Below are 144,179 nucleotides of genomic sequence, written 5' to 3'. Positions count from 1 at the left end.
GAAGAAATAATGACAGAAAACTTTCCCAACCTGGTGAAAGAAATAGACTTACAAGTTCAGGAAGCGCACAGAACCCCATACAAGAGGAATCCAAAGAGGACCACACCAAGGCACATCATAATTAAAATGCCAAGGGCAAAAGACAAAGAGAGAATCTTGAAAGCAGCAAGAGAAAAGCGGTTAGTTACCTACAAGGGAGTACCCATACGACTGTCAGCTGATTTTTCAACAGAAACTATGCAGGCCAGAAGGGAGTGGCAAGAAATATTCAAAGGGATGCACAGCAAGAACCTACAACCAAGATTACTCTACCCAGCAAAGCTATCATTCAGAGTTGAAGGTCAGATAAAGAGCTTCACAGACAAGAAAAAGCTAAAGGAGTTCATCACCACCAAACCAGGATTACATGAAATGCTGAAGGGTATTCTTTAAGAAGAGGAAGAAGAAGAAAAAGGTAAAGATAAAAATTATGAACAACAAAATGACATCAAATACATACCTACCAACAAGTGAATCTAAAAATCAAGTGAATAAAAAATCTGAAGAACAGAATGGACTGGTGAATATAATAGAATCAGGGACATAGAAAGGGAGTGAGTGGACTGACAATTCTCAGGGGGAAGGGGGTGTGAGGGGTTCAGGAAGAGATTGGACAAAAATCTTACACCTATGGATGAAGACAGTGGCGGGGGGTAAGGGCATGGGGTGGGGTGGGGTGGGGAATCAGGTGGAGGGGAGCTATGGGGGAAAAAAAAGAGGAACACCTGTAATAATCTGAACAATAAAGATTTATTTAAAAAAATAAAAATAAAGACATCTTGTTTGATACGTTTGTTGCTTCATTAACAGTGAACTCACTGCCAACAGCAAGTAACTTGTGCTTCTCTAAGGAAGCCTATCTATCAATTGTAATTTCATTAAGCATCTCGCAGCCTTTTTATGCTAGAAACACTAGATGGCGCACCAGGGCAACACTTGGGAGCCACTTTAAACAGCAAATCACCAGCAAAAGCACAAAAATGCACAAAATGTGGCACTAAATAGACCGTGCAAAGGACGCTTGTTTACAGTATGAGAGCTGGAACAAGAAGGCAGAGTGTCACTTTGTTTTGTTGGTTTTTATTGTTTGTATTTTAAATATATTTTTAGTTATTTCAGAGCGGAAAGAGAGGGAGAGATAGAAACATCAATGATGAGAGAAAATCATTGATCAGCTGCCTCCTGCATGGCCCACACTGGGGAATGAGCCTATAACCCGGGCATGTGCCCTGACCAGGAATCGAACCATGACCTTCTGGCTCATAAGTGGACGCTCAACCACTGAGCCACACTAGCTGGGATAGAGTGCACTTTGTTCCACCTGGCTGGGACCAGGTGAGTCAAATATTTTTATCCATGAACAAGTATAAAAGTGCCACGAGTGATGATTTGGGGGTAACAAGTTTTAGTGAGTATGTGAATTACAAATACAGAATCTGTGAATAATGAGAACTAACTATATTCTGTTGGGACCTGAGCGTCATTTGTCAAGAGAATAAACATTTAAGGTTACGGGCTGCAATGGACCTGCCAGAGCTGAGCACCGTTGCTGAGTGACAGACATGTCCATGTGCTCTGGGCCGAGTGTGCATGTGCAGGCGCAGGACGGGGGCCCCTCTTGCATTAGCTAAGGACAGAATTGTTCAATGTTTCAAATATCAAATTTTGGCAAAGGTGTGATTGGTTCTTTTCCAGTGGATTACTTTTGACCACTAGGGGCAGCATTTCAAATAAACGTGGCTAGTGATTATCCCACCCAGTTCCCTAAAATGAAGCAATAATATGTCAGACAGCCACCCAGGAGGCATTTCCTTTCATCTCTAACATCTTAATCGTGTTTTTCTAAACCTACTGAGAAAAGGAAATGGAATAAAAAATGCCACTGTGGGAGGTTCCATACTGGTCAAAAGCAGGATACTGAAATGAAAGATACCCAAATGTGAGAACCAGAGACATGCCCCTCAACCTCAACTACTATGATACACTACTTTTAATCTTTAACTGTTACAACATTGTTCACCCTTGAAAAGGTAAAACACCTCCTACTAATAATTCCAAATTCTTTCATATTTTTTCTACTTCTATAAATAGGCTCATAACCTTCCATTCAGCACACCTGATCCTTGTCATCAGACCCTCCAGATTGGTACAAAAAAACTGATCTGCATGATTTTTTGTAATGTATTTTATTTAATTCAGAGAATAAGGAAAAGGGAGATAGATAGAAGCATCAATGATGAGAGGGAGTCATTGATTGACTGCCTCCTGCATGTCCCCTATAGGGGATTGAGCCCGCAACCTGGGCATGTGCCCTTGGCTGGAATCGAACCTGGGACCCTTCAGTCCGCAGGCTGACACACTGAGCCAAACCTACTAGGGCAATCTGCATGATTTTTTTTTTAATTTCTTTATTGATTAAGGTATCACATATTTGTGCTCATCCCCCCATTCCCCTCCCGAACCCTTCCCCACGCATGCCCCCACCCCCCTGTTGACCATGACCACTGGTTAGGCTTATATGCATGCATACAAGTCCTTTGGTTGATCTATCCCCTTTACCCACACCCTCCCCTACCTTCCCTGAGGTTTGACAGTCTGATCGATGCTTCCCTGTCTCCGGGTCTGTTTTTGTTCATCAGTTTATGTTGTTCATTATTTCCCCTAGATGAGTGAGATCATGTGATACTAGAAATACACTTATAAGAACAGAAAATGAGACAAGCAATAATGGTTATGCTGAGAGGCAAATGAATCAGTCTGTAGTGAGTTTTTTTCTGGGCCAACAGTTCTTTTGAGTCCCAATTTCAATGTCAAACAGTTCCTTATGTGTACATGTCAGCAATGATATTTCAGTTCTGGATGGTGGACAAATGGTGGTAATGCAGGTCCGACCCTCTCTGGTTTGGTCCTGGGCAACCTGCAGCGACGCACAGCTGCTGACTGCTAGTATGGCAAGGCATTGTCAGCATCTTCCATCTCTGGACTGTTTCTCTTTTGTCTTCATGGCTGGAGCAATTCCTCTCTGTTGCAGGAATCCACATGGTCTTGGAGTTGTTTTCTGAAAATATACAAACATATTCTCGACCAAAAGTTAGTAAAGGAATCTTTTCTATAAATTTGACTTGGGATCCTTTTTCATTTTTTTGCCCACACGATTTTGCTTTGGCTTGTTTTGACACCCATGTGTGTTTTTCATGGGTGTCTTGCTGTTAGCATTACAAATGAAAGTTAATTTTCTAAAGTAAAAGTTTTCTAGATGTAATTTACTTACAGGATATTTTTCCTTACATTATATTCTTCTACTGTCCCCCCTTTTTTGACTTAAATATTAGGAGGCTTTTGGAAATTTTATAATGTAGTCTTGATAGCTTTTAAATTTTAATTTTTTGCACTGAAATATAACTGCTTTAGGTTCATTACATGTTATGCAATTTTACCATGAGATGAACTACCAATAAAAATTTTAGTTAACAGTTTAGGAACAGCTTTTTGTCCAGTACCATTAATTTTTCTAGAATATTTGCTTATTTCAATTAGCCAATTTAAATTAGTCTGAGAACTTGACTACTATTTTACTGTCAAATTTAATACTCTATCAACAATCTTATTTTACCCTGTAAATATTAGTGGGAAGGATTATTTGCCTTCTTGAGTAGGCCCTGAGCATTCCTGGTGCTAGGCTGGATTTAGATATCAAAAATCCACTTTCCCACACCATGGGTACAAGACAACTCAAACAAATTTTATTGCAGTGAGAGGGCAGCTGCTGTCGACCAATTCTCTGTCTGTTACCTGGGTCCCAATTTGAGCTGGGCATGGGAAGCGAAGCAGCCATTGGGGCAGGAGACCTCCCTCAGATGGGATGAGGGTTCAAGCCCCTGCTAAGTTGCGGGGGTGAGGGTCTGTGCCCCACCTCTGTTGACTCCCAAGTTCTCTCCTGGTGGCCCCTCTGCGACTGTGCCTGTCTTAGGTTGTTCCTTCCCTGAGGAATCTTACCCGTCTCTGGCTAACCAGCCATCCTCCCGGGCCAAGCAGGGTGATGTGAGGTTCAGTTCTGTCTCCTTGGTGGCCTATGCCCCCGTGGCCTCCATGCCCAGCACCTGCCTTGGGATCCCCTCGCCTGCTGCTTGGGCCCCTGGCACTGATCACATATCTTGGGAAACCCAGGTTTCTTCTCCTGGGAGGGCCCAGCTCACCCCACTGGGCGAGAGACAGATCCATGGTACCAGCCACCACGAGGCTTCAACCTCAGCATGAACATAAAGCTCAGGCAACAGCTGTGGGCAATTGGATTGTGAAAAAAGGGTCCCTCTTGGCCAAAGGGGCAAGAGGGGCCAATATAGAATGTTCTGGTGCCTTCTCAGGGGGCCCTCTATACAGTGGAAGGAATTAAATCCCTTCGTGTCCTTTTTAAATTGCTGCCAGACATTCAAAGAATTAGTTTGTAAGTTTGTTTGGGATAATTGTACATTATGCTGTTGTAATTCTAAAATATCAAGAGATGTGTTACCTTTGTCTCCAAGCACCAAAAAGATGATTTTTTATTGATTTCCAAGGGTGCAACGTACTATTATAGGTAATGGGAGTAATACAAATCTGGGAAAAATTATAATGAGATTGTAGAATAATATCATATAAGGATATTCTTTGCTCTAGGCCATGGCAATTCCATTTCAAACTGGCTGTCAATTTCTTTTTGTATAGACAAGGTCTTAGTTACATTTTCTGCACCTCTCCCAGTCTTCATGATTTTTGAAACATCAAGTACTAGCATCAAAAATACATATTATTCTGTAAAATTTATCAGATATCTATCTCATGCTCCATATTAAATTTTAACCAAGTTCAGGAAAAGCATCCCTGGGAGATGTCCATGTGTTGGTCATCAGCCCCCCTTCTTTCCATAATTTGTAATATTACTATGTAGGACAGCTAATATTATAATAAAATATTTTAAATAAATTTTCTTACATAATTAGCTTGCTTACTGTAAATACTAAGACTCAGCATATGGAATATACTATATGTCACGTTTTATTTCAAAAAGTATGTGATTTCAAGTCATTTAAAAATTGCCTGAACTTATTAACACCTGTTTTTTAGAGTATTTTTAAAATCCCACTACTAAATTGGCTAACCAAATGTATCTTGATATCGCCCTAGCTGGTTTAGCTCAGTGGGTAGAGTGTCAGCCTGCATACTGAAGGGTCCCGGGTTTGATTCCAGTCAAGAGCATATGCCCGGTTGATCCCTAGTAGAGGACATGCAGGAGGCAGCCAGTCAATGATTCTCTATCATCATTGATGTTTTATCTCTCTCTCTCTCTCTCTCTCTCTCTCTCTCTCTCTCTCTCTTCCTTCCTCTCTGACATCAATAAAAATATATTTTAAAAAATATATGTATCTTGATATATATTATATATGTGAAAAACATATCTATTACTGTATAGATATATGTATCAGATATATAAGTAAGAAAGGGAGAGACAGAGAGAATACATGTTTAAATAATTTTATTACAATGAACATTTATGGGACATATTTATCACAAGAAAATCATAGTCTATACTGAACAATGATATCAAACATATTAGTAAACATGAGTGGGTTCCCCATACTTTTGAACCAGCCATCCATATACAAGTCAGCTCTCTGTTCCAAAGGAATGCCTCCTTCACTCTCCTGTGGTTAGAGAACCCTTTCCACCAGCCCACTGATTTCCCAGAAGAAATCAGAAGCAGGACAGGGAGTGTAATCCCATTCTAGAAATTTAATTTAAGAAAACACTGAGGTCTATTTGGGACTACCTGTCTTCTACCTGGCAGTTTCCACGCACCATTGGAAATGGACGTGGCCTGGGATTAAAAGGTGTTGCCTTGTGGGATCAGATGATGAAATGACTGGAAATTCACAGGTGGAAGGACTTTTATAAGAGTTCAATCGCTGCCGTCAAAGATGGAATGTGGTCATATTTATGGCTAGAAGCCTGGTGCACAAATTTATGCACCAGTGGGGTCCCTTGGCCTGGCCTGAAGGATTGGACCAAAACTGACTCTCCGACAGCCCCCGAGGGGTCCCTGATTGTGAGAGGGTGCAGGCCAGGCCAAGGGACCCCACCAGTGCACAATCAGGGCTGGGGAGGAATGTGGGAGGTTGGCCAGCCAGGAAGGGACCGCGGGAGGGCTCCAGGGCATGCCTGGCCTGTCTCACTAAGTCCTAATTGGCCGGACCCCAGCAGCAAGCTAACCTACTGATCAGAGCGTCTGCCCCCTGGTGGTCAGTGCACGTCATAGTGACTGGTTGAGTAGCCTTAGCATATCATTAGCATATTACACTTTGATTGGTTGAGCTGCTAACAAAACAACCAGACACTTAGCATATTAGGCTTTTACTATATAGGACTAGGGGCCATGTACATGAATTCATGCACTTTGAAAGGAATTGTGGGCCAAGAGGCTGCAGTGGGGACAGGGGCTGGTCTCGGGCCATCCTCCACGCCCCCACCGCCCCTCTCACCATGGCCCCTGGTCCCCTGTCTGCTGACAGCCCTGCTCCTTCCGCCACCACTCCCACACACTGATGGCGCCGGCCCCACTCTCACCTACTGACAGCGCAGAGCAATTGGGGCCAGCACAGTAGCAGGTGCAAGCGGGACTGGCACCATCAGTGAGTGCGAGCAGCGTCTGCTTCCCCAATCATTCCTCAGGAGCAGGGGGAGGTGGAGAAGCCTTTAGGGGCAATCGGGGCCAGCAGCCACTCCTCGCATCTGCTGATGGCACCGAGCAATCGGGGCCTGCATCAGGTGCTGGCAGCTGGTGTGAGTGGTGGCTCCGGCACCAGCAGCGGGTGCGAGTGGGGCCGGCGCTGGCAACAGGTGCAAGCGCTGGGCGGGACCACTGTGCATGAGAGCAAAGAATTTTCAGTAACCACCAGTCTCACCCTGATGACAGTGACCAGCAACCCGCCTTGTTCTGGTGCCCCTGCTCACCTGCTCCACCATCCCACCATGGCTGATGCCCGCCATGTTCCACATTCTGCCGCCTGCTACCGATGCCCGCCATGTTCTGCGTGTGCCCCCTAGTGGTCAGTGCACATCATAGCAACCGGTTGTTCAGTTGTTTGGTTTTTCTGCCATTCGGTCTATTTGCATATTAGGGTTTTATATATATATTATTTGCAGAAGAAAGGGAAAGACAAGACACTTTGGAAAGCTTAAATTAAAAGTAACGTTATATGTTCAATAATTAAATGTTAGTTACTTACAAAAATCTTCTAGCAAAATGTACTGACTTGAAATTTCAAAGGCATCATGACTGTGTGACCAAAGTACTGCACTAGGACCCAGGACATCTCGACTTGGAGCTGCCCCCACTCCTGTGTTCACAGCGAGGCCCCAGACCCCACCCTGCGGAATTAGAGAAGCAGTGATCTTGGCCGTTTCCTAGCTCTAACCATTATAATCCTACTAAAAAAGTGCTGCTGTATCTGAAAGAAGCTTTTGCTATGCATGCTTGAAAAAATACATTTATTTTATTTAAATTAAAGTTTTCAAAATAATTAAGTGAAAACATAAAATTAATAAAAATTTGGTTTGGATAAACTTAGAAAACATTATGCTGAGTGAAATTAGCCAGACCTAAAGGACAAATACTGTTTGATTTCACTTTTATGAGGTCCCTACAGTCATCAAATTTATAGAGACAGAAAGTAGAATGTGGATGCCAGGGGCTGTGGGAGGAGCATGGGGAGTTAGTGTTTAGTGGAGACAGTTTCAGTGTGGGAAGATGAGAAAGTTCTGCAGATGGATAGTGGTGATGGCGAATGTGTTCAATACCACTGAACTGAACACTCAAAAGTGGTTACAATTTTAAAAATCTCTCTTCGCTGGAAAAAAATGGTTAAAATGACCAATTTTAGTTACGTGTATTTTCCCATTTTTTTAAAGCCTGTTTGAAAATTACACACACACACACACACACACACACACACACACCACATTTTAGCTACATAAACAGGGTTTCCCAAATTCCCATAGCGAGTCCCATGTCAGGTGTCTGCCAGTAGAGGGCAGGCTACAGAGTGTCGTGCATGGGCCCACTCTCCACCATGAGAAGCCCTGCTCAGTCTTTTTCTGTCCATAAGAAATGCAACTATTGCACCTGAATGCATCAGGTGACAAATAGGAATTCAGTTAAGAAACTGTTCCCTGGAAGTGTCCATGACCCCTTCTCCTGATGCAATGTTCCTTCTCCCAGTTTCTTAGCAGCAACTTCCCAACACCAAATGAGACTTTAACTCTGCGGGCACATGTCCCTGGAGGATAGTCAGACCATGAGTCTGCACAAACCCATCAATGCTGCTCAGGCAGAAACCAAGAAATCAAAGATGCATACATGCTGGCACCTGTATTTAAAATGCCCTGTTGGTCTGCACAGCAATTATCAAAATGGCCTTTGGTGCCATCCCTCCCTTCATTCCTTCTCACCCTGGGCAGGACCCACAGTTAATACCTGCCCATCCCATGTCCTGCTCATTCCATGATTTCATTCTTTGGCAGGGAGGAATGATGGGCCAGGGACTGAATTCCTGCTATTAAATTAGGGAGAAGGTCTGGTGCACCTTTCAGGTAACCACATGGATTAGCTCTGTGCACGTCACACAGCACTGTCACATGCTTAGAAGAACAAAGTTGTTGTTTATCTTGATGAAGTGTAATTTATTTATGGGTTTTTTTCTTGCATATGCTTTTGGTGTCATATCTAAGAATTCTTGGAAAACTCCAATGTCATAAAGATTACCTTCTATATTTTCTATTACAAGTTTTATCAGTTTTGTTCTTACATTTTGGTCTTTGGTCCACTTTGAGTTAATGTCAGGTAAGAGTCCAGCTTTATTTTTTACCATGTAACTATTCAGTTGTCTTGGCACCATTTGCTGAAAAGACTATTTAGTCTCCACTGATGTGGAAAATCAATTGACCGGAGATGTGAGCATTAACTTACCGATTTTCAGCTATATTCCACTGGTCAATCTGTCTACCCTTGTGACGATACTAGTGTCTTGACCACCTTTGATTCTTAGTAAGTATTGAAATCAGCAAATGTGAACCTTCCTATTTTGTTTTCTTAGTGGGGGGCATTGTTTGGTTATTCTGGGTATCTTTCAATTTCATGTGAACTTTTGAATCAGCTTGTCCATTTCTTCAGAAAAGAGAACAGGATTCTGATAGGAATGGTATTGAGTCTGTAGGTCAATTTGGGGACTATTGCCTTCTTAACAATGTTAAGTCTTCCAATCCATACATATGGGAGCTTTTTAATTTTTTTAAATTTATTTACATTTTCTTGAATGTCTTTCAGCAGTGCTTTCTAGTTTTCAAATCATAAGTTTTGCATTTCTTGGGTTAAATTTATTCCCAATATCTTTTTCTTTTGATGCTATTATGAGTGCAAGTGTTTTTTTTAATTTCCTTTTCATATTGTTCGTTGCAAACCCAATTGATCTTTAAATATTGATCTTGTATTTTCCAAGCTTGCTGAGCTCATTTATTACTTCTAATAATTTTTAATGGATTCCCTGGGATTTTCTATACACAAAACGTTGATTTTATTATTTTGTTTTATTTGAACAAGCCTTTCTATTGTGTATACTGTTTACCAGGCAGTGCTTTAAGCGCTCTGCAATCTGAACGCATTTAATCCCCTTTGCAAGCATCCAAGCAGTATTATTTTTATCCTTTCTTCGCAGATGAGGAAGCTATCTCTGCCCATCTGAGGTCAGGACCGAGAAGCTAATTTCCAGCCCACCCTCTCCTTCAGCCCTGTGCTCACTCGGCAGAACTCACCATCCAGGGTTTCCAGCCTTTGTTCATCCCCCTCTCTCCCTCCCCTGGTGGAAATGTCTGCTCCCTGGCGCTGCAGGATTTAGCCTCCTCTAGAAAAACAAGCCCTGCACAGCTTGCTGAAAAGAGCTTCCTGCTGCCAGTGGGGTGTGAGCTCAGGAAGAGGCAGGTTATTTGCTGCATCACTTTGGGGCCTTTACTTCTGGGAACCTCTCTGCCTTGGCCTATAAATCAGCATCGCTGTTCTGCGATCTCTGAGCCCTGATGTGAGCTGCCCTGGAACAGGACCTAACAACCTAGAAGGTGCCCTGGCCATGTTCCCGCGAGCACAAACCACATTAGGACCCCTGTTCTGGCCCATCAGGAGCATACATTTTCAAGGCGAATCAACATGTCTGGAGATGTTAGGTAACCTCCCAGGGGCTGCCCAGCTTGGGCTTGGCAGAGCCAGGTGTGGACTCGCAGGTCTGTGTCATTACAGCTCATGGAAGCTTTTAGCTGCCGGGTTATGCTTCCTCCGACACCCGTATGAAATATGTATGATTCTTGTCCATCATTCATTTGCATTTCCTAATTAGCCCTCACGCTGAGCACAGCTTGCTTGCGGGGCCAGAGGCTGAGACCTGGGCCAACATCCTGCTAAGGACGCCAGAGGGGCTCATCAGAGGCAGCTTCTGCTGCAGTTACAGTGTCGTGTCTCCCCTTGGTGGCCTCTCAGCTCCGTGCAAGCCTGCATGCCCGAGGGCAGGCGGAGGGATACCGCGGGTAAAACACTGATCAGGCAAACTCAGCGCGAAGGACTCCGTGAAGGCATAGAATCCCTTGTGCTTCTGAAGTTGGGGGGGTGGGGGGGGGAGGTGTGAAAACGTCTGGAGGGGACACTCTTTTATTCTGAAAGCTGCCTGCCAGCGAGGATTAGAGGGCAGTGTTTGCACTGATGCAAGACTACGAGGATCCTATCAATCAGTATGACCAAAGATGCTACACACGTGTTTCATTCATGTTGCGCCCGTGCGCTCACGGAGCTGGGAATCGAGAGGCGGGACACACAGCCGGAAACCCTGATGTCATCACGCCAGACTTCATCCTCACAGAGCTCTCTGTGCTGTGTGCAGTCCTCCTCCTCCTCCCGGATTCCCAACGTGACCCACGCCGCGGAGCAGGCCGGTGGCAGCAGCACCAAATGCAAGCCCAGGCGGCCTCAGCAGGGCCTTCGTCCAGCCACCCGCATACGCTCCGCTGCCCATTGGACAAGGACACACAGAAGGAGAGGAAGACAGGGCAACCCGGGGAACGCAGTCAGTAGAGGAGTGCTGGTTTCACTTGAGTTCATCAGAACTAATGAGAGACACCGTGCAGGCGTTAACAAAGCCTCTAGTCTAGATGAAGAGCAGCTTTAGCCCCGCAGGCGTGGCTCAGTGGTTGAGCGTCCACCTATAAACCAGGAGGTCGTGGCGAGATTCCCGGTCAGGACATATGCCCAGGTTGTGGACTAGGTCCCCGGTGTGGGGCCTGCAGGAAGCAGCTCATCAATGATTCTCTCTCATCATCGATGTTTCTCCCTCTCTCTCCCTCCCCTTTTCCCCTCCGAAATCAATGAAAATATATTTTTTAAAGAAAAGAAAAGTAGCTTTATGCTTAGGTACACACAAGGATATTCAGAACCCAGTGTGATGGACTGAATATCTATGTCCCCCAAATTCATATGTTGACACCTAACCCCTAATGGCATAGTTAAGAGGTAGGACCTTTAGGAGGGGATGAGGTCATGAGGGTGAGACCACCGTGATGGGATTTGCCTCCTTATAAAAGAGCCCCAGAGGCGCCCCCCCCCCTCCACCCCTTCCTCCATGTGAGGACACAGCGAGAAAACAACATCTATGAACCAGGAAACAGGATCTCATCAATACCTGGACTTGCCTGTGCCTGGTCTTGGACTTCCAGCCTCCAGACCAGGGGTCCTCAAATTTTTTAAACAGGGGGCCAGTTCACTGTCCCTCAGACTGTTGGAGGGCAGGACTATAGTTAAAAAAAAAAAAAACTATGAACAAATTCCTATGCTTACTGCGGGCCCGGGACGAGTCGGCTGCTAAGCAGGACAGGCAGCGGCACCCGGTGGGCCGGATAAATGTCCTCGGCGGGCCGCATGTGGCCCGCAGGCCGTAGTTTGAGGACGCCTGCTCCAGACTGTGAGAAATGAATGGCCGCTGTTATAAGGCCCAGGCTGTGGTCCTCTGTAATGTCAGCCCAAATGGACTGAGACAGCAGGTTAATGCGCATGGAACACGCTTCATGAAGTGTTGGCACAATTCAGAGGGCTAAGTGCTCTACGATCTACTTTGACTATTTTCAAAGCACAAATTGTCTCCACATTTATTCAATGGCACCTCTGTCTTGTGCCCGTGGCTGATGGATGAGCCCTCACTCGCCAGAGCTGATTCCACACAAGGCTGACGGGGACAAGTATCCAACTGGATGGTTTCTGGAAGTCATCGCACCTGCTCATTCCTCAGGATCCTGGAGGGCTGGGGGCTTGTGTACCTTCGCTGGCTGGGGACCAAGATTTGAGTGTAGGATTGGAGACAAAGTAACCATGTGTTTAAAAAATTAGAGAGCAAAACCAAAATACTGCAATGGTCCCCATTGTGGCACCCAAGGACCAGGGTACAGTGGTTAGAGATACAAGTTCCTGCCTGCCCCAGACTCACAGAACAGCCGTGTCTGGGGTGGGGTGTTCCAACAGCCGCCAATGCCGGTGCAGAAGAGCTCAAGGACCGCCATCCTGAAGGTGGGAGCATGAGGGTGCAGGACCCAGAGAGGCCTCTCCATCCTGTCAGATCAGAGGCCACCCCAGGAGTAGTGGGGGAATGTTGACAAGGGCTGAGGGTGGATTCTGAGAGTGTGGACACGGAGTTCAGACAGAGGAAAGGTCCATCGGGACATTTTAATGGCAGAGGTTGGGGACACCATCTGAGTCCTCACTGTAGCAACCAAGCCTCCAGCCATTCTCTCTGAAGCTCCAGGAGCTGAGATTATGCGCCCCCCGCCCCCAACCTTCTTCACCGATCGCTTTTCACTTTCTCTCAGTTGATAATGGAGACCACATGGATCTTCTAGCTGCCATCAGCATCTAAGTGAGAAAGATAGCTGCCTCCTTCTCCAGCCTTCACTCACGGAAGGCACATCCCACCTTGTTTTCCTGCTGGCATGTCCACTCTCATTCAGTCCATATTTTTAAGCTTTGTGGCAGTGGCTGCTAACTACTCATTTTTCCTTTCTTCTTATAAAAATAACCCATGATTTGTAGCTGGGCGCCTGGCCAGAATACATTCCCAGCCTCCTTTGCTGGTTGGTATGGAATGAGACTGAATTTAGGCCAGTGGGGTGTAAGCAGCAGTGGCGGCATCCCAGAACCATTTTTAAAAGGCAGCTTGTGAATACCATTTTCTTCAGCCTTTTCTCCCACTGGCTGGAATGCAGATGTGATGGCTAGATCTGCAGCAGTCATTGGGGGGCTATGAGGTAAGCGTGGGAATGAAGACTGAAGCTGGTAAGGCAGGTAGACAGAAGGAGGATGGGCCACACCAGCCCTGGGCTAACTACTGGGATTTCTTATTCTTTTCAGCCAAAGGTCAATGTGCCTGATGCATGTTTCAGCTGTGAGCAAGGCACTATTACATCTCAGGAACTGTGCCGTGAGCAGGCAGACACTATCCCTTGCCTGTTATTCTGAGACCGTTGTGCATACTGTTTGCCCAAAGGAGAGTAAATGAGTAGACATCTCCTTCCAGCATCCCACATCCTGAAGTTCAGCCCCACAGCTGGGCCTCGGATCATGAAGGCATGAGGATTACAGATTCGATATGCAGCTGATAGACAGATATGGAACATTTATCTTTTTAACAAAATGATCCAAATTTATATTGAACAATGTTGGATAATAATCCAATGGCTCATAAATGAAAACTTGTAGGAAACTAGAAATCTGGAGTTGAGGATCCAAGATGGCGGCATAGGTAAACACCTAAACTGCTGCCTCTCAAAACAATTTCAAAACTACAACTAAAAGACAAAACGTCTATCACCCAGAACCACGGGAAAGCTGGCTGAGTGGAAGTTCTACAACTAGAAGGAAAGAGAAAAGAGCATTGAGAGGTGCACAAGTGCTGAAAAGCTGAGGTACGGAGGCACGCATATAGGGCTGGAGGCGGGCGACTGGGAGCACTGCTTTTATCAACCTGAAGGGAAATAAGCTCCCAATTACTCTGAACTACAGTTTCTGGGGAGACTCGGGGACCCAAACTCCTATGGGGAGAAGCTGGACTGTCTGCCATTGGGTCGGAAAGTGAGGGTGGCTTGCTTGCAGGGCTGCGCACAGGAATAATTGTTTACTGCGCTGGGGCACAGGATGTGGTCGGAGATGCAGAGCCGGCTTACTGGCAGCCATCGCTGTTTGCCACGCCCTGGCCTAGTGATGCCCTGAGACCCCGCCCCACACAATCTACAAACCCACCCAAGCTCCAAGCAGCGGCTTTAGCATATGAATGGCCTGCCCTATCGCAGCTTAACATAGCAAACTTGCAGCCCAGGTCAGACAGCTCCAAAACCTCCAAACCCCAAGCAAAGAGGAGAAAACTGTAGTTCTCGCTGTAGCGCCTGCTGGGTGGCCTCAGACAGTAGCTGACCTGCACCCCATTGGAGATCCAGAAGCCAGTGTACCTAGTGGTCAGTGTGAGACACCAGATTTCAACTCCTCACATCCATAAGTGACACATTCAAGAGGTAGACTCAGTGAGCACCAAAGCCCCACTGAAACAAGTCCTGCACCATAAGCATGTCTCCAGCGCAGCAGTTCTTTCATTATAAACACAGCGGGTCCTCACAGCCAATTGGACTGGAGGTCAATTCCTCCCAGTGTACCAATAGCAATCAAGGCTTAACTACACCAAGACTTTGTGCTCAGCCCACAAAGGGGTGTACCAAGAGCGTCCACCTCAGGTGATTGGGGAGGCTGAGCTACTGGCCCCTATAGGTCACCTACCACACAAAGCCACTCCAATAACACAAGGAAGCAGCAAACTGCAGAGACAAAGAAACATGTCACGAATGAAAGAAGTGGAGGAAAGCAAACTAATGGACGACATAGAGTTCAGAACCACATTTATAAGGTTACTCAAGAATCTTCTAAAAACCCCTGAGAAACTTGATGAGACCTCCGAGGAGCTTAGTAAGACCTTCAAGGACCTTAATGAGAATGCCAAAAAAATGGAAAAGGACCAGTCAGAAATTAAGCATACACTGTCTGAAATAAAGAATATACAGAAATTCAACTGTAGATCAAAGGACCCCAAGAATCAAACCAAAGATCTGAAATATGAGGAAACAAAAAACACCCAACCAGGAAAACAAAAAGAAAAAAGAATCCAAAAATATGAAGATAGTGTAAGGAGCCTCTGGGACAACTTCAAGTGTACCAACATCCGAATTTTTGGGGTGCCAGAAGAAGAGAGAGAGCAAAATATTGAAAACCTATTAGAAGAAATAATGACAGAAAACTTTCCCTACCTGGTGAAAGAAATAGACTTACAAGTCCAGGAAGCACACAGAACCCCATACAAGAGGAATCCAAAGAGGACCACACCAAGGCACATCATAATTAAAATGCCAAGGGCAAAAGACAAAGAGAGAATCTTGAAAGCAGCAAGAGAAAAACGGTTAATTACCTACAAGGGAGTACCCATACAACTGTCAGCTGATTTCTCAACAGAAACTATGCAGGCCAGACGGGAGTGGCAAGAAATATTCAAAGCAAGAACCTACAACCAAGATTACTCTACCCAGCAAAGCTATCATTCAGAGTTGAAGGTCAGATAAAGAGCTTCACAGACAAGAAAAAGCTAAAGGAGTTCATCACCACCAAACCGGGATTACATGAAATGCTGAAGGGTATTCTTTAAGAAGAGGAAGAAGAAGAAAAAGGTAAAGATAAAAATTATGAACAACAAAATGACATCAAATACATACCTACCAACAAGTAAATCTAAAAATCAAGTGAATAAAAAATCTAAAGAACAGAATGGACTGGTGAATATAATAGAATCAGGGACATAGAAAGGGAGTGGACTGACAATTCTCAGGGGGAAGGGGGTGTGAGGGGTGCTGAAGAGATTGGACAAAAATCTTACACCTATGGATGAACACAGTAGCGGAGGGTAAGGGCATGGGGTGGGGTGGGGTGGGGAATCAGGTGGAGGGGAGCTATGGGGGAAAAAAAAGAGGAACACCTGTAATAATCTGAACAATAAAGATTTATATAAAAAGAAAAAAAAACTAGAAATCTGCAAAGTGAGAAACGGGCATGTAGCTCTGACTCTGAGTTGCTCACATTCAAGTCATGCTGGAGAACTGCCCAATACCAGTCACAGCTGACTACTGGGCCTGGCATAATTATGGGTGGCAATGAAGTCGGACTAACTCATTGCCAAGTTTGATTACACTGCAGACTCTGTGTTTATTGCACAAAGACCACTGTCATCGGTTTGGGAGGTGTGAGTACCTGCTAACAACGCTTAGAAAAGTAGAAGGTGCCCAGCCTGCAAGGCATCCAGGAGGCTGAGTCAATTTTCTCCACGTGCAAGTGGAGAAATTAAGGGACAGAGAGGCTCCAGGGACTTCCCAGAGGCCTTACAAGTGGGACACTCACTGTGGATGCAGAGCACATGAAAAGAAAGCGAAATTGTGTTTGTCATCTCCTTCGCACTCACGCCATGCTATGGCTGCGCTCCCAGTGTCCCACTTGTAAGAGATGAACAAAAGAGTCATCACACATCTTCCTGTCTGGGCACATTTGGGGCAATGTGGTCTGAAGCTCGTGGCTGAAACCTCTAAGACCATGTCGTGTGGACAAGCTAGTCTGCTCCTTCCTGGAAATTTGCCCAAACATGACAATCATTCTTCAGTGACTGCAAACTCAGTTTAACCTACAATTTATAGACTTCCTGGGAAGTGTTCAAGAGAAATGTTTGTGACATTAGCAGAGATGATTAACAAATTTGGAAATTGTCTTGTATGGTCAATTTATGTAGAAATGCTACTTTCAAGAACTTGAAGAATGATATTGGCGTAATTTAAAATAAATACTTACAAAAAGGCAAGAAGGCTAAGATTGAGAGAAATAACCCTAACTTCTTTTTATTGTTGTGGTAAAATGTACAGGTCATACATTTTACTATTTTAAGCATTTTTAAGTCTAGAACTCAATGGAATTAAGTACATTCACATTGTCCTGCAACCATCAGCATCATCTATCTTCTGAATGTTCTCATCTTCCTCAAAGTGAAACTCTATCCCCATTAAACACTAACTCCCATCTCCCCCTCTCCCAGGCCCTGGTAACCACCATCCCACTTCCTGTCAGTAGTAATTTGACAACTTTAGGTACCTCCTATCATAGATTCATATAGTATTTGTCTTTTTCTATCATATGGTATTTGTCTGGGCTAACTACTGGGATTTCTTGTTCCAGTTAGAAAGCGTGTTCACCATATTCACCATGTTCTCAAGTCCATCCAGTCAGGATTTCCCTCCTTTTAAATGCTGAATAATATTTCAGTTGTGAGCCCAGCTGATGGGGCTCAGTGGTTGAGCATCGACATCTAAACCAGGAGGTTGAGGTTTAATTCCTGGTCAGGGCACGTGCCCAGTTGTGGGATTGGTCCTCAGTGAGGGGCATGCAGGAGGCAGCCAATCAATGATTCTCTCTCGTCATTGATATTTTTATCTCTCTCTCCCTCTCCCTTTTTCTCTGAAATCAATAAAAATATTTTTTAAAAAAATGAAAATAAATATTCCATTGAGTATAGACCACAGCTTGTTATCCATTCACCTACTGATGGACACTTGGGTTGCTCCTGTGTTTTAGCTCTTATGAATAATCCTCCTATCTAATAAAGAGGGAATATGCTAATTGACCATCACACCCTCACAAAGATGGTGGCACCCACAGCCAATAAGGAATGAATATGCTAATTGACTGTCACGCCCTCAAAGATGGTGGCGCCCACAGCCACAAGATGGCAGCAACCAGTCCCCACAGTCCCACCGGGGTGGCAGGCTCACGGCATGGCCAGGCCCACCCCTAGGCAGGCCTGGCCGCTCCACGTGCCTGCCTCTGGAGTCTCCTAGTCCCCTCAGCCCCCCAGCTGCCCAGGGCCAGCCCCAGGAGCAGGCAATCCTCAGATGGCGGCTGCCCAGCTGCCCAGGGTCGCCCGAGGCTCAGGTAACCAGGGCTGGCTGAGGCTTGCACTGCCAGAAGTGGCAGCAGCAGAGGTGTGATGGGGGTGTCACCTTCCCTTGATCACCAGGTTGCCTCCTGCCCCTGAGGGCTCCCAGACTGTGAGAGGGGGCAGGCTGGGCTGAGGGACCCCCCCCTCCAGTGCATAAATTTTCATGCACCAGGCCTCTAGTGCAGCTATAATCTTGGATGTACAAATATCTGTTTGAATCTCTGCTTTGAATTGCTTTGGATAACTATCCAGTAGTGGAATAGTTACTAGATCAATGGTATTTCTATTTTTAAATTTTTGAGGCACCACCATATGGTTTTCCATAGTGGTCACTCCATTTCACATTCCACCAGCAATGTACTAGGGTTCCAATTTCTCCACATCCTCAGCAACACGTTGTTTCCTGGGTCCTTTAGTCCTGATGTGTGTTAAGTGGTATGTCACTGTGGTTTTGACTTGCAATTACCTAATAATTAGTGACACTGAGCATCTTTTCATGTGCTTAATGGCCATCTGTGTGTGTTCTTTGAGAAATGTCTATGAAGTTCTTTCCATTTTTCACGTGGGCTTGTTTTCTGTATTGAGTTAATAATGTTCATCTCTTAGCATATTTCAAGAACCTGTTATAACATTCCAAATACTCACTCATGAAAGATTTTTATTTTTAAAAAGTCTCCCCAAAAGTTTAGATGTGAGTTATGACAGCTTACCCTTATCCAGTGAGAATTGTATAACCCCAAGCAAGTTCAAAAGAGGCAATTTAGCACTGAGTCCATTAAAAACTCAATTCTCTGTGTACAAGGTCAAACTTATCAAACAATTTTCCTGGGACCAGAAATTCTCTGGTTTGTAATAGTCTTGACACAGCAATGATGCCATTGTCTATAGTTCTCTCTCCTGATTCCTCAAAAAGCACATTTTCTAAAACAAAACCTGGCATATTTTTTCCTAATTATCCTAATAGTGGGGGCCTCTATTCTGTTATGCCAGAACAGTTAGAAAGCAGGCTCGTACCATTTCACACAGTTTGTTTTGAGATGGGTTACGTGAGCCACCCACACACTCCCAGCCAGAAAAGAGCAGAGTGGACACTTGAGCCCCTGTCAGCGTGACTGTAAGTCCTCTGCCTGGTCCCCAGCACCATAGCATGTGCTCGATGCTGATTCTTTCTGTGTCATTCCTGTCCCCTTCCCACCCACTAAATACCACCACTATGTTGTTTTCCTAAATATGTTAAATGTTTGAGAAAAGGCCAGTTTAGTAGTCAGTGTTCCCAGGAGAAACAGAACCAACAGGATGTGTATGTATATATATTTTTCTCTATATATATGTCTATATAAACACAGAAAGATTTATTTTAAGGAACTGGCTCATGTGATTGTGGAGGTTTGGTAAATCTCACACAGGGAGCGGGAGGCAGCAGGCTGGAGACCAGGGAAGAGCTGCAGCTTGAATCATCTGCTGCAGACTTCCTTCTTGCCCAGGAATAGTCAATCTTTGTACTGTTTGGACGAAGCCCACCACATTGGGGAGGATAATGTGCTTTATTCAAAGTCCACTGATTTAAATATTAATCTTATGCAAAAACTCCTTCACAGGAACATCCAGGATAATGTCTGCCCAAACATCTAGGCACCATGGTCCAGCCTAGTTGATGCGTGAAATTAACCATCATAGGCAGCTAGGATAATCGTTTCCTCAGAGAAATCCCATACAGAATGGGGGGAAGGAAGATGAAAGCAATCCACACACAAACATGAACACATTGTGTTGTCTTTCATGTATTTGCTTATTTCCATGGTGTCTGCTTTTGTGGGGTGGACTGAGCTCTCACAAGGAGACAAGCAGAAGTGCATGTGAAAGGAGAGAAATAAAGGAGAACTGAAAACCACCAAAACCCCACACCCTTCAAAGTGTGCACTGAAGTGGTCTTCCCAGCCCACAAGGCTTCCTTCCCCGCCCTTCCACTCCCCTCTTCTGGTGCAATTTTCCTTAGAATAAGGAAGGTGGAATTAACAAGGGAATAAGTATGGTGCTGGTCCTATTCCAGCAGGCTGGGTCCAGAGGGGAATAGGACTCGGGTTCTGCTCCTGGCTGCTGCCAGAGGTTTAGTAAGATCAGTAGGAATTGGGTAATCCCAATTCCAAGAATGGGGGGAAATTCCTGGCAATGCCACAGGAAGGCACTTTTTGACTCTTTGGGAAAGCACTTCTACCTGTGCAGGTGGGGAGGAAGGGGAAGAAGGGACAGGGAACAGTAAGAACAGAGGGCTGGGCACCCTATACCACCAGGCCCACGTCCGCCAAGAAACACACAAAGTAAACCTGGACTTGGCCTTTTGTAACATTCGGAAATGTGAGAAAATAGCTTGCAGCCCCTTCAACAGAGCCGTCCAGGCCATACCATCCAGGCAGCATGGGCTTAGCAGCTTGTGAGTCTCCACTCCAGCTATCAGACACACAACACACGTGTCTTGGGCATGAAGACGCACAAGCTCAGCTTTCACCTCTCACTTACATGTTTATTTTTTTTAACCAAGTAAGCCTGCTTCTTTCATTTTCTCATCAGCTGCTCTGAAAGGAGAGAATGAGGACATTCACAGTTTAAAGCAAAAGGAAAGAGGTAAATGTACAGATCTTCTGTGGTCTTGCAGATTTGGTGTGTACCTCAACTATCTACAAACCTAATGGCAGATAAATGCACCCCCACCCCCACTATGCTCATGTCCCAATCCCTGGAACCTGTGAATATGTGTCCTAAAAGGACTTTCAGATGGGGTTATACTAAAGATTATGAGATGGTGAGATTATCTGGGGGTCAGATGGACCCAATGTGATCAGAAGGTTCCCTATGGTTGGGAGGTCAGAGAGGATAGAAGCTAAACTCCGGCTTTGATGATGTGAAGGGTCACGAGTTGAGGAATCCAGTTGCTTCTAGTTTTATATATATATACTAGAGGCCCAGTGTATGAAATTCGTGCATGGGGTGGGGTGTCCCTCAGCATGGCCTGCACCCTCTTCAATCTGGGACCCCTCAGGGGATGTCTGACTGCCATTTAGGCCTGATGCCTATGGTATTGGGCCTAAACCAGCAGTCGGACATCCCTCTCACAATCCGGGACCGCTGGCTCCTAACCGCTCACCTGCCTGCCAGCCTACCTGCCTGATTGCCCCTAACTGCCTCTGCCTCAGCCCCCGCCACTGTGGCTTTGTACGGAAGGAAGGCAGGACGACCGGAAGATGTCCGGTCGACCAAGTCTAATTAGCATATTACCCTTTTATTAGTATAGATTTAATATCTTTATTGATTTCAGAGAGGAAAGAAGAGGGAGAGAAATAGAAACATCAATGATGAGAATCATTGATTGGCTGCCTCTTGCACACCCACTGGGGATCAAGCCTGCAACCCAGTCATGTACCCTCACCATGACCTCCTGGTTCCTAGGTCAATGTTCAACCACTGACCCACACCAGCTGGGCACTAGGTGCTTCTAAAAGCTGGGAAAGCAAAGAAAACAGATTCTCTCCTAAAGCCTGGGGAGCAGCCAGCCATGCTGAGACCTTGATTTAAGCCCAGTGAGACCCATTTTGGATTTCTGACTTCTAGAACTTCAAGATAGAGTGTGTTGTGTTAAGCCAGTTCATTTGTGGTCATGTGTTAAGCAGCCACACCTGAGGCCATGAAGCATTAAACAGCTTCCCACAGTCACCTGGTCATAAATTAGACCAGAACAAGGGCTGCAAAGATGCCCTGAGTGAGCCTGGCTCTAACCTCTAACTGAAGAAAGCTATACATTTAATGGATCTCATATCTTTTCCCCATAAACAACTGATTTAAGGGGTAGAGAACGAAGTAACAGGTACATGTCTTCAACTCTTCCATATAAGGGCTGGAGCAAGGTGGCCCTGTCCTTCTGGCCTGTGGGAGATTGTCTGGTCTTTAGGCCCAGGCCCTCTAGGCACCTTCCTCCTGGGAGGAGGGGTGACATTCACTGTTCTTACATCGAGAGGGATGCTCCCTCAAAAATAGGGTCGGTGGTGCTCATTCAAGGGAAATTGCTTTTCTTAGGAAGTCATGTTTATTCTGTATTTCAATCCTAGAATCTACATTGTTTGGAAATCTATCTTTGAAGCTAATTTTAAAATACCAAAAATAACGGGAATAAAGGAGCATGTAGAGATATTTTGTTCTTGCTGCCAGATCTTTGTTGGCTCTCAATGGCCATTGTATTACATTTAAACTGTAAAAATAGTGAACAGCTATAGTTGACCCTAAAAAATTGCCAATCACATGTTTTCCATTAAACCAGACATCTAAGATATACTAGGTTTTCTTTATGTCAGACTGTCAAGTAATACTAGTAGACAATTATCCATTACACCAGCATTTCAAATAAGTTGGAACCTAGGTGATTACAGAAGTGGTAATTTTATTAATTCTTTACAGACATTCAAGAAGTGCTTCTTAACTTGAAATGTAACTGACTGCTTCCTCTCGTTATGGTCCTTTTCTTAAGCCCAGAGGAGGGACTTCCATGTTGGCCTGGGGCAGGGCTGTAGGCATGCACCTGCCAAAACAGTGCTCTTGAAGTTTAGGTTCCTACCAAAATCTAAGTGTTATCATCGTCGCCATGGCCCCAGGGGTTGGCTTGCTTTTACTTCCTAGGTAAGGAGACGTAGACACAAGGCAGTTAAATCCACTTGTGAAGGTCACCATCCAGCCGGCTGAGCTAGATCCAAACCACAGTCTGAGTGCAAAGTCCAAGCTCCTTATCAAGAAGTCACTTTTCATTATGTTTTAAAACACAAAGCTGGCTGCTTACCAGGAGGTTCCAGAGAACCACAGCGGAGCGTGGGGCCCAGTGCACAGGCCAGACTGCCGGGACCGACCCTCCGGTGTGTGACTGTCACTCGGCGTCCCTGTCTAGTTACTGGAAACACTAATAGGACTTTCCTCACAGGTTGTTAGATTCCGTGGGTTAGAAATGCTTGAAAGGCTTAGAATAGTACCCGGCATACAGCACAACACTCACTGAAAGTCTAGTCACTGGGATGTATGGATTTCAATTGAAAGACCTAGTTCAGCCTGGCCAGTGTGGCTCTGTGGTTGAGCATCAACCTATGAACCAGGAGGTCACAGTTCAATTTCCTCTCAGATCACATGCCCAGGTTTTGGACTCAATCCCCAGTGTGGAGTCATACAGGAAGCAGCTAATCAATGATTCTCTCTCATCATTGATGTTTCTCTCTCTCCCTCTCCCTTCCTCTCTGAAATCAATACAAATATATTTTTAAAAGATGATTATAATTATTTAAAATAATAATAAAATAATAAAACCTCACCCAAACCTAGCTCATGTTACTGAGGCCCAGCACTGGTCAGTGCGAGCTTCTTTAATAAGAGGTCCCCAAACTGACCACTGTTAGTCGGAATTACATCATATCAAGATCTGCATAGTGATTGTTGGAAGTGATTTATAAACATAACCATTGTGGGAGAAAAATAAAAGTTTACAAAAGAGAGTGAACTCATGAATTTTTTTTTTCGGCCTATAATAGATAAAGCCCCATGGTTCTGAGCACACATGTGATTTCTGGTGAAAAGATATTTTAAGGATATAATTTGTTTCCTGGATCAAGTAAGTATGACAGATATTTAGGAAAAAATGTCAATTATCTCAAGGTCAGTGGATGAGGGTTTGTTGTTCAACAAAGTGGAATCTAAGATATAGTCAAGTTATATTTGGAAGTTCCCCTCCGTTACCATCTAATTTTAAAAATAGAACTTTGAGGAACCTGAAGAAGCTGAGTGAGTCAAAATGACCCCGTTATTCTGATGATTCAGAACAAGAGGAAAGATATTACTCCCCAGTCGTTTTGTTTAACACTGAATCCCATTTCTCATAGTGACTAAAATAGTTGAAGCCGAGACTTCCCTTTCTAAAAAAATAAAGTAACCTAAAATGAATAAAATCTCCAATGGCCTGAGTGGTGACACCAGAGCCCAGTCACTCCTTTAACCATTACACTGATTGTTCCCACAACTCTGGGCATGTTCTGTGTGTGGCTTTAGATCAGGTCATTCCTGTAGAAACCTTTAGAATCTTTGTTGCTTCTCCCATCTTACTACTTACCAGGCCCAATTTTTCTGTACACATGGGGACTCATGCCCAGAAGGAACACTCAGCATCAAAAGCATGCCTCCTGACTCAGCATCACTCAAAGAGCCTACTGAAGGGGCTCAGAGTAATAATTTATTCATCCCTCTCAAAAACAAGCACAGCCTTTATTAAATCCACAGAAACACTTGGGACTGAGGCATGACAGTTTGAAATGTGATGTGGTAACTTATATAACACAGCACCCTCAACGAGAGAGCACCTTTCTCAGGTCCACATTCTTTTTTAAAACATTTTTTATTTTTTAAATTTAAATATAGTTGATATACAATATTATATTAGTTATATCAGTCTCCGGTGTACAATATAGTGATTTGACATTTTTTAAAACATATATTTTATCAATTTTAGAGAGAGAGGAAGGGAGAGGGAGAGAGAGATCGAAACATCAATGAGAGAGAGAATCATTGACCAGCTGCCTCCTGCACACCCCCTTCTGGGGATCAAGCCCAAAACCCAGGCATGTGCCCTGACCAGGAATTGAACCATGACCCCCTGTATCTCAGTCTCCACTTTGGTGCATGGGTTGACTCAACCACTGAGCCACACCAGCAGGGCGATTTGACATTTCTGTAACTTACAATGCGATCACCACACTAATTCTGGTAATCATCTGTTGCTGTGCAAATCTACCACAATCTTGACTATATTCCCCTTCATGTTTTTCATCCATTCTCTACCTCCTCCCCTCTAGCAACCATCCTTGTCCTTATGATCTCTGCTTCTCTGAGTCTGTTCTTTTTTTGTTGTGTTTAGATTTTACATATAAATGAAATCATATGGTATTTGTCTTTTTCTGTCTCACTATGTTACTTAACATAACACCCTCTAGGTACATCCATGATGTCACAAATATGGCTTTCATATGGCTGTGTAATATTCCATCTTATGCATGTACCATGTTATCTTTATCCATTTGTGTATTGATAGACACCTAGGTTGCTTTCCTATCTTGGCTATTATAAATAATGCTGCAATGAGCATGGGGGTCACAGTATTTTTTTTAATTAGAGGATTTTAACCTGGTGTTTTGTATTCTTTGGCACCAGATTCTTCACTGTCAGGAACTGTGAACTCAGCACATCTAAAGCAATTCATAATGATGCAAATCAACAAGTTATTCAGGGTTCTCAGTAGAACCTGAGCCAGAGAGACAGTCAATTGACTTGGATTCCGGTCACTCACTCCTTCCCAACAAGGAAACAGATCACCGTTACCTACTGCTTCTCCAGGAGCATTCCATCTGGTCAGGACTGTGCTTTCTCTGGGTCCTGCTTCACTATCAGACCTCATGCAGGTGGACATGTCCACTCTCCTTCCAGGGCTTCTTATTCCAAAGTGTCGTCTTTGCTTATAAACATGTTCCAAGTCTAGTCTGTACATCCAGTTGATTTATACTAAACTGTGCTTCTCTTCTCTGTGTTCTAGATGTGGGACACGGCTTACAGGAATGAGGCATCTCTCATCTGGGTGTCTTCCCTCTGTTCCCCTTGGGGAATCTGTTTTCTCTCCCTCTCTCTATCTCTGTCTCTGTCTCTCTTTCTCTCTCTCTCACACACACACCAGTACCTACTCAGGAACGTCACCGTTTCATCATTTCAAGCTCAATGTCACACAGGTTAAACACGATTATAAAACATCTGAGACTCGGTGATTATCCTATCTAATAAAGAGGGCATATGCTAATTGACCATCACTCCGTCACAAAGATGGCTGCACCCACAGCTGAGGCCACATTCCCATCAGGAGCCTTAACAAGCAATCAGCAGGGACCTGAGGCTACGCCCAACCCCGCCCCCATGGGGCTTGACAGGGGACCTCAGGTCAGGCCCCCCCCCCCCCCCCGCCCTGGAGTCAGGCTGCGGGACCTCAGGGCACACCCCCTGCCCCAGTGCCAGGCCAGGGGACCTGAGGCCACGCCCCCAACCCAGCGGGGCTTGACGGAGGACCTCAAGGTGCACTTCTCGTCCTGTGCTGGGCTAGGGGACCTCAGGCCATGCTCTTCATCCTGGCGCTGGGCCAGGGGACCTGAGGCTACGCCCCCTGCCCGGCAGGGCTTGACAAGGGTGGGACTGGCTGGGTCTGGATCCTGCCCAATTGGGGGGGGCGGGTGGCTGGGTCTGGGTCTCACGCGATTTTGAGGTGCATGTGGATGGGCGGGGACTTGACTCTGGGTCCCGTGGTGTGCCCCAGACTCTGACAGGAGGAAAGTTTTCATATACATTTTACTAATTTTCTTTCATCTCTGACACTTCTATTATAGAGAAAGGGCAAATAGCAATATTAAATTATTTCCTCTAATTAATCCCCTTTTAATGTGCACGAATTTTGTGCACTGGGTCACTAGTATTGTTATATTGACTGACCAGATGTATAACGAGAACCATTCAATAGAGGGCTTTGTGTGACATTATTGTTTCCAGGTCCACCCCCACCAGGATGGAAAATAACTTGTCCTAATAGGACAACACCATCTATGCTGGGAAGCAGCCCTCTCCGGAGCCAGGGAGAATGGTCAGCAAATCTCAGGGTCCTAAAAGGGGCACAAATTCTCAGCGTTGGTTACTATTTATGCCGAATCCACACTACCTTGAGAAAGTGCACTGTGTTGAAAGGAAGAAAAGCCATGCCACCCTATAAGGACCTGTAAATCATTAGACCCGTGGCCAAGAACATTCCTGGGAAGGTGTCCAACTCCAGTCCTTAGGGAAATTATTCATTGTCTTCTAATTTTTTTATTGAGGTATAATTGATAATGATGCTGGTCAAAGGGCACGAAGTTTCAGTTCTAAGATGAATAAGTTCTGAGGATCTAAAGTCCAGCGGTGACTCGACTTAAAATGCTGTACTGTGTGCTTCAAAGTGGCTAGGAGTGGATGCTAAGGGTTCTCATAATTTTTCAATCTGGGAATAAATATGACTATTGAGAGGGCTGTTCAGTCTCCTGTCCGTGACTTGTCAACTATCCAGAAACTAATAAAACCTCAAGTTGGATTGGGCAGGATTTTGCTTTGTCAAAATTGCGGTCATGGTAACACCTACATAAAACTTATTTAAAATTACTCTTCCGATATGTATGTGTTTTCTAAATTCCCATGTTAGCTAGCTGGGGGAAAAAATCAAAGCAAATGATTTTTTAACAGCTTTGCTGAAATATAATTCACTCAAACTATTCCAATAAAACATCTTATGTGACCCTCATTACTCTGGAATCGGTTCACGGAGCCACAGCTGCTCTTACTAAATGCGGGGCATTTGGGTAGTTCCTATTTTCACTGTATGAAAGGAAACATGCTGGTCACCTCCCACAAAAGCTGATGTCACCTCCAGGACACCGAGGACTTAACAAATTACCCCAAATGTGTGAGGCCGATTAGTAAGAGCACCCGGAATGTGCTGCTTTGTGACCCGGGGGACTGCAGCCTGAGCCTGTGGGAATACCCTCCTCCCTCCCTGCCCACCCTGGCCCTTGGGATCAGCCCAGCAGCCCCAGGCAGTCTGAAAAGGGCAGGGCCCCCCTCACAGCCACCTCAGCTCACACCTCCTGCTCCAGGGCTTGGCCAAACAAGGATGTCTTCTCCAGCCAGGATGACTAAGCCCTGGCCGCCCATGGGGGAGGGGAAAGGGAGCACTGCCTGGCTGTCAGCGCACCCCATGTTTGCTTTGGCATGTCCTTACTCAGTGACCACTGCTATTCGTCCTCCTGGAACCAGTAAAGTGGGCCCAAGGTCTAGGAGAAGGAGTGAGCTGTGAACTAATTTCAGCACCTACCCCTTGGCACTGAGGGGTTGAGTCCAGCTCTGTCCAGCCCCCCAGGGGCTGCCCTGACTCTACAGTGCACAGTGCAAGACAACCTCTCATCTCTAACTTAACCCTCCAGCTCCGGTAGACTCATACTGTGAGTGTAAACTTCAAATTCTCAGGGCCCCTCCTTACCCAGAGCCTGCCAGCACCCTTCCCCTGTTCTCTCTCTCTCTCAGCTCTCTCTCTACCATCCTGTCTCTTCTCCCCAAGCTCCCCTGACACCCTTCCTGGCTACTCCCCAGCACAGTGTCCACACAAACCTTCCTTTCACTGGACACACATCTTTCTCTCTCAAGGCCTTTGCTCAGAACATTTCATCCCTTACCAGTCCCTCTATTGACAGGTCACATTGCCACTTCTGGGATTGGGCTTTAAACCCCAGGGGACTTAAATGGACCCATCCAACATTCTGCCACACTTTGTGTTCATCACCCCCAAGAGGAGAGAGCCTTGCAAACCCAGTGCTGGCCCGGGACCACCAGCAGAGAGGTGGTATCTCAAATGTACAACAGGGGAGTATGTGAGATGGAGGAGGCCAAGGCCCAGAAGGGGTGGGCATCCCTGAAGAATGTGTCAAGTCCTGGGACACAGGCTGGTCTGTGGCTGGGAGCCTCGTGTTCCCTGAAGAAGATGCAGGCTGAGCTCCCGCTGCTTGGCCTCATGAAAGCTGGGAATACAAACGAAGTTCATTTAATGTCCTACCCAAAATGTGTGTGCACATGCGTCTACACGTATATAGTAATGAAGAGGGCAAGAGCAGTCAGAGAAGGGAGCTCACCCGAACGAGGTTCAGAATTCATAAACGCGATCTAAAATTAGCCATCTCTAGAAAGGATAACAGAAGCAGGGCTCACAGAAAGAAATGGGGACCCACTTGCTAATAAAGTGAACCTATTTCATCAGGACACAGATAACAAGTTGGGAGAATAAACTTGAATCACAAGAGCCTCGTTTATTTAAAATGGATGTGAAGAATAGAAGCAGAACAGCCAGCGTCAGTCACATTCTAGAAAAAGAGCCGCTGCCTTCCCTGGAGCAGAGTTTCCCCAAAATGATCAGGGAGACTCTGGGTGGTTGGCCAGGATCTCTGGGCAGAAGTGGTAAATCATTCCTCACGTTCTCTCTCTCCCTCTCTCTTTCCATCTCTCTCTCCCTTACCTTCTCCCTCTCCCTCTCGCTCTCCACGTATCACTTTGGTAGAAAACTCCCTTAAGATAATCCAACAACATCCGCTGTGCTCCCTCCACGTATAGCAAACTGACCTCTTATCTATGCATCGGTTTCCTATTATTCTGCCACCAGCAAAAGCCCACACTCCCCCTAACAGATCCTGTTGTGTTATTTCTATGATTCCAAATCACTAGAAGTTAAGGGGAAAAAAAAAAAAAACCTCTGCAAAACCCATTCACCAAAAGTGGGTTTTCACGGAGAATCTTAGCATGTCCTTTGTGTGTGTGTGGGTTGGGTGCTAGGAAGCTCAGAGCGGAACCTGACCTGCGTGTAGAAGCCATGCTGACTGTTAGCATACGTGTACATGCTGTCTTCTGTAGAAACTTTCTACTCACATAATATTCACCTTACTTTGGATGTGTCCTTTAACTTTTTGTTTGTTTGACTTTAAAACAAATCTGAGAATAAGTCTATAAAGTTTCTGAACCCTCCACTGAGGTCAAAACGTTGGCTTGGAGGCGGAAGACCAGTAGCCAAGCAACCTGAGAAGAGAGGGGCGCCTCCTGCTCCAGAACCAGGCGCCAGGGACAAAGGTTTCTATGTGCTGCTCCACTGTCCGGAGCCTTGGAAAGCAGCGTGTTTTAGCCAAAGAGGCCGAGGTCAAGTGAGGCAATGACATAGAAGGGACTTCTTCCTCCCAGGCCTCTGGGCTGGCTGTGAGACCCATGGGTCGGGTTGGGGAGTTGGAGCTGGAATCTTCCAGTTTCTCTTCACGGGAGAATTCACCTGGGCACCCGCAGGGCCAACCTTCCTCCCCATGTCTGTGAGGACTGCGGCCCTGTTGAGGCTGGCTTAGTTAAAGTTGTTGAGAGTATTGAATATTGGCATTTCACTGAATCCTCAATCATTCTCAGAGCTGGAGGATTATCTTCATGTTTCTAGTGACCGATTACATTGTTTCCAGAACAATTTAGCTCCCTTGCTATCAGTAATACTGCTTCAGTCTGCTGCCCGCCTCCTTACCAGGTCTAAACTCACGTATTTTTATATCAAATGTGAGACTGGATGGTAGAAGCAGAACAGGTAAGAAGTTATGCTGTACCATCATCACAGAATAAAGAAAGTGGGGACCGCAACACTAAGACACTAGAAAGCAGGAGACATTTCGAGTGATATTCTAGCTGAAGTTATTGGCCGGCGTTTTCCATCTTTGACCAGCAGAACTAGGTTCAAACTCAGGTCTCGACACCAAAATCCTAGGTCTTTTCCCTTACCCAGCAGGCACGCCATTAATTTTGGTGTGTGTGGGGGGTGTTAACAAAAATATATTTTATTTTTTACTACCAACAAATACTTTGCCAAATCAAAAAATAAATGAGAAAAGCTATCCATAAAGAAGAGAGAAAAAGCAGGCGGGCATCACCAGTATGGAGAGAACACCTGTGATCCCACTGGTCCTGTCTCTGCTCACTGTACAGGAGGCGTGGGTTGAAGGCAGCATGTCCTAGTTTAGCACATTCACTCTTGTATTTTCCTAAATCTAGGGGAGAAGGAGAGAGAGTGGGAGGAAAAGGGGGATGGAAATGTAGCTGGGGTTGCAAATTAGCTCAAAGTTGGCTCCTGATTGGAACCGAGGGAAAATGCCAAGATGAGAGAGAGAGTTTAAGCCTGCAGCCGGTGAAGGACCGAGGCCCTCTGTCCAGCAGCCCTGGCAATGAATCCTGCCCACAACACAGGAGTGCATGCAGACCTTCCATTCCCCTGATGAATTTCAGGCCGGGGGCAGGCACTTGTGAGACCCTGAGCAGAGGGTCCAGTGAAGCTCACCTGAACTCCTGATCCCTGGAGTGACTGTTCCTGTGATATGTGTGGGCTGGCATAAGCCATACAAGTTTGCAGGAATTTCTGAGGCAGCAATAGAGAATTAAGGTGCATCATGTCATACTGAGGTGAGCTGCACAGTTTACCGGGCATGCAGTTCTGCTCTCTGGTATCAGAGAGTTCTCTTTAAAGGCCACAGTTAAAATACCTCCAGTTGAACTTTTAAAATACATGCATTGCAAAAGAAGGAAAGAGAGATGGCTCTGTCTTTCCATGTTAGCTGAGATCTCTGTATATTATTCCCTGAGAAACTGAGCTCATGAGCTTAGTCGGGGCAGAATGACACATTTCCTATCTGAACCACAACTCTGTGTGATTGGCTTTTTTTTTTTTTTTAATCTTTTGTAAAAACAGTCATAACTTTGGGGGTCTGACAACTCTAAACTTTGTTTTTATTTAACTGTAATATTTTTATACCAAAACAATACTAGTTCACTGGAGGAAAAAACAATTCTTGTAATAAGCAAAAGAAAGGAAATAAAAATGTCTAGATTTATTTACACATATATACACACACACATATATATGCACACACACAGGCCTCCATTATTTCTAATCTTGCCTCTTATTAACCTTTCCTGAACGTATCTGCAAGTCAATAGTTATTTACCTTTATAACCGAAACAGCAATTGAAAACTGTGTGTATTTTTATCATAATTTGCATCATTTACTGTCGTGTTTGAACTCAGCTCATATCTATCATATTCTAAATTACAGACAATTCGATGACAAATGACCAGTCCTCTAAATTATAAAAACAGGTATTTTAAGAAGATAAAATTCAGTGTACACCAACTTTTCCAAGTGTAGTATGCTCTAGAAAGGGATGGATGATTCTAGAGCACAAATTCTGGGCTGGGGGCACTGAAGACCTCTGAGTGGAGGTGCTTAGAGCCTCCTGTCCTTGGAGAGTAAAGGCCACCTGTGTGCCATCGTCAAAACACCCAGTGTCCCTTTCAGCATCACTGGCCCTGCTGGGCTCAATCCATCAGCCAGTTGCTCTCAGACTCTGCAATCATCAGAACAGCTGGGAGCTTGTTAAAAATACATATTCCCTGGCAGCACTCCAGGAAACTGGACTTGGGTGGTTCTGGTGGAGCCAGAAAAAAATAGGCCAGGTGATTTCCATAATCATAGGGGTTCAGGATTTCTCCATTAATCCTGGCCTACAGCAGAGATAAGACTTCCAGGCTTGTCCATGGCAGGCATTTTTTTCCCCCTCTTTTACAATAAAATGTTGATGCTCAGAGACATGAGTGGGAAGATGAGGTGGAGCGTATTTACGCAAGCACCCAACCTAAGTCTGTGCACCCCACTCCCCTTCTGTCTGGGGTGGCTCTATAGCAAATAGCTTGATTGTGTTGCTATCACAGGATTCTCGAAGGTCCTTTCTTAATCTCTTCCCTCTTGTATCCATTCAACAAACATTTATTGTGCATCTCGCAGGCTCAGGTGTTGTGCCATCTCCACTGTGACCTGCAGAAGAATGGGACCTCATATGAAACTCTTGGGGTCACTGCGCCCCAGTACAGTGCCTCCTGAGGCCACGCCCCTGAGGGGTCAGTCTGGGTGTCAGCCGCAGGTAACTGGCAGGATGTTCATCTCCGCAAAGAGTCAGCTTGTTCATCACTGGATGCAAGTATCTTAGGTTTGGAGCTCCCAGCAGGGCTGAGCGCATCTGGCTGACAGCTTAGGAACTCGGTTTCCTTAGGTAGGAATTTAGGTCTAATCTCCACAGCCAGCCTTTCCTGCCTTCCTCCTACCCAAGCCGGGCGCTAAGGTCCCCTCTCCAATCATGTTCCTTCTTGTCCCCCGTGCAGGTGGGCGGGGGGTAAGGCGCGACAGGGCCCTTGGGGTGACAGGAGTCAGGACTTTGTCATCGCCGGCAGCGACGCCTACGTTTGCTCACCAACTAGAGCATCCATTCCGATTCCTTCCTCTTGACCTGATGCTGAAGAGGAAAACTGGGGCAGCCTAAGAACCGCGAGGGTTCCCGTGGCTCCGAGCGCCACCTGGCGAGGAATCCTGCAGGAATAAGGGCGCGTGCCTCGGCTGGAGTTCTTTCCCTTTCGTTCGCTGTTCCCACCCACCAGCGGGGCTCCCCTCAAATGAGGTGCTCCGCCCACCTGCAGCGGTCCACCCCCGCCTACCACCTCCCACCTATCTGCTCCTCCCACCTGCGGTGCTACCAACCCCCCCTCCCCAACCTGCGATGCTCCACCCCGCTCGTGATGTCCCGTCCACCGGCTGCGAACCTGTAAGGTGGAGCTCCTACCGACCTGCAAGGCCCCCACAATTGCAATGATCCCGCCTACCTATGAAGCTCCTCCCATATGCGATACTCCCCCTCTCGAAAGGTCTCCACTCACACACCTGGGCTCTTTCCGCCTGCGAGGCTCCCGCACCTCCGAAGCCCGTCCACCAATGGTGCGCCCCGCCCCGCCCCACCCCGCCCTATCTGCATAGCGCCCTGCGGAGCCGTACGCCCCCCGCCCCGCGGCACCTCCTCCGCAGGCCCCGCCCCGTGTGCCCGCCCCTAGCTTCCGATTGGCGCGCTCGGAGTGGGCGGAGCGAGCGGTTCTGAGCAGTGGCACCGCGGGCGGGGTGCACTGGCTGCCTAGCACCCGGCCCAGCGCGGTCTCCGGCCTGTTCGCCATGGACCACGATGGTGTCCCCCCGACCCCCAGAGCTTCCTTCCGAAAGTTCCTGGAGCATCTCTCCGGAGCCGGCAAAGCCATCGGCGTGCTGACCAGCGGCGGGGATGCCCAAGGTGCGCTACCATCTCCCCGGGCCGGGGCAGAGGGGGACATTGGAGAGAAGGGATGGAGGTACCAGGGGGAACATGTGGAGACCCCGGGCAAGCGACAGGGGTACGGGAGAAGAGAGATGTGGGAGAGCAGCCCAGTGCCCGGGAACCACAGAGTACGTGCAGCCTCCAAGTCACTGCGGGGGCGCGAAGGGAAGGGTATGGCAGCCCAAGCCTTCATCCGGAAGATCAATTAATTTTCCACCTCCACGTTATTTTAAAAATTGAGACTGGCGACGGGGTCGTCTGGACCGCCCTTGTAGTTCATCTAAATCTGACTCGTAGGATGGGTCCGAAGGCCCCCTGAAGGTGGGTTACAGCGCGGCCACCTCCGATGCCAGGGCTCCCGCCCTGTGCCGTGGAGGAAACAGCGGGTACCCGCAGCGCGTCCTGAGGACTCACGCCCCTACGCGGCGCGGGCCGGGGGTGGGGGGGGGGAGTCCCCCGCTGCTGATTTCGGGACGCGTCCGGGGGCGCGGGGGTCCCCGACCGGGGTTGCTAGGCGTCCGGCACACTGTACATTTACACTGGGAGATTTTAAAAAGGGGTTTCCGCTGCTCTAATCTCCTTTCTCCTTCCGGCTCGTGACCAAACCGAAAACTAAAATGGGTCACTAGGCCTCCCCGCCAGCCTCTCTTTGGGGGAAGGATTAGGAAGCGGGGACTCCGGGACGTCACCAGCACCGAGCGCGGACTCCAGGCACCCCACCACGAGCGTGGAGGCGAATTTCGTGGAGATAAGGACAGGAGTCCGAGGCCCGTGGACGCACCAATAAAATATTTCAATATAATGGGGGAAGGAGTGACACGGCCACGCCCAGGCTGTCGCGCTGGGTGCACGTGGGGGCGCAGGGGTTCCCAGGGAGTGGGTTTTTCATATCTAGGCAAATCCCTGGGTGGCGCGAGCCAACCGCTAGGAAGTGGATGGGCGTTTTCCAGGCGGATGCGGACCTGGAGCCTTAAGGACCACGCAGGCGGAGACGCATCCGGTAGCTGGTGTTGTTTTTTTTTCCCTCCTCGCAAGCCCCCCAGATTATTTTAAAGACTGCGGCCTCGTTTCCACCTGTTTGGAGGCCACACACAAAGAGGAGGGAGGCTTGTGTTAGGATTCTGGCGTCCTAGCCTGTGCCCACCCTCCCCGCGACCTTCCCTTTGCCCTTGAGCCGGGCGTGGCTGGCTCGGGTGCTGCCGGTTGGCGCCCTTGGCGCGCGCGTACGTGATGCTTGGCCTGTCGCTGTCCCTGTGCCCTGCGCCCTTGGCCCTAGGCACCTGGCGCGCAGCATCCCCAGAGCGTCTGTCCCAGGCCAGACCCTCCCAGTCCTCTTGAACGTGTCTGTCGCAGCGTCAGTCGTCGCCCCCGCCCCACAGGCCCACGCCTTTGCCTCCCAGGGAAGCTGGGCTGTTCTTTTTTGATATCCTAGTACAATGACTCAGGTTATCAACATTCCAGAGAAAGAAAATGTTGTGATATAGCAGAGGCCAGGATTGAGGAAATGGCAGAGTGAAATCGAGGACATTGCCCACGTTACTTAAATGAACACCAGAAGATGTCGGGTCCTGGTGGGGCTGAGAGTGGCTTCCCTGTCAAAAGCACGTGTGTCTGCAGATGCTAGCACAAATGAGGAAGCATCTTAAATGAATGGCATCCTGCCCCTCCAAAGAGCATAAAACGTTGGCACAGGAAGGGGAACTGGCCTTTAAGCCTCCAGGCTTCAAGGTCAGCGTTTCAAGGTTATTTTATAATTAAGGTGCTATGTCTGTTGAAAAAAAAAAATATATATATATATATATATATATATATATATATATATATAATCATTCTTTTGAATCCTTGTCCAAAAATTGGCTTAACTACCTGGTAGTTGGCATATAGGCACTCAGGATAATGGTGCGATAGACAGAATCAGCATTTTCTCCGTTACTCATCCTGGCCCTGCCACCTGTGAGCAGTTATAAAAGAATTCTTTCAGTTAGTCCACACCTCTTCTCAATGAAAAGTATATTTTGAAAACAAAAATTCTAAGAGAAGGTTGTTTGGTTGGTGTCCTGTCAGGTTAGTAGGAGATGGCAGTTCTCACCTCAGTGGGTAGCATCCTCTTTGATGTCCTGATGCTCTCACCTGGCACATCGGGGCTGCCCTACATTCCTGACAACCCACCGTGGCCTTGGCGCTTGTATGCCTTCCCTCCCCCTTCCAGGCAGAGCTGTGGCTGTTGACTGTTTTTTCTTGGACTTCATGCAAAATGCCAGATGTCCTATTTTGAGTCCATGTTGGATCTGCCTGAGCGTTTGAGAGCATTTCTTTCTGAGAAAGCTCACGGGAGACATGCTCAGAGGGTCTGGTCTTGCCAGCAGCAGATTTACAGACCCTTAGTGTAGGTTATTCCCAGAGATATTTTTGGGCTGCCCACCATTTCACCACTTTATCTTGATTCTAAGTTAGATTAGTGTTGGATTTCCTCTGAGATAAAAGAATTTTGCTCATAGCTGTAAATCAAAAAGAGCATACTCATGCCTTCATTTCCTAGTAATGTTCTGATCAGATGTGGAGTTAGGGTAAAATTTTATGTTGAAGTGACTATAGCTTCTGTGTATTGGCACATTGTATATATTAAGAGTTGTACAGGTCTTATCTCCAGACCTAATTACATGGCTCCAAGACATATGTGTCTTCATTTTGGAGGTAGGGACAAAGACCCACAGTGAGATAATTGACTTAGCTAAGGTTATGTGGCTTTGAAATGGAAGTGGCAGGATTTAAGCTAAGTTTTACAAGATCTCAATCTAAATGCTTTCCAGGCCATGGTGCTCTGAAGGGAGCTTTCTCAGAAAATGCCTTTTTACAGTGACAGCAACCACTCTAAAATACAGTGAGAGTGGCTGAAGTGATATAACCCTTGATTCCAAAGTGATGAAATGCTTTTGATTCCCAATGGTATTTGCATTATATAATCTATTAAAAACACACACACACACGCCATAAACCCCCCATCTATATTCCTGACTCCCTAGCTCCACCCATTAGGGAAGAGTATTTCTAAAGCTAACTATTTTTTTTTTCCATTACTTGTGTTTCTTCTGTTGTCACAAGGAATCTGCAGACTTAAACTGATTTTTATTTTAACCTAAAATAAGTTCCACATTGCCAAATGGACAGACATAATCATGACTCAGTACCCACCCTCAAGCAAGATTGTGTCATACACCAAAAATGACTCATCATCTTAGATACCAACTGTGGGCTTCTGGAGGAGCTGGTAGGGCTGAGAGTTCTGAGCAATGGAGTGGACCCTAAGGGCAGAGTGAACACAAGGCTGAGTCCTTTTTTGCCCATGGCAGAGTAAATAGCACTCACATAAATCAAGTCTATGTACGTCTTCCCATTAATGGTAAGAATAGCTAACATTTAGTGACCATTGCTATGTGGCAGGTGCTAATGCTTCACGTTCTAACTCATCCTCAGTTGACACGTGAGCAAGGGAGCTTTGAGATGAACTGAGTGTACTTTGTACATCTCAGAAGTTTGAGATGTCATCTGCTAAGCAGTTAGGGATGCAGTGGAAATGGGGGCTAGGCACAGGTGCCATTCCCCAGGGCAATTCCCCAGTTCCTTTCTGGTGCCCAGCACAAGGGTTGGCAGCTCACTAAGAAGTGTGGACCAATTCCTTCCTCTAGGCATTCTAGCTGTTTTCTTTTCTCATGAAGTCATGTCAATTAACTAAATCTCTACTAATCCAAAGCACTCTTTCATCTCCTGAGTAATGTCTGGGGACAGTGAACGCGTGGAGATTTGCAGTCAGAAATGTGAGGTACTGTGGATAGGGCCCAGGCACCTAGTTGACCTACACTGAACGTGGATTTCTTGAACATTGCTTTGGGGCCCTGCTTGGGGGGTTCCTTCTGTGCTGGCCCTGAACTGTGCGGGCATTAGAGTTCAGTAAGATGCAAAGGGCAACTGAGAACAGTGGGCATCTCACTCTACACTCCAGCCCCTTACTATCCTGGAATTCTGTACATTCTGTCAGGGGATCTTTTTTTTTTTTTTTTTAAAAATATATATTTTTATTGATTTCAGAGAGGAAGAGAGAGGCAGAGAGACATAGACACATCAATGATGACAGAGAATCATTGATGGGCTGCCTTCTGCATGCCCCACACTGGGGATAGAGCCCACAACCCAGGCATATGGCCTGACAGGGAACCGAACCCATGACATGACCTCCTGGCTCCCAGGTCAATGCTCAACCACTGAGCCATGCCAGCCAGGCCTCGGGATCTTTTCTGTTTATAGTATGATAACTTAACAAAAGTGATTGGGTCTAGGAAGCAGAGTGTTAAAATGCTAGTGTTAACCTCATGTGTACTGTGGGAAGTCTGTGCAATTGCTTACACAGTAGTCTACAGATGCAAACACTGTTGTGTGACATTTTGTCATCTTCAAAAAGCATGTTTTCCCCCTTGTTTCAAACCTTTCATCAGGGAGAATTGGGGCCATTTGAATATGATGCACCCATCCATTGGGCTGTCAGAAGCAATTATAATTAGAGACATGAAGATAGGGCAAAGCCATTCTAAGGGCAGACATCAGAACACAGCATGGTCCATCCACTATGACTGTAATGTGCTGAGAAGGTGTCGGGATAAAGAACAGGTGACTATGTGTTAAGGAAGTAGTTGAGTCACTTTTCCAGTTACTCTTTTCACCCAGCTTGCTAGGGTGCTGTGTTTTTACTTGTTACAAAGTATCTGCCAGCAGGTCCCTTTATCCCATGTGTCTTCCCTGGGATACTTAGCATGTTGGGTATTACAATCCTGGTGTTGTCAGGAGGGAAGAGGCGGCCAAGCTGCTTTGGAGAGGTACCCGGAGCTTCTCTCTGCCAGCAATGTGACGGGGTCTTACATTTTTTCATTTGGAAAATGAAAGTGGAGTCACTCAACTCTTATCTCCTTCCTCCCCTCCCCCTTCCTGTTCCCCTTCTCAGTGAAAGGCTTAAGTCCACAGGAAGACTCCAAGGACAAGTAGAATGTGCAAAAGAGAAAGGCATGTCACTGCTCTGCCTCTGGCCCTGCTGCCCCGGAGTCCACAGCCTCCTCTCTGTCCTTGATGCGGCCTTGCCGAGGTGCAGACTGTGATTTAGAAGGTCTAGGGGAGGCCTGAGAATCCACTCCAGCTGCTGGTCCCCCTGGTCAGCTGAGGACCGGGCTTCAGTCCTGAGTCCACGGGGCATTTAGAAACCCAGGCAGCTCAGACTCCTCCAGCAGTTTTGTGCGATGGTTCTCTGACCAGGAGTTTGACTGGATTGTAATATAGGACCCTGTCTATAGAAAGGTGGAAACAAGTCATCAATTGGGTCAGAAGTTTCTCTTGCTTAGATCAGGGGTGGGGAACCTTTTTTCTGCCAAGGGCCATTTGGATATTTATAACATCATTCGTGGGACACACAAAATCATCTACTTAAAAATTAGCCTGCTATATTTGGTCAAACATTTACTTAACTCACCCGTAATGCCTTGGCCGGGCCAGACCACATGATTTCTCAGGCCTTATAGGGCCCATGGGCTGTACATTCCCCACCCCTGGCTTACATGATGTGGGGAAGGGTGCCCTGGGGTAACCCGTGCCGCCAATCCTCCCCATCTTTTCAGCTTTACTTTAACATCCCAGGTCTGTTTTCATTTAACTGTTCCAAGAATTAGCAATGGCCTCCCAGTGGTCGGCAAACTCATTAGTCAACAGAGCCAAATATCAACAGTACAACGATTGAAATTTCTTTTGAGAGCCAAATTTTTTAAACTTACACTTCTTCTAACACCACTTCTTCAAAATAGACTCGCCCAGGCCGCGGTATTTTGTGGTAGAGCCACACTCAAGGGGCCAAAGAGCCGCATGTGGCTCGCGAGCCGCAGTTTGCCGACCACGGTCCTAGGTGAAGGCAGACCTCGGCCCTCCTCTCGGGCAGTGGCTGTGTGACCTGGGGTCAGATGAACATGGGAAGGAGGCAGACCTGGGGGAAGCCCTGGTCCTTGGAGCTCCCAGGGCAGCCTGTGTCAGGGACCCTCCATCTGACCTGGGGCAGTGGCAGCAGGAGGCCGCCTGGGGAGGTGGCAGGGCAAGCCTGCAGGGGCTTTCAAGGAAGAGGTCAGAGCCAGATGGGCAAGGTTCCTGGGGAGCGGCAGGTGGGGAGGACTTTGGATTTAGTCTGTGTGACCCGGAAGCCACCTGGAGGCACTGGCTGCCTCTCATACGGGTGGTTTTATGGAGGTGGTGGGAGGGAGGGTGGGGGGGAGGGAAAAGGGGCCAAGTTTAGGATCTCAGGAGGAGCAGGATTGGGCCTTGGGTGGAGGGTTTCAGGGGTGGAGCAGGGCACCTGGCAGGTCCCCCTTCACATGGAGGAGGGGACCAAGGGGCATGGGATGGGTTTGTAAATGGAGGGTCTGGCTTCTGATTGGGCTCCCTGTGCAGCAGGAAGCAATGCAGAGTAGGGCGTGAATGGAGGTGGAGGCAGATAGGGTTGGTCAAAGGACATTATTTACAGCAGTGCTTATCTGCTTACCAAGGGGGAACAGCCACAGGAGACAGACCACAAAGGGTAGTGGAGTGGAATAGTCTCGCCTTTCAGGAGGAGCTCTGTGCTAATGCATGTGGCAGGACTGACACAGAACTTGCGGCTGAAGGGCAGGTTGGAGCCCCTGCGCAGTGGAAATGAGGCTTGGGCAGGGGCCCCTGTTCTATGTGTGACTCACCACATTAAACAAGAAGCAGAAGAAGCAGGTGACATTAATTTTAAATGTATATTTATGCAACCCAATATTTCCATTCAGAGTCCACGTAAAGAGTATTTAGATAGCTCACCTTATTGTTTCCCATGCTGAGCCTTTGACATTCAGGCTCACTCCACAGCGAGGTTCTGGCACAATGTGCGCCTGTTTAGAGGGTCCCTGATGACTGTTTACGTTGGAATAACACGGGGGGAGTGCTGGCCGTGGTCTCCCATCTGCAGCGGAGGCTGGGACGCAGCACGGCAGGCACGCTTCCCCCACCGCTTGCCAGGCCTGGAGCTGCTTTTCCAGATGTCCGCTTGGCTGCCTCCCTCACTTCTCTGATTCCCCGAAACAGCACTTCTCCTGGAGGCCGGAGGCCACACTAGCTCCTGGTGGACAGTTGCAGCCCCTCTCTGCACCCCACACTCCAGTCCCCAGCCCTGCTCTGCATTTTATTCTTCCCCTGACCCCCTTCCACCGGGGGCGTCATGTGTTTATCCTGTTATTGTTAGCAGCCAGGACCAGCCCCACCAGGCCAGGAGCTTCTCTCAATTTCTCAATGACATAGGCAGCAGTGCCTGGCCCATAGAAGACACCCCTTGCATCTTGGGTGCACGGATGGATGGATGGACGGATGGATGGATGGATGGATGGATGGATGGATGGAAACTCCCCTAGGAATTTATCTAAGTTTTCTGCAGACTTTGAACACAAGACCCCGCAATTGGGATCGTCCATGAATCAGAGACACTCCCAACTTGGTAACTTTGATACGTGGGGGAACTAACATCGTTACACAGTTCTCCTTAGGATTTTTTTCCTGTCAATCCCTAAATCGTTAAAGGGGGGAACCTTTATGGAGAACTCTAGTAGCAAGTGCAAGTTAAGGTGTGTTTTAAGTTTGTTTTCTAACATATCCCACACTTTTGCTTTGGTATAAAGATGAAAACCATGTGAATTCAGGAAGAAACCAGTAAGAGGGCTGAGCAATCTGACTTTATTTTTCAAAAAGGAAATTAAAGATCAAAATGAATTGGGAGAGGGTTATAAGTACTGAGAAATAAGCAGGGAACATGGCTAAATGGGATCCGTAAGGAGGTTTCTCATACTCTTCAGATCACATAGGAAATGAAAGAATGAATCCCAGTTATTTTATCAGGATCAACACATTCCTTGTTTCTTACAAATTACTCAAAGTTTGCATTTCACCAGAACAGAATCTTAGGAAGCATTTGGAAACCTGGAGTCCACCCCACTCCCTGATTCAAGGAAGAAATCACTTAGTGACTAGCTTACCTGCATGATGATTTAGCAAGAAGCTATTAATAGGTAACGTCAAGAATAACCAATGGACACAGATAGTAGGGGGGTGAGGGCATGTGCTGGGGGCGGGAGCGGGCGGGGAGAGTTCATTGGGGGAAAAAGGAGACATATGTAATACTTTCAACAATAATTTAAATTAAAAAAAGAAAGAAAACAATCTAACAATCTACTCTTTCTATTGTATCTAAAGTAATTACCACACACTCCCCACTTAACTCCTCCCTAATTTTTTTCAAACTTTATTTTTGGTTCCCATCACAGTTTTGTACATCCCCTGAGGACTGGGGTTTAAATTTTTGCAAATGAGGAGGACATTACTTTCCAAATATTAAGATTCTTACTCAGTGGCAGGATTGCATTGTCCCATGGAAATTACTGTTGAAAGTTGTTTTAATTCCCAGGTCTGGCTACCAAAACCAAAACAAAAGCAGAATGAATGGACCTGACTGTGTGGAGCTGTTACTGAAAAAGCAGTCTGAGCGCAGAGTGAAAGCCCCGAACTGCCTGTTCGGAGTGGATGACAGCTGAGCCCCAGGACACTGCTCTGCAAAACAGTGAAACCAGAACCTGGCCCTGCTCACCCAGCAGACTGCCAGATCCCAGTGCAGGGGCCTGTGTCTGGATGCCGGCCATGTGTGTGAGAGGCCACCGGTGAAAACTGGCTTTTTCTGTGTTCCTTGGTGTTTGTCCTCCAGGGTGCTCCTCGGAAGGCAGCCACCTGTAGGGCCCAGCCCCTGCAGCAGTTTGGGTCCCAGCTGTGCACCCAGTTGGAAAGGAGAGCTGGCTAACTGAGTAGGCCTCACCCCAAACAACAAATCCGGAAGCACAGTTTTTTCTTAAAGTTCCCTTTGGTGATTCTAACGCACAGCCATTGCCCTAGGGGGGAATTAGGTCATATTTTAAGATAAAATAAAATGAAGACCAAGGTTTACCAGCTTCGCTTCGCCATTTATTAATTTTGCTCATGTGGCTATCAGTTCATCTGCTCAGAGCCCAACCTCCCTGTCTCCCCAGGAGCACCCAGGCCCCTGAGGCTGCCTTGTGCCTCAGCCCAGGTGCTGGGGCACTAAGCTCCGTTTTTCCTGCTCTGAGCAGAGGACGCCCCTCAGGTCCAATCAGGAGGCTGCTAGCTCCCAGCTGGGGGAAAGGCCAGCTGGTTTCACTAAATCACAGGACCTAGGGAGTGAATAAAGCCTGTGAGGCTGGGTCCTACTGCTCAGAGCGTAGTTCACCTCCTGGGAGCTTGGGGAGAGGGCGGTGTCAGGGTCCTCCCCTGCCTGGGAAACCCCGGGGCCTGGGAGCCCCCACCTGGGGCCGCTGCAGGCGGAGGGGTGACAGGCCATTTCTCCATGAGCACAGCTTCACCCCAAGAGGCAGGGGGAGACTGAAGCCAAGGAGTTGACACTGAAAATTGTTCAGACCGTGTAGGACAGAGGTCAGCGTTGGGCAGGCTTTTATTGCACAGGGATCTCCTGGGCTCACCTCTGGATCACGTCCCCCTTGTCACAGTTTCACTCCTGCCATTTCTTACCCACTTCTAAAACCCCCAATTTGTCTGTCGTTCTTTATCCTGCCTGTATGAAGGTCTCTCTACCTCCTTCCTTCCCCCTTGAGGAAGGGGGTAGGGGTGTCAACCTTGGGAATCTCCTCCGAGACAAAGCATTGGTGTGGTGTAGCATTGGGTGGTTAATTTGCCAGTGACAGTGGCCACAGCAGAATACAGGCCTAGACTCAGGAAGCCTGTTGGGAGGGACCCTGAGGGCTTGTTTATCCGGTCAGGTCTGAGGGTTGAGGAGGCTCCATGCACACCTGACCCTGTGAGCAGGGAGATGTGAGCCTCAGCACGTAGGTGCCATAAACCTACACAGGTGTGAGCTGGGGGCGGGGCATCTTTTTCCTGTCCCAGGTTTATCTTGATCAGGTGTTATTTATAGAAGTAGAGGCCTGGTGCATTAAATTTGTGCACTGGGGGGGAGGTCCTTCACCCTCTCACAGTCTGGGAGCCCTCGGGGGATGTCTGACTGATGGCTGCAGGGAGTGGGCCTAAGCTGGCAGTCAGACATCCTTAGCGCGGCTGCGGAAGCAGGAGAGGCTTCCGCCAACGCTGCTGTGCTTGCCAGCCATGAGCCCGGCTTCTGGCTGAGCGGCGCTCCCCCTGTGGGAGTGCACTGACCACCACGGGGCAACTCCTGCATTGAGCGTCTGCCCCCTTGTGGTCAGTGCACATCATAGTGACCAGTCGTTCCACTGTTTGGTCAATTTGCATATTAGCCTTTTATTATATAGGATATTGTTTTAATATTTCTTTTCATAAAATGGCATGACTTGTTTTGTATTTAAAGCCACTGATGAAATTTTTTTTACGCTGGTGATGAAATTGTCTATTTTTCACCTCCTCCTCAAATCCCAGACTGCTGGTCCTTTTCAGTACTATTTTCTTTGAATTTGGCAAACTATTAATAAACACCTGTCCCTTGTGTTGTTTTGTAACTGGAACGAGTTGCCTGCAGGTTTGTAGGGAATCAAGGCAGCTGGTGGCTGAGCAGAGCTACTCTAATTAAACGTGTGCCAGGAGCTTCTCCAAGGACGTAAGGACGTTCGTCTGTGGATGAGCTCACAAATGCCCAGCCCTCTGCTCTGCGTTTCCCCAAGATCCTGATGCTATCCCAGATGCAGGGTGTCAGGCCCATCTTTCATCCAGGAGCCTTCTGAGAGGTCACGTTTCCCTGTGGTCGCGGCCAGTGCATGCCTGTCTCTCCTCTAACTGCTGTCCTGTCCTTGCCAGGTATGAATGCCGCTGTCCGTGCCGTCGTGCGCATGGGGATCTACACGGGGGCCAAGGTGTACTTCATCTATGAGGTCAGTGTCCCACGGCAGTCCTGCTTTCTCTGGCCCCCAGGTATCTGTGCCTTGCACTCCCCCAGAGCTCTCACAACTGCTGGGGTCGGGCCCTGCTGACTGAAACCAGGGTCAGCGGTGACTGCATGCTCGGGGCCAGCAGGGGAGCCCAGTCTCACCAGAGCTTACCCGGGAGGATGTGCTGCCTGGTCCAATGTGCCTCTGTGAGATCTGTGTTGGGGAGCAAGGGGTGGAAGGATTTGAGATGGGCACGAAATTCCATTTTGATGTCAACTGGTCTTGCAAGATTAATGATCTCAAACTGGTTGTATCTGTAGCTCTAATTCCTTAATAGAAGTGATATATATAGAGTCACTTAAAATGGGATTGAATTCGAATAAACATTAAGATAATTGGGTAAAACGACCTCTTTGAGCTTTTCATCCTTAACATAAAGCCCAGTTCCTACTGTTTATCTGTTTTCTTCAAACGGAGGCCTTTAAAATCCAGCAGCAGTCCTGGCCATGTAGAGGTGGGTGGTGTTTGGGTAGAATGTGCCAATATAGTTTGGAGCACATGATTTATTTCAAAAATTACTAGGAAAACTATCATTTATGTTTAGGTTTTAAATTTATAAAACATAATCCTATCTAAAAAACAGTGATATGCAAATTGACCATCACTCCAACACACAAGATGGCTGCCCCATGTGGACACAAGATGACTGCCACAAGATGGCCAGCAGGGGAGGGCAGTTGGGAGGGCAGTTGGGATGGCCTGCAAGGGAGGGCAGTTGTGGGCGATCAGGCCAGTAGGGGAGGGCAGTTGGGAGGGACCAGGCCTTCAAGGGAGGGAAGTTGGGAGTGACTGAACCTGTAGGGGAGAGCAATTGGGGGTGACCAGGCCTGCAGGGGAGGGCAGTTAGGGACAATCAGGCTGGCAGGGGAGCAGTTAGGCATCAATCAGGCTGGCAGGGGAGTGGTTAGGGGGTGATCAGGCTGGCAGGCAGAAGTGGTTAGGGGCAATCAGGAAGGCAGGCAGGCAAGCAGTTGGGAGCCAGCTGTCCTGGATTGTGAGAGGGATGTCTGACTGCCCATTTAGGCCCGATCCTACCGGAATCGGGCCTAAATGGGTAGTCAGACATCCCTCGAGGGGTCCCAGGTTGGAGACGGTGCAGGCTGGGCTGAGGGACACACACCCCTGTGCACGAATTTTGTGCACCGGGCCCCTAGTAAAGCTTATAAAAAGGAAAGAAGAGAATATATTTTTAAATAACTTAATTCCTTCAGTATCACTGCTAGTGTTTTATGCTGATTCTTCCCAGTGTTATATATGGAAGAGACTGGGAGGAAATATGTACATAACTAAAATTACAGCAAAGGTATTTTGTATAGTACATTTTCTACCTACCATTACATTTTGATGGTTTTCTATATGCCATGTACATCCCACAACTATTGCTTTAAATGCCAATACAATATTCTATCACGTTGATGTCTCAACATTTACCTGGCCCTTTGTTTACTGGGTCGTTCCTTTTCCAACCACTGGACATTTAGGTCCCTGACCATTCTCAACTATCATAACATAGCAAGATCCATATTAATATGTGAGGCTCTTCTATGCTTTGTATTATTATTGTGATCCCAAGGCACTGACTGAATTGGAAGACACAGCCCTTATACTGGGTCCCGATGTGTCTCACCAGTAATTTCTGAAACTTGTTCCAGCCCACTCAGCACCCCCATGCGACCTCCAAAAGTGGTACCAAATCCACTGGTTCTGTGTGTGTGGCCCTCCTCCAACTTACTGGAGTGGCTGTGTACTAAAGTCCTTTTCTCCTTTTGTGATGTGACTCCTGTGGTCTCTGCTCATTGGTCTGAATAACCGTTTGTTTATTGTTTGCTCCAAAGATGTTTCCTCCCACGCTTTGGTTTGCTTTTCTACATTGTGGTTCTATGGGTTCAGGGTTGTGTTAAAATGGTGGGTCCCATCAAAGCAGTCCCAGACTATTGTTCTGTCATTTTCCATTTGGATGTGTTGAGGGTCAAATTGCCCTTGTGGATGTCCATCCAGGCCCTGGCTGGGTAGCCGCTGTCTCCTGTTCATTGATGTGGAATGAGCACATGAGGCACAGGGCCACGGGCATCACGTTGCTGGCTCCCCTCCCTTTGATGTTTGAGTTTGCACTCAGATGACTGTTCTGCTCCTGCTGAGGAGTGTGCATGCATGTGCCCAGCTTCCTCTGCTCTTTTATTTTGTTTTGGGGGAGGAGAGGACATTGCATTCTGCCTTTGAACTGGAGAGAAGAGTCCACACCTCCCTGATGGCAATTCCTAACATGTGAACGTGGCTTTAAAAATCTCTTGGGGATTTGCACACCCTCAGGCCAGTTTCTGTCATGATTAACAGAATGTTTTCAGCTTTGCTGAAGACAAATTTACTTAGACTTGTGGTGTACAGCATGCTCCCCCGGAAACCTTTGATTGCACTGGCTGCTGCCGCTTCAGGGTTTGTGGCCCTCTCCAGTGATGCTGCGGCCGGGATGAGCTGGAGATCCCTCCCCACAGGACGCACATGGTCTTCATGATGACTTTGCGGTGTGTGCGGGGAAGGGAAGGAAGTCATTCTAGTTATTTTATGGTTAAAAGAACTGACTTGTCCTCCTGGACAGTTTACTTTCTGTGTTACTGTTCATCATAGCAGGGCTGGGAAGAGCTCAGATCCCACATCAACCCTCCCCCCCAAAAAAAATTCTGGAGACTTTTTTTATGTTTTTGTTGATTTCAGGGAGGAAGAGGGAGACAGGGATAGAAATATCAATGATGAGAGAGTCATTTATTGGCTGCCTCCTGCATGCCCCCTACTAGGGACTTAACCTGCAACCCCAGATTGTGCCCTGACCAAGAATCAACCACTGAGCAACACCGGCCTGGCTGGAGACACTTTGATGTCCTATTACAAAGGGTGGAGGCCAGGGATGCTGCACAACATTCCACAATGCACAGGACAGCCCCCCAACAAAGAATTATCTTGCCTAAATGTCAGTAATGCTGAGGTCCAGAAACCTGCATTAAACCAAAGGCCAAATCTGTATTGGTTGGTTTGAATGTTGGTAATTTGATGGGGCTAGAGCTGTTGGCTGTGTGCCTGTCCAATGTTTGGGTACTGAACCTGACTGTCAGATTTTAAGAGTTTTGTTGGGTGTGATTTATTTTTAATTAAATTTTTTTTCAATCATAATTGACATAAAATATTATATTAGTTTCAGGTGTACAACATAGTGGTTAGACATTTATATAACTTAAAAATGATCACCCTGGTAAACCTATTACAAACTGACACGATACATAGTTATTGCAATATTATTCCCTGTGCTGTACATGACATCTCCATTCCATTTTTATAATTGGCAATTTGTACTTCTTAATCTCTTCATCTTTTTCACCCATCTCCCAGCCTTCCTCCTATCCCACAAAACAATCAAAATGTTCTCTGTATCTATGAGTTTGTTTTTGTTTAGCTTGTTCACTTATTTTGTTTTTTAGATTCCACATGTAAGTCAAATCATATGGTATTTGTCTTTCTCTGTCTGACTTATTTCACTTAGCATCATACCCTTTAGGTCCATCCATGTTGTCACAAATGACAAGATGCCAGTCTTTTTATGGTTGAGTAATATTCCATTGTATATGTACTAGAGGCCCGGTGCACAGATTCATGCATGGATGGGATCCCTCATCCTGGCCTGTGCCCTCTTGCAACCCAGGACACCTCAGGGGATGTTGGACTTCCGGTTTCGGGCGATCCCTGCCAGGCCTGCAGGGGTTGGGTGAAACCTGCAGTCCGACATCCCCCAAGGGATGCAGCAGTGCCAAAGCAGCAGGCGGCTGGGGAGGAGCCCTAGCCAGGGCTGGGCGCTGTGCTGCTGCCACTCATCCCGGCCCTGCTGCTCCTGCCATTTCCGCTTGGTAGTGCTGCCACGGAGGCGGGAGAGGCTCCCGCTGCTGCAGCTGTGCTCACTAGCAGTAAGCCCAACTTCTGGCTCAGTGGCACTCCTGCTGTGGGAGTGCACTGACCACTAGGGGCCAGCTCCTCCATTGAGCGTCTGCCCCCTGGTGGTCAGTGCATGTCATAGTGACTGGTCGACTGGTTGTTCCGGCCATTTGGTCATAATGGTCGCTTAGGTCGCTTAGGCTTTTATATATATATAGATACCACAACTTTTTAATTTTTATTTATGTTTATTTTTTATTGAATTTTTGGGGTGACTGATTAATAAAATTATATAGGTTTCAGATGGGCAATTCTATAACACATCATCTGTGTATTGTATTTTGTGTTCACCACCCCAAGTCAAGTTTTCTTCCACCATCATTTATTCCCCCGTACCACATCTTTCTTATCCATTTCTCTATCAATGGGCACTTAGGTTCCTTCTATATCTTGGCTATTGTAAATAATGCTACAACTGAACATAGGAGTGCATATGTCTTTTTGGGTTAGTGTTTTGGGTTTCTTCAGTTGAATACCCAGAAGTGGAATTGTTGGATAATATGGTAGTTCTATATTTAACTTTTTGAGGAACCTCCCTACTGTTTTCCATAGTGATTGCACCAATTTACATTCCCAATAGTGCACAAGGGTTCCCTTCTCTTCCCATCCTCATCAGCACTTGTTGGTTTATTAGTGACTAGAGGTCTGATGCATGAAATTCGTGCTAGAGTAGGCCTTCCTTCCCCCGGCTGCTGGCACCGACCTCCCTCTGGCACCCGGGACTCGGTCTTCCCTCTGGCTGCCGGCAGGCACCTGGGACCCAGGCTTCCCTCGCATCCCCAGCTTCATCCGGAAGGACGTCTGGTCTAATTAGCATATTATGCTTTTATTATTGTAGATAGCCATTCTGAAGGTGTTAGGTAGTATGTCATTGTAGTTTTGATTTGCATTTTTCTGATGATTAGTGATGTTGAGCATCTTGTCATGGCTCTTGGTCATCTGTATGTCCTCTTTGAAGAAGTGTCTATTCAGGTCTTCTGCCCATTTCCTAATTTTATTGTTTGTGTTTTGGGTGTTACATTATATGAATTCCGTATATATTTTGAATATTAGCCCCTTATCAGATGTATCACTGGTGAATATCTTCTTCCATTTAGTAGGTTATCTTTTCATTTTGTTGATGATTTCCTTTGCTCTGCAAAAATTTTATAATCTCATTTATTTATTTCTCTTGTTTTCTTTGCCTGGGGAGACATATGCAAAAAATATTGCTAAGAGCAATGTCAAAGAGTTTACTGCCTTTATTTTCATCTAGGATATTTTTGTCTAGGAGTTTTATGGTTTTGGGTCTTACATTTAAGTTAATACGTTTTGAGTTTATAACAATAAGCATAACTATAATGGTGTAAGAAAGAAGTCTGTTTCATTTTTTGCATGTATCTGTCTAATTTTCCCAATATTGCTTTGTTGTTGTTAATCCTCACCTGAGGATATTTTTCTATTAATGTTTTTAGAGAGAGTGAAAGGGAGGGGAAGACATAGAGAGAGAGAAGCAATGGATGTGAGAGAGATACATCAATTTGTTGCCTCCTGCAACGTGCTCCCACTGGGGTGAGGATAGAGCCTGCAACTGGGGTACGTGCCCTTGACCGGAATTGAACCTGACCCTCTAACCACTCAGCCAAACCAGCTAGGGCCCAACATTATTTATTGACGAGATTGTCTTTACCTCATTGTGCAGACTTGCCTTCTTTGTCATGATTAATTGACCACATAGGTGTGGGTTTATTTATGGGCTCTCTATTCTGCTCCTTTGATCTGAATGTCTGTTTTTATGCCAGTATTCTTTGCATTATTTTTTTTTAATAATTCTTTTTTGCTGAAAGTATTACATATGTCCCCTTTTTTCCTCCATTGACCCCCTCCAGACCATCCCTCTGCTCCTGGCCTTCATCACCCTGTTGTCTGTGTCCATGGGTTATACATATATGCATACAAGGTCTTTGGTTGATTACCTGCCAGCCACCCACCCTCCCATGCGTTCCTTCTGAGATTCCACACTCTGTTCCACGCTTCCATGTCTCTGGATCCACTCTGTTCATCAGTTAATTTTGTTACTTAGATTCCACATAAGACTGTGATCATGTGATACTTGTCTTTCTCTGGCTTATTTCACTTAGCATGGTACTCTCCAGGTCCCTCCATGCTGTCTCAAAGGGTAAGAGATTATTCTTTTTTTAACGCTGCATAGTATTCCATGGTATAAATGTACCACAGCTTTTTTATCCACTCATCCACTGATGTGCTGTTTCCAGATCTTAACTATTGTAAATTGTGCTGCTATGAACATAGGGGTGCATACATTCTTTCTGTTGGTGATTTGGGTTTCTTAGGATATATTGCTAGAAGTGGGATCACTGGGTCAAATGGCAGTTTCATATTTAATTTTTTGAGGAAACTCCATACTGTTTTCCATAATGGTTGCACTAGTCTGCATTCCAGCAGTGTACTAAGGTTCCTTTTTCTCCACATCCTCACCAGCACTTGTCATTCCTTGATTTGTTGATGATAGCCATTCTGACAGGTGTGAGGTGATACCTCATTGCCATCCTAATTTGCATATCTCTGATCAAAAGTGACTTTGAGCATTTTTTTTTTTTTATATGTCTCTTGGCCATCTGTATGTCCTCTTCAGAGAAGTGTCTATTTAGGTCCTTTGCCCACTTTTTATGGATTGTCTTCCTTTTGTTAAGTTGTATGATTCCTTATATATTTTGGATATTAACCCTTTATCAGATGTATCATTGCCAAATATGTTCTCCCATACAGTGGGCTCTCTTTTCGTTTTGTTGGTGAGTACCATGCTGTTTCAAGGACTATGACCTTGTATAGTTTGCTATCATGTAGCGTGATATGTCCAACTTTATTCTTCTTTCTCAAGATTGCTCTGGCTATTCAGGGTATTTTGTGGTTCTATATAAATTTTAGGATTATTTTTTCCAGTTCGGTGAATAATGCCATTGGTGTTTTGAATCTGTGGATTTCTTTGGGTAGTATGGACATTTTAACAATCTTAGTTCTTCTTATCAATGAGTACAGTATATGCTTCCATTTATTTATATCTTCTTTAGTTTTGTTCTTCAGTGTCTTAGAGTTTAACTAGAGGCCCGGTGCATGAAATTTGTGCATGGAGTCGACGGGGGGGAGGGGTGTCCCTCAGCCTGGCCTGCACCCTCTCACAATCCAGGACATCCCTCTCACAATCCAGGACCCCTGGATCCTAACCACTCGCCTGCCTGCCTGCCTGATTGCCCCTAACCACTCTGCCTGCCTGCCTGATGCTCCTAACTGCTCGCCTGCCTGCCTGATCACTCCTAACTGCTCGTCTGCCTGCCTGATCATCCCTAACCTCCTCTGCCTTGGTCCCCGCTGCTGTGGCTTTGTCCAGAAGGTTGTCCAGAATGATGTCCGGAAGGTCGTTCAGCTGTCTGGTCTAATTAGCATATTAGGCTTATTATTATAAATGCTTGATGTTGTACCAGAGGGTCCCATAAACTTTCATTATTTAAAAAAATTTTTGTTCTCTTTGTTCTGATTGGGTATTTTCTGCTACCTTGTCCTCCAGACCTCTGATTCAGTCCTCTGTTTCATCTAATCTGCTGTTGATTCATTTCAGGTATTGTATTCTTCATTTCTGACTTGTTTATGGTTTCTAGCTCAGTGTGTAAATTCTCACTGAGCTTATCTACTGCTAAGTTCATTGAGTATCCTTATAACCATGTTAAACTATTAACTGGTAGATTGCTTGCCTCGATTTCATTTAGTTTTTTTCTGAAGTTGTGTCCTGTTCTTTCATTTAGGGGATGTTTCTTTGTCTCCTTATTTTGGCCGAGTCCCTGTGTTTGTTTCTTTGTATTATTAGGTAGAACTGCTACATCTCCCTGTCTTAGCAGAGTGCCCTTATTTAGAAGGTGTTCTGCGGGTCTCAATGGATCAGTCTGTCTGATCACCTGAGTCATGTGCTCCCGGGTGGCTCTTGTGTGGGTTTTGTGTGTAGTTGAGCCTTGATTGCTATGGGCATGTCTGTGTGGCATTGACCTTCAGGCAGACTAGCTATTAGGGCTGCCCATGACTGTAGTGGCTGAGTTGTTGTGCAGCCCCCGACCACACAGAGTGGGAGAGTCCACTCTTGGTGTGTCATTTGTGGAGCTGGTTGGGTGGTGCTCTGATGTCTTCTAAAGCTGGCTACCAGGTGTGTTAGTTCTGGAGCCTCTTAAGAGAGGCTCCAATGCAGGTTAAGGTCAGCCACCACTGTGCCTGGCTTGGGGCTGTCTGGTAGGAACTACAAAGTCATCTGCATTTGGTTGTCACTCATGCTGGGCTTGGAGGTATTTGGGAGATGCTATGCGGTCAACCAAGGCCGACTGCCAGTAGTGCTCCGATTGAGACCGTTGGGTGGACCTCGTGATGTGAGTTGAGGCCAGCCACCAATTGTGCTTGTGGCCTCTTAGCTGAAGCTTCGTTCCAGGCCAACACTGGCCACAGCTTATGCCAGGCTTGTTTAGACGGGTTGCCTCTTGTGCTGGGTTAGAGCTGCTTCGCAAGAGGTACAGGGCACCCCTAGACCAGCCACTGCTTTTTGGGGTTTGTGGACCTTTAAGAGATTTAGGAAAGTCCATGGTATGAGCCCAGGAAGGTTGCTTTTGTGGAAAAGCCACTGAAAGAGGTTCTGGCGAGTGCGCAAGGTGGGTGGGGTGTGACCTCAGGGTGTCACCAGGGTGGGGCTAATGGTGTTAGCTAGCTTACTGAAGAGCTCAGATTTGGTGCCCACCTGTAGCTGAAGGGGAGGAGGATTCAACAACACTGGAGAGAGCTGCATCAACCCCTTATCCTCCAGCCCTCATCCCAAAGCTAGTGAATTCAGTTCTTCCTGTATGTATCTGGTGTTACTGGAGCTGCTACCCCTTTGCTGGAGCTCAGAGCGAGTGAATATGTGAGCCAGTGAGTCTGTGCTCTGGCCTTTAAAAGGAATGCTTGGGACTCCAGCAGCTCTCTGTCTCACTCAGCCACAATCTCAAATGGTTTTCACAGCCAGAAGTGATGGGGACCTCTCTTCCCAGCACTGGAACCCTCAGGCTGGGTCCCCTCACTCCTCAGGGGGTACCTCTGCAGCTGAGATATCCCTCCAATTCTTAATCATATGTGGGTGTGGGACCAGCCTGTTCCAAATCTCCACCCCTCCTACCAGTCTCGACATGGCTTCTTTTTTAAATCCTTAGTTAGAGGCCTTCTGGTAGCTAGACTTTAGGAGGTTATCAATGATGGTTTTTCTATAAGTTGGTTGTATTTTGATATGGTCGTGGGAGGAGGTGAGCACAGCATTTACCTACCCTGCCACCTTGACCAGAAATCTGTTTGTTGTTGTTGTTTTTATTGGTACTCTGGCTTGTGGCTGTCTGTCTGTGTTCTGGTGATGTTTAGATGTATCCCAACGAGTGTCTACCAGACTCCCACATTTCAGAACAAAGGCATTGAGAGGGAACAATCACCCGGTGTGCCCATGTCCACAAACCTCTGAGCTCCTTTGGAGGGATCTTGACACAGAAAAGCAGGTTGTTCTCTCCATTCTCCACAGGACAGGAGGGCTGCAGGGTCCACTTCCCTCCGAGGTAAAGGGGTCTTCCTCCTAGGACTTGTGGGGGCCGCATTCTTCAAGTCCTTTCTGCAGGGGGTGCCCTCTGCTTCCTGCCCCTTCCAGCAGGGGGCAGTGAGGAGGCCTGGGTCTGAGCAGACCCATCTCTGCTAGGGAAATCCAGGACATTCTACAGTTATTCCATTGGGAAGATGCCATGATTCTAGTTTTCATACTAACTGTTTTATTGGTAATTGGCACCTTTGATGGAGGGCGTCTCAGGGCGTCCCGCTGATTGCAGCGAGTGTGACTTGGCCCTAGGAGTGATCAGGCCTTTGACATGCTTAGCTATGGAAGGGAAAGGGCACAGCTTGCAGATAGAGGCACTTGCACTGGAATCGCCTGTCTAGAGATGACACAATGCTTCTCGTGACACCCCTCCCCCCACTCTTAAAGAGAGAGAAATTCTAGGGAGCAGGAGGGGTTTTAGTGTCCGCCCTCCCTGGGGGCTCACCCAGTCCTCTCTCAGACCCACAGGACTTCGCACTGGTGGTCAGTATTATCTCATTGAGTTGAAATCATTTGGGTGTCATCATCTCTCTATGACAGATGTAATGAGCCTGTATCTGCTACTCTGCAATCCAAAAATGTCTAAACCTTGCCAGTTTTTCCTAAGTCATTGGGCAGCAAACCTGAGTGACGCTGCGCGCAATCCTTTCTTGCCCACCCCGTGACTGTCTCTCAAATGGGAGGAGGCAACTCCCCTCGAGACAGCGCCAGCTCACACATGCTGCACTGTCTTCGGTGCTTAGGGTTCCAGTTCTGGCACATCTCCCACCCCATGAGTTTGGGGATGTGATTATGAACCTACATACACATCCCAGGGGATAAATGAATTAACTTTTCTGGCCCTGTTTCCTCATCTGTCCAGTGAACATCTTATTCACCCTTCCTGCACTTGGAAAGCGTTGAACACAAGCTGGGCAAAGGGGGTGTGGGACTGCGGGGTGGGGTGTGATGTGTGTGCCTGTGACTCCGTTGGTATCCTCCAGGCACAGAATCGGGGGGATGAGGGCTCTGAACTGCATTCATTTCTCTAAAGACCTTCTCAGAGCTGCAGATGTGTCCACGTGTTCTGCTGTCTGGGTCCTGCCCTAATGGACAGGGTTGCCTTCTACACCACACATCAGAGCGCTATTGGCATTTGTAGGGGATGACGGGAGGGTGGTGATGGGGTGTCAGGGAGGCCAGGTTACTTGGAGCATTCCTGCCTCTGCCACGAGGAGCCTGGACCACCCCCCAACCCCCACACCACAGACAGGAATGTCTACAGACATGCAGGTGTCCCTGCTGAGCCAACTCTTCCTCCTGGGGGGCCACTGCCCCAGACCTATTTGGGTTCAAATTTAGGGGACGTTAGGTTTTATTTTTTAAAACATCATTCAGCAACTTATCCAACATGTTTATCCATTTATAGTCCAGCATTTTGTTTGTTTGGTTTGTGTTGTTGGTTTTTTAATCCTTACCTGAGGGTATGTTCATTGATTTGAGAGAGAGAGGAAGGAAGAGAGACAGAGAGCAACATTGATGGGAAAGAGAAACATTGATCTGTTGCCTCCCATACATGCCCCGACCAGGGATCGAACCCACAACCTTTTTGTGTACAGGACAATGCTCCAACCAACTGAGCCACCGGGGCAGGGCCATTTATAGTCTAGTTTTTAAGTCTAGCTAGAGTTTTTAAAGTGACCCACACACCAAAACAATCAGCATTAATTACTGAAATGAAGGGGTTGGGGTTTTCTTCTTGAGCAGAAAATGTGTGGAAAGTGTATTGATCCGAAAACACGGGTGTTTCTGCTGAAGGTCTGGCGCCAGGTTTGTTTTGCCTGGCTGGGCGAGCAGTGAATCTGGGGCAGCACCACGTGTGCTGCCTGCCGAGCCCTTGGGCACCGTTCGGGGACGGGCGGGGTGGGGTGCAGTTAAGCTGATCTTTCCACTTATGGAGCCAGTTGTTGATTTTTTGTTTACCTTTGAGGCGAGGACATTTTCCCCTTAGAAACGTACAAGTAAGTGCCTTTACCTAATTGGCGACGGTGATGGCAAGCACATTACATGTCTTTGCAGAAGACTGCACTGGGGAGGCCTGCCCTGGGCTTGGGCGGATCAGACAGACAAGGTGGCGGAGCCCTAAGTGACCCGGTGGCTCTGTCTTGTGGTTTAGTGTAATACTTGGGTTCAGAATCCCATTGGCTAAAGGTGTTTCTGCAGACTTGGGAAGTCATTATCATTACAGCTCTTCAGATGTGACTCCCGGGAAAGCCTTCCCTCTGAAATGCCTGGACAGCTGGGCGCTCAGGGAAGGCATTGGTGAGTGTCAGCAGGCCTCACCTGCGGCTGTCCTCCCATAAGGAGAGGCTAGGAACAGTGCCCATTACTTTCTGCAGCCAGCCGCTCTTCTTGGTGTTGAAAAGGAGGCATTCTACCTGTCAGAGAGTCAGAATTTCCTATTGTTAAAGAAGAAAGGCATTGGAACAGCCTCAGGAGCCAGCAGTCTGGTTTTCCCAGGCTGGCTCAGGGTCCTGCTCAGTGAGTGGCTTTCTTACTGGGGCTCTCTGCAGACTGGGTTTCTTTTTCTCCCCTTCCCTCTCCTTGTCCCCCTCCCTTTCTCCCTCCCTTCCTTGCAAACTTGAATAACTACGTTTAATCCAAGCTGCACTGGGCTGGGACTCTGACCACGATGGCCTGCCTTTACACACTAATAAATAAGCTTTAATTGTCAGTTATTAGTCTGGCATCATTTCCCCTTTCCTAACAGAAACCCTCTCTTTGCCATGGGGCTCATTATTTCTCTTCTCAGATACGATGTACCACCTGCTGTCAGTTTTTATTTTTATTTTTAACCCTCACCTGAGAATATGTTTTTATTGATTTTGGAGACAGAGGAAGGGTAAAGGAGAGAGAGAAAGATCCATGTGAGAGAGAAATATCTATTGGCTGCCTCCCATATGCACTTCAACTGAGAATCAAACCCACAATCTGGATATGTGCCCTGGCCAAGAACTGAACCCATGACCTTTCAATATACGGGATGATGCTCCAACCAACCTAGCCACACTGGCCAGGGCTTCCGTTGCAGAAAGCAAAAGTGAGAAATGCTATGTTGTGTCCAAACGAAACAACAGCAACACGAAAAACCTCCACCTTTTGCAAGGAGGTCAGCGAAGGGAGACCTGTGGCCACCCCTCCCCGTGGGGGTTGGAGATCTGGGTTTCACCTGTGCCTTGGACCCTGTGGGCAGTGGTGGGTGCTTATATTCCCTGAAGGGACCAAGAACAGGTTAGACTGTCAAGGCTGACATCTGGGGACTCATCTGGTTCTGCCCCAATGTCCAGTTCAGTGTCTCTCTGGTAGGTGATGGGCGGATGCTTATGCTAAACTCCCTCCCGGCCCCTCCCCTGCCATGCAGGCACATTACAAGGTTGGTTGAGTTTCTTAAGCTAATGCATGAAAGGCAGGTGACCTCGGTCCCTGCACCACCTCCCTTTCCACGGGAACCTTGGCTGGTGCTCACCTGGAACAATGAGCAATAACGAGGACAGTGCTAGCTCCCAGCCGGACGCTTCCTGTTGGGCCTGTGACGTGGTCCTCGCACCATCAGCACGGTGCTCTCCACTTCAGACTACATCAAGTGACCGTCAACATTTAGTGTGCAAATCTCAGAGTGGACATTTCCCCCCGCTCCCACCCTCCCCCGCCTTGGCCCGCCTCCCCCACTGCTATCACCAAGGGCTGATTAAATGCTTGACTGTGAGGTGACCTCTCTCTGCCCTGGAGGCTGGGGGCTGGCTCTGTCCTGCTGTGGCTTTCAGTTTGTGACTTCCCTGGAACTGTGCCTGTTAGCTGTAGCTTCAAGAAATCCAGGAACGCCGTGGGGATCAATAAATCGTGTTAGTTTATTCCTGGGATTCCACAAGCCCAGGGATCAGGGCTGTACAATGACCCGTGGTGTTCTAACATGTTTGAAGATTTTTAAGTTGATGAATCTTGCCAAGGACAAATCCAAAGGCTACACAGGCATTTTCCCTGAAGTCATGAAATCAATGAGCGTAGTTGCCTGGACCAGAGCGTTCGTGCCTTAGAACCTGGTAGGGTCCGCAGGCTCTGGGTGGGAGAGGAAATGCGTGATCGGAGGTTCTGCACATGAGTTTCCTGTGGGCAAAGTGAATTCATAATCCCTAAACTTGTAAGTCACTGACCTGGAGAACCTTGGCCACCTCGCTTTCAGGCACACCTCGTTGTGTGCGATGGCATTTATTGCATCTGCCACTGAAGAGGGGTACAGAGCCCACCCTTCCAATTGCTTGCTTTCAAGTTCTGTAAGTGAAATGCTGCAATTTACTAAGGAATAAACCAGGAAAACCTTACCCCTAGAGGAAACAAAAATATGTATTTCCTCGGAAGCAGCAAAACTCCTGAAGTCTCCGAATGCCGGTGATGACAATATCTAGAAAATACTTGTGGTGGTTGGAGTGTTTACCATTTAAACAGTGAGTTGTCGCCTGAAGGATGCAGGGAATCCAATCTGGAGAAAGCACCACCGAGGCGACGAGACGTGGACACCTAGAACAGACGCATCCTGAAAGAAAAAGCCTACTGTGCGTAGCACCAGGCTGCAGTTTCCCTCGGGTCTTCAATTTGAAAAACAAACACACAGATCTCTTACAAGAGAATGCCTCCCACAGATGGACTAGCTCTTACTCGTTTCAGAATGGATTTAACAGATGTCTACAAACAAGTCAAATTGAACACAATGTGGTCAAAGGAGTCCACGTAAACCGTTCCGTGATACATCTGGCTAAGGGGCTCTTGGGTTCATTCCGTGAATGAGGACCAACAAGAAAGGTAGTGTTACTTTAGCTCAATATCTAAGTGTGGCTGTAAAATTTTTATGGTTTTATTTTTCTTCTGTGAGTCATAGAACTGGCTCTGAAGGCAGTTCTTCCACGAAAGAGTTTTAGAAAATGCCTTAGGCTCCGGCGGTACTGGAGCCAGTGGCCAGCCTCTCAAGGAGGTCACTAGGAGAGACTTAACCAGGGCGTGTAAAGGGGCACGCCTGTGTAAAATCAGTCTTCCTCACTTAGGAACAGTTTCCTCCTAAGAGGCTGCCCCAAACCAAGGGTGGTGGTTATTCTTCAAATGTTATGTGAGTTTAATACTCTGCCACTTGAAGAATGAGTCATTCCTTATGACCTGGCCCATGTGTGCAGGAAGGCGGCGCTGGGAATGCAGTCATCACAAAATCCTCCTATTTCTTCTGCATCGCTTGCTAATTTACCATATGTGTCTCCGCCACACGGAATAATCACTTATGTCTGGAGAACATTTTACTTTCCAAAATATGTGTAATGGTTTGTGAAACTGCTTTCCATGTTCTAACTCTGGAAACAAAAAGGATTTCTAAATGTTTTGATGGAGTCAGGATTTCCATTCTGAGGCATTAGGGCACCTACTAAGGGTCAGATCCTATGTGGTGTCTGACGGGGTATTGCAGGAATCATCTGGAAGATGAATCCGTCAGCGACACCTCTGTCTTCCCTATAGGCGACGCTGTAACCGTACGGCTCCCTTGCCTCACCTGTTTAGTTACCTAACGCACGAACGCACAGAAACTGCTGCCAGCCATCGGTGTGGGCTGGGAGGTCTGCACGCTCTTCCCTGCTGGAGCCTGTGGTCAGTGCAGTCAGTCGGTTTTCCCTCCTGCTCTGCCCAGGACGGTCTGGTTGAGGCCTGCTGTTCTGGCCTAACTAATGGTAGTGCTTTTTCTCCTCAGAAGTACGCAGGTTTGGACGATAAAACATCATCCCTCTCTGTAGGGCTTGTTTCAGCACAGGGCTGAGCATCTGAAACTTGGCCCCAGGCTACAGGCCTGCTCACATGCACCTCCCTGCCTGTGGAGCTTCATAGCACTGAGACCAGAACTCAGCACTGCCCCCAAGTGCAGACTCTCCCTAATGGTCTCTGGCCTCAGAGTGGCATGCAGTGCAGTGCCACAGTGTCAGGCACTGTGTTTGGGAGTGCAGGGGTGGCAGAAACAAGTCAAGTGGCAACCCTGACTAATCTCCCTTTCTCTCTCTCTCTCCCTCTCTCTCTCTCTCTCTCTTTTCTCATCTATCTCACCTATTATCTATCTACTAGAGGCCCGGTGCACGGATTCATGCACTGGTGGTGTTCCTCGGCCTGGCCTGCAGGGATCAGGCTGAAACTGGCTCTCCGACATCCCCGGATTGTGAGAGGGTGGTTCTCACGTGATGCACTCTGGAATAGGGCACCCTCCTCTCTGGTTCTGGGTGCATCACCCAAGAACTGCAGGTGCCAAGTTACCACAGCTCAGCAGCTTCTGTGTTAAGTGTCTGCCCCCTGGTGGTCAGTGCACGTCATAGCTACTAGTCAGATGGGTGAGCAGTTGGATGGTCGCTTAGGCTTTTATATATATAGCTCATCAACTGTCATCAATTTATTATCTATTCATCCATCATCTATCTGACACCTATCTATCTGTCCATCATCTATTCATCATTCATCTATAAACCATCTATTACCTACCTGCCTATCTATCCATCTGTGTATCTATCTACTCATCTGCCTATCTATTGTTAATATCCTGTGAAATAAGACCCTTGGGGATCACTCAGGAGGAGGGGAGAGCTTGGTTTTGCCTTTGGTCCTGGAGCCGGGGGTGCTGTGGGCCTGGTGCAGCCTCTGTCCCCGAGGTCGCTCACACACCAGGGCGCAGCTTAAATAGTGGCTCTGATAAGTGCTCCCCTCCTGAAGGGAGCCTGGATCCAGTCACTCTCTTGCTTATCACTCTGCAAAGACAGCCACACTGGCTCCATACTTTAAATGGAATAGGCTAAAACTGCACGCTGTGAGGCTTACACAGCAGGGAGATGGGAACAGAGAGATGGAAGGGGTCCTTAAGATGACTGAGGTGTGCTTGGAAGAAAGTGCATGGCTTTTCCATGCAGACAGTGGGAGGTTGTGGCCACCTGAATCAGCTGTCCTGGGGGCTGAGGACAGCAGGGAAAGCAGGGGCCGGGGGCCAGGGCCTCAGTGACTGCAACCTGCAGAGACACTCTAAGGCAAATCTGCTCTCCACTTCCCTTGGTTCTGTGTCATCTCATGCTGGCTTTCCGTCTCCTGTTTGTCACATATGTGACTCAAACACTAGACTGTGCACACATATGTGTATTTACATATTAAAATATATTTATGTTATATAGGATATAATATATTATCTAATAATATGTCATAATGCATAGTTATAATACACATTAATAATTATCCTATATAATAAAAACCCAGTGACCATAACGGTGGAACAATCAGAATGACCGGTCAGCCAGTCACTATGATGTGCACTGATCACCAGGGGCTAGACGCTCAACACAGAAGGAGGGGGAGGGGGGCGCAGTGAGGCCTGGAGGTGCATGCTATGGCCCAGGTATCCCAGGAACCACAAGCCCAGAGCTTGCTTTTCAATAAAAATAATAATAAATTGGAAAAAAAAAAAAAGCCACCACTCTGGGAAGAACAGCTCTAGGAGGGAAAGGTCTCCCCAGGCCCCACCCAGCCTGGCTGGCATGCTGCAGGCTCACAGAGACTCACTGGTGACATGCAGGAAGCGCAGCCCCTCCCACTCCAAAGCTGGTCGCACGACAGTTGCTCTCCATCCAGCTCCATGTCAGACACACCAAGCAGCCTCAGCTCCAACTTCCAGCTTCTGGCTTCCTGCCCGCCCCTTCATGTACTACATGCACTTGGGGGCATGGCTTTGGCCTCTCCGGCCAATAGCACCACAGCACAGCCAGAGACTGGCAGGACACAGCCACCAGGTCTGGCTGGGCATTGATTTGACTGTTGACTGACGTCCATGTAGTTAGTTACACTGTGTGTTTTCATTTGTAGGGAATATAGGGCAGCCCACTCCTACTGCCTGCCTTACCTTCTAGGCTAAGAAAGGCCTACTGATCTCCGTGTTTCTCCTCCCGTCCAGAATCAAAACCTCTTGGGGATGAATGATCCCAGCGATGACACATGCTAGGTGTCACTGTCACAGACATTCCCAGTCATTACAGCCCGTTCCGCAGCCCGCAGTGCCCTGCTCCACCCACTGCCACTCCTCACCTGTCACCCCCTGAGGACCACCTTATGTTATCCTATCTGAAATGTGAGCAAGATCTCAAATGCCCCCCTGTCAATAGCTCCCTTGCTCTACCTTTCTTCCTCTAAAAACCTTGCATTTTAAAAATAGATATTTGATTGATTTTGGAGAGGGAAATAGAGATAGAAACATCAATGATGATGGAGAATCATTGACTGCCTGCCTCCTGCACATTCCAAACTGGGGATCAAAACCTCCCCCAGCACCTCCCCCCATCCCTCTCTGGCCAGCAGGCCGTGGTGGCAGCATGGCACCAAGAAAATGAAGACGGGGGGAGGCGGGGAACCATGGAGTGGTGGGGCGCCAAAGGCAGCATCGGCATCTGGCAACTGTTCCTTCTGCACCCGACCTGGTGAACATCACCTCCTCTCCCAACCTCACCAGGGCCTTTGGGCCCCGATCGGCCTGGCCCCGATTAGCCCTGATTGCCCACCAGGCCTAGGGACCCCATCGTGCATGAATTTCGTGTACCGGGCCTCTAGTACATTATAATTATACTAGTGGCCTGGTGCACAAAATTCGTGCACAGCAGGGGGTGTCCCTCAGCCTGGCCTGCACCCTCTCCAATCTGGGACCCCTCGAAGAATGTCCTACTGCCAATTTACAGGATCGGGCCTAAACTGACAGTCGGACAACCCTCTCGCAATCTGGGACTGCTGGATCCTAACTAGTCACCTGCCTGCCTGCCTGATTGCCCCTAACCACTCTGCCTGCTGCCTGCTCGACCCCAAATGCCCCCCCACCAGCCTGATCACTCCCAAATGCCCCCCGTGCCAGTGTGCTTGCCCTCAACTGCCCCCCCTGCTGGCCTGCTCACCCCCAAATGTTCCCCCTGCTGGCCTGCTTGCCCCCACCTTACTTCCCCACTGGCCTGCTCTCCCCCAACTGCCCCCCTGCTGGCCTGCTCACCCCAAACTGCCCCCTCACTGTCCTGATCACCCCCAACTGACCCCCACTGATGGCCTGTTTGCCCCCAAATGGCCCTCCTGCTGGACTGTTCACCCCCAACTGCCCCCCCACGCCAGCCTGATCACCCAAAACTGCCATTTTCTCTTGGCCTCTAACTGCCTATACCTCAGCCCCGCCACCATGGCTTTGTCCAGAAGAATGTCCCAAGGTCTCCTGGAAGGTCTTCTAGTCTAATTAGCATATTACCCTTTTATTAGTATAGAAGATAGAGGCCTGGTGCATGGGTGGGGGCTGGCAGGTTTGCCCTGAAGGGTGTCCTGGATCAGGGTGGGGGTTCCCTTGGGGCATGGGGCAGCCTGGGTGAGGAGCCTGTGGTGGTTTGCAGGCCAGCCACACCCCCATAGGGTGAGGGTCCCCGCTTGGGGGGCATGGCCAGCCTGGGTGAGGGGCTGAGGGCTGTTTTCAAGCTGGCCACACCCCCTTCATGGTGGGGGTTCCTGCTTGGGTGCCTGGCCAGCCTGGGTAAGGGGCTGAGGGCTGTTCAGGCTGGCCATTCCCCCTGGCGACCCAGGCTCCCCTTCAGCAGTGGCCAGGGTGGGCGGGAAGCCTGGTTTCCTCCGTTGCCAGGGGCAACCCAAGCCTCCTGCTTGCTCCAGCTCTGTGGCTGCTGCCATCTTTGTTGGGTTAATTTGCATACGCACTCCTGATTGGCTGGTAGGCATAGCAGAGTGACAGTCAATTTGCATGTTTCTCTTTTATTAGTGTATATTACACATGCATAATTAATAAATGTAATTATATATTTTATACTATATAACATAAATATAAATACATATACATGCATCTGCATAATCTAGTGTTATAGCATATAGTATTTCATCATATAAATATAAAATGCTAATATGAAATGTTACATAATATATTCATTATATTATTTACAGATATTTTACATGTATAAGTATATGAATTAATCAGCAAGATGCCTTCACTGTTGATCAATTTATGCACTAGGCTCTATTCTCAATGGGCATTTCATTATTAAAAATCTTTATTCCTTTTTTATTTCCTCTTGGCCTTCACTAGGTAGGGGACCTGAATTCACAATAATAATCTATTGTGATAAACCTTACTAAATAGTTAGATCCATTCCTTTTTTAGGGTAAACACCCTGGAAAGTGAGTCGCCTATATAAGGATGCAAATGAGCATGTCTACATTTCTTGATCTTATATATTCTGTGGGTAAAAGAGAGATGCATTTAGAATTGAAAGGTGATTATTTTGGGGTTCCAGGCAAAAGTGAGCACTTGTATCCTGATTTACTCACAGTACCCCTGGTGTGATAAGATGTCACTAATTGGAAGGAAGAAGACTGAATTCAGATGTGCTTATAAAGCATATTTTATATATAGCAAAAGCAGCATGGGTTTGCCTGGGCAGACGAGGGCCATGACAGGAGTGTTTTCAGGTATGCCATGTGATTGACACCACGTTTGTGTTAGATGACAAACAGTTTTGGGGTAAGTCCCTTTTCAGTCTCTCAGGCACCATTAGGCAACAGGCAAACCTAGTGTTCCCCACGGTGCCCTGGATGAGTCTGGGCCGACATTCCCACTCTTAGGGATTAAATTCAAGGGGCTCTCCCACCACTGATGACTGTGAGTGGCACTCGTATGGACTGTCTGCAAATGCTGGACTCCTAGGCACTTACCTTCATTGTCACTGGTATTCCCATTTCATGTAGTTTAGGATCAATTAAAACTGCAACAATATTTACCCAATTTTTAAAAGGTTTGATTCTCTTCCCCAGGGCTACCAAGGCATGGTGGACGGCGGCAACAACATCGTGGAAGCGAACTGGGAGAGCGTCTCCAGCATCCTGCAAGTGGTAGGTGGTGGGTTCCTTAGATTGCTTCTCCCTGTAAGTAAGTCACTCTCTGAGTTTGGAGCCTTTGGTCCTTACACTCCTGTCAGGCTTAAAACAGACCAGTGTGCTGCCTGGCGACAGGAAAGAAAACATTCTTAATGTGTCACTTAAATTTTGTAAAAACACTTCACATCATGCAAATGGAGGAAATATCCTTGCAATAAAAAAGTTATGCATAGTAGCTAGCGTTCCTCCTGGTACTTGTAGCAGATTTGGGTTTGTACACCAGATTCGTGTTGAGGCAGCTTTGGTTTGTTGGTGTTGTGTGTTTAGTGGTGAATACCTGTGCCTGTTGGGTTTTCTCAAGTTCCTAGGCATCAGGGTATCACAGCCTGGGAGAGACCCCAGCCAGTGGCTCCGAGGGCCCTGGGTTTGTTTATTTATTTTTAATTTTTATTGATTTCAGAGAGGAAGGGAGAGGGAAAGAGAGATAGAAATATCAGTGATGAGAGAGAATCATTGATCAGCTGCCTCCTGCATGCCCCACACTGGGGATCAAGCTCACAACCCAGGCATCTGCCCTGACCATGAATCAAACCATGACCTCCTGCCTCATAGGTCAGTGCTCAGCCTCTGAGCCACCTGGGCCAGGCAGGCCGTGGGTTTAGAGGGCAGGTGGCACCCTGTCCTGGCCTGCTCCAGATGGCATGGATTTCCTTGGTGTGCCCAAACATGAGGTCATCACCACTTCAGGCAAAGAAACAGCTGCTTACTTTGAATGTAAAAGGCGCCTGCTGAGCTATTTTATGTTTATACTTAATTATACCTCATACATTTCCAGAACACTGTATAGCTTAGCAAAGGCCCCACACAGATGAGAAATGGAGAGCCCACATGGAGAGAATAGACTTCATGAAGGACTGCTGTGGGTTTACCTTTGTAGCATATGTATTCATCTGTGACTCCTGTTGAGAACTTTTTAAAAATATATTTTTATCAATTTCAGTGAGGAAGGAAGAGGGAGAGAGAGATAGAAACACCAATGATGAGAAGGAATCATTGATTGGCTGCCTCCTGCCTTCCCCCCACTGGGGACTGAGCCCACAACCCGGGCATGTGCCCTGACCGAGAATCAAATCGTGACCTCTTGGTTCATAGGTCAACACTCAACCACTGAGCCACATCAGCTGGGCCTATTGAGTACTTTTATAATAGAAGGAATAAAATGGATACACTGCCTGTGAAGGTGCTAGAGCAGTGGGTGAATGGATAAAAATATTATGAAAAAATATATGAAAATATATAAATATTATTTAGTCATATAAGAGAAGGAACTCCTGCAATATGGGACACAGTGGATGGATCTTGAGGGCATTATGTTAAATCAGTCAGACAGAGAAGGACAAATACTCTATCATATCATTTATATGTAGAATCTAAACTCATAGAAGCAAAGAATAAACTAAAATTTGTCAGGGGCTAGGGGTTCAGGGATATGGGGAGATGATGGCCAAAGGGTAGATGAATACTTTGTAAGATGAATATGTGCTGGCATCTCAGTACAGCATGGTGACTATCCTATATAATAAAAGGCTAATATGCAAATAGACCAAACGGCAGAATGACCAGTCGCTATGACGCTCACTGACCACCAGGGGGCGGACGCTCAATGCAGGAGCTGCCCCCTGGTGGTCAGTGTGCTCCCACAGGGCAAGCACTGCTCAGCCAGAAGCCCTGAGTCAGGCTCACGGCTGCTGAGTGCAGCAGCGGTTGTGGGAGCCTCTCCCGCCTCTACGGCAGCACTAAGGATGCTTGACTGCTGGCTTAGGCCTGCTCCCTGTGGGGAGCGGGTCTAAGCCGTCAGTCAGACATCCCCCAAGGGCTCACGGACTGTGAGAGGGTGCAGGCCCGGCTGAGCCCCTCCCCCCCCTGCACGAATTTCATGCACCGAGCCTCTAGTAGTTAATAATTCTGCATTGTATACTTGAAATTTGTTAAGACAATAGATCTTAAGTGTTCTCACAGAACACACACAAAAGGTTACTATATGAGGTGATGGGTGTGTTAACTTATTTGATTGTGGTAGTTATTTCACAGTGTGTACATATATTAAGTCATCATGTCACATACCTTAACCATGTGCACAATGCTGTATTATATACTTGAAAGTTGCTAAGAGAGTGAATCTTAAAAGTTGTCACCACAAAAAAGAAAAGCAGTTTTGCAGACTGATAGATGTATAAACCAATCTTGTGGTAATAATTTCACAGTACATGCACGTATCAACTCAGCACACTGCACCTTCATCTGACATCATGTTTGGGGGATGATAGCGGGGTGTACATTTTAATATCCGTCACAGAGCCATAAGTCTGCACGTAGACCTTTACACTGTTTCTCCTGGAAAGAGACGGAAGGAAAGTTTGGCACCCACCAACACTTAGGTAGAGTGATATTTGCAAAAAATCAGGACAGTATTGTCTGAATTCCAGACAGCGAGCTGTGTGTGCAGGGAGCATTTCCTTTCTCCTGTTGTGATTGTGCAGAAGACAGGAGATACAAGTGTGGCTGTGTGTGTGTGTGTGTGTGTGTGTACGTGCGCGTGTGCTGCCTACTTCTCTGCATCTTAGCCAATCCTGGTTTCATCCCTTTCATCCTTGTGGCCCTGGCTGTACTATCTCCACACCGTCTATCAGCTGCTGACTTAACTTCCAGTTGTTAGACATCACATGGCCCTCTGATTGTTCTTGGTCAGATCAAAATTCAGAAAAGCAGCTTACCTTTGCTCTGTGCCCTGCACCTGCCACCCACGTTCCCTGGCTGTGCCGAGTCATCACGCCATCCCCGTCACACTGACAGGTACACAGGACCACTGTTGATGAGTGAGCTCTGTGAAGTGAGTGCACTTGAAGGCTTGCATGCAAATTCCAGTTTTATATGTGCATCCCTGAGGCATGTCAGGGAGCCCTGCATTTTTCTAACTCCAGCTAGGAATTCTTCATTTATGAAGCCCCACGTGGGAAAGCTCACAACTGATCTCTCTGGAAATTGGGATGACCCAGCTTCATTTTTTTTTTTTTTTTTTAAGATTTTAGCCTTTAAGAAGGGTTAAGGCTGGAGATGTAGTTGGAAATAAATCTCTTTGGTGCGCAGGTTCCTCTTTTGCCTGTGTGTGTGGTGAGCTCTGAGTAACGGAGGGGACCCTGTGGCCTGGGCCTCCGACTCGGCGCTCTCTGACCGAGGCTGATGGCAGCGCTGGGCTGTCTTAGGCTCGGGGCGCTGGCGGAGCTCAGGGTCTGGCTGCCCCGACTGTACAGCCTCCGGGTGGCTGTCATCACCTTGCAAACTCTTGTCTGTGTGTTTAGCTGACGTTGCTCCTAGTTTCCAGACCCTACTTGGCTGCCCCTGGGCAGGGAGCCAATGTCTTTATCCATTGAATTCCAGAAGGAGCTAAAAACGGAGGAACTACAAACTCTCACGGCAGACCGACTGTGGGAAGTCCTGTGTCTGCATCAGCACCTCAGGTGCCGATCTGCCCAGCTTTCTGCGCAGTTGCAGGAGACAGATAACTAGGATTTTGTTCCTTTTTCAGGGCGGGACCATTATTGGCAGCGCCCGGTGCAAAGCCTTCCGTACCCGGGAAGGCCGCTTGAAAGCTGCCCACAACCTGGTGCAGCGGGGCATCACCAACCTGTGTGTGATCGGCGGGGACGGCAGTCTCACCGGGGCCAACATCTTCCGGGAGGAGTGGAGCATGCTGCTGGAGGAGCTGGCCCAAGACGGTGAGTCGCTGCATTGCTCTCCCGGGTTTGCTGCCCTGTCCCATCCTCCCTGACCCGCAGAGAGCTTTGCCTCATACCCGCTGCCTGTCTGACTGTCCCAGAGGTATTGGTGGTGTCAGATCTTAGTCGCCGCCTCAGGATTCAAATTGGACTCAAATAATAACCATAACAAGAATAGTACTTATTTCCCTGTACTGTGGTAACAGTGTTGTTACATAATTGCAATTTAATACAAAGTCTGAGCAGGGAGTCTTATTGCTGGAGCTGGTAGCCGCACCAGTTGCCAGCAGCAGGGGCCTTCCCGCACCTCCTGTCCACCGCAGTCTGGGCTGACGCAGGCTGGGGGCGACACGGAAGAGGAATAGCCGCCCAGGTCCCTGCCTGAGCTGCCCCAACCTCGACCACTCTGACTGGGTGTAGGCACATCTGCTCACTGTGTCGGAGCGCGAAGTAGACACGACCAACTGGTGGGCTAGCTCTCCAGGGGCCTCTAAGAAACCAATGTGATGGTTACATAATATCCTTAGCCACTTAATTCTGTGATTGTGATATTTCCTTATTAAGAGCCATGCTGTTCTCCCTGGCGTTACTAGGCAGAAGTCAGATTTTACCCACTGACTGCAGCATGCAACTCCTCCCTTTGAGTTTTGCAGCCTCATGCTATCATCTGCAACAGCTCCCGGCTTGTCAGTGCCTTCCTGTTGTCTGGCATGGATTTCCGTGAGGGTAGAGAATTAGGTCATGGAGAGTTCAAAAAAAAAGCAAACCAATAGATAGAAAACGCATTTCGAGTTGTGGGTTTCTGTCCCCCTGGCCAACCTGTCTCCCAGTGATGGAGCATGTGCCCATGGGCCCCAGGGCTGCTCCCAGTGATGGAGCGTGTGGCTGTGTCCTCGCAGGCAAGATCAGCAAGGAGGATGTGCAGAAGCACGGGTACCTCAACGTCGTGGGCATGGTGGGCTCCATCGACAACGACTTCTGCGGTACAGACATGACCATCGGCACTGACTCGGCTTTGCACCGCATCATCGAAGTCGTCGACGCCATCATGACGACAGCCCAGAGGTAAAGGAGGTGCTGGTGGGCGGGCAGGTGGCACCAGGCACGCTGCCGGGCCCTCGTACTGGCTCTGGGAGGGTGCACAGAGGGTGTTCTGGTGCAGCTCTTGTCGCTTGAGTGTTAGAAATGATGCAAAAAAAGTGTTCTCAGGTTCACTTTTTATTTTCAGTTCTATGACGTTACTTCTCTCCCTCCCCCATTATAGAAGAAAAATGTGTTCACTGGAGAGAATTTAGAAGACAAAAATCATCATTATCTTAAGTCCTGCGGCGCTCTCAGGCAGGAATCGCGGGAAGTGAAAGTGTTAGAGATGTGGGGAGGCATCCCGTCCCCCATGTTCCTTCTTTAGCCTCACACACTCAGGTGTGGATGAAGCTGTAAAATGTGGAACTGCAAAGGGGCTGCCCAAGCCCCTCTACTCACAAAAGTTAAAAGACCCTTGCAGTAGCTTTTCTTCTGTAGAAAACGGGTCCTGCTTGGGAAGCTGGGGCGCCTGCCATAGTCACAGAGCAGCCTTGCTGTGTCCCAGCTCTTCCCAGCCGAGGTGAGTTCATGTCTCCTTTCTCTTTTCCAGCCACCAGAGGACCTTCGTTCTCGAGGTTATGGGGAGACACTGCGGGTACGTATGTGCAGACATGATCGGGTGGAAAGGACCTCACACCCCCTGGAGAGCCCTGCACCCAGTGCCAATGCCCCGGAAGGGGTTCCCCGGGGCCAGCGCCTCCCACGCAGGCTTGGCGCTCTGTCTGCCCTGCGGTTCCCAAGCTCCGGGTGCCTAGCGGCAGCCTGACTGCATCCTTGTTATTTCCATGCAGGTACCTCGCCTTGGTGAGCGCCTTGGCCTGTGGGGCGGACTGGGTGTTCCTCCCGGAATCTCCGCCGGAAGAGGGTTGGCAGGAGACGATGTGCATCAAGCTGTCAGAGGTAACTCGCTCTCTGCCTCCGGGCGCTGGCCGTGCCCTGTGAGCGTCTTTAGGGTTTTCAGTTTGGGAGGTTTTAGACAGGTGGAAACATGGGATTCTAGGGTAAATCGAAGCTTGGTGCAGGCAGCTGCAGATAGTGGCTGTCCACAGGGATCTGCGTCCCAGGCTGCAGAGTGAGGCCGTAGAGAAAAGCGACGACCGTTCTGTTTTCCATGCAAAGCACCGGTTAGCTCTCATGGAGGAGGTGCTGTGAGATTGCAGCTACTGAAAGATACCAGCTTCTGGGGAAATGTGTTTCCTGTTTTCTCTCCACCGATCGGTAGGAAGACCGACCTGTGTTCTCACTCTGATCTGAATGTCCCTCCACACTGGCCCGGGCTACGACGCGTCTCTCAGCCGGTGTTCCCTCTGTGCAGGGCTGGGGGTCAGGTTGGCGCACTGCTCTGAAGCTGACACTATAGAGTACTCCTGTAAGGCACCTCTCCCTCTACGAGGCACGTGAGGTCTCACGTAAAACACCAGCTTTCAGGACAGAAACCCCAGTGTGGGGAGTTCCCAGGCTCTGTTTTTACAACCCTCTTATCACTGGTTGACAGGGAACGGACGTGAGCCTCTGGCACAGGCTAAGTGCAGTGTATACAGCAGGCACATCAGCACTGCCCGCACTGAGGACACGTGTAGTAACATCGCCATCACCTTCAGGGTGGCAGATTCAAAGGCGGGAATTCACAGAAAAAAACAAATAAACTTTGCTGACCTAAAGCCCCAGGAAGAAACTGTCAGCCAAGCTGCATGTTGGCTTGGAAGTCGGGCCCTGTGTGAAGTTGGAGCTCTTAGCCGAAAATAGGCCAGTGATTGCAGGGCGTGATCAAAGTTCAAACACTAGCAAGGAAGTGACCAATGAGCTCATCGTTTCTTGGTCTGACCTGTGCACGGGGTGGTGTTCTCCGCCGACCAGCTGGTGCCGGGAGCTACACGGCTGGTTGCAGGAGAGGAGGGTGGCCCTCCTGGACGGGTACGTCGGTGTGCGGCAGAGGACACCCGTGTCATCACCACTGCATAGGACATTGTGCAAGGTCGCGACCCCCAGGGGCCGTGCGTGTCTCCTCCAGCTGTCCCCGGCCTGGCCCAGGGCGGCAGCCTCAGGGACGAGGAAACACACCCTCCCCATCGGTCAGAGGTCGGGGCTGAGGCTGCGGGTTTTAGGCACATGTTTCCGGTTTGGCTGTTATTTCTGTAGCTGTGGGTCTTGTCTGCAGGCTCCCTGGGTCTCAGACTTTGTAAGCTGCCCCGTCAGCCAGGACATGAGCCAGAACATGTTGGCCCCTGAGTGTGGGCAGAGTGCGGGCCGATGGTATAAACCTACCCCTGTGTGAAGACAGTTGATATTGGTATCTGCTGTTCATGTTTGTCGGCCATGAATGTACCACTGAGAGGATTTTTTCCAAATACCTTGTTTAATAAACCAGCCCCAGATGCAGGTCTCAGGGGCCCCAGGCATGGGCATGTCAGTGTAGGATTGGGGAAGCCTGGAAACCGAAGGCCTGGGTGGGCCCCACTCTGCCACCCCAGGGGGACAGTGGGCACCCCGCCTCCGTGTCCTGAGCTCCGCGCTGTAGCTGGGGGACAGGCTGCTCCTTAGCAGGTTTGTGAGGAGTGGGCGAGTGAACAAGTCGGTCCAGGTGGGGAGCCAGCGGGTGCCATGACCTTGTAGGCAAGGCGTCTCCCCACATAGGTGTGCGGCCGCCTCCATTACTTCTCGCCGCCTCGGAGTATTATGTCCTACAGATGGAGTGTGGCCGAGCCCATACTCATGGACATGTCATTCTTTCTGACCTTGCTTTTCCACTGGTGCTAAAATAATCACTCTTGAAGTCACATCTTTACACCTTTTAGAAAATTTCCGATAGATGCATTCTCCAAAGTGTAGCACATCCATTAATATCTATAAAAAACAACAACAACAAAGGGCATATGTATTTGTGACTCGGTCCCAGGATGGGCGGCCCCGTGAGAACAGCCTGCTGTGCGTGCACCCTCTGGGCTCGGGCAGGGGCAGCTCCAGCACTGCCCACTTGGGCCTCACCGCCCCACCCGCTTACACCCCCCCTTACTGGGGGACACTATAGACAGCAAACTCGGGGAGAATGACTTCAGGGCACCCTGGGAAGACTGCACCAGCCTGTGAGGGCAGTGCAGCCCGGGCGTCACACAGCGCCCGTCGGCCTGTTCCTGTGCAGGGCGCTTCCCACCCGGCTGGGCTCTGAGTTCTCCCACGTCCCTCCCGTGCCCTCTTGCCTCCTGCTCGGACCTGGGGCCCTATCATCTGATCCCAATGACTAAGATTCCTGGGTTGGGGCAGGATTCCTGAGAGGTGGTAGGAAGTCAGGTTTACAGTGGAGACTGGCTGGGGATCCAGCCTGTGGGCATCCTGTCTGGGGAGCACGGTCAAAGGTCAACCAGCAAAGCCTCCAGCCTGGGGCTGCCTGGGTGCCAGCAGCTCTGGTGGCATCACCAAATCTCAAGCCCCAGCCCCCTCCTGCTCCTACTCACCCAGAGCACCTCCCCTCCCCGTGTCCTTAGTGAACAGAGCGTGTGACATTAGCTGACCGTTTCGACCTCTTGGCCAGTTCAATCGAGGCAAACTGGTCCTGGTTTTGTTAAGAGGATTTTCATGTCTGTTTCCTCAGAACCGGGCCCGGAAGAAAAGGCTGAACATCATCATTGTGTCTGAAGGAGCAATCGACACCCAAAACAAACCGATTACCTCAGAGCAAATCAAGGAAGTGAGTGTGTCCCTCTCTGCCCCCTCCCCCCCCCCCCCCTCCGCTCCTCCTCCTCTGCCGCCTGCCTGCAAACAGGAGATGCTGGCACGCTGGCAGAGGCGGTCTGGCACGATGCATTATTATTCTGAAAATGTTTTTTTTTTTTCTGATAGTATAAACTATTTTCATAATGACTCAGAGCTTTAGTGGCATGAGGCTCACACAGCTCCGGCTTCTGCAGAGCCAGTGCTGCTGGATACTGTTGGGAATATTCCCCAGGGGCCAGAGCTCGCCCACGGAGAGAAGGGGCATTGGAGAAGGTGGGCCTGGAGAGTCCCGCTCTGGGCCCAGCCTCTCTGAGAGCCAGGAGGGTCAGTTCCCAGCAGCGCACCCTGTCTGTCCCCTTCTCTCCTTGGGAGCACCCGCTGAGCGTGTTCCTACAGAGAAAGCCAGATGTTGGATGTGAGTCACCGCCCCTCCCTGCCTGCAAAGGGGCCCACACTGCAGTGCTGCTGCCACAGGGTCCCGCCTCCGGTGCTGGCTCCTCAGGCCAGTGACAGGATCGGCCGGGCTCCCTGGTTATGGGGATATGGGGACAACTGGGCACGTTCTGGACATCCCAGGGGGACAGACAGGCTCTGGTTTAAGCTGCCGATCAGGGCAAAGGATATTGTCAACTTGGTTTCTCAGTTTTGCCTTCTCTATTCCCTGTACCAGCTGTGCACCTAAATCTTAAAATACTGAGAGTTGGCTGTGAAAGGTATCAGCCAACATTTCCTAGTGTTAATGGTGAATGGCCCCGGATGTTAGACTTTGGTTAGACTTTGGCTAAGAAAGAATTCAGACAGAGAAAGACAAGTATGACATGTTCTCACTCATATGTGGAATCTAATGAACAAAATAGGTCCAGAGACATGGAAGCATAGAACAGCCTGTCAAATCTCAGAGGGAAGGCTAGGGTGGGGGTGGGGGTGGGGAGAGATTAACCAGGGAATTTAAATGCATATATTCATAATCCATGGACACAGACAATAGTGTGGTGAAGGCTTAGGGGGGTGGGAGAGTTGGAGGGGGTCAATGAGAAAAAAAAGAGACATCTGTAGTAATTTAAAAAATAAAGATAAATTTAAAAGGAAAGAAAGAATTTAGAGCCAAGACTCAAATATAAGCAAAAGTTTATTCAGAAAGTCACAGGAATAGAAGAGGTGAGCCAGCTGGACAGTGTGGGCTCAGGAAACAAGTTACAGAGGCAAAAGAAAGGCCATTGTAGCTTAGGAGAAAAAAGGCAGAGAAGTCGCACAAGCTGAGGAAGGAGGGCGTGGGGAAAAGGTGCTCAGGCCTTGCTGCTTTCCTTTCCTGGAGCTGAAACACAACTGAGGCCCAGATGTCATCTCTAGTTTGACCAAAACTCTGTCTCTGTGGTCAGCAGACCCAAGGCTTTGTTCCTAAGATTAGTTGATGGCCTGTCGTTGTCCTGAGGCTTACTGCTTTAGGAGTGGTTGTGCAAGGGCTTATCAGGATGTCCCATGAGTCTCTTCTCCTGCCCCCTAGTTCCTCCTCTAAGGGGCTCCGTGACCAGCGCTATGCTAGGGGAGGAAAGGTTGCCCTGGGGGCGAGGCCCACCCGACAGCTGCCTGCTACTAGGCAGCCCTGCGTGACCTTCCTTACCTGGCTTGTCTTCCTACTCTGCTCATGCCTGTCTAACTGCCTGCTATCACAGGAAGTCATCTGGAAAGTGAGCGCAAATTCCCACTTAATTGAAGTGGAGATTGAACCATGGAACTCACAGAGCCCAAGCCTGTTATGTTTACAGAGGAGTGAATGACGCCCAGCGGGTATGTGGCCTGTCCCTGCCACTCAGCTGTGTGCACAGGGGTCTCAGCCTGAGGGGACACCTCGCCTTACCGGGTCACGCTTTTCAAAGACACTACAAATGTAGGGCGATTCAGGAAATGTTGACACTTCTATAAAGTATTAACCATGCTTTCAACACAAGCAATAGAAACTTTTTTTAAAAAAATCATGTTATTTATGTTTATTTGCAAGGTAGGAGAAATAAAAATTCTATTTAAAAAATTAAAGCATTATTTAAAAGCATTTTCAGCTAGCCATTAGCCTAAGCATTCCTTCAAGAACCAAAATTTAGGAATGAGAACATTTCTCATTTCTCAAGAAGATCTGAAGAAAGAATAGAAAATTATTTCCCGGCTCCAGCCCCGTCTCCTAGTGGGAGCCGATCTGCCCACACCTGTTCTCTGTCCCCTGATGGAGATATTTCCCGCAGCTGGTGGTGACGCAGCTGGGATACGACACCCGAGTGACCATCCTCGGACACGTGCAGAGAGGCGGGACGCCATCGGCCTTTGACAGGATTTTGGTAAGTGAGGGTGGAAACTGTCCAGCCAGTTCCCAAGGAAAGGGGCATTTCTGGGAGCACCAGAGACGGATAGCTGTTCACTAGCGCCATCTGGCAAAAGCATCTGCCTGCAGCACGGGACGGCCTGTCTCCGAGACCCTCCAGGCCTTGTTGTCATTGGGAGACTCAGACCAGAACAGTTCCCGGGCCCCAGTCACCCAGAAGCTGAGAGACCCTACCCACATGGACAGTGGAGGATGACAGGGACTCTAGGACCAAACCCAGGATGTGGGAGGTGGCATTCACATGCAGGTCTCTAGAAACAGAACCTGGGACAGCAGAGCCCAGAGTCCAGATCCTGGGTTGTTAATCTCCACTGTTCTTTACACCACAGAGCCTCCTCTCCCCTCCCCTCCCCTCCCCTCCCCTCCCCTCCCCTCCCCTCCCCTCCCCTCCCCTCCCCTCCCCACCAGTTCTGAATGGAGACTAAATCTCTCTGTTGGAAGTGGGTTAAGCAGGAAGGACTTGGGTACCTAACTGTACTCGGTCCCAGAGAACAGAAAGGAAGCTGAGGAGGATGTGTTTAGGACACAGTGGGGCTGTTTGAACCACAGGGGACAGGGGCCCATGGATGCCCCTGCCTGGAGCATCGAGGGGTCTCTGGTGAGAGTGCTGCCTGGGTGGGTGGTGGGCCTTCTCTGACTCTCCTGAATGTCACTTGCAGGCCAGCCGCATGGGGGTGGAGGCCGTGGTCGCCCTCCTGCAGGCCACGCCAGAGACCCCGGCCTGCGTGGTGTCGCTGAGCGGGAACCAGGCCGTGCGCCTGCCCCTGATGGAGTGCGTGCAGATGGTGAGCTGGGGAAGGGGCATGTAGGCACAGCAGGCGCCTTGTCCCTGGTCTGTGGCTACCAAGCCTCGGGGGAGTTAGATGACCTTCATCAGGATGAGTGGAGCTGCCCTGTGGGCATGGCAGCAGGCTCCTATCACCCGGACTAGCTGCTTGTCTCATTTTTAGGGGAGGTTACGCTGTCAGGAAGATTGTGCTGCGGTGGGGTGGAGAGGGGGGTGGTCCTTGAGGGTGTCTAGGAGGAATCTGTGGGTGGGTTGCCCAAGGCCTCCTTAGCCCCTCAGATTTCAGCCGCTCCTTCCATCCTGTTCCCAAGGACGCATAGTTTGTGGGGTAACCCTGGCCTGGCTAATTCAGGGGGCATTCATTCCTCCAGGCCCAGGTTGTAATCCCCCACCTGAGTCCACAAGGGGAGGTGCATTAGAAATTGTTCTTATCTTTTATTTCTCAAAGTTTGTTCATGTCTGTCATCCTACTTGGTCTTTTCCAGCAGCTCTGAAGTACATGCATTTGATAACATATACAGAGAGGTGATTATGTAATGCAGTCACGGGGCTTGTTGGAAGTTACCTTAGACACGTCACTTCAAGGCCTGTGGGAGGGCATTAAGCTGTGTGTATATGTTTGTTTGTATGTATGTGTCCAAAGGTATTTTTTGTTTAAGCATATCTACGTCTATATGTGTTTGCATGTGTGTGTCTGTGTGTACATACATATGTATTTTTGCCTTAAGCATGTGTGTCTGGACATGTTTGCATGTGAGTGTGTTCATGTGTGTACATGAGTGATGTGCATGTACATGTTTGCATGCAAGGATGTTTGTGTGTGTACATGTATATGCGTGCAGTCTGTTTGTGAGAGAGTGAGATGACAAGCTTAAGAGGATCAGGACATTGAACTGTGGGCAGTAGTCTGTTTTGAGACTATTTCTTATGTCACATGTCTGTTCCTTCAGGGATAAACATGTAGGTACAATCTGGCTTGTCCTCCAGATGACCATACATTATGGTAAACTAGCCAGATGGCTCACAAAAGCCACAGTGAGCCCTTCATTGGCACCTGCTGTGTGCCGGTGTTTTCTTAAGATCCTGTTGTGTTTTATAAAATGATTTTTAAATTGATTTTCAGAGAGAGAGAGAAACATCAGCGTGAGGGAGAAACATGGATCCAATCCGTTGCCTCCCGCACATGACCTGCCTGGGGATCGAACCCGCCACCTTTTGGTGTATGGGAGGAGGCTCCAACTGAGCCACACCGGCCAGGGCAAATCTGGCATGTTTCATAACCACAGATGACACTAGAGTAGGGGGTGTTCTCCTTATTGTACAGATAAGGAAACCAAATAAATAACTTACCCGAGATCCTCGGGTTGAAGGTCCTACTTGGGTGTGTCGCCTGCATGCCTTTCCCTTTGCCTGCGGAGACCCCATCCGGGTCCTCAGCTCCCAGGTCCTGTGACTTTTTCCTCCCCAGAATCCACCTGCGAATTTGTCAGGACCTTGTGCGAGAGATGCATTTCCTTCTGGCTCTGCTCTCGTGGAGCGAAATCCCGAAGACCTCAGGACCTCTGCCTGGGGTGGCCGGCATTGCCCCCTCATCCTCCTCTATGATGTGCCTGAGCTAGTGGCCCCGGTGTCTCCCTCACAGCCGGGCGGTGCCAGGCCAGCTGCGGCCCACTGTGGATCTGCCCCAGGCTGCTGGCCCGCAGAGGCGGGACGTGAGGGGGACGAGGTGGAGGCACCGAGCTGAGCGTGAGGCTGCACCGAGTCCTGACCCTGCTGTCTTCCTCTTTTGTCTCTTTAAAGACCCAGGGCGTCCAGAAGGCGATGGATGAGAGGAGATTCAAGGATGCCGTGCAGCTCCGAGGAAGGTGATTGGGGGAGACTCTGTCCTGGAACATGTGCTGTGGGCCTGGCCCTTCCTCAGGCCTGGGGAGTTATCTGTTCAGAAGGCCAGAGTGGTTATTTGTTCAGAAGGCCCCGCGAGCTTGTGCTTGTCCCGTCCCACTGTGAGAAGGCAGGATGAAGATGGCGAGCAGGCGCCATTTCTGCAGGTTGAGGGTCTGGGTGAATAGTTAGGGGGGAATTGTTTATTTCTTTGTTTATTTTGGGCAGGGGGTCATTCGAATGTAATGAGATTAAGATAGGAAGTGGCAAGTGGGTAGGGTGCTGGCAAAGAAACCTGAGAAGCACTGGACGCCTTTGTCCCTTAGCCCAGTTACACGATGCATGTCCCACATACCTGTGTCCCGCCGAGGGCAGCAGGACCCGGGTACCATTAGGCCCCTGCCCCCGAGGGACAGGACAGCATTTGCAGACTGCCTGCTCCCCGCACCACTGTTCTCTGCGCCCTACTTCCCTACACCTTCTAAATTTGTTCCAACAGAGTCATTCTCTTCTAGGAGCTTTGAGGGCAACCTCAACACCTACAAGCAGCTCGCCATCAAGATGCCAGACTCCCAGATCCCCAAGGTGGGTGATGGCTGCCTGTCGGCTCCCAGGAGTGTTCCTGATGGTCCCCGCTGACGCGGCTCTCCTGCCACCTCCCTGCCCTGGACAATGCCGCAGCCTCCCTGCACTTGGCCAGGCACTCCTGGCACCTGGTGCTGGGCAGGGCCCCCTCCCAGGTGTGCATGGGTCAGTGACACAGCTGTGACAGGTGCCACATTGCCCCCTGTCTTGCAGAGTGGCTTCAACGTGGCCGTCATCAACGTGGGCGCACCGGCTGCCGGGATGAACGCGGCTGTGCGCTCGGCTGTGCGGGTTGGCATCTCAGAAGGACACAAGATGTTTGCCGTCTATGATGGCTTTGAGGGCTTTGCCAAAGGCCAGGTGGGTCCCTCAGGAGGTGTCCAGTGGAGGGATGTCTTCGATGAGAAAGTCATAGGGAAGTGGGGGACCTCAGGCCCCACCAGGAACACAGCAACTGTGTGTGTGTGTGTGTGTGTTTAAATATGATTTTATTGATTTTAGAGAGAGAGGAAGAGAGAGGGAGAGAGAGAGAAACATTGATGTGAGAGAGAAACATCAGTCAGCTGCCTGCCACACATGTCCTAACCGGGGGTCAAACCCACAACCTTTCGGTGCACAGGATGACACTCAACCAACTGAGCCACAGCAGCCAGGGCACAGTGCCTGCTTTTTAAGGAGAACTTCTGCTCTAGGATCCCATCCTAAGGAAGGGCCTTTCTACTCCCATGAGACTGACGTGTGCTAACCGGTGCAGGTCTCACAGTAAACCTGAGATATTGTCCCCGTTTTCCTTGTGAGAAAACTGGACAGAGACAGTAACTTGACCACGGTTACACTCCCACTAGGTGCGTCCTGTCCACAGGGTTAGTTCGCCCCTCAGATTATTTACTTGGCGACTATTTACTGAATTCTCATGCTGCGGAATTAAATTTGTGAAGAAAGCAGACAAAGCCACTGCTTCCATGGAGCTTTCATCTTAGGGAGGGAGGTGAAAGTAGACTGTGTAAGTGCAGAGCAGGTGGGAGCAGGTGAGGAAGTGACTGACTGCTGGTGAGCCCTGGGGCTGGGGTGGGCGGGTCTGCAGCTGGGTGGGGTCTCAGTCTCAGGTGAAGGGCTGAGCAGGTGCTGTCCCAGGCAGGCAGGACAGTGCAGAGGCCTGAGGGGCTCAGAGGTGGGAGGGGCTAGTGGGATGCAGCAGGAGAGCAGGGTGGAGTGGGGTGGGGTGGGGTGGGGAGGAGACAGGCCACGTCCTTTTGTAGGAATTGTAAAGAGTTTGGCTTTTATTCTGAGGAGACAGGTTTTGAGCAGGGGCCTGGCACATACAGACTGTGAGGGGCAGAAGGGGGAAGCAGGAGACTAGTTGGGAGGCTTCCGCAGGTAACCCAGGCAGGAGTGTGGGGGGCGTAGTCCAGGCCAGCCACAGTGGTGTCGATGAGACATCTTCTAGGGTCTTGGGTGGATTTTGAAGGCAGAGCCAGTAGAATTTGGTCCCTAAATATGCACAGGGGTGAAAAAGGAGGCGAGAATGAGCCTGTTTCTGGCCTGAGTTGCAGCTGATGGACACGAGGAAATGTAAGAGGCGCTGAGGTGCCAAGATGTTCAGTGTGTGTCTGGTGGGCATGGCATCCCTGGGAGGTGGCCAGTGAGCAGACAGAGGTCATGGTCTGGGTCTTCAAGAGGCTCAGGCTAAAGATGCATGTTTGGGGGACACCAGAATACAGGTGGTACTTAAAGTAATGGCATAGAGAAGGTGTGAAAGGAAAGGGCTTTGCTGTTGAGAGGAGAGACCTAGCCCAGGAGATGGGTGTGCAGAGGGAGGTGCACACACCCAGCTGGCATCATCTATCCTTCCGGTTTTTTAAATTTTTTCATTAAAAAGTTTTTTTAAAATTTATGTCAATTAAAAAAAACACACAATACTGTTAATTTTTCCTTTAATTCCCAGTGGTAGAATTTGGCCAACTACAGTGTCACTCTATTCTATTGATGAAAACTAAGCTGTGGGGATATCCCGTGGGTAGGAGGGCTGCCGTAGCCGATGGCTGTGTGACTCCCTCAGCATCATGATGGGCGCCTACAGACAGGCAGCTGGCCAGAGGTGCCGACCTCTGCGCTGTTTGTAAAACTTCTAATCCCCTTCCTTTCTCACTTGAGCCGTCTCATTCCGTTTGCATCTTAGATCAAAGAAATCGGCTGGTCGGATGTTGGAGGCTGGACCGGACAAGGTGGCTCCATTCTTGGGACAAAACGGTAATTTTCCTCCTTGATTTGGACCTGCTTTTAGGAGGAAGAAAGGGCCCCATTCTAGAGGAGGAGCTGGGGCCCGTGCTGGGAAGGGTCCACATCCTGGCCCTGCCCAGCAGGCCCCAGCGGTTAGGGCTGGGGCTGAGACCTGCCCTGGAGAAGAGACCGTGTGCTCCCAAATCTCTCCTGGGCCCTGGGAGAGGAAGCAGGTGGTGGGCAGGAATCCACCTCAGTGGAGGTGATGATGATGAGGGTCCTCACTGAGCTGCAGGGACTGTGTGTATAGACCAGGGTCAGAGCAGGTGGACAGTGGCTTAGTGCCTGGGCACAGAGCTGAGTGGCACCCACCCTAGAGGCCAGTCCCAACATGTTTCTGAATCAGTAAGCCTCCATTTCTCACCATAGCTGGTGGTAGAATATGCATTTTAACCAGACACCGTTTGCTTTCTGTGCCGTCCTGGCAAAGCTCTGGGTGAGCTGGCAACCCCTCCTGACGATGCTTCGAGAGCTTTATCTTAGACGCTGGGGCATCCTTGCCGTGACACACGCCTGCTGGGTGCCCTGGCTGCCCAGGCCTGGATATGTTTGCTCTGCAGCTTCTTATTAGTCTACCAACAGCACCGGCACGGTGTCCTCCAGGCTGCAAAATAGAACGGCTGGGCCGGTGTTGGGGGGCTCTTGGGAAGAGTCTATAACTTGTCTGACTTGGCGGCTGTGTGTGAAACAGGAGAGCAAATATGAGTGGATGTGTCTTTAAAGGAGATGAGGTTGGATAAAGTATAAAACTGGAAGTTTCCCTTTAAATGATATTTGTTGTGAATATTTGCAAGTTATTAGGGTGTATTTTTTCTAATGAGGCTGCATAATTCTGTTGAGGTGAAGCTACTGGACAGCTGGGAAGTTTGTCCCTGTTTTCTTTTGAAAATACACTTCTTAGGGACTTGTCCCTGGCCATCCCTGCCGTGGGCTGTTCCCCCACGCGCTGTCCCCCGCCACAGGGAGGAGGGAGCCAGCCTCCCACTGCAGCTGCCCCAGCGCCACACGGAGCCGGGGCAGGCGGCCGTCAGTGTGCTGGCGGTGCTTGGTCCACCCTGGGAGCCTGTCTGGCCTCATCTCTCCGGAACTATTTTCAGGATCCTCCCCGGGAAGTACTTGGAAGACATTGCTGCACAGATGCGCACCCACAGCATCAACGCGCTGCTCATCGTCGGTGGGTTTGAGGTACGTCACCGGCTCCGTTCCCGGTTGGCTCTTCCACACCGTAGGCTTCAGTGGTGGCACCAAGCTCCCCACCAACTGCAGGCATAGCACCCCAGGCCCAACTGCCACTGGACAACGGTGAGGCAGCGCGAAGCAGGGGGTGGGACTCACCCAGCGGGAGGCGACCCTGAGTCCTGGGTGGACCCATCTGTCCTGTGAGTTCTGGTGTCTTCTAGGTCGACAGAAATGAGTCTCTCCCCTGAGGCTGCAGTCCATGGTCATTCAGAGAGGAAGGGGGTTATGTGGCCAGCTCATTTGTTTTATCCCATATTGGACTGTAGGCCTTAATTTTTTTCCTTTTTAAAAAATACATTTTTATTGATTTCAGAGAGGAAGGGAGAGGGGGAGGGAGAGAGAGATAGAAACATCAATGATGAGAGAGAATCATTGATCAGCTGCCTCCTGCACACCCCACCCTGGGAGTCGAGCCCCCAACTCAGGCATGTGCCCTGACCTGGAATTGAACGGTGACCTCCTGGTTCATAGGTCGATGCTCAACCACTGAGCCATGCCGGTTGGCATTTTTTTTTTTTTCTATCCAACCAAGATCAGTCCCGTGATAACCTTATGGTTTCCTTTCAAGAAAATGCAAGAGTCTCAACTACCGAGACACTTGCCAATGGGAGACTTGGTCTTACGTCTACATGACGAGGTCCCCTGGGCCCCTTTGTGCTTAAAGAACTGCTTGTCCCTGTCGTGACCTTCATGTGTTTCCACGTTGACTTCCTAGTGGTCCTATCGGTGCCCCACTTCTGCCCGCCCCCCAACTGTGCACGCTTGTCCTACAGGCCTACCTGGGGCTGCTGGAACTGTCAGCCGCCCGGGGGAAGCACGAGGAGTTCTGTGTCCCCATGGTCATGGTTCCCGCCACCGTGTCCAACAACGTGCCGGGGTCCGATTTCAGCATCGGTGCCGACACCGCTCTCAACACCATCACTGACGTAAGTCTGTGTGGCAGCAAAGCAAGTGCCATGGGCCCTCACTGAGGGCACTAACCGAGGGAGCCTGGCCCATTTTTATCTACCAGTGCACTAGAGATGCGAGCCGGGTTGGGGGCGTTTGTTTGTTTCCAGAAAAGTATTTTTTAAAATCTGACCCTCTCTGATCCAGCTCCCAAAGACCTTACCCCGTCTTTCCTGTGCTGCACCAGCCCGTGTCCCCGCGCGACAGAGCGTGGCAGCTCCGGCACTCGGCTGCAGTGCTCCGTGATTTGGATGATCGTTCAAATTAGTTTTGTGGGGCTTTTTCGCTGCCGTTTAATTCTAGCCTCTGTCACCGTGGTGTGACGAGTCTGGGTCCGACTGAATAGCAGGCTGCGTGGGGACAGAACCTGAGCAAAATATTTTGTAATTTTATCCATCGACCTGAACCCCTCTTTGGTGTTCATTATTCTTTTACCTGAGCCCATCAGCATCATTCTCCGCATAGTAGATTGGCTATGTTAAATTACATCTATAGAATATTGGTACTATTTAAGGTGGGTTTTTTGTTGTTTTGTTTGTTTGTTAAATGGCAATAATGTAGAAACGTATCCTTATTATTGTATTTGCAAGTCACACTTGGGAAATCCCATGTGAGTTTGCAGATCAGCATCTAACATAGAAAGCTTTTTTTTTTTTTTTTTAAATTCAGTACCTACATTTTTTTCAGTAAATTCTGAAGTTTAGTTTTCCTTCTGAGACCTAGGTCTTGTGAATGATTTTCTAAGATTTCCCCCCCGTTAAACCCATGGCATCCGTTTTGTTTCTAGTGCTGGTAAATAAAAAGAAATGCTTTTAAAATAAAATCCACTGGTAAGTAATGCTTACTGCTTGTCTGTTGCTTTTCTGAGAGCTTCCTAAACTTTCTGCGATCTTTTTACTAAGAAGCCCGCCCTGTGTCGCCGTGTCCCCGTGCTGGAGGCCCGCGCCGTGCGCACCCCTGACCGCTTGCTGGCCCTGCTCCTGCTGCCTGTGACTCCCTGCTGCTTCCCCTGCTCCGACTAGTCCTCTCCTCACGGACCCCCAGCTGTGAATCGCAGGTCCTGTCTGTCCCCAAGTGAACTCCACCTTCGCTTGCAGTGCTCTTTTCCCTGCCTTTGCTGGATTTTGAATCTGATTATGCTGAGCTTATAGTTGAAGCAACTGGAATTAACTTTTCCTAACTGTTACCTAATCAGAACCCTGGAGGTGGGGGGTGGTGGGGTGGTGGGGTAGGGGGGTGTTGGGGTGTGGGGGAGAGCGGGGTTTGACCATCGTCTCTGCGGGTCCTGCCAAGGCTGGACCTTGTAGGCTCGACCCCCAGCCTTGGTGACGGGCCAGGCCGCCTTTGCCAGGTGAGCCAGATGGTCTCGGTGGTGCCACGGTTCTGGTTCTGGTTGGTGATCTGGGACGATGGGAAGTCAGGACGACCCCCTCGTGGGCCTGCTCAGGGTACCCTGAGGCTGCACGGACCAAGGTATGGCACAGTGGGTAGAAACTGCCGTTTCTTCCCGCATTCTGTTTGTTAAAGCCAAAATGAGGTTGCATCCTCAGGAGGTTTGGATTCAGGCCTAGAATGCCAAAGGTGCTCAAGGCGAGAAACCCACGAGGGGCTCAGGTTATCAGCCATTGCGTCTCTGCATATTGCGTCATCGTCCTCACAGCCGTTCCCTCTGCCAGCACTTAGCTCAGCTCACAGGTGCGTCGCTGGAACCTGCTCTCAGTGCACTTGCCCGTCAGAAAGGCGTCGGGTGTCTGTCCGGGCCAGGGCAGGCATTTGGAGTCCCCGTGCTGTGGCTTCGGGCTTTCCAAGGGGTGCTGTCCACCCCCAGAGCCAGACACCGTTCAGCCACAACACAGTGCCGTGTGCTGAGCTCCGTGCAGCCACGTAGGCCGCGAAGGCAGCCGCAGTCACAGCCCTGCTGACAGCCCGGAATTGTGAGGGGAGAGGTTGGAAACCAGGCTTGTTTCCCTATAAATCCATCCAGTCTCTTTTCCCGGAGTAGACAGCGCCAGTGTCTGAGTCACTTCATGCCATTGTCACGACTCTCTTCGGACCCTGAGGCAAGGCAGGGAGGAGGGGTGTGACAGAGGAGCTGTCAGGCAGAGGAGTGACCCCCTCGCCTCCCTCTCAGCTCCCTGGACTAACCCGCTGCAGCCCCTCTCACTCCCAGGCCACAGATGCCCTTGAACCTGACTCGTTTCAGACAACCACGGGACAGCAGGGTCCCCACCTGCCTCCCACGTGGCGTTCCTGCTGTGCGCACTGGTCGCACTAGGCGGGTGAATAGAGACCACACAAGGGGCTGTTGGCCCACAAATTTCCACCAAACGCTGGCTGTGTTGGAGCTCCATGGGCGTGGGGATGGTGGACAGTGGGCCTGTGTACTAATGAACTGCTTTGTCTAACACTCGAGGCAGGTGATCCAAATCTCTGCCATGTCCCCCAAGAATAGCTGGCTTTTTCGACATCAGAGCCAAACAATTTCTCCTTGGGGGCTCAGGCTCCTCCATGGCTCCAAGGGCCATGCGGGGGCGGTTCCCCCTGTGCAGAGCAGAGGCACAGGATACGGCCACGTGGTGGCCACCTCACTGATGCGGGTCATTTGCAGAGTCCTAATGGGCAGGGCCTCGCCCCACTCCCTGCAGAAGTCCCCAGACTGGCCAGGACTTAATTGGTTTGCCTCCCTTTGGAGATGCCTAGAAAGGCCAGCTGTTCGCCCATCACTAACCCCACCGCCGCTTCGGCCCTGCTTTGCTGCCTCGTCTTTGCGTCCATGCTGGGCAGTGAACACCCTGCCAAGGCCAGTAGCCCACACCCCCTGCACTGGAGGTCCCCGTCTGAGGCCTGTGCCCGGCCCTGTCAGGTTGCCCTGCGCCCGCACAGCACTGGCCGCAGCTTTCTCTCCCCACTGACGCACACGAGGAGCTCGCCCGCCCGCACATGGCAGGTGATGCCTGCTGACCGCCTCACTGCTGCTTCAGGCTTTCCAGAGCTCAGTCACGTTCGCGCAGGCAAGGGGCAGCCACCAGGAGTTCTGCATCCCCATTTGCATCCTGCCTGCCACCATCAGCAACAATGTCCTCGGCACAGACCTGAGCCTGGGCTGTGACACTGCCCTGGACTCGCTGGTGGAGGTAAAGGTTCCCCTGGGGCTGCTTCCCGGCTGGCCCTCCTCCCCGGAGCACTGCCGCCGGGATGGACTCAGTGGAAACTGAGAGAGGAAACCTGGCCAGCCCTCCAGATGAACGAGCCACATTTATTACCACTCCCTTTTGTTCCATTAGTGGGGGGTTGTGTCACACTTTCCATGACAATGACAGGCGGTTTTCCCAGCTTCTCCATCTCGGAGCGCCCACCTTCGTCTCCGTAGATGGCTCTGGCACCCCTGTTCCATCCCTGGAATGATGCCCCTTCCTAAGCTCCAACCCGCCCGGTTCCCACTCAGTGTCAGGCTCTGGTCATTGTCAGACGTGCGTGGCTGGTGAGTGGGCACCAGGCCTCTGCTGTGGGCGTGGTCCTCCCCCACAGGGAGAGGAAAGCGGCCAAGCGGGGCCGTGACGGTGACCGCCGGGCAGTGGCACCGACACCTCCTTCAGACTGTCACGTCTCGTGAAAGCCCTGACTCTGTTTCAGGGCCCCGCTCAGATGGCACAGTCCCTCCGAGGCCGAATGGGGATGTGGGGAGAGGGCAGGAAGGGCTGGTGTTAGGCCCACTCGCCGGAGTTTCTTGCTCTTGAACTGATGGGCACGTCTGAGCTTCTTGCTCATTTTCTCACAAAGCTGTGGCAGGAGGTGGGTTTGCCCTCAGCCTCCAGTAGGGGGATGGCCTCGATCCCAAGCCGGAGGCTCCCATGGGCCTTGCAGTTCCTGCTTTCAGGTAACATTCCATCATAGACAGACCCTTAGAGCAGTCACTGGCCACTGGTGGCTGCAAGTACCCCTTCACGCCTCTGCGGGCACTGTCAGCAGCTCCCGCTGCCATCCCACTTCTGCCCTCGGCTGCCCCTGCATGTCACCCAGCTTCGCCACTGCCCTGCGCTTTGCGGGGGGAACCCTCCTGGCCCTGGCCAGCCTGGTCTGGACCCCAAGTCCAGCCTACGCTCCTCCTCCTGGGAGCCCAAGTCATGGGAGGCCACCTCCTAGCCTGTTAACGGGACAGGACTGACAAATCCACAAATCCACAGAGTCTTTTCTATCTTGCACCATTCCAAGTGCCACTTTATGCTTTCACATTCGACTTGCGTTTTTATAACTCCAGTGTGGCACAACGTTAGCGGCATAGGAATTGTCATGCGGGGTTTTTCCTTCAGTGGGACAAGACCCAAAGATTTCTCTCGGAGAATTGTCTGTCAGCCACTGGAGGGGGTCAAGGTTCACCAGGGGCTGGAGGGGCTGGTGAGGCGTCCGGGCCAGGCAGGGGCATCTGCCCTCCCTGATTTCATCCTCTCACCCAGAGCCTGCCCCTCCCCACCACGTGCCACCCCCTCACTTGTCAGGACTGCTTTTAGTAACTGAATGAGACTGGCTGGAATACTGTACTATTTTTAGAAGAAAGGAATTTGGACCCTCAGACACAACCAAGGCGATGCAGAGGGAGGAGTTAGGAACGGCGTGCCTAAGCTGCGAGCAGCGGCGGAGGGTGCCGGCCAGCGGCCACTGCTGACACCTGCGGCTCACAGAGAGCGGGGTCTTGGCTCACGGCCGGGGCCACAAGGGCTCCTGACCTTTGTGGGGTTGGTGCAGAGATGCACATGTTTCTACTGGCCTCACAGGGGAGCTGCTTTGTGGGCATGTTCTGCCAGTCAGTGGCTGTAACCTGTTTTCCGCATTGGTGACAAGGATCTCCGCCTCAGGAGGCCTGCCGGGGGCAGGGGGGGGGGGACCCTGTGACTCAGCAGCTCGGGGGGACCTGGGCATCCGCCCATGTGTGCAGCCCTGTTCCATCCCAGCCCCCAGAATTTTTCTGAGACAGACTGTGCAGGGCAGTGTAAGTGCTGGGTGCTGTATCAGAGCCCAGGCGAGCACCGTGTGAGCACCCTCGGGTCCGCCCTGCCGGGCCTCCAGGGGCCTGTCTGGTCCATCCCCAGCTGGCGTCAGGCAACAATTGCCCTCCTTGGTGCTATGTCCTCCTCCCATCGCAGCTCCTAGAGATTACAAAGCACCTGTTGCATCTGGAATAATTAATTATTGTGATTAATTATTAGGGGAAGGTGAGGTTCCACCCAAGAAATTGACAGCCTCGTTAAGAGTGACAGCAATTGGCCCCGTGTGTGGAAATCAGAATGCTCTCACAGGTCACGCAAAGCATTCACGTGAAAATATCCGAATCGATATACTTTTGTGTCCAAACCTCCTCCTCTTGCCCCTAAAGATTCGTGACCCCTGGTCTCGGGCCCACCACTCCCCAGCCGGTCCTCCTTGTGACTTCCCTGGAGATACAGGACGGTTTAGTCCCAGGAGTCCGTGCCACAGCCTTCACTGGCTGATGGATGGGTGGGATGCTTTTATTCCAATCACTGCCAAATATCGATTGAGCCCCAATTGTGTCCCAGGCATGGCTGCATGTGAGCTCAGCCTGTGACCGGTGAGGGAGACACCCAGGTGAAATAATTATACAGAAGGTCGCAGGAAGGTGGGCTGAGGTGGTCTTTGTGAAGAAAGGCGTGAGTGTCAGGGGAGCCTGCATGGGAGCTGTCTCGTCCTGGCGGCCAGGCAGTTTTCCTGAGGGAATGACACTCACGTCTGGGTCACGTTGACGAGGCAGGAAGGGGCCGGCGCTGGCTCCTTTGCTGCCAGATGACCGAGCTGATTTCACTGGGCCGAGGCCAAGGTGTTGGCAGGCGTGCACCCTCCATGAACTCTGGGAGAACCTGTTCTGCTCTTCTGGCTCCTAGAGCTGCCGCTTGTTGCATGCTTGGCCTGTGATCCCTTCTCATTTGTGAGGCCTGCAGGCAGCATCTTGCTTCAGTGTGACCTGACCTGTCCCTGGTCAGCCCACCCTCTGCGTACCTCTGTGGGCCATTATCCAGCCCACCACGGGCAGTGTGTGCGAGGGCCTCAGAGCAGGACAGCACTGGAGTGGGCTGCCCTGGGGGGTCGGTAGGAAGGCTTTGAAATACTCGAGGAAGAAGGTGATGTTACTCAATGCTGAGGAAGGCAAGGGTCACATCAGAGCGTTTCATAGACAGAACTGGTCAGAGGCTTGGTGGGTTGAGAAGAGAGGACAGCAGCCTGGCGGCAGCGTGTGGGTGCCTCTGTGTCCTGAAGAGGTGATGGCTGACATTTCCTTAGGAGACCTGCCATCCGTGTGTCTGGAAGATTTGTGGGGCCTTTGTCTAGGAACCACTGTTCACCTCAGTAGAGGTGCCCTGGCATAGGTTGAGGGTGATCAAACCTAAAGGTAATGGGGGGCCTTCTATTTATTTATTTTAATTTTTTATTGATTTTTAAAGAGAGAGGGACAAAGAGAGAAATATTGATGAGAGAGAAACATCATCGATCGGCTGCCTCCTGCACGTCCCCTACTGGGGATCAAGCCTGCAATCTGGGCATGTGCCCTGACTGGGAATTGAACCAGTGACCTTTTAGTTCATGTGTCGACCTCAACCACTGAACCACACCGGTCGGGCTTGGGAGCCTTTTAGAAGAAAACCAAATAGAACTTCCTAGGGACTAAGGTCAAGACGGAGGCCAGCCGTCTCTGCCCTTACGTAGCAGACACTCAGGACCTACCGGGCTCTTGGCTGCTCCCGTCCCAGTACTGGCCGGCTACGTGTTGGAATGACCCGTTCTTCTCTGTGTCCAGACGTGTGACCGCATCAAGCAGTCCGCCAGCGGGACTAAGCGCCGCGTGTTCATCATCGAGACCATGGGTGGCTACTGTGGCTACCTGGCTAACATGGGGGCCCTGGCGGCCGGGGCCGACGCCGCCTACATCTTCGAGGAGCCCTTCGACATCCGAGACCTGCAGGTACGTGGTGTGCTTGTCTCCAAGTCCTTCAGTGCTGCCTTTTTTGTTGTTTTATTTTTATTTATTTATTTTTTTTATTGATTTCAGAGAGGAAGGAAGAGGTAGAGATAGAAACATCAATAATGAGAGAGAATCATTGATCGGCTGCCTCCTGCACGCCCCACATTGGGTATCAAGCCCACAACCTAGGCATGTGCCCTGACCGGAAATCAAACCATGACCTCCTGGTTCATAGATCGGTGCTCAACCACTGAGCCACGCCCCAACCCTGTTGTTTAGATGGTGCGATACACCAGGTCATAGGCACTTCCAGCGACCCTCCCCCGAATCCAGGTTTTGTGCAGATGCACTGACTCTGTGCTAGAATTCTGTGCACGATGACAGATTGAGCTCATGGGTCAGGCAGCTTCCACCCACCCAGGATTACCGTTTCCTCCGCTGAGCAGTCACTGTTTCTGTAGCAGGTCACCAGCCATTTGACAAGGGCATCCAGTGCTTCCCAGGATGAGCACAGGGCTCCCAAGGCTTCCAGTGCCTGTGGTCCGAGTGTGGCAAGGTCACAGTGTTTAACCCCCCTTCCTGGAGCCCAGCGGCCACCAGGACAAGCAGCTCTGTCCACTGTGAATGTGGGATTCAACAAGGGAACACGTGGCACCCCCCCCGCCCTGCCCTGAGTGGGACACAGCAGTGGGCTTAATGCACTTGGTGGGCACTGCCCACTATAAACAAAATGGGAACCAGACTTACCTCTTGCCCTTCCCTGCAGCTCACTTCCTTGTTTTTCTCATTAACAGATTTTGTTTATTTTAGAGCAGTTTTAGGCTCACATTAGAGATTTCCCATATATACACAGGGCAGTCTTTTCACCCAGCACCCTGCCAGAGTAGGACCGATGCTGGAGTCGAGGGACCCACACTGACATGCCATCAGCACTCCACAGTCTCAGTAGGGCTGATATGAGGGCTCACTCGGGTGTCGTTGCTGCTTTTAAATGGTCACATCACGATGGCTATTCTAAACGGATAAGGGTCTCCCAGGGCTCCCAGCTTTCAGTGGAGGCTGGTGGGGCAAGCACAAGTTAGTTTGGTGGCTCAGCCCAGGCATGGGTTGGAGGTCAGCCAGCTCAGGACAGGCATTAGCCAGTAAACAACTGAAATACACAAAAGCACAAATAAAACAACTTTGTAAAAGCTATGATTTTGTTATTTCTGTACCGAATAAATCAAGTAGAGAGGTACTTGATGTTTTTACTTATCTGTGATTGTTTTTTATCTTGACCTATGAATTTCTCTTCAACATTGAATTAAACATTTATACTTCACACACCTGGCTAACGATAGTACCTCACCATCCCATGTCATCGCTCTCGGCATGTAGTAGGTGCTAACAAATGTAATGATGAATGGGATTTGCTTGTATGTAAATATCTCATTTCTTGCATATTTTTTTCTCTCAAGATACAGTAGTCCTTTCCTTAGGGAATTTCTGCACAAGTTTGAGTCTAGAAAAATTTCTCTTGGCCTGGAAATGCTTGCTAGGCAATCGTATGTATGTGATTCTCTATAAAGTGAAGTGACAGATAATTCGAGACAAAAAATGTTGTCATGAAAATAGGTAAGCAGCAATAAAATAAATTTATAAGCTTAGGCAAGGACACAGAATATACGGATTAAGGTTCTAGGATGGAAACCTATTTTGAAAGTGTTTTCCATGGAAGCTGAGCGCCACCCCCTACATATGCCCCATAACATGACCTTGTTTGTAATCTTCACCACAGGGCTTGTCACTACCTGATGTATTTTCTGTTGTCCTTGCCACCAAAATGTCAGCTCAGAGCAGCTGCTACATTCAGCAGTTAGGGTCGCACAGTGCCTGGCACACAGTAGGTGCTTTGGTAGATTTCCCGTGTGACTAACAGAGCACTCTTTCCTAGTCCAATGTGGAGCACCTGACAGAGAAGATGAAGACCAGCATTCAGAGGGGCCTCGTGCTCAGGTAACAGATCTCAGTTCTCGTCTAAGACCTGGCTTCTCAGAAATCACCCACTTCGTGATCTAAAATGGGGCGGCCCTGCTTCTCCACCATCACCCTGGGTCCAGCTGGGAGGACGCAGCAGAGATGCTGGGCTTGTGCGAAAAACTTGCATGTACTCAAATGAGTGGAGGGTAATCTAAAAATTCATTTTTGCTTTGTAATTATTTAAACTACGCCGCTGACATTTATAACGAGAAGAAAATGTGTGCAGTCGTGCACAGGATCAGGACTGAGGTGGCCGTAACGTTCTCTCAGCGCCCGCAGGGCAGACGCCCCCCAGCCCTGAGCCCCGTGCTTCCCGTTTCAGAAACGAGAGCTGCAATGAGAACTACACCACCGACTTCATCTACCAGCTCTACTCAGAGGAGGGCAGAGGGGTGTTCGACTGCAGGAAGAACGTGCTGGGCCACATGCAGCAGGTAGGGCCGGCACCCCAAACCTCACTAGTGGCCCCCGGGTCCCGCAAAACAGAAAGCGAAGCTGTTAGTCATGTGACTTCCTTTTAGATGGATGCCTTATTTTAGCCATTGTGGGGAAATGATGAGCGTTCATAAATGAAGTCCAAGATGATTAAAAACATCTGAACTATGTTCCAGTTCCAGTTAGAAGTCATACCGGATGTCACCAGCTTTAGGAATTCTGTTGTGAAATTTGGGTAGATGGGCATTTTAAGAAAAAGGTCAACTTTCATATGGTACTAATTAATTAGAAAACTTATTCAAAGTATCTCCTTCAATACTGGGCAAAAATAAGCATTCAAATAGGAGCATCAAACAAGTGATACTTGAGATTGCACGGAATCAGAACGAGGTGGAAAGAACGCGGGGCACGCTCTGTAAGATGACAAGTAGGGGTGGGTTGGTAGCACAGGCCCCGCCTCCTGACCGCACGCCTGCCCTCATCCCATCACCACTGACCCCTCCTGTGTCCTAGGAACTTCTAACTTTGGGCCCATTGCTCACTTCAGAGGGTCCCTGAATTTCCTGAATCAATGATGGAATGCTAGGCAGGTGTGTATTTTGTGAAAGGAAACTGGGAACCCCCTCCCCATCCCAAAATAAGGTTAAGGAATCCTGATAGAATAATTAAAATGATGATGGCCCGAAGGTGAGGAGAGCACTGTGGCACTTGCCTCACAGGCTCAGCTTCGCGGGCAGCAGTCACGGGCTTGCTTTTGTCTGGTCCCCGCTATACACAAGGAGATAACAACATTTAACAAAACAACACAGACCCTCAAAGCCCATATTTACAAATGTGATGTGAATTTTTGTTAAATAGTAGTTTTATTTCCACTTCATTTTTTAAAATAATTAGCCGGGAAGGTGCGGTTGTGTAATTAACATATAACTAACCACCCACAGGGAGGAGCACCTTCCCCATTCGACAGAAACTTTGGAACCAAAATCTCCGCCCGGGCCATGCAGTGGATCACCCGGAAACTGAAGGAGGCGCAAGGAAAAGGTGCCCAGCGGCGGGGTGGCCTGTGCTGGGGCTGCGCACGACATGAGGCTTTTACTCTCACCAGACTCTGCACTTGCTAGTTATGGCTCTCAAGGTTATAATTAGGTGTCAGTGTAATTAGTACAAAATGCTTTATTCCTGCTGATTCGAGATGGGAGGCATCAGGTCATTCAGTGGCACTCTTCTTAATAAAACTGCTGTTCACATAGGGGCTCCTCTGCAAGACCCAAGATGTGACCTCTCCTTGTTTTCTTTCTCTGCCACCTGGACCACTTTGGACTGGCCCCTGAGATAGTTTCAGATTTTCTCATTGATTCATTCATGACTCCTTTTTAGAGCAGGCGAGGAAGGAGCAGAGGTATCTAGACTGTTTTCTCCGTCCACCTAACTGTGTGCCTCTCCCATACGTCACCCTCCCCGCCCTCAGCAGAACCTCGTGTCGCTTCCTTCAGAGTTCACGGATCAAACCTTCCAGCTGTTATTAGTCCAGCTTTGAGTAGATAATCCCTTCAATATTTTGGGACTACAAATTCTTAGTAACATTTAACTGAAGTCATTCTCTCTGCTACTTATTGCTTGCTCTTGGATACTCTGTTCACTACATACTTTTCAATCATGAAAGGATCTTATACACTTTTTGCATCATATGGGATGGCCATTTAAGTCTTAATGGATTTCCTAGCGTTAAGCCCACTTTGCCTTCCTGGGGGACAACCCCCCAACCCCAGCTGGTCTGGGTTTTTGCTTCGGCCATTTCCTGCTCATCCTGTCCCTGTCAGGTGCTAGGTCAGGCTTGTCCTAACTTTCTAAGTCGGGGTTTCCTCTCAGAAATAATTTGAAGATGTTTTGATTTTTGGATGTTAAACTCCAGACACCTCCATCAAAGGTTCTGTCGCTTTCCCTGTAGGGTAGGGGGAGCTGACCTGCTCAATTTCTTTACTGTTTATAGAACCATCTCTGTTTCTTTTTTATTTGCTCATTTTTGTTGGTCTTTTTTCATGTTTGTTTCTTGCATCCCTTTTGTAAGTTATGTTTTCTAGGAACTTTTCAAAGTCATCTAAATTTTCAAAAACTTTGACATGAAGATTTTCATCACATCCTCTTGTTTTTGATGCTGGCAGCCCTTCTGGCCCCATCACTGCAGGATTGTTATTGTGCTGGTACCTATATGTCCCTCCCCTCCGTTTTCTTGTCCAATCTTCCCAGGTCTGTGTGTTTAAGTGTATTTCTAGTGTTTGACTTATGCAAACACAGCGATGTAAAGTTTCAACCTAATTTTAGTCTTCAAAGAACTGGCTTTGATTTTTTTCTACTAATGTTTTTTACACTAACTTCTACTTTTGTATTTCATCCTATAAAAATAAATCTGGATTTATTTTCTTCTTTTCACTGGTCATCTAAGGAAGCCCCCCTCACTAATTCCCAGCTGCTCACAGTATGTGCACTCATGAGTATACTTTCTTACTAGCGTGTACCTGAACTCTTGCTGCAGTTTAAGCCCATCTTCCCAGTCCAGTACTTAGTGAGCTATGTCTGTACCACCTTACTCTCCATGAGGTGTCTCACTGCCAAGCAGAGCTAACAGCTCCTGTCAGGGCTAATGTGGAGTGAGGGTGCCCCATCATCCCTGCCTCTTTCCCTGAACCTTGACGGGGACTCACAGGGTGTTCTCTGCCCACCTCATCACAGCCCCAGGGGTCTGGGAGTCTGTCTTCTGCCCAGGGAGGATGTGAGAAGTCCCAATTCTTCAATCTCCTCACAGGATTCTGCTCCCTCCCGTCAGCAAACCTTCTCTGGCCACTTTGCTGGCCTCACTGGCCATTTCACCTGACCTTTCCACACGACCCAGCAGCCGTTCTCAGGTCACTTTCTGTCCTTTATAGGAAGAAAGTTTGTAACCGATGATTCCATCTGCGTGCTGGGAATATGCCAAAGAAACCTCCTTTTCCGACCTGTGGCAGAGCTGAAGGAGGAGACAGACTTTGAGTAAGTAAACCTTACTGCAGGTAGAAGGAATGGGGACAAGAGTCAAGGACAGAGGGACACCACGCCACCACCATAGTCACTGTTCTCACCCCTGCCGCCTCTCATCCTCAGGCACCGAATTCCCAAAGAGCAGTGGTGGCTGAAGCTGCGGCCCCTCATGAAGATCCTGGCCAAGTACAAGGCCAGCTTTGAGGTCTCTGACTCGAGCCAGTTGGAGCACGTTCACACTGGCCCCGAGGAGCCTGCAGCCATCTAGGCGCCACCGCCCGCCAGCGATTCGTCGGACTTCCTGTTTACCGCCCATTTTTGTAACACGTTATTTATCAGCACTTTATGTGAGTACTGTGGACATTAATCCCCAATCACAGAGCACCGCCCTGTACCCTTCACGGCCCCGTTGGATCCTAAGCCTCCAGTGAGTTGTCTGCTGTGTCACATACTGTCTCCTGCTTTACCATGTGCATTTCCAGTGGGATTAAACATTTGGCTAAGACTCAGACCATGGAACTAAGTGCCTTTAATTTTTTTCAGTAGGCATTTAAACCTCAGGATCTGGGGGCAGCTACTGAAGGTTTGCAGGCAGTTTAGTGGGCAGGTACTAGTAATGTATTTTATAGGGATCAGGGAAGTAGGCTGCACGGAAGCAGTCACAATGGGAAAGGCAATGCTGTGACACACAGACCTGGGACCTGGCAGGTGTGCAGAGAAGGCCCAGACCATGACCCCAGGTGAGGTGACCAACTCTGGCCACAGGGGCTCCTTTAAAAACAACACGAACACGTGCGTCGGGAAGAAGGTGAGCTTCCACACTCAACCTCAGTCCTAGCTGTGCACAGAGGAAGGCGAGGCATGTTACCTAGTATCTGGAGCGAAAAGCATTTCTGCCTCTTTTCTCCAGCCTCTGCTCTCGTCTGGGGTGAGAGGAACCAGCCTGTCCACCAAGCCGTAGGGGAAGGAGTCGTGCATAGTAGAGAAGGCGGATGATGAGAAATACAGAAGACCACCGTAAAAGAGCCAGTGTCCCAATAAAGCGAGTCACACAAATTATGGGCTTCCCACTGCATATAAACGTTATGTTTACACTATACTGTAGTCTACTAGGTGTGTGAGAGCAGTGTGTCTAACCAACTGTACAAACCTTAACTAAAAAACACTTGATTGCTTAAAAATGCTTATGATCATCTGAGCCTGCTGGAAAGGGCGCTGACAGCCCTGCTGGGTGCAGTGGCACTAACGCCTGTGTGTGGAGCACGAACGCGCACACCTGAGCAACGCAGTAGGCACTCTGCCGGTGGCTGTGTTTAGGACGTGAGGATAAAAGGAGTTTACTTTCTGTCTGAAAAACGTAAAGTTAGCAACATATGAGGCAGAGCCCTTCAGTAAAGACAAAATGGGAACAAGTTAATGCTTATTAACCCCAAACATTCATTTCACTCGTTCATTTTTTTATTAAAGGTCTTAAGAACTACTTAGCAAAATGACATTTAAAATAACTAAAGCACAGGTAGGTCAGATTTGCCTTTTATTTTAAATAAATGTTCTATCATTATTAGAAAGTCTTACAACAGTTATGCACCTCTGGCATTTAATACATGATTATTTCCATTTCTTCATGATCACGCACTTCCTTCTTTAAGATAGAAGAGCGTGGGGCTGACTTGACAGGCAAGTACATAACTTTGGCAAAATTTTAAGATTGATAAACGAGGAAGATATTTGGCTCAGCTTACTTCTCCGGGGCCTGTGAGCCATGTTAGCCACGTCCTGAGCACGGAGCTCCTTGTCATCTGATGATCCAGGACGGGTCCTTGGCGATCTTTGTGTTCTCTGGTCCCAGCAGAGCCAGCCCGTGTGTGCTCCTCCCGACACCGAGGTACCTGAAAAGGCAGGCGGGGGCGGGGGGTGGGGGTCGGTCGGGACTGTTTCCACATCAGGCGCCCTCAGGTTCACACTTCAGGCCACGTGGCCGTACTCACTTGTTGCTGACATCAATGAGACCTTCACGGTGGACGGCAAAGAGCTGTTCCCTGTGCGCTTGCTTCAGCTCATCTGAGAGGCCATACAGGAAGTGGTCCAGCCCTGAAGGAACACAGGTGACTGGGGAAGCTGGCGGGGACAGCATGCGGCGGCTGACCCTGTTCCACAGACCCTGGTTCTAGGGGGCTGACCCTGACCCAGGCCCCTTTGGGGAAGAGGATGGAGATGAGTGAGGGCCGGGTCAGGATGGTCTCTGCCCCACCCCAGTTGCACTGCCCAGGGCACTGGCAGCTCACTGAAGCTCTGAGATGGTGAAATGCGGCCCCTTTCAAGCAGCAAACCAAGAAGCTCACTCTCAAGGTGTATCACAAATGAGGCGGCGGCAGGAGGTGAGGTGAGGTGGGTACACATTTTGGGAACTCAGCCTGGAGTTGTCTGGTCGCACCATTCATCCAGGTGCTTGTGTTTTCTACTCCACATACCTTTGTCCGAAGGAGCCACAGGAGCGTCCACAGCAGAGAACACGGAGATCTTGGCCTCGTCAATGTCCTGCTGTGAGAACTTCCCAGACTTGGCCCAGTCCACAGCCTTCGCAAAAGACTGGAGTGTTTCTGTTGAACGCGGATCCCTGGGAGACCCGAAGAGTTAGTTACTCACGTTTACCACAAAAAAATAAGCAACCATCACGTGCTGACTTCACAGCTTCAACACTTTATAGCTGTTAATGGCTCTACTTTAAGCTTAGTCCAAAAATCAACACTCTGGAAATTTCAACCTGGCCACAGGCCATCTGATCCCCTCCCTGCCCTTTAAGACGGGGTCTGTTCACCTAGCCTCACACCAGGTTATTAAATGCACTCACTGCGACTTCCTTGGGAGGAAACGTTGGACTGAATGAGACTCATGGAGAAACGCTAAGAAAGGTTAAATGAAAACCCTGCTTTCCAAAGGACGCACTCAGAATAGTTGAATCATCACCCATATCTGGGCCAATCCTGGAGCGCCGGAACCGTCTCAGTGGAAAGGGCTACAGAGGCCTTTGCTCATACTACGGACTGCAGGGGCCGGGAGACAGGGGCCTTAGGTGGTGGTCTCTGTCCTGCAGCTCCCAGCCCAGACACTAGGAAATGCTCAGAAGTTGTAGCAGTCGGGGGTAAAGAGAAGTGCCTCAGAGGCACCATGTGTCCTTTCCCTAGAATATTAGAATGCGTGTCTTCAGGCAGAGAAAGTTAAAGGACAAAAGCAGTCAGTGGAGCCAGGAGCCCAGCCTCTACAATTCCATCAGCCAGAACACTGCTCAGGTTACTTTCTACTGAAACATGCTTGTCACTAAAATGCCAGGATTCATTTAAGGCACAAAGTTTCCTGTTCTTCCCTGCTGTCCCTAAAACCGGAAGGACAGTGCTGGGTGTGGTTAAGTGCCGAAGAGGTGGGGAAAATGGGAACGATTGTTTCTCACATTCACCCCACTGTCCGAGATATGATATTGATGACTTGGAGCCAGTGACTGTCAGTGACATGACACTATGTCCACATGTACGAGATGGTCAGAGAAAAGCTTACCTATACGAGTAAAAGGTGAATATTCCATTATGACTGAGTTTGGCGCCTCCACCGTAAGCACCACCTTTTTCTCGAATTTCTGTGTGCAAGAATTTTGCAGTCATCAAACGTGCGAGGATCTTCAGACTGAAATAAATTATTAAAGAATGCAAATTAAAAACATGGTTGGCAAGGAAGTAATTTAAAAGAATAAAGCAGTGGCTTGAATAACGGGTGACAGTAGACACACCTTCCCCCACACTTCTAGCTCCCTCTTAACTCCTTCCCAACCACAGGGAGCATGTGAAAGCTGCAGCCACAACTTGGACCCCACATCAGTGTGTGCACGTGCACGTGGAAGGCTCCTAACTTTCCATGGCATCTTCCCTAGGGTTTCCCTTGGTTGGAGTGTGCATTTTCTATGTTCCCACTAACTTCCATCATGAATGCTAATAGCTGATGCTCTGGAAGGAAAAGGATGGTTCTGGAGAGCACCTTCCCAGAAGGGCCACACCCAGTGTGACTGCCATCTGCATGAGTGCAGGCTGCCCTGCTCTGTGTGAGTATTTGGCCCAGCAGGGGACACAGCCTGGTGAGAAGCTGAAGGGAGAAGCATGTTCCTAAAGACGGGGCAGGCTCCACTCTGCCCACAGGGGTTTACCCTCCACGTGTTTTTCATTAGAAACTTCTATGTTACCTAATGAACACACATTCACTGTTGGAACATTAGAAAATACAAAAAAGAGGCAAAAGATATCAATAATCCCACTACCCATAGATACCTCTTGTAACATTTTCATGGTCTAACTACATCTTTCTAGTCATAGAAATACACATTCCTACCCTGTCGGCCCAGCAGACAGAGCATGCTTATTTCCTACAGATACGAAAATAAACCGACAGAAACGCTGAGCAATGTGACGCATTTTCTCTGTGCACTTCTTCTGGAGCCGGGCAGCTGCGTGTTTCATTTCCCTCCCTGACTCTCCTCTCCGTGGCCGCCCCCGCTCCTTGGAGTCGTGGTTTTCTCGCCCGCCTCGTTTGTACCTGGCATGGTCAGGGTGCGTGTAGGGGGCAGTTCTGACACATTCACCGACGTAGTTCACGGGGAACGGAAGCAGGAAGTGTGTCTTCATCTGGCAGGGCGTGAAAGTGGGCTCCTGTGGAGGGAAGGGAAGGCCCGGTCAGGCTGCGTCATAGGGAGTGGCCCACAGGTGCTTCCCGTACAGGTGCCACCTGGATTTCTGAATGTCCTACTTCCTGTGGGCATAACCAGCCACGGTCTCATGTGAGAGCAAGGCACTGACCATCACAACACGCCACACAAACGCAATGAAACAGCTCGTCCTACGTCATTTCCGTCGGTCACTGACTGTGCGAGCTTTCTTTTCCTTTCCTTTCCTTTCCATTCCATTTCTCTCTAGGAACACAGTCAGTTGCCCTCTCTGTGATGAGCCAAACCCAATGCCCAGATCACCAAGCTGAGTGCATGGGCAGGACAACACTGCCCAGTTGGTGGTGAATTAATACCGATTCGGCCATCAAGTTAAAATAGAGGCATGGTGATGAGACCACGTGGAGGGACAAAGGTCTTCATGGGCATCAGGATGAGAGACAGGACTCCCTGGTCCCGCGTGCCGGCCGTGAGGCACTTACTGGCAACCTGGAGTGGGCCGCCAGCCTATCCAGAGTCGAGCTGGGCCGGCTGGTTCTGAAATGACAAGGCTGTGTTCACTTACTGTGATCAGCTTTCTGACGATTTGGCATCCACTAACGTGCGTGCTTCCCCCACATCCGTTAGGCACAGCTTTCTGAAAATGTTTCCAGGAGAAACGAGAAAAATCCTAAACTCACTTCAAATAGCTAAGATGACACATTCCAGAAAATTCATAAAGCTAATAATAAGTGTTAGGGCGCATTTGCTTTGGTGTTTTAAACAACGTTTTAACTATATAGATTTCTATGGATTTTCAGATGGTCTGGGAGCCCAGGCACCACACCCCTTCCAGGTGGGGCTCTGAGAAGGCGGGGGGGGGGGGGGGGGCAGGTCCATTCAGGGATGAGGGATGCATGGCCATAACAAAGGGGAAAGCAGAAGTCCATCCTCTGTAGAATGTGCATATTTTCAGCCTTGTGCGTGAGGAGTAAGGCTTCTCCACTGACCCAGGTGAGCGAGATTAGAGCCACTCTGGAGGTTAATCACATTGCCTCGCGCTTACTAGATGTGATTACCTACCCCTACCGTGCATTGCTGAGTCAGGGGAAAGCCTCCTGGCTGCAGCGGAACCGGCCTCCTCAGGCACCGTTTTTGGCTGTTCTTACAAGAGCATATCTCAGACCCTAGTGTCCTGCCTCATCAGGAGAGTGTGCCAAAGCGCTCCAGGGACAATAGGAGCACAGGGTCAAAGACCAAATTAGAGGGTTTGAACTCACTTCTAACTGGGTCAGCACTGGGCTGCACCCAACCCAGTCTCATCAGCAATGGGGACACCAGCGCCCGCACACAGGACAGTCTGGGACACGCCCTTCCCTGGAAGGGCTCTCACCTCCACCACGTGCGGGCGCACCGGCTTCCGCTCCTTCTTACTTCGCCCCACACTTTTGAGGAAGTCTCCTACTGCTTGTTCCGTCTGAGACAGCTGCTGTGGGGTCGCATTCACTGCACATCTGTTTAAAAAATCATGCATGAACAGGAAACTCTTACTACATCTAGTATAAATAACAATATAAAGGAGATAACATTGTTTTTGTATAAAATAATGCTCAAAAATATTAAAAAGAAACAGTAGCCAAATATGGAAATATCAGTGTGATACTTCACCACAATGCTTTCAAGTAATCAGAAAGCCTGTCTTATCTTTCAATGGCTTACAGCTAATACAGTTGTCAAGATGAAAAGACAGCATTTCTGACTGTAAATAGTTCCCCTGAAGCTGCCAATACCTTCACACTTACACTGTCACAGACTGAAAACTGCGATTCCTGTCTAGAAGAGAAGTCAAGAGTCTGCAGATGTAAACTGGTCATTAAAGTAGGAAATTGTAAGTTGCCACCTATTCTCTCAAAATGTATTTTTATATAACCCAAATTCTACAGAATCACAGATAATACTATGAGTTATGTGAACTATACAGTAAATTGACAGTGTATTTTTCTTCTTTCGGCCCTGAATCCTAAATTTATTCTAACCATTAAATTACACACCATTGTAGTATTATTAACTACATTCCAGGCTCTATACTGACTGCAATGCATCCTTTTCTTTTTTGCCATAAATCTGCAAAGTATTGTTTTATGGAGGAGGAAACAGAAGATCCAAGTGGTTAGTTGCCTAAGACACTATGGGTACAAGTGTCAGTGCTGGCCCAAAACTGGCAGTCAGTTCTGCCCAGGGCAAGGCCCCTCCCCAGTCTTAGGCTCCCCTCCTGCCACCCAGATGGTCTGGGAAAACCTGCTGGTGATTCCAAGAAACTGACGGGGAAGGTACTGGGACTCTCCATGTAGAACTACAATCTAACCTAAATCCATGTCACTGATAATACATGTCAATCATTTTTACAATCTGCTCACGCTCACAAACCTGTGGGCTTCAGGCCAACTGTATGTGGACGGGTCCGCTGCTAGGTGTTTTCCTAAACTATCATGTAATAATTAATCTCACAAGAACTTTGCATTTTTACTGTGGTCTTGAGCAAGCTAACTGCACTGGGTCTCACTGACAGCTCATTCACAGAACATGGGCTGTCTACTTTTAGGAGCAATACGACTAAATATTTGCAGTAAATCCACCTCACAGTTCCAGGGTGAAATTTTCCTATATGAAATGATTTCTTAATTAGAACACTGAAGTCTAGAACCAATTCTATAACCTACACCTTCACTTGGAGAGCATCGCCACACTACACTCAATGAAACTAGATGCATCATTACTATCTTTGCTCAGAACAAACCACAAACCCCTACCTCATATTGTTGCAGTTTAATAAATGCTTCTTGATGCGTGGGAGCTTTCTCAGGATGGGGCTGATGTCTGTCATTTCTGCGATTCTCTTCATCAACCTCACCTAAGCCAAAGGAACCAGCACATAGAGCAGACACCCCAAGCAGAGCAGGGAGCCCCTGGAGCACAGCAGGGACCCGACACTCCTCCCTAGTCTGGAAGCCAGACGGACGCCCCAACAGGGGAACCATGGCTCTGTGATGTGTCAGATGCACCTGCCTCCTCGGGGAGGGGTGGGAATGGGGGGAGAGAGATGAGGGCAGTTCCCCATGAAATGTGGTTAGAGAGTTAGCTTTTCTGAGTAATTTAGTACCAGATAATTTTATTAACTCTGCAAGATCTGGCTAACCCAGAATAACCAATGGTCCCCTCAGCATATCACCTGGTCCATCCCATTGAAGGTCTCCTGCAGGTCCCCCGCCGGCGTCAGGGTCCTGCTGGCTCTGATGGATGCATAGAGGTGCCCTGAGTCTGGGATCCCGTTGGACAGCTCTTGAGCAGTCATCTTAACCAACACTTTGAAGTGTTCTTCTTCCTCAAAGCATGGGCTATGAACAAGGAAGAGTATGCTAAGTTTCTGGAGCCCCTCAGTCCCCATTCAACAGCATGGAGAATGTGTAAGTTTTCAGACGATGTACACATCCTCAGAAATTTAAAAGTCCATAGGAATTACAAGTAGAATTAGGCTCTGAAATCAAGCCACCAGAGAGTAAAACCTCCCTTCAGCACCCTTCAGACCAGACCTGTGATATGGCCCCAGCATTAACATATCTGCAAGTCAAGTTACCTGTTAAATATCTCACTCCACAGGTGCATCATATCTGGTAGGTTTCTCTCGAGGCAGAAAGATGAAAAAAATACACCCTAAATCAGGAAAGATAAGAAATTATTTAAAAGAAAAAAATAGATACCAGAGAAACCGACCTCCAAACACCTTGTGATGGAGAAACAAATGTCACCTGCTCATAGGTGTCCAGGTGGGAGTCGTCGGGGAGCACGTGGGGAGACACGGTCATCCCACCCGTCTTCAGCTCTATCTGCTGAGCCTGCTCCCTGTAGTCCAGGACGCCGCAGCCCAGCCTGTGAACAGCAGGGAGTTCCCAAATCACCAAGGCGAGCTCGGCACCATCATCTTTAAGTACGAGCTTGGCTCAATCCAAGAACCACGCCTGTACAAACCTCTCCCCAGGAGAAACCGGGTCTCCTGTTCAGGGGGTCACTCAGCACTGTCCAGTCCACCAGACACCCAGGCAGCCACTGTCCAGCACTAACGTAAAATGCTGAGCTGCACTCCCAGTGCTAGGCTTCCAAATGTTTACTGTGTCTTCCCTACTCTGTTCTTCCAAAACATCCGACACAGACTATCTCTTGAAATATTTGGTAGTGTTGGGGGTGAAATTTTAAAACTAAGCCTTTTTGCATTTTTAAGAAGTCATCTCTACACTGATGTTGCTTTTGGTAGAAACATTCTAACTGCTGTTCCTAATGAGAGAAGTAATTTAAGCCAAGCGACACTGCGAGGTTTTTCTAAAATGACCACAGCCATAAAAGGACAGAGTGGGAGCCATATTTTTTAAAAGGGCAGGGAACTGTGCAGTCACTCTGCAGGTGGGTGCTCCCAGTGCATTTAGCTCCTGTGCATACAGGACACAGGGCTCAGCCGTTTACTGCAGTGATTTCCCTTCGAAGCCTCTATGTACCTGATTTATAGGAAGGGAACCCAGCTGACAGTTCCCATCACCTCCCGCTCAGCCCACCCGCCTCGGCCTCCGAGAGCCAGCAGAGGAACAGGGACACAGGACAGACACGCAGCAGTGCTGTGCCCGCCTGTGCTCTCAAATCTGCTCAGGCACCTGCTCACCCAGGACGACAGGACCACAAAACCAGCGCAGACAAGGGCATACGGCATGGTGGCTCAAGGACATCCAGGCCCACGTGTCAGACTTAATTACTTACATTTTCTGATGCAAAACCATCATTCTTTTAACAGTCTTAAAGAGCTTAGTTGCTGAGGTAGATATTTTGAAAATATTGCTTATACCCAAGGCTTATAAATATTTAATGTACTATATTTTAGTAAGGAAATATGATTTTCATAAGAAAAATCTCAACAAATATTGTACCCTTTATAGACTGTAATAATGCTATGGATTATGAAAAACAAAATGATTCACTAAAAAGTAGATTATGAATGCATTAAAACAAAACAAACACAGAGAATATCCGCCAGTGAAATACACAAGCGCGTGCTGAGGGCGCAAGAGTCTTACTTAGTGAGGACGCTGCAGAAGAGTGGCACGTAGGGCCGGAGCTCCTCGGGCAGGGTGTTGAGGCTGGAGAAGGCCCGGAAGTAGACCACGCCATTGGTGGGCTGGGCGCAGTATTGCACGGGGACGTCTCCAGCTGGGGAAAGAGGCATTTAACTTCCTTATTTTTACCATTAGACTTGTAATCATGCAGTCATTGTTTAATATTTTTTAAATGGTAGTGCTTTTTAAGGGTGGAGGTTTAAAATTTATGTTAGCAAAGAAATACTACTCATTTGCTGTAATTTAGACAAATTTCCCTATTGTACTTTTATATGGTAAAATTTAAACCGTCTTTAATACTAAAGTGCTCCTTGCTTTCTGAAGAATCAGGAGAGAGAAACAGCATGCTTTGGGTCAACAAATGCCATTCAAGCTGGTCCCCACTGGCCTCTGTGCGCCTCACCTTCTTTACTCAGAGTGGATTGTCATTCCTGCAACATGGACCCCACTCTTCACCTAGCCCAGATGCCTCTCATCCTAACAAATCCCTCCCCAGGACTTGATGGCCCCACTGTGAAGCCCCCGGCACCCCCGGTCCCAAGTCCCCCAGGGGGATGTTCTGTGTTCTGTTTCTACATCCCTAGCACAGTGCCCTAAACCAGCAGAGGAACTAAGGTACTCACTGACCTGTCCCCACTAATCCTATCTAATAAAGAGGGAATATGCTAATTGACCATCACTTTGTCACAAAGATGGCTGCACCCACAGCTGAGGCCAAGTTCCCATAAGGAGTCTTAACGAGCAATCAGCAGGGACCTGAGGTTACACCCTCCCCCGCCCCTGTGGGGCTTAACAGGGGACCTCAGGCCAAGACCCACACCCGGCAGGGCTTGACAGGGGACCTCAAGGTGCATTTCCCATCCTGGTGCTGGGCTAGGGGACCTCAGGCTGCTCCTTCCGCCCCAGCGCCAGGCCTGGGGACCTCAGGCCCCGCACCCCAGTCGGCAGGGCTTGACAGGCCGCATCCCCCACCCAGTGGGGCTTGATGGGGGACCTCAAGGTGCGCTTCCCATCCTGGTGCTGGGCTATGGGACATGAGGCTGCTCCCCTTGCCCCAGCACCAGGCCGGGGGACCTCAGGCAGCGCCACCCACCAGGCAGGGCTTGACAGGGGACTTCAGGACACGCCCCCTACCCTGGCACCGGGCTGGGGGACCTCAGGCTGGGCCCCCCTCCCTGGCGGGGCTTGACAGGGGACCTCAGGCCGTGCTTTCCACCCAGCAGGGCTTGACGGGGAACCTCAAGGTGAATCCCCAGTGCTGGGTCGGGGGAACTCAGGCTGCGCCCCTCGCCCAGCGGGGCTTGACAAGGGTGGGACTGGCTGGGTCTGGATCTTGCCCAGTGGGGGGGAAGGCGGCTGGTTCTGGGTCTCACGCGATTTTGAGGCACATGTGTGTGGGAGGGGACTTGACTCTGGGTCCCGTGGTGCACCCCAGACTCTGACAGGAGGAAGGTTTTCATATACATTTTACTAATTTTCTTTCATCTCTGACACTTCTATTATAGAGAAAGGGCAAATAGCAATATTAAATTATTTCCTCCAATTAATCCCCTTTTAATGTGCATGAATTTCGTGCACCGGGCCACTAGTCTACCTAATAAAAGAGTAACATGCTTATTGACCATACCTTCACAAAGTCCACCAGCCAATCAGGAGTATGCAAATTAACCCAATAAAGATGGCAGGTTAATTTGCATATGTAGGCGCTGAGCAGCCGGGGGCGGGGCAGGACAGGACGCTTGCGTCGTCACGATGGTGACGATGCAGGCGTTCCGCACCACCCCAGCCGCTCTGGGCCTCTGGGCAGTGTGGGAAGGCAGAAAGGCAGCTCCGGCCAGAGCGAAGGCGGTGTCAGCAGCCAGGGGAAGGAAGGCCCATTCTTGCACGAATCTTTGTGCATCGGGCCTCTAGTTCTGTTAATAATCACATAATGACTTTCACTGATAAACACAAACTGTGGGGGATTAGATCAGTGGGATGTTAACCCACTTTCCAGAAGACAGGATCTCCTTTGCATGTGTACGCACATGCACACAAAAACTCAGATGTGGTAAATAGGACAGGCCCCATTACAAAAAAAGGGCCAGTGACAGACGCTTCACAGAAGTAAACGTGATGCTCAAACATGCTCTACACTCCTACACTGGCGGAGACAAGTCAAAGTGCAAGGCTGCTGTAAGAATTCCCTCAGGACAGAGCAATGAAGTCACGTCTTGCCACGTGGAAGCTGAATATCCACTCTGACAGGGAACGTTGTTCCAGAGAGGCCTCTGTGCTTCCAACCAGAGCCACTGACAGACCAGAGAGGAAACTCCAGGATGAAACTCGAGATGCCAGCGGCTTGCAACTCCTGTTGGCTTCCCACACCTTGATACAAGGCGCTGAGCGGCATTTCCCGTCCCTCCACACTAGGCTGTCCCCTTGCCTAGACGGCCGGCCGAGCTGGAGGGCATGATGGCAGGGGCTCAAAGGCTGCCTGAGCCCTTTAGGAGCTGCATCTAACGCAGCACAACATCACTCACACTCTCCTGACTCCAGAGGCTGGGAACAGAGCCCACCACTCCCACAGGAAGGCAAGGACAGGCCCCTCCTGGGTAGAGAAGTCTGTCATCACTGAGTGTAACAGCACCCAGGGAAGCATCAAGAGCAGGACTACAAAGTCATAGGGGTGCTCCCATGGTTCACATGGCCCAGGCACCATGCCAGCCAGAGCTCACTGACCTGCCAGGGCCACCGCCAGCTCAGTGAATGGAATTCTGGGCTCAATGTCTGACACCTTCAGCGCTGGCAGACACGAGGCATCCTGAGCTTTGCTTTGCTGAGTCTGTAATTCTAAACCTAGGGAGAAAAAGGGGAGAAAATGTATGAACATTTAGGAGAATAATAACTAAAAGGTCTTTTGTAATTCATCTCCTCTGTCACTAACTCACACCCACCCATACCGAGTGCTGGGGTGTGAGCACAGCCAGTACCAAGTGAACCAGACACAGGAGCATAAGCACAGCAGGTGGCTCTTCCATAATCCTCACTCTCAATGACCTAGAGCAGTGATTTTCAATCTTTTTCATCTCACGGCACACATAAACTAGTTACTAAAATTCTGCAGCGTGCAAAAACTATATTGTTTGCTCATCTGATTAAAAAATAGGTATAATTTTAATTCATTCACACCAGACAGCTATTGTTGTGTTGGTTGTTGTCACTTTTTTATTTGATAACCTAAGGGAAAAGATGTCAGTGCCCCTGACTAAACAGTCAGGTATTGCATGCGTGTGTTAAAAATTCTTGCGGGCATATGGGTTGAAAATCGCTGCTCTAAAGGAACAATTGTGCTGGTGGGGGTGGGACTTTGCTCAGACAGATCCCTGACTCCCAGGTTTTATGCTAGATAGACGGACTGAACTCATTTTTAGAGCTTTAAAACTACTGTCCCATCACATACACTGTCCCAACTATAAACATGCTTAAAACACATGCTCTGGGCCTGCCTGCCACTGGTCTGATTGGAGGGGAGAGGCCTCTTCCCCAGAGTCTGCACAGACCACTGACTGTCAGGGGAGGGAACCAAAGGGCTCTGTGCATGACCAAGGACAGAGCGGAATAGTGCACAATCTGTCAAACATACACTGCATCATGTCGCAAGATAACCGATCCCCTGTTGTCACTGAGCAGCCCTGACCTCCAGGTCCACCTCCCTGAAGGTCACAGAGAGCCAGTGACCACAAAACTGGCTCCTGAGACAGAGGTGGGTTTCTGGACAGCTTGTTACAGGCTCTGCTGGGGTTGGGTCCCAGGTCCAAGCACAGGCTGACCCACCTCCCCTCTCAGGCCCGTCCCCAGCTCATCCCACAGCACCAGGGGGATGTGGCTCCATGCACCTTACACTCAAACCTCTTGGATATCCAAGGCCTTCCTCACCTGGTTTGTCACCCCCACCCCAATCAACCAAGTCACCCAACCCCTTGACCCTCAGACATTCTCTATTTCTGTGAATTTGGCCTGGAGGTCTTTTGCCTCTTTGCCTGTCAGTCCTGGTAACAGTTCAAGGCCCACCTCCCTTGTCCTCTGAAACACCCGCTGCTCCTTTCTGAATGCACAGAAACCGTTGGCATCGTCTCGTCCGCTCCCAGGTGAACTCCCTCCCAATGGCAGGGGCTACGGCCCTTCACAGTACTTAATATGTTACATTATAGACACCTCAAACTGAAAATTTATTTAGAGTTTTAAATCAGATAATTTACCATTCCCATTTTCCCTTGGTGCTTATCTTTAGACTGGACTTTGCTTCCTCATGCTGAAGTACATATGTAAGACTTACTGAGATGAAATAACCACTAAATGCACTAGCACTGTGTCCTGCTTAATGAACTCTGCAGTGATCTGTAAAATAAAAGCACACTTTTGTAATATGGGCCCCCATTCATTCACACACAGGTGTGGACTGGAGTAACCATTTCCTTAAAACAGCTCACACCTCCACGGCCAGGCCAGGAATCTGATCACTCAGGGAGCATATGTCCTGTTGCTTAGGCATGCATACCTCGTGTACAAATGGCCTTAAGTAAAAATGAAAGATTTTTGTTTCCATATCTTGGCTATTGTAAATAATGCTTTCAATATAGGGGTGCATATGTCTTTACAAATTAGTGCTTTCATTTTCTTTGGGTAAATACCCAGAAAATGACTGCTGGATCACATGATTAATCTATTCTTAATTTTTTAAGGAACCTCCATACTATTTCCCATTGTGGCTTCACTGATTAAATTGCCATTTGCGACAGCATGGATGTATTGGAAAGCATTATGTTAAGCGAAATAAGTCAGAGAAATACAAAAACCATGTGATTTCACTCATATGTGGAATATAAAACAAGAAAGCAACAAACTAACACACACAACCCCCCCCCCACACACACACACAAAACAACACTCCTAGACACAGACAACAGAATAGTGGTTACCAGGGAAAGGAGTGTGAGGAGAAGACAAAGTGGGCAAGGGGTCAAATACATTGTAATGAATGGAAACTAGACATTTGGTGGTGAGCACAAATACATAGAGTACAAAGATGTCAAATTATAATGGTGCATATCTGAAATTTATATAATCTTATTTACAGCAAAAACAAAACAAAAGAAAAAACACAAAAAGTTCAATGGAAGATGGGTGGGACTTAAACTAAAAACCTTCTGTGCAGCAAAAGAAACAATCAACTAAATGAAAAAGCAACCTATGGAATGGTAGAAAATATTTGTAAATCATATATCTGTTAAGAGTTTTACATCTAAAATATAAAGAATTCATAAAATTCAATAGCAAAAAATGGGCAGAGGACTTGAATAGACATTTTTCTAAAGAGCATGAACAGATGAGATGGCCAAGATGGCCAACAGAGACATGAAAAGATGCTCAACATCACTAATCATCAGGGAATTGCAAATCAAAACCACAGTGAGATGCCATATTATATCTATTAGGATGACTACTATAAAAAAACCTAGAAAATAATCAGTGCTGGTGAGGATATCTCATGCCCGGTTGGTAGGATTGTAAATTGGTAGAGCTGCTATGGAAAATAGTATAGAGGTTCCTCAAAAATTAAAAACAGAACTATCGTATGAGCCAGCAATTCCCTTCTGGGTATGCATCTGAAGAAAATAAAAACACTAATTCTAAAAGAGATATACACCCTTAGGTTCACTGTAGCATTATTTATAACTAGAGGCCCGGTGCACGTAATTCGTGCACGGGAGTGGGGGGTGTGTGTCCCTCAGCCCAGCCTGCACCTCTCCAATCTGGGACATCCCTCTCACAATCCAGGACTGCTGGCTCCCAACCGCTCACCCGCCTGCCAGCCTGATCACCCCCTAACTACTCCCCTGCCAGCATGATCAACACCTAACGCTCCCCTGCTGGCCCGATTGCCCCTAATTGCCCTCCCCTGCCAGCCTTGTCACCCCTAACTGCTCTCCCCTGCAGGCTTGGTCCCCCCCAACTGCCCTCCCCTGCAGGCCTGGTCCCCCACAACTGCCCTTCCCTGCAGGCCTGGTTCCCCCCACCCTGCAACTGTCTTCCCCTGCAGGCCTGGTCCCCCCAAATTGCCCTCTCCTTCAGGCCTAGGTCCCCCCCACAACTGTCCTCCCTTGCAGGCCTGGTCCCTCCCAACTGCCCTCCCTTGCTGGCCTTATCTCCCACAACTGCCTTCCCCTGCTGGCCATCTTGTGTCCACATGGGGGCAGCCATCTTTGACCACATGGGGGCGGCCATCTTGTGTGTTGGAGTGACAGTCAATTTGCATATTACTCTTTTATTAGATAGTATAGCCAAAGCATGAAAGCAATCTAAGTGTCCATCCATGGACAAATGGATAAAGATGTGATAAATATATACAATAGAATATTGCTTGGCCACCTATAATAATAAAAATGTAATATGCAAATCAACCGAATGACTGAACAGCAGAACGACTGTCCGGACAACCTTCCGGATGACCATGCTATGACACGCACTTGGTTGGGGGCCTCCCCATCGCCCCACGATCGCCCCAAAGAGGGGGGCCCAGGCCACCGGCCAGCAACGCTGTGGTGGGTGTGTGGGGCCAGCCAACAATAGCCCCACAGAGGGAGGCCCAGGTCAGCCAAATGATTGCACCCCATGCCTGTCACCCACAGAGGGAGGTGATCGGTGGCGGGGGGAAGGGGTAGCAGTGCCGCACAGATGGCAAGCAGTGGCAGCAGTGGGAGTGGGGACAGCTTCAGGCAGCCAGGGGAAGGAAAGCCCTGATAGGCCCTGATTGCCAGCCAGGCCTAAGGACCCTACCCGAAGGGTTCCGGATAGCAAGAGGGTGCAGGCCGGGCTGAGGGACACCGCCCCCCCACTCCCGTGCACAAATTTTGTGCACCGGGCCTCTAGTAAAAGAATGAAATGTGCCATTTGTGACAGCATGGGTGGACCTAGAGGGTATTATGTTAGGTGAAATAAGTCAGAGAAAGACAAATACCATATTTCACTTATATGTGGATCTAAAAAAGCAAAATAAATGAAGAAATAAAATAGAAACAAACTCATAGGTGCAGAGAAAGTTTGATAGTTATCAGATAGGAGGGGGATTGGGGCAATGGAAGAAAAAGGTATTAAAAAGTACCAATTGCCAGTTATAAAAACAGTCACTGGGATATAAAGTACAATGTAAGGAATCCTATATAATAAGAGAGGAATATGCTAATTATCCATTACACCGTGAGGCGTAACGACCAACCGCATAACGACCGGATCACGGATCTGCAGGAGGGTGGGGCAGGGAACTACAAGCGGGCAGCAGAGAGATGAGGGAGGCGGAGAGCTACAGGAGAGGACAGGGCAGCAAGCAAGCAGGGAGGGGAGAGCTACAGGAGAGGGCAGGGCAGCAAGCTATGGGGGGAACAAGGGGAGCTACAGGAGGGCGGCAAAGAGCTACTGGTGCATGGATTCGTGCGTAGGGCTACTAGTATAGTCAATAATACTGTCATAATTATATGGTGCCTGGTGGATACTAGATATATCACTTTGAAAGGTATATAAATGTCTAACTACTCTGTTAGACTCCTGAAATAGAGTTAACTGTAATTGAAAAATAAATTTAAAAAATAATTTTAAAAAATTATTAATGAAAATATGGTATATATGCATAATTGGATATCATTCACCCATAAACAAAGAAAAAAGAAATCCTTTCACTTGTAACAACACAAATGAAACGAGGGCATTATTCTAAATGACTAGTTAGAGAAAAACAAATATATGATCTCAGTGATATGTGGAATAAAAAATACAGAAACAAAGAAAACCAAGTTCATAGATACAGAAAACAGATTGGTGGTTGCCAGAGGTAGGGGTGGGAGGTGGAAAATAAGTGAAAGGGGTCAAAGGTATAAACTTCTGGTTACAAAATAAGTCAGAAGATGTAATGTATAACATGGTAACTAAAGTTAGTAACACTATATTACATATTTTAAAGTTACTGAGTAAATCTTAAAAGTTATCATCACAAGAAAAAAAACCTGTAACTATGTATGTGGCAAATGTTAACTAGATTTACTGTGATCATCATAATACATACATATAGCAAATAATTTTGTTGTACACCCAAGATTAGTATGTCAAATAGACCTCAATTAAAAAAACAAAAAAAGGAAAGATGGAACCTGTCAACTGGCACTCACAAAAGTTTGTGTTTATTATTCAATTAGCATGTTAAATTTATGGAAAGATCTAAAATAGCTGTATGTTTAAAGAATTCAGAGATAAAGAATAGGTTGCATGTTGACACTAATTTTGCCTTTACTAGATTAAATCACCTCAAACTTAGCTTGGTCAAAATGGGGGGTTGAATTTCTGTGTGTACTACATGTATATTTTAATAAGACTTTATCAGTACATAATTTACACATGTTGAAATTCACAATTTAAAAGATACAATTCAGTAAGTTTTGACAAATGAACCACCACATCATGATACAGAACATTTCCAGCACCCAGGAAGTGCCCTCTTGGCTCACGGCAGGCTATTCCCCGCCCCCACTTTGGCCTCACCTGCCTTCTGTCACTGTCCTCTTGCCATTTCTAGTTTCATATAAATGTACTCACTCAGTAGGTATTCTTTGTGCCTAGCTAATTAATTTCCCTTAGGAAAGGCTTTTGAGATTCATCAATAATGAGTGTGTTCCTCTTTATGACCCAGGAGTATTGCATTTAATGGACAAAGCATGTTGGTGGAGATATGAGTTATTTCCAGTTTTGTGTGGAGACACACTTCATTTCTTCTAAGTAAATGAGAGTAGGACCACTGGGATTCCCAGTAAGTGTATGTTTGGTGCTATACGAAATTCTACAACTTTGTCTTCACTGCACCTGCACCACAGTGCCTTCACCACAGCTCACGCCTTCCCCATCACTGAGACGAGACCCACCTCCTCTGATCTCACAGCTCACACTGTCCACAGTGCTGGGTGGCAGTTCACTACACACTGCAACACCACACACAGGACGGGGCATGTTACAGCACCTGATAAACAGAAGTACTTATAAAATATGTGAAGTGATACACCTTCTAAAGCTGCCTCATTTCCACCACCCCTGCCTTTCCTGCCCAACAACAGGGGGCGGATTTGCAGAGAACAGCATCCATCCTATCAGACCTGAATCCATAACACCCAATGCAGAACTTCGAAGGTGCCCAACAAATACCTGTTGGTCAAAATAAGACTTGCCTGCAACTATATCCTCAGTAAGAAGTTCACTGGGTTGAGCAAAGGCTAAGGAACGACCAGGAACAAAATTGAGAGTCTGACCTTTGTCATAGATCTGCTGCTTGTCCTCCAGGGAAAGAGCGCTGATCTTTTGCTGCAGTTTTTCTGTTTCCATTTGTGCTTGTTTTTCAGAATACTTGTCATCTGGCTTCATTGATAATGTCAATTTATGCTGATTATTCTGCAACAACATCCACAGCAACAAAAGAGCCAAATTAAAACAAGATGTTACTAAAGCCGGACATGCTGAACCAGCCTCTCTGCCTGTGTGCTCTTGGTCCTGAGTCCCACCTTCCATTTCAAATAGTGAGGACAGCACTCACCCAAAGGTTGTCTTGGAGAAAGTAAGTGAGCCAGATAAAATTCTTGCAATCATACCTGCTTTGTAGAAACTACGTAATTCATATATGCTGTGCTACTATTATTAGTATGATTATTGTTATGATGTTGCAACCATTAATGTATCAGTACTCAACATTTTCTTTACATCTTGGTTGTACAAGGAAACTGTTTACACTTTCTAATATAAATTTTTGACTTTAGTCTACATTGAAGACAATATAGAAAACAATTTTTATCTAGTCCTCATTATACTATTAATCTCTCAAAGGCTGAATCTTCATTCAATATATTATAAACTAGAGGACCGGTGCATGAAAACTCATGCACTGGAGGGGGGCGTGTCCCTCAGCCCAGCCTGCCCCCTCTCACAGTCCGGGAGCCCTCAGGTGTGGGAGGCAACCCAGCGATCAGGGAAAGGCGACACCCCATCACACCTCTGCTGCTGCCACTGCCAGCAGTGCAAGCCTCGGCCAGCCCTGGTTACCTGAGCCTCAGGCGGCCCCAGCCATCTGAGGCTTGCTTGTGCTTCGGGCCAGCCCTGGGCGGCTGGGCAGCCGCTATCCAAGGCTTGCCTACATCTTGGACCAGCCCTAGGCATCTGGGGGGCTGAGGGGACTGGGCACCGCCATCTTTGCAATGGCAGAGGGTCAATTAGCATATTCCCTCTTTATTAGATAGGATTATGAAGACAAAATAGATGTCAACTTAATGTAAAAATATTAGATGACTTAATGTGCTTTCCTTATTTATTTCAACAAGTGAAAACAGTAGCACACAAAATGCTCATGTGTATGTAATACTACAGAGAGGTGGAAGAATTAACAAAAACTTTATACAAAATAAATTATAATAAGTTAGAGAGATCTAAGATCAAATGACCAAATCATGCCCCATGACCAAAACAATGGCACCAAGTACAGCAGTCAGCCTTCATGACAGACCCCACCATGGTCAGGTTCTCATTAGAAGTTCTACCATATTGACAACTATCTACCAGGGAATTTGCTACAAGTAGAAATGCCCAGAAATCTACAAAAACAAGGAGCAAGCATCAAAAGAATCCTTTATAAAAATAACCAGAATATTCACATATGTAGGTGACTTGTTCTCATATTCTGTATGTTCTATTAACAAAACAGAACAAAAATATGTGCAGAGGTTTTGTTAATACATACACATACAAATATACATAAAAAAATAAAACATAATCAAATCACATCTGAATCTGGAAAACTGAGTTTTTAAGTCAATATGAGCATTTAAATTTTTATTTAATAATTAATAAATCATGTCACTTATTTATTAACATAAGTTGATTTACATAATGTAGAATATGTTCTCAATTTCCTTTCATTATAAAATTCAACTTCAAAATTATGACTTAAATTCTCTAATTTTCTTACCTTAAAATATTGTTTCACTTTTTCTTGCAAAAACTTTGGATTGTCCTTAAGGCACTGCCTGAACTGAGCCACCTGACTTCCCAGCTTCAGAAGCTCCACAGGGTCCCCATCATGGTTCCAGCAGGAAGCTATGTACTGGAGCAGAGGTTTAAATCCACAAAGCACATTACACAATGAACTCCACATCAGCTCAGTAAACATCAAAGGCAGGCCATTTTATTAAAATCTGTATCTATATTTAAAAAATACCACGATGACTAATTATAATGAAAATTAAGCCATTCTTTGATTAAAATGAGAAAAAAATTAATTTTAAACTTTTTTGGCTCTAATAAAATAAAAAAAGCACAGGTTTAAAATTACTTTTAGAAAATATAAATACCAACAGATCAACAGTTATTATCAACTAGTGGCCTGGTGCATGAATTCATGCACATTGAAAGGAAATTAATTAGAAGAAATATTTTAATACTGCTATTTGCCCTTTCTCTATAATAGAAAATGTCAACCAAATTCACGATCGATAATGACAGATGGAAGCACACACGTGCGATTGGTGTCAGCGCCAGCAAGAGTTTTATATGTATCGCGCATGCATGAGTCAACTTAGCCTTTTATAGATATAGAATAAACTTGCTTAATTAGACCTGCTTTCTGATGTAGCTAAACTTTTTCCAGCCCAGTGAAGCATCCCAACTTCTCTTTCAGGTAATGGTCAGCAACACAGCAGTAAATACCAACACAAAGCTGATTATTATTGTAGATCACACAGGGAGAACAAAGGGTAAAATATTTAACTGCAGCAGTGTTTGACTATATTCTGTGCAGTGAGAAAACCTTTTCATTTTCAAGGTCCACCATTTCTTACTTCTTTTCAGTCAGGTCAAGTTTCTAAGCTTTCTAAATCTCCGTTATCCAGCTAGTGAAAAGAAAATAAGATTCCACAGAGTCTCCTATCTCCATACTCCTGGACTTCTGTGAGGATCAAATGAGATGAGGCACAGGAAAACGCTTCACAGACATTTGGTTACAGTGTAAAGTGTATCCACCTGGCTATAAAGCAAGTCGTTTTCCTGGGCTGAAGAAACTGCAAGGAGGCTAGTTGTTGCTAGGGAGAGGAAGACAGGTATTGCTACTTAATGTCATTACCCAGACGGAGGGAAGGACACTTAGCATATTAGCCTTTTATATAGATAAATTCCTTTAAAGTGGTCTGTGTAAATCTATTTTACATATAAACATAAGATACAAAAAAAAGAAAGCCAACTGAGCAACCTAGTAGAAAGACAAACTAAATTAAAAGTAAAGTTGTATTAGATGTAAAACAGCATAACTTAAAAGGTTCATGGGAAAGTTGCTATGAATTGCAATTATACAGTATTTTTAAGAACCACTAATTCCAAAAGTATCAGAAAAAGAAAAACAGAAGATGGCTGAGAAATTACACACAGAGGTCAGGGCAAGTCCAAAGCTGACAGACTGATGCTTCATTTGTATTTCAATTTTATGAAGTAAAGCTTCAATTCGATCATCTTCAAATCCTTTCCTAAAGAAATATTGAAAATGGAGATGTTAAAAAAAAATAAATGTTTCTTAATATAAAGCTGCAATAATCAAAACAGCATGGTATTGGCAGAAAAACAGACATACAGCCCAATGGAACAGAATTGAGAGTCCAGAAATAGACCCACATACAGGGCAACTAATTTTTGACAAAGGAGCCAAAAACACACAAGAGAAAGAAAAGCTCCTTCGATAAACTGTGTTGGGAAAATTGGAAAGCCACATGCAAAAGAATAAAACTAGACTGCTATCTGACACCATACACAAAAATGAACTCAAAATGGATTAAAGACCTAAATATAAGACATTAAACAATAAAATACACTGCAGAGCCCTAGCCGGTTTGGCTCAGTGGATAGAGCATTGGCTTGTGGACTGAGGGTCCCAGGTTCAATTCTAGTCAAGGGCACATACCTCGGTTGCAGGCTCCCAGCCCTAGTCAGGGTATGCAGGAGCAACCAATCGATGTCTCTCTCTCACATTGGTGTTTCTCTCTGTCTCTCCCTCTCCCTTCCTCTCTCTCTCTAATAATCAATGGAAAAAATATCCTCAGGTGAGAATTAAAAATAAACAAACAAATAAATAAATAAATAAAATACATAGCAGAAAACATAGGTACTAAGCATATAGACCTTGGCCTCTGAGAGGACTTTATGAACTTGACCCCAAGGCAAGGGAAATAAAAATAAAAATAAATGAACGGGTTGTATCAAACTAAAAAGCTTCTGTACAGTAAGAAACCATCAACAGATCAAAAGGCAACCAATTGAATGGGGGAAGATATTTGCAAAACAATACCTTCAATAAAGGGCTAATATTGAAAATATATAAAAGAATTCATACAACACTACGCACATACACACAAAAGTCCATCCAATTAAAATATGGGCAGAGGGACCTGATCAGACACTTTTCCCAAGAAGACATACAGTTCTGCCAGTGTCGCTCCGTAGTTGAGCATTAACCTATGAACCAGGAGGTCATGGTTCAATTTCCAGTCCAGGGCACATGCCCAGATTGTGGGCTCGATCCTCAATAGGGGGCATGCAGGAGGCAACTGATCAATGATTCTCTCTCATCACTGATGTTTCTATCTCTTTCTCCCTCTCCCTTCCTCTCTGAAATAAAAATATAAAAAAAATAATATTAAGTCAGAAGGAAAAGGAGAAGAACCATATGATTTCACTCAAATGTGGGACATAAAATAAAAAGCAACAAAGGAACAAACAAATTTATAGATACAGAAAACAGTATGGTGGTTACCAGAGGGGAAGGTGGGTAGGGAGAGGATGAGAAGGATAAAGGGGGTCAAATACATGGTGATGGGAGGAGACTAAACTTTGGGTGATGAGGACACCACCAAGAAAGCAAAAAGACAAGCCATATAATGGGAGAAAATATTTGCAAACCAGGTTATCTGATAAGGGCCTTGAATACAGAATATTTAAATAACTTTCAAAATTGTAGAATTAAAAAACACATAACCCAATTAAAAACTGGATCAAGAATTTAAATACACATTATTCCTAAGAAGACACACAGTGGCCAGTAAGCAAATGAAAAGATGCTCAACAACACTAATCATTAGGGAAGTGCAAATTAAGAATACTTCAGCCCTAGCCAGTTTACTCAGTGGTTAGAGCATTGGCCCATGGACTGAAGGGTCATGGGTTTGATTCTGGTCAAGGGCACGCACCTCGATTGCAGGCTTGATCCCTGGCCCTGGTCCAGGCGCATGTGGGAGGCAACCAATTGATATGTCTCTCTCACATCAATGTTTCTCTCTCTGTCTCTCCCCCTCCCTTCCACTCTCTCTAAAAATCAATGGAAAAAAATAACCTCAGTTGAGGATTAACAAACAAAAAGACTATTTCAAATTCACCAGGATGGATATAATAATCATAAACCAGAAAATTAGTAGAAGGTCTGTGAGAATTTGTCCTAAACATTAGACAATTTGGAGCTCTCATAAATTTTGGTTAGGGTCTAACTTGGTGCAGTGACTTTGCAAAACAATTTGATTTAAAAATTCTTCAAAAAATTAAATATAGAGGTACCACTTGACCCAGAAATTCCACTCTGGATTATCTAGCCAAGAGAAAAGAGATCATGTCTCCACACAACATCTTATACATAAATGTTCATAGGAGCATTATTCATCCAAGCCTCCAAAAATAGCGGAAACAACCCAAATGTCTATGAAGTGATGAATGGATACACAATGTGGTATATTATACATGTAATATTATCCTATATAATAATCCTATGTAATAAAGAGATAATATGCAAATTGACCATCACTCCAACCCACAAGATGGCCGCCCCCATGTAGTCAAAGATAGATGCCTCCATGTGGTCACAAGATGGCCGCCACAAGATGGCCAGCAGGACAGGGCAGTTGGGAGGGACCAGGCCTGCAAGGGAGGGCAGTTGGGGGCGATCAGGGGTGACTGGGCTGGCAGAGGAGGGCAATTGGGGGTGACCAGGCCGGCAGGGGAGGGCAGTTGGGGGGAACCAAGCCTGCAAGAGAGGGCAGTTGATGGGGACCAGGCCTGCAGGGGATTGCATTTGGGGGGGATCAGGCCTGCAGGGGAGGGCAGTTGGGGGGGGAACAGGCCTGCAGGGGAGTGCAGTTGGGGGGGACCAAGCCTTCAGGGGAAGGCAGTTAGGGGCAATCGGGTTGGCAGGGGAGCAATTAGGCGTCGATCAGGCTGGCAGGGGAGTGGTTAGGGGGTGATCAGGCTGGCAGGCAGAAGTGGTTAGGGGCAATCAGGCAAGCAGGCAGGCGAGCGGTTGGGAGCCAGCAGTCCTGGATTGTGGGATCGGGCCTAAACGGGCAGTCGGACATCCCTCGAGGGGTCCCAGATTGGAGAGGGTGCAGGCTGGGCTGAAGGAAACACACCCTTCTCCCCTGTGCAAGAATTTCATGCACCGGGCCTCTAGTTTAGTAATAAAAATGACTGAAGTACTAAAACAAATGTTTTTGCAACAGGAGCGCAGAGATACTATTTAAGCAACTAAATGTGAGGTTTTGTAGAGATGGCCCAATAATGAAGAAGGCTGGCCTTTGCTATAAAGTATTTAGGAACCAAGAAGGCTAGCGAATTGGTGCAGAGGGTCATACGTACATGATGACATCGTCAATGGTCTTGTCGATTATGTCTCGGACCATCTGAATGTCCTTCTCAGCGATCCCCTGCAGGCCCACACTGAAGTAGGCCTCCCGTGTGTAGCCATTGTATCTAGAATAGGAATGTTGATCATGCATTACAGTCCGTATGGCTTCCATCACTCACTTACCATGAGCTTCTTCATTTCAAGATCAAATACACTGCAGAACAGAGCTAAGAACATTAAACTCCCAAGTCCTCTAGGACAAAGCAATGAAAGCTGTATCCTCACATACCTGTTTCTCAGTCTTAATTGGTCACAGTGACACATCTTTTTAACTTTTCTAAACATCACAACTTAAACTTTAGAGTTATGGTAAAATAAACCTAAAAACAGAGAACTGCTCAGTTTTAGAAAACCTTAATATTTAAAACAATATTTAACAACCTGACTTTTAAAATAGATATCAGTATGCCATTCTGAGATCTTTAAAAAGCTGCCTTTTCCCAGATACCCCCTATAGGGGACATAAGTTAACTTGTACCAGAACCGTACTCTAGTGCACAGTTCTGTGCTGGGGCAGGAGGGGCCATCTTGTGACTGTGGAAAGTGCATCTTACCTCCCTGGCCCCACCCACTACATGGCAGTAACCCTCCCTCCCCAGTTGTGAAAAATAAAAATGTGTCACATTGTCAAATGTCAAAACTGCCCCCATAGCAAACTACTGATCTCATCTGAAGATGAAACTTACCCAACATCAGGAGAAAAGTCTGTGCCGAGTCCAGATTCAATTAAGGCTTTGTAGAAGGGGGAGTTGGGCCCGCCGATCAAGAGTGAAGACAGAAGGTTTAACGTGAAGGCTTCAAATGTGTCAGTGATTCTTCATTTTAAAGGAGATGGGGGGGGGGGGGATTTGAAGAAAAAAAGAGAAAACCATTGTTCCTTATAAATGTTTTCAAAATCATTATAATCAGTACTACATTAACACTTTTTTCCCAAAGAAATTGAGGTTCTAGTAGAAATTTATGCATTTCAACCTCTATTTTAATAGTTTTATCATCTAAAGAGAGTAATTATTTTTTCGATTTGGAAAGCTCTTATATACCAGGACTTTTTTGGGAGTCCAAACCATAGAGTCAGTTTAGCTGCATACTGAATGCTACCGCAGGAGTGTGTGCAAGCACTCTGACATACGACTTCAATTCGAACTGCACGGTTCACACTACATGGCAGACAAGACACACTGCGGAGATGGGGCAACTCTGTCAGCCTTGAAGCTTCTGAGGGCAGACAACCCTGATGGGTGGAGCGAGGCAGGGTTCCTTGCTGCCCACACACTTCAGCAGCGTTCACAGTTCTCTTCTCACACTCAGCCACCTGTGACCCCAATGGTAACGACTTCTGTTCTGAGCCTGTGTTTTTGTCTAGAATTGAGCTTTAAAATGCAGTAAGGAAGTAAGTTACTTTCCTTCAGAGCAGCTACTCAGCGATTTCCCCTCAAACTATTCCAGACATTGTCAAAAACCCCTCTCGCATCCAAGACCTGTTGTAACCCTGAACCCTAACCACCCAACCATTCTTACCTGACTGGAGAACTAATTCAGACCCTGCTCACCTGCATCTCCTACTTCCACATGGATACTTACTCGGGTAAGAGGAAGCTGACACTGACGGTTGTTTGTTTAGAGGAACTTGCGGCCATTGAGTCCGGGGCACAGGTGATCTGAAATTCTCTCTGTAAAACCATGAAGTACGCACAGCATGTGAATGAATGGGTTTAAACTAGTATAGATTACCTAGATGAATAAAATGGTCCAAGAGATGCTTTTCATTAACTTAACTTTGTTTTAAAACAAATACAGTAACTTATATGCATGCATATTAGCATAACCAATGGACACAGACACTGGGGTGTAAGGGGCTTGCCCTCAGGGGTGAAATGGCTTGGCGGGGGGTGGTCAATCGGGGAAAAAGGAAGGAAACTTTAGACAATAAAAAAAATATAGCAAACACTCAATTTTGCAGACCTCAAATTAATGGACTTCAGATATAATCCACAAAATTACAGGTCTGGATGTCATATGTAAAAATTAACACCCAGTTGATTTTAAAATGCTTTTAAGTAAGATCTGCTTATAGGTAAATTAACAGGTTATTTTTTTTTTGTTATTAATTCACTATTATTTTTAACGAATTTTAGCAAATAGGCCATGTGTTGGAAAAAACACTGTAGTAAATAAATATTTCGCTGACATAAATAAATATTACATGTCTCCAACTATAGTCTACATATTTAAATTCAAGAGCCACTGCTTCTAAATGTTCGGGAAAGGATTAGCACGTGATCACACTGCTTCACGCTTGTGGTGGGTCTTTCTGCAGCAATTTTAATTCATGTGGCAGATGTTCTGATGTGCACTATGCCACGCCCCAACCATTTACTTGAGATGACAGGTGAATGCATTTACTAGACCTATTCAGTATAAATTTAAAATTACAGTAATACATAGAGAAAACTTTTCTATGAAATTAAACTTTTCATACATACTTAATTTTAATTACACAAACGTGTCCACATAAGTAAAAACAGGTAAACTAATTAATTTGCCAATTTTTTAAGGTATGCATTTGGAAAACCTAGTACCTTATATAACGGACTTTCAACTGTAATGGACACCCCCTCACCTGAATTAGTCTGTTAAAACGAGGCTTTACTGTAACCATCTTTAGGCTTGAGATGAGTTCACAACCACGTTTTAAACCCCATTACCAACACACAACTGGAGTCTTTGACTCCATATACTAACAGGCTGGTAAAACACTGACTATGCTCTGGGCGGCACTCACCGGCTTATCCCAAGGCTTCTGAGCCGGCACTGTGGTGCGTGGCTCAATTTTCTGAAATTTACTCAGAGCCTCTTCATGAATTTGTTCCAGATGCTGTTCTAGCGGAAAATTACCGTAAGTGAAGAACCTAAAAATTTGAGAGAATATATTAGTCTATTTTAGTTTAAAAGATTAGAAATAAGCACAGATGGCCTTTTGTATGAAGCAGAAGGTATGCATATATATATAACATATATATATGCAAACATATATATACTGATAACAAGTGGCTTCAAAGTGAAAATGAACTTTATAGAGGAACACTTTTACACTTAGTTTAACCATAAACACCAAACAGATGCTTTTGCTCTTTTTATAAATAGGTGGTGCAAACAAAACAAAAGTTGTATAGGAAGAATTAATTAAATGTAAATTTGGCAATAACTGCTCTTCATTTTAAATATACTATAAAGGTGATACAAAAACCAAATAAGTTTTATGTTAAACTACTTTGTGACCTTGGCTACAGTAACACAATAATCCATCTAAGACTGATAAAGAATTTCACAAAGTTCAATTTTAGGCTACAAATTTCAGATTATACGTTTTGAAACCAACACATTTATTCAGCCAGGGGGAAAGGTTATAATCATAGTTGATCTTCTTCTTTAATATAATGTTGTCGGTTACGGTTAAAATTTTGGGAATGAGCCCTAGCTGGTTTGGCTCAATGGATAGAGCATTGGCCTGCAGACCAAAGGGTCCTGGGTTCGATTCCAGTCCAGGGCATAGGCTCCTCGGGTGCATGCAGGAGGCAACCAATCGATGTGTTTCTCTCACATTGATGTTCCTCTCTGTCTTTCCCTCTCTCTACAAGACCAATGGAAAAATATCCTCGGGTAAGTATTAACAAAAAAATAAAATTAAAAATTAAAAAAAAATTGGAGAATGAGTAACTAAAAGATCCTTAAAAGTTTCCACTCAAACAGTAGCGCTATGCAGACACTAGTCTATAAATGTCTGTCTCCATGAGTCACAGGCCACCTTGGGAAATGACTACCTGCACACCTGGAGCAGGAGGAGCCTGGGTTTGGGTTGGGGGACAGAAAACAAAGTTACCGAAGAGTGAAAACTGTCAGACAGGATGAGCTTGAGGGAACTCCCTTGGGCCATACTTGGGACATGTGAACATAAAAAAATTAATTAAAAAATCCATGTGATCTCACACCTCAGATATACACATATAAAAATATGTGTATGAGTCATAATGATATTAAAAAACAAACCAAACAAGGCTAGAAAGAAAAGCGTATCTTCATTGGAAGAGCAACTGCCGCCATGCCTCTCCTCACAACTGGACAGCCAAGGGAAACAAGCACCCTGCCTTTCCCTTCAGAATCCTGTCTTCGGGGTAACCCACAGCCCCACAGATGGGGAAAGCTCTTCTGTACAGAAGCCCAGCTAATTCATGTAGAATTATTATTTAGAAAGCTTGCTAATGCTACTGAAGAAATTGCTCCAGGCAACAATCGTCAATGAATATGAGAACATGTACAGGTTGATGAGGAACTCAATGTTCACAAGGTGCTGGTTACCACCCCAGCCTACGCCTTGGTCTGGCAGGAAACAGCTTTATAGTGGGGGATCGCTGTCACCGTGGAGACCCGCAAACCAGCTGCAGCTTCCCCCTGTGGTAAGCAGGCCCGAGACATCTGGATGCAGCAGGGATGCAGGCATCAACTATGAAGGTAACCGAGTCTTTGAAGTCAAGTCCCCTTTGGGAAACATGGGAACACATCCACCAATGCCACAGAAAGGCAATCAGACGCCCAGAAAATTTTTAGAAAACCCCACTGGCATAAGTTTTGAGAAAATCCTGAGTCAACCTGTCTACTTTCTTCAGTTTCAATGAAAACAGAGGGGACACTATCCTACACAAAAGGGTACTAAAAAGACATACTGATGATGAAGGGCAATTTGTGGGCCTCCCTTACATCACAAATTTGGGGGACAACTGGAAAGTCTGAATTTGTAGTAGGTGGCTTTGAGCAAGTCTTTTATTTTCTTAAATGTGAAAATGGTATTATCTCATGTCAGAAACTATCTTTATATTCTAAGCTCACAAATCCACGTATTGGGAGTAAACCCTTATGTTTGTAATTCCCTTTATTAGCGTTTTATTTTTAATGATCTTTGAAACAAGCAATTCATCAAAAAGTAAGTATCCAAGGTTTAATACCTGCCGCCACCATTCCTGGGGCACTGTTGGGACTGAGGCATGAAGCTATGGGCACCTGTCACTCTGCCCTACGAGGAGGGTGGGCCCAGGCCCTCCTGCAGGAGGTGGGTCACCACCATGCTGGGCTGCAAGAGTGTCACTGCAGACCTTTAGATTGAGCGTCCAAGTAAATTAGAAAGGCAATTTATGAAGTGAAGAATCTTGTCTCAATTTACTTGGCTCTTAAGCAAACATTTCCCTGATAAATGTGAGAGAAGCTTACCACTGTGTAAGAAAATGCAAACAAGTCAACTCCTAATCAAGCCACCCTCCAACGTTCAAAACAAAACGTCACCTGGCATTACTAGGGTGATAATGTGTCGCATGGAACTGTTTAAGCTGCTCCCACGTGAGGTCTGGGATGCACAATGGGTCACCACCAGAGATCACCGCATACGTGTGGTCAGGAAGGAGGCGGTTCTGAAGGTGCTGTGAGAATATCCTCTCGTTATCTGTCTTCAAATTAAAAAAATACACATATATGTAGCATAATACACACATTGTTACAACACAGCAAGTTAATCACATCCTGGGAGCATATACCTGTAACACCTCGCGAGTAAAACGGTCCCAATGATAAACAAAGGTGTCCACACATAGTGTTTAACAAAGCACCTGGTTCACTCATGATCTGCGCGCGGGACCCAGGGCCTGCTCTCTTGGGAGAGAGGGCACATCCGCTTGGCAGTAGGCCCTGGGTGATGAGCCACACAGGTGGGGGCTGTGGAAAAGATGTCCTGGGCTCCCTCTGCCCACAAGCTATATGGGCGCTCCCATGGACATCCAGAGGGAAAGCAGTCATCCTAACTTGAGTTTTAACATGTTTGAAAGAAATGATGTCCAAACCGAGAACTGAAGGTAAGAAACAGCCGCCAACCAGCAAGGGGAAGGGAGCAGTACAGATCACACAAGCCATACCACAGGTCAGGGCAGGTCTCCAAAGTCAGGGGCTAGGACAGGGCCCAGGACAGAGGGTCTCAAACTGTCTGGCCTCAGACCCTTTATTCTCCCAAACATTAATGAGCTTCTGATGATTCGAGTTTCTTGATCATGTAGAGGTGTGTGTATATAATTTTTCTATATTAGAAATTAAAACTGAAACTATAAAACTATTTAATCATTAACACACAAATACATGTTAACCAATATTTTTTAAAAAATACTTTTCATACAAAACAAAAAGTTGTTGAGAAAAATGACTCTTTTACATATTTTACAAATCTCTTTAAAGTCTGGCTTCAGGGAAGGGAGCTGGTGTCTCTACCTGCTTCTGTGCTGACATCACACACCGTGCACCATGGTCTCAGGGAAACTCCCGTGTGCTCGGCAGGAATGAGGTAGAAAAGATGTCTTACTTCTGTCATGAAAACACTGTTTTCTCACAGACATCCTGCAGATCATATATGGGGTCCCCAGACCACAGAACTGCTCATCTGGAAGAGTGAGTTCTAGGGTGACCGGGAGCCTGGCCCTTCATTGTCCCCAAGCTAATACACCTCACACGATGAGAATATTAAATGACATAACAGGATGTCGATTATTTTCCAAACCTACTTATATTTCAATATTTTACAGAGTACAATGCTTTTAATACAATATAGAAAGGAAAAACTCACAAACGCTCCCTTCATCTCATTGAAGACAACCCCCTTGAAAACCAAGGCTGTCTGGGGGTCACTCGGATTTTCATGTTCCAATCGCCATCCCTCCTGCCAGAAATCGAGTTCTCGCAAGCAGGGAAAAAAGGCTGCATCCAAATACACGGACAGGAGATTCCGGAAGTCCTTGGGGTTTTGTGTGGAAAACGGGTATAGAGTATAGTCACTAGCTGAGTGAAAACAAAAGGGAAGATTTTAAAACATCAGGAAGTATGGTCCAGCACCATTTACCTCACAGGCCTAGCAAGGCAGCCCATTGAATATGCTCTTTAACTGCACTTGCAACAGCACTTCTGTGCACACCGTCAGCCTGTTGACTCTCCTATTTCTCCAAAATAAAACTCAAATACCACAGCCATCAACATAACATAATGCTACAAATGCCGAAGTTCATAGCAATATTCTCCAAAGAAAACAGTTTTGACCTTTTTCAGAAAAACCTCACATGCCTTTTTCCTAAACTCTAGTTTTGCTTTGCTTTTTTTTTAAATCCTCACAGGAGGAGGATTTTTAAAAAAATTGATTTCATTGAGAGAGAGAGAAAAACATCGATGTAAGAGAGAAACATCAATTGGTTGCCTCCCGTACTCGCACCAACCAGGGATTGAACCCGCAACCTAGGTATGTGCCCTGACCGGGAATTGAACCTGCAACCTCTTGGTGTATGGGACAACGCTCCAGGCAACTGAGCCACCCATTCAGGGCTAAAATTCCGGTCTTTCTAATCCAATCACAATGTGGCTTTCCTAAAGGATTAAATTTCTAACATCTTTCAACTAGACCTGAGAATAAGTTTATTCTCGTCTCCAGGGACCAACTACCCTCCTTTAACTTAGAAACAGACCCAACCGCAGTCCCAGGCCAAGATGTTAGTCTTACCTGTGAAGGCGTTCATAAAAGTGGACAGTGACCTGTTCAACATTTTGAAGAAAGGATCTCTGCACGGGTACTTCTGAGAGCCGCACAGGACCGTATGCTCAAGAACGTGTGGAACCCCAGTACTGTCCATGGGAGTGGTGCGGAACTGAACACTACAGCCAAAAAAGAGCCACCATGGGCATGTTAGCTCACACCATCCAACAGCTTCCAAATATGCCATTACCCTGGATTACTAGAATTCATCATTCTAACATGGTAATCTCTCATAAAAATATTTGCAGACTATCTATCTATCTATCTATAGAAGTCTAAGCAACCATTCGACTGGTAGCTGTGACATGCACTGACCACTAGGGGGCAGATGCTCCAACCGGTTAGGTTAGCTTGCTGCTGGGGTCCAGCCGATCGGGTTTGGGCGAGATGGACCAGACACACCCTGGAGAACCTCCCCTGGTCCCTCCCCAGCCCCGATTGTGCACCGGTGGGGTCTCTTAGCCTGGCCTGCGCCCTCTCAGAATCTAGGACTCCTCAGGGGATGTCGGAGAGCCACAGGCCAGGCCAAGGGACCCCACCAGTGCACAAATCCATGCACCCAGCCTCTAGTAATGTATACAATCACTGACTGCAAATGTAAACTCTACTTTACATAGCTGAGAATGTAGTCATTTAATCTTTTCCTTATATTTTCAGGGCACTGTCAGTATCATTTCTTTAATCCATGGTGATGCGCTAAGGAGAAACATTTAAGAACGTGTTCTCAGGGTGCCCACTCACCTGAACAGGTTATTCGTGTCTTCTCGGGCCAGGTGCAAGTATCTTGCTCCTGTGCCATCATGGCTGAGCTTTACGGCGGTCAGGAACAGTTCCGGGACAGGCGTTACCTGAATCAACAACAAGAACATGAGGCCAGACTCAACTGGAAAGGCATTCTGAATGGTTATATTAAATCCACTGAGGGACCTGGCTGGAGGCACATTAGGAACCACCTGTCCCAATCCCAAACCTCACCAATGAGGAAAGGAAGAGCTAGGCTGACAATAATATATACACACCTCTCCTTTTAGAATGCTTACTATTTGCCAGACATTTTGTAAACAGCTCATCATCACCCAGTGAGGGAGGCACTCTCACCTGTTACAGATGAAAACACTGAGGCTCAGAGTGAGCCACTCTGCGAGTCAACCCCTTCTGTCACACCAGGCTGCCTGAGGAATGAGGGCTCTCACTTGGCATGTCAGAATGACAGCATAGGGACTTGGGTCCGAGAATAGAAAATACCAGGTAGTCAGGAAGTCAAGTTAAAAACCAGGGGTTCAGAAGGTATTTGAAATAAGCCAACCACAAAAATGTTACCACTCCTCCCCTGCCTACTCAAAAATCAGAGGTAGCTAATTTTGCCTCCCTTCTAACTGCCTGCTTAAACTACTGGCCCACCTGTCCAGTTGATCAAGGTTTGACCACAACCATCCTAGGTTTGACCTCTTTACAACCTTCCTAGGGTGAAGTCATAAGCAGTTTACCATCATGCCCCTACAGAGCACATGTGGAGATAGGTGCCCAACAACCTGACAGAAGGAGGAAGTCATCTGACACTGATTAGAAAACACCACAAGCCCCACCTTTTTCCCAAAAAGCCGGCCTTTTCACATAAGCACATTTGTCCCCAGATTATAAATCAGCCAAACAGCACCAGCCCCAAAGCCAGGGCAGAGGACCTTCCTTTCCTCTGTGGTGCCTTCCTTGTGCTGGAACATAAGCTTAATAAACATTTCTCTGGGGCTTCCTCTCAATTTCTATCTTGGACAACCCAAGAACCCCAACTCAGTAACAAGACCAATCCTGATAAATGTTGGAATGGGCCTCAGCCTGGGGCAGCCAGGATGCTTGGGGACTGTACTTGGCCTCATCTAGTTTGGGAGAAGTTCCCAGCACTGAAGTGATCACCAGTTACATCACTTGTTCCCAGTGGAAGGGTCCAGGATGGCACAATAAAAAGGAGCTCACCTTCCCAGAAGGCGGTCCTCTCTTTCTGTGTCAGCCTTCACGTAAATCTCCACAGTCCCCAGTACTAAAGCTGCCCTGTCGTCCAACTGCATCAGGGCCTCTCTCCTTCAATCACAACACTGTCCCTGTGACCGCCAACCACATCTATCATCCCCACTTCTCGGAGGCTATGTAAGTAACTTGTCATGGCAAGATACTAGAGGGTAGAGCTTAGACCTGAGGGGCCTGAACTGTAATTTACAGCTATTAAATTATTTGTATCTCAGAACTTACTAGACTTTACAAGAGATAATTAATGTGTTAAATCAGTAGTACATCGAGATGTCTGCCTCATAACAGCTTTCATGGTAACTATTTTTCAAAGATGATAAGGTTTCTCATATGTCCATTACATTTGAAAAATAATAGAAGTTAGCCGAACCTATTGTTATAATCATTTCAGATACATGAAAATCAAACCATCATGCTGTACACCAAGCATGTCAAACTCTCGGCCATTTAAATAAACGAGGCATGTGGCCCGCCAGCTGTGAGTTTGACATGCTTGCTGTACACCTTAAGCTTATACAGTGATGGAAGTCAATTATTTCTCAATAAAACTGGGAGAAAAACCTTGAAAAATAAAAGAATCCAAATAAGGTGTCATTACCATACAGTAGTAGAAATCCTCATCCCTTTGCATGGCCTTTAGGGCTCACCCTGTCATGATTCACCGTTCCAGGACCCTGCCTTGGGAGAGCCCCACATCACTGGCTCTACCAATGTGGCCCTAGAGAGATGGTGACTTTCCTTCTGAACTTAACCGCCCCCTTCTCTATAAACACCCCCTTCTCCAGGAACCTTCCCTATCCTGCCACCATGCAGCTCCCCTCCGCTCCTGCCTTCCTTTGGCTCTCCGCACTTCCACCATGAAGTTCATCACACTATCCTGTATTACCCCTGCAGGGTCCTCTAGAATGTGAGCTGTTTGCCTTTGTGCATGTCAGCATGTCAAGCACAGCAGGAAGCCAACAGCCTGCCAATCATGTGAAACACATATTTCCCAATTACTGCATTAAAGAAAAAAAAAATGCAGATGTTTAAGCAAAACAAGAACAAAATTAAAATCCTTTTAAACATAACTTAAGTAAATATGGGACATAATCTCTTTCCCATAATGCTGAAACCCACATGACTCAAAATCAGAAAGTTTTTGCATAACATTGTAGCAAACATATTTGATGATAAAACTTGACCTGAATGAATGTGGGTCATTCAGAGTCTTTCTGTATCACACTCAGTGTGGACTGCCAGATGTCAGGGTAGAAACATGAGTAAGTTTAATTTACCTTCTAAAATCAGGAGTTCAGGGAAAGGATTGGGAACCTGTTCTTAGTAAGTACTCTCACTGCAGACTCCACATACACACTGAGCACCTACTGTGAAGCAGGAGGAAGCCAGGGCGAGGAAGAAAGATGAAAACAGATCCAGGGTCCACTCAAAGGCCCTCACAAGCTCTCATTAAAGAAGTCAAGACAGGCCTTACCTGGCTCACGGTGAATCCGTGGATCTTCTCTCCGACTTGGTACCGCAGCGCCCTCTCACAGGCTTTCGTACTATTCCACCTCCATGCTGTGTGATGGACACTGCAACAGTCAAAGAAAGTCATCAAAGTTAGAAGATTTGCAGGAAAACTGGCTCACAGAGTTCAGCCACATAATAAAAATACTGTCATATGACTAAGATAATGCCAAGAAAAATTAAACCTTGAATCTTCCAAACACATTCCAGAAAACTAATTTCTAGCAAAGTTCCTTCAATTTTTAATGATCTTTTATCTCAACTTAACTAAAGCTTCATAACATCAACTAATAATTAAACACTGAAAACCGGTTTGGTCCTAACCGGTTTGGCTCAGTGGATAGAGCGTCGGCCTGTAGACTCAAGGGTCCCAGGTTCGATTCCGGTCAGGGGCATGTACCTTGGTTGCAGGCACATACCCAGTAGGGGGTGTGCAGGAGGCAGCTGATTGATGTTTCTCGCTCATCAATGTTTCTAACTCTCTCTCCCTCTCCCTTCCTCTCTGTAAAAAATCAATAAAATATATATATATATATATAAAAGAAAACTGGTTTGATTCAGTGGATATAGAGCATCAGCCCTCGGACTGAAGTAACCTGGGCTCATACCTTGACTGCAGGCTCGATCCTCAGCCTGAGGCAACCAATTCATGTGTTGCACACCCATGTTTCTCTCTCTGTGTCTCTCCCCCTTCCCTTCCACTTCTAAACACCAATGAATTTGGATTAACAAAAACTAGATTAACAGAAACTAGACCACCAACTTACACCATACACAAAAATAAACTCAAAATGGATAAAGGACTTAAACATAAGACGGGAAACCATAAAAAAAACTAGAGGAATCCACAGGCAGTGAAATCTCAGACATATGCCGAAGCAATTTCTTCACTGATACTGCTCTTGGGGCAATGGAAACTAAAGAGAAAATAAACAAATGGGACTACATCAAAATAAAAAGCTTTTGCACAGCAAAGGAAACCATCAACAAAACAACAAGAAAGCCCACTTCATGGGAGAACATATTTGCCAATGTTATCACCAATAAGGGTTTAATATCCAACTTTTACAGGGAATTCATATAACTTAACAAAAGGAAGATAAACAATCCAATCAAAAAATGGGCAATGGACATAAATAGATATTTTTTGAAAGAAGACAGAGGGAAGGCCAAGAGACATATGAAAACATGCTCAAAGTCACTAATTATCTGAGATGCAAATCAAAACGACAATGCAGTACCATCTCACACCTGTCAGAATGGCTATCATCAACAAATCAACAAATGACAAGTGCTGGCAAGGATGCAGAGAAAAAGGAACCCTTTTGCACTGCTGGTGGGAATGCAAACTGGTACAGCCACTGTGGAGAACAGTATGGAGTTTCCTCAAAAAAACTAAAAATGGAACTCCCATTTGACCTTGTGATTCCACTTCTAGGAATATATCCCAAGATGCTAGAAACAACAATCAGAAAGGATATATGCACCCCTATGTTCACAGCAACACAATTCACCATAGCTAAGATTTGGAAACAGCCAAAGTGTTCATCAGCAGATGAGTGGATTAAAAAACTGTGGTACATCTACACAATGGAATACTATGCTGCAGTAAAAAAGAAGGAATTCTTACCATTTGCAACAGCATGGATGGAACTGGAGAGCATTATGCTAAGTGAAATAAGCCAGTCAGAGAAAGAGAAATATCACATGATCTCATTCATTTATGGAATATAATGAACAACATAAACTGATGAACAAAAACAGATCCAGAGACAGAGAAGCATTGATCAGACTGTCAAACCTCAGAGGGAAGGCAGGGGAGGGTGGGGATAAGGGGGAGAGAGCAACCAAAGGACTTGCATGCATGCATATAAGCCTAACCAACGGACACAGACAACAGAGGGGTGAGGGCATGAGTGGGAGGGTTGGGGGGGGGGGTAATAGGGGCTAAGGACACATATGTAATACCTTAATCAATAAAGAAATTTAAAAAACCTTTATTTGTACAGGTTCATAAATAACTATAATGCAATTCTGACACCAATTTCCCTGAATTGCATTTAAAAAAAAATCTCATGTCAAAATGTCTTTTTCCATCACAGTATCTCAATAAACTCAAACTACAGTGAAGTCCCATGACACACCCACCAAATGGTGAAAACTAAGAAGTCAAGTATCACCAAAAACTCTCTCACTGCTCCTGGGAGTGAAAAGTGCAACAGTGACTGGGAACAGCATTTGGCATCACTTAGCTAGTAGTTCATGCACCCTGACATGCAGGTATCCCCTGCTTTTCAAAGTTCGCCTTCTGCCACTTCACTTTTAGGATACCTACATTGGTATGTGTTTCAATAACCAAAAGAAATCCCAAAGGGATCTTCTCTTTTACGAAAAAAGGCTGAAATCTGAAATAGCATCCTGCATTTGCTTTGCAGGAGCCACTACAGAGGCAGCGCGCTCCCAGAGCAGGGAGCGTGGCCCCACACGCAGCATCTCAGCATCTCGCCACCAGAGCTTTCTTTGAGCTGTATCTCTGAGCGTCTATACTGAATCTCGACTTACTCTGTGCATTCTGCCTTCTGCTATGTGTTAGTGTTATTCTAGGCTTTATGGGCTCATTGGTATAATTTGGCAGGTTATTTTGGGGGTTTGGGACCACTCAAAAAATGTTCTATATGAATTAATGGTAATTGCTTTTTGCTTTATGTCATTTCAGCATAGGAGAGGTTTCACAGGAAGTGTCTATGTTAGGACGGTGGGGGAAACCTGCAGATGTCCTGGAAACCTGTCCTGGGATACCAACACACATGTACAACAAGGCTGGCACCATTCCTTGGAGTCAGAGAATGGATAAATTGTGCACTGTTCAATCAATAAACTCAGCCATAAGAACAGATTACAACTACATGTAACAAAAATGTTGGTCAAGTAATCCTGAACTAAAAAATAAAAATACAAATTCAAGGGATAAACAGTGTTCTCCTAAGCAAGTATTGTTCAAACAGGTTAACACTGTATTGTAGGAATGTTATATTGATAGTAAAACTATAAAGGAAAGCAACGAGATAATTTCTGTAAACCAGGAGAGAAATTACATCTAAGAAGGAGGGAGAGTGATAACAGATTAGGGGTAACCTTAAACTGGGTAATAGGGACACGACTTATTTTTAAATAAAATACATACAGAAAAGAAACAAAAACTCATTCACTTTCAGGCAAAACTCATTCACTTTCAGGCAATATCATGGAGATATTAAAATCAGCCAATATTTTCCTTATTGATTGGACAAATTCTAGAGTTGTGGGATATACTTTAAAAAGCTATTTATCATCAAGAACCCAACCACAAAAAGCACAACAGCCAACTGTATGACTGTTAGGGGAAACATGGGCTCCCCCCTACACTTTCTGGTAACCGACTACACAGATGACAATGTTCCAAGGCCATAAGGGCACCCCAACACACACTACCCTATTTCCTCACCTAGGCTAAAGTACCATAAATTAAACAAGGTTTTGTGAATGAGCATGAAACTAAGCTTAGCTTAGTAAAATGTTACACTTTACAAACTCATAAGACATGGCACTCATTCAAGGTTGAAAACCAAATGTAATGTTTTTCCATAGAGTCATTTTAAAAAGTTCAAATCCTGGAGGCTACAATGTTATTAAAACGCAGCAGCTTAAATGTAAGTACTTCCTGTGGAAGCCTCAGGTCTCTTAAAGACTCTAGGCCAACAACAAAAAAGGGGGGCAAACATATTAATGAGGCCCATAAACTGCCACTTTTATCACACATTAAAATCCACATTAATGACCACCTTCACTTCAAAAGCCTTGACAATCTGCACACAGGGCCACCCACTCCGAGGCCCCAAAGGAAAGGGGGTCACAGGACAGCTCCCTGGGCCTGGCCCTGCTTTACTCCATACTAATCTCTCTGCCATCACCCCAACCCTGGTTCCTGGACAGGAACCCCTTCTTTGGGGTTGGTGGGGGGTAGGTTGCTGGGCAGGGGAAGCCATGGGAGGGGGCATGCACTTCCATCAGGAGGAGCTAAGAGGATCTGTCACTCAGGCCCTGAGAGAGTTTTCAGGCTGGGGTCCTGGCTCTTGGAGTCCAGGAACCCCGGATGAGGTGTCTAAAGGTACTGGGGCCCACAGGGAGGATTCCAGGAGTACTAGAGCCCACAGTGAGGGGTCTCGGGGTACAAACGCCCCAGGAGAGGGGTCTAAAAATACAGGAGCCCCGTTAAGGGTCTAAGGGTACCAGAGCCCCAGGAGCGGGATTTTGGGGTACAGGAACCCCAAGAGAAGGGTCTTAGAAGTCCAGGACCCCCGGCGAGTGGTCTCGGGGGGTAGAGGACCCCAGGGTGAGGGAGTCTCGGGATACGGGAGCCACGGATGAGGAGTCTTGGGATATGGCTCAGAGAGGGGTTTCAGGATATGAGAGCCCCAAGAGAGATGCCTCGGGATACTGGAGCCCCGAGGGGTCTAGGAGTCCAGGAGCCCCAGGAGAGGGGTTTTGGGGTACAAAAGTTACAGAAGAGGGTTCTCGGGGTACAGAGCCCTGGACGAGAGGCCTAGACGTACCGGAGCCCCTGGTGTGGGCGTCTAGAGTCCGAGAGGCCCAGGCGAGAGGGTCTAGGGGTCCAAGAGGCCCAGGCGAAGGGGTCTAGGAGTCCTGGAACCCCAGGAGGGGGGTTAGGGGGAACAGGAGCCCCAGAAGAGGAGTCTTGGGGTACTGGAGCCGACGGCGAGGAGTTTCGGGGGGGCGCGGGAGTCCCCAAAGCAGAGAGCTGTGATGCTGCACCTTCTACCCGAGGAGACCCTGAAGCCTCCAGCCACCTCCCCACCGCCAGGCTCCCGTCCGCCGCCCGCCCCTCTTTTCCACCGCCCCTCCTTCCAGCCTCCCGCTCCGCGTCTCACCGGCGGCTGAGCCGCAGCGCCAAAGGGACCCGCCTGCTGCAGCGCCACATGGCGTGAGTGTGACCAGCGCAGGGTCAGCGGGGCGACCCACTTATACCAACGCACAGTGCCAGCCGTGATCCCATTGGCTGGCACCTACGGCGACGCCCTTTCCAATAGGCCAGCGAGGAAAAGGGCGGGCTCCTGCTGCGACGGGGCGGGACTCAGGGCCCTGGGAAGCAACTCGCACGAGGTGGGCGGGGCATCCATGGCTTTCGGATTGCAGAACCTCAGGCTACGTGGGAAGGGGCGGGGCGGATCGCGGAGCCCGGGGGCGTACGGGGTGGGGGCGGGGCGTCGAGGCACAGCGAGGGGCGGGGCTGAATGAGCTGCAAGGGGCTCACCCGAGGAGGGGCGGAGCCCGGTGCGGGGCGGGCCTATGCTAGCGAGGGGCTGGGCTGTGCAGATGAAGAGCTGGGATTGATCAGGTGCGGGGCGGGTCTCCCGAGCTGAGGGGCAAGCCTGCGCGAGGCAGCCCACTCTTCCCACTGCCTTGTGTGTCTGGCAAGACAACACACATGACTTCTATCTAAGACTTCAGAGTACCCACGGGCCCTTCTTGAGCCCCACGGAGAGGCTTAAGGACCGAGCATGAGTGGATAGGCCCGCACTGCGCTGTGGGCTTCCAGGGGTGTCTGAGATGAACCACACCTGGGCACTGCGTGGTGGGTGGAGCTGGGAAGAAGGCAGTACCCATGTCTGAGTTCAGCTCTCAGAACTTTGGCCTCCTCTCTGTCTCCCTCATTTCTCCCCCTTGCCCACTAACGCAAAGGGACTCAAACCTCTCTGCCCCTTCTTCCAGGCTCGAAAGAAAGAAGGCTAAGTAGCCATGTGCGATCAGTCTCAACATATAAAAGTTTTGGCAGCAATGTAGAGGTCCATACCATGATGAAAAGCCACCAAAAGTTTACCAAAAACTGTCCACAGCGCAGCGGATTCTGCAGTTAACCAAATATCTCTTTATTAAGAGGACAACCCAACTGAACCAAAATAAACAACAGTGATGATGAGAAGCTACTGACACAAACACACTCCTTGCATATACCTTAATTTTAGTGAGAATTCGGGTGATTATTGTTCCTGACTCACTACATCAGTTCTGTGATCTTGGGGAGACTGTTGGGTATTATTAACCCTACAGTGTGCAGGAAACTGAGGCACTGGGTGGGAGGTTAAAGTGTTTTGATCTATCTGAAGAATAGATGCTGTTAGATCCAGTAATTGCCACGTACTGGTATGTTCCCACAGAATACAACCTCACTGATGGCTGGCCTACACATACACACCTACAAAATAAGAATTTATAAATAATTATTTTGAGCAGCTCCCAACATGTAGTCTCAATTTATATTAACATAAATAATTGTAATGTGACATGAAAGCTTGTCTATATCCTGTGTGATAATGAAACTCACTGCTTCAGGAAGATTAGCAAGTGAGCATTGGTCAGAATAGATTGTGACTGGACCGTAGAAAGGCAATCAAATGAATATTGGAGTGTTACAGATTGAATTGTGTCTCCCCAGAAAGATATGTTCGAGTCCTAATCCCCACAACCTCCAAATAGAACTTCGTTTGGAAATAGGGTCTTTACAGAGGTCATCAGATTAAAATGAGGTCATTAAGATTGGCTCTAATCCAATATGACCCGTGTCTTTACAAAAAGGGGTTATTTGGACACATTGAACAAGAAAGTAAAGATGCATCTGCATGCCAAAGCATACCATGGATTTCTGGCAACACCAGAAACTGGGGGAGAGGCATGAACATATTCTTCCCACAGCCTCAGAAGGAACCAATCTGTCAACATCTTCATCTCAACTTTCTGTCTTCCGGAGCCACGACATAGTAAATCTCACTCGTTCTAAGCCACCCAGTTTGTGGTACTTACTTATACAAAGACTTGGCATTTTAATGCAAACTTTAAATACATGTATTCTTTTTTTAAAAAAATAGATTTTTTTTATTGATTTCTTACAGAGAGGAAGGGAGAGGCATAGAGAATTAGAAACATTGGTGAGAGAGAAACATTGATCAGCTGCCTCCTGCACACCCCCCACTGGGGATTGAGCCTGCAACCAAGGTACAAGCCCTGGACCGGAATCGAACCCGGGACCTTTCAGTCCATGGCCCGACGCTCTATCCACTGAACTAAACTGGTCAGGGCAATATATGTACTCTTTCAACAGAAATTTCACTTCATGAAAATTATCCTACCGTTATATTCTCACAAGGGCACAATGATGTATAAAGATGTTTCCTACATCATTTTTTATTACAACAAATACTGAACAACATAGCATGACCAGGTGGCTCAGTTGGTTGGAGTGTCATCCCATACACCAAAAAAGTTGTAGGTTTAATTCCAGGTCAAGGCACATACCTAGGTTGTGGGTATGATCCCTAATCAGGGTGCATATGAGAGGCAACTAATCATCAATGTTTCTCTCTCTCTCTCTCTCTCTCTTTCTCTCTCTCTCTCTCTCCCTTCTCCTCTCTCTGAAAATCAACTTAAAACAACAACAACAACAACAGCCCACAAACATATCTTTGGGTCATAATTTAAAACAAAACAAAACCAAACACCATAAAATTCTATCAAAGAGGAGTTTTCTTAAATAAAATATAACACATTCATATAGCTAAATACTATTCAGACACTAAAAAATAGTGATATATATATATTTATCACAAGAGAAAGGAAGCCAGATGCAAGATGAAGCTTTCACTTGAGTGGGAAAAAGATATTCCCATTTGAGTGGAAAGAGTCAAAATGAGATTTTAATTATGAATCTAACATAACACTTTAATGAAAGACATTTAGGAAGACCTAAATAAATGGCAATACATTTATGTTCATAGATAGGAAACCCAGTATGACAAAGATGTCATTTGTTGCCCAAAAATGCAATGCAATTCCAATAACAATCCCAACAGATTAGGAGCTCAAAGTGATCCTACAATACAGTTGATGGAGAAGAGTCAAGAACAGGCAAACAATTTTTAAGGACAACGTGGGAAACTTATTTTAGTAGAAATTAAGACAAATCTTGTTATTCAGAACTTTTAGACTTATTAAGTCTTAAAACTACAGCAAAATAAGACAGTGTGTATTAGCACAGAGAGAGGTGTAAAGAGGCTAAAGGAATATAGAGAAAGCCAGGAATAGACACCTAGAAATGGAACAGAATCTATAAGTTTTGTAATTATATGGGGGTGGGGGAATTAAATCATGCCTTTAAATCCCTCTGCACCTACCCCAAGGCCATAGTGGTACTATATTTCTTTTAAGGACTTTAAGATTTACTTTTCTCATTTGTGCTTTTAATACACATGGTTTTAATTTTGTTCTGCTTCGTGTAATGGAAAATCCTCAAGATTAAAATGGCCTCAGAATAACTCATTAAGTTAGAGCCTCCAACTTATGGCACAATGTTCGGGTTGGAGTTGAGGCAGAGAAAGGACCTCCACCCACACATCATCCTTAGCATGTATTTGCTGATGCCTGAAAAACTTTAGCAGCAGATAGAACTGCATTCCAAAGAGCAAAATGCTTGAAATGCAAATACTCATTTTCTTAAATTTATGTTGAGAGTGAATGACTTTTATTGAATAATGTTGTAAAGGAAAATCATTGCAATGAGATAGCAAGCATCACAGGATATGGGAAAAGGGCATTGTCACCAGGGGGCAATGATAAAATGAAGAAGGGAAAAATAAAACCTGGAAACTTCCAAAGACAATACTTATTTGCTTCAAATGTTTCTTACCTACGGCTAGCCATTACTCAAATTCTAAACATTACGTGTGGTTCAGACGTTTTAACAGCAACTCAATGCTACTGTTTCCTTGTGAATGACTTGGTAGCTGGTGTAACTAATCCACAGCTCACTCAGCTGGTTACAATACTGAACAATTGTGTTTGACCTTGTATTTTCTCTGTAGTCTTGGATTACAGCATTCATGTGACAAATCATTTTATAACATGTGTAATGTTACAGAAGGCCAGAGAAAAAACAAGCCATGCTTAGAGAAAGGGAGTTACATTTTATTATTAAATTCTGCCCAGGCCCAGAGAAAAATGTGTCTTTCAAATTCTGGGCCCCCCAACATGAAGGAAACTTTTTCTATTTATACTTTTTCCAGCTCTTTTGTCTCCCAAATTTGGAATGAGACTTCCGGGCCTTCTGAGAAAGAAGGCCTGCCTGCTGGGAAGGGGCGATGAGACCGTATCTCAAGGCCTGGCCTGATGTCAGCACTGACAACTCTGTCTGGAGCATAGTCCACGGCCTCTCTGGAATGGGAGTAGTCTTATTTTCCTTATTATTTAAGCAAACAAGAGTTTACAGAAGCCAAAATAGCAGGGTTAAAATTTCAAACAGCAGTTTTTATGTAAGATGGATGCTTCCGTAACTGTTTATACTTCTGCCACTGGTTTCCAAGATAGGACTGCAATGTGCTCAGAGTCACTTTGTTTGGACATGCATGTATAGGCTTCCAGGGCAGACTACATAGTTTGCTGCTGCTGAGTTTTGCATAAAAGTTTAGAAACTAGCTCTTCATGCAGAGATTAAAGACATGGTCCTGACGTTCATGGAACCCTTGGTATATCATAGGTTACAGAAAAGCAAATGGAAAATTACTGCGCCGTCTAATGTGGTGCTCTAGGGGAGCATTAAGGCACAGATCCCGACACAAAATGATGGCTCAGCGAAGACTTCCCTGGAGAAGGAGTCCAACGAGACTTTACAAAATGGTGAACTAGCAATGGCGTGCCACGTCTGTATTCATCTCCTGTTGATGCTAGAACAAATTACCATGAATTTCATGGGCTGAAACAATACAGGTTAATTCTCTTACCGTTCTGCAGGTCAGAAGTCCCGCACAGGTCTCACTGGGCTAAAATAAGGCGTCAGCAAGGGTGTGCTTCCCTTGAAAGCTCTGGAGAGAAAATGTCCTCTGCCTTTTCCAGCTTCCAGCGGACACACACATTCCTTGGCTTGTGGCCTCTTTCTCCATCTTTATTTTGTCCTCCATCCAGTCTTTCTCCCAATGCCGTATTTCTGGGCCTCCTGCTTCCCCATTTAATGACTCTTACAAATACACTGGGCCCACCCAAATAACTCCACCTAATCCCCTTACTTTAGAGTCACCTTATTGGCAACCTTAATTCCATCTGCTACCTTAATTCCTTTTTACCTTGTACCATAGCATAGTTGCAGGTTCCAAGGATGAGGATATGGACATATTTGGGGCTCCTTATGTTGTCTATCATAATGTTAAAATAAATCTCCTTCCTATATCATGAAATCCCAGAGGAGTCTTTAAAAATAAAATATTTACTTGATAAAATTAATGTCTGACTAATCTGTTGTTGATATTTTAGTATAAAATTGTCAGGTTATTGTCTATTGCATTCATCTATACTAATATATACATATATTTTTTTCTAGCTTTTCCCCTGAGTGTCTTTCTTTACTTTCATTTACTAGTCAAAAATCATTATTTCACAGAATAAATGTGAACTTTTATTGCCAACTGTTTGTTGGTCTTTTTGGTAAAATATTCTAAAATATCCTAGTTTACTTGTATGAAGGAGGAATTTTAACATGCCAGAAACAGAAGGAAATGAATATTATAATCGAATTTTAGGACATTGGTTTTTGGAGCTTTGAAACAAATACCTGTCAGTTAGAGAAAAATTAAATGGATACATATCAGAGGACAGAGGAAAGGAAAAATACTCATGATGGCATTTATACAGCCTTGTTATGCATTATTGTTTGTGGCAGTGAAATA

At 47.4% G+C, this 144,179-nt stretch overlaps 2 protein-coding genes across 4 annotated transcripts; one reads left to right on the top strand and one right to left on the bottom strand.

Annotated features, from left to right (window-relative positions):
* Positions 1-33,749: 33,749 nt before the first annotated feature.
* On the top strand, positions 33,750-97,170 carry PFKP (phosphofructokinase, platelet). Of its 2 annotated transcripts, XM_080686373.1 has the most exons (23): positions 33,791-33,968; positions 44,874-44,947; positions 52,548-52,598; positions 65,496-65,573; positions 69,145-69,334; positions 70,234-70,399; positions 70,968-71,012; positions 71,209-71,317; positions 74,007-74,102; positions 76,366-76,458; positions 77,162-77,287; positions 79,090-79,154; positions 79,686-79,755; positions 79,969-80,115; positions 81,935-82,005; positions 83,133-83,220; positions 84,048-84,200; positions 91,028-91,192; positions 93,126-93,187; positions 93,534-93,645; positions 94,588-94,687; positions 96,571-96,673; positions 96,785-97,170. In XM_080686373.1, the coding sequence occupies exons 4-23, from the start codon at positions 65,508-65,510 to the stop codon at positions 96,927-96,929; spliced, it is 2,172 nt and encodes a 723-aa protein (XP_080542499.1). In that variant the 5' UTR covers positions 33,791-33,968; positions 44,874-44,947; positions 52,548-52,598; positions 65,496-65,507; the 3' UTR covers positions 96,930-97,170. The 2 variants fall into 2 exon arrangements, with proteins under 2 accessions (XP_080542498.1, XP_080542499.1); XM_080686372.1 differs by lacking the exon at positions 52,548-52,598 and having other exon boundaries at positions 33,750-33,968.
* A 1,012-nt stretch (positions 97,171-98,182) lies between these two features.
* PITRM1 (pitrilysin metallopeptidase 1) lies at positions 98,183-138,467 on the bottom strand. Of its 2 annotated transcripts, none has more exons than XM_080686355.1 (26): positions 138,342-138,467; positions 133,379-133,478; positions 130,624-130,730; positions 129,850-130,001; positions 128,929-129,140; positions 127,608-127,768; positions 125,056-125,182; positions 123,855-123,943; positions 122,960-123,088; positions 122,225-122,338; positions 118,983-119,079; positions 117,534-117,668; positions 115,831-115,969; positions 109,223-109,339; positions 106,463-106,595; positions 105,152-105,272; positions 104,980-105,056; positions 104,575-104,740; positions 104,156-104,256; positions 102,739-102,859; positions 101,932-102,003; positions 101,240-101,352; positions 100,214-100,339; positions 99,133-99,278; positions 98,650-98,752; positions 98,183-98,550 (listed from the first exon to the last, which is right to left on the bottom strand). In XM_080686355.1, exons 1-26 carry the CDS (start codon positions 138,389-138,391, stop codon positions 98,457-98,459), a joined length of 3,102 nt encoding a protein of 1,033 aa, XP_080542481.1. In that variant the 5' UTR covers positions 138,392-138,467; the 3' UTR covers positions 98,183-98,456. The 2 variants fall into 2 exon arrangements, with proteins under 2 accessions (XP_080542481.1, XP_080542482.1); XM_080686356.1 differs by having other exon boundaries at positions 127,608-127,764; positions 138,342-138,400.
* Between the last annotated feature and the right edge of the window lie 5,712 nt (positions 138,468-144,179).

This window comes from Plecotus auritus, assembly GCF_963455305.1.
Source record: "Plecotus auritus genome assembly, chromosome: 1".
NCBI classification, from domain to species: domain Eukaryota; kingdom Metazoa; phylum Chordata; class Mammalia; order Chiroptera; family Vespertilionidae; genus Plecotus; species Plecotus auritus.
Note: the sequence above shows the minus strand (reverse complement) of the source record. Positions and strands in the feature narration are given on the sequence as shown.

What these genes read in the sequence shown, in the direction of transcription:
- PITRM1 (XM_080686355.1), bottom strand. Translation starts at nt 138,391, where the DNA reads ATGTGGCGCTGCAGCAGGCGGGTCCCTTTGGCGCTGCGGCTCAGCCGC. An exon ending in TATCACCCTAGTAATGCCAG is followed by an intron (nt 125,183 to 127,607) that starts GTGACGTTTTGT and finishes TCAAATTTTTAG; the next exon opens with GTTCTTCACTTACGGTAATT. An exon ending in GCTGGCGGTGGCCCTGGCAG is followed by an intron (nt 106,596 to 109,222) that starts GTCAGTGAGCTC and finishes CTCTTTCCCCAG; the next exon opens with CTGGAGACGTCCCCGTGCAA.
- PFKP (XM_080686372.1), top strand. Translation starts at nt 33,854, where the DNA reads ATGGACCACGATGGTGTCCCCCCGACCCCCAGAGCTTCCTTCCGAAAG. An exon ending in GGAGGAGCTGGCCCAAGACG is followed by an intron (nt 69,335 to 70,233) that starts GTGAGTCGCTGC and finishes GTGTCCTCGCAG; the next exon opens with GCAAGATCAGCAAGGAGGAT. An exon ending in CAGACTCCCAGATCCCCAAG is followed by an intron (nt 79,756 to 79,968) that starts GTGGGTGATGGC and finishes CCTGTCTTGCAG; the next exon opens with AGTGGCTTCAACGTGGCCGT.